This window comes from Rhipicephalus microplus, chromosome 3 (assembly GCF_043290135.1).
Source record: "Rhipicephalus microplus isolate Deutch F79 chromosome 3, USDA_Rmic, whole genome shotgun sequence".
Taxonomy (NCBI): domain Eukaryota; kingdom Metazoa; phylum Arthropoda; class Arachnida; order Ixodida; family Ixodidae; genus Rhipicephalus; species Rhipicephalus microplus.
Genome location: NC_134702.1, coordinates 193,751,995 through 193,896,173, shown reverse-complemented (window position 1 = coordinate 193,896,173; position 144,179 = coordinate 193,751,995). Strand labels below are relative to the sequence as shown.

At 44.7% G+C, this 144,179-nt stretch overlaps 1 protein-coding gene across 1 annotated transcript; it reads left to right on the top strand.

Annotated features, from left to right (window-relative positions):
- Window positions 1-47,353: 47,353 nt before the first annotated feature.
- On the top strand, window positions 47,354-141,772 carry LOC119166031 (endothelin-converting enzyme-like 1). Its single transcript, XM_075888191.1, has 18 exons — window positions 47,354-47,417; window positions 59,582-59,690; window positions 61,697-61,806; window positions 63,868-64,047; window positions 70,309-70,401; window positions 74,610-74,809; window positions 75,579-75,644; window positions 79,358-79,525; window positions 87,784-87,911; window positions 101,384-101,621; window positions 111,540-111,638; window positions 119,104-119,207; window positions 119,393-119,451; window positions 120,893-121,023; window positions 132,034-132,099; window positions 137,146-137,253; window positions 137,899-137,975; window positions 141,549-141,772. Exons 1-18 carry the CDS (start codon window positions 47,354-47,356, stop codon window positions 141,646-141,648), a joined length of 2,100 nt encoding a protein of 699 aa, XP_075744306.1. The 3' UTR covers window positions 141,649-141,772.
- The last annotated feature ends 2,407 nt before the right edge of the window (window positions 141,773-144,179 follow it).

Here is a 144,179-nt window from a genome sequence, read left to right as displayed (position 1 = left end):
TGCCTTTCAGGTGTATAAAAAATGAAAGGGGCAAAACTAATTTAATTAGGAAGCGTAGCGGGACACATTGTACCTGTGTACTCCCAACTGCACGGCGTGTACGCGTCTGTAATTACTAAACTGGATAAGATATGCTCCGTGATAGCTAGTAGGCTGTTTCAAATTTTAGTAAGCTCTTTTACATAAAAAAAGTACTGTGGATCAAGTGATTTAGGCAACGTTCTGCGCAAAATAGACAAAGGCCAGACAAGGGAAATCTGCGGCTCTTTATTTCAATTATTTTCTTAAGGTATGCTTTTCAAAAACTAGGCGTCGTGCAGGCACAAGAAGGGGGCCTTCTCGCATAATGAAGTCTACCGAGAAAATCGAATTTGACAGTAATGCGCATCTCGAACAATTGCGCGTGTTCATGTTGCCAGGCATAGCTATTTCGCCAAGAGCTTCCAATTCTTCTTTCACGCCCACACACCTTCCATACGATGTTAGAATGTGACGACATCGCATTCATAGATGTTGCAGGCACATGAAATTCGTGCAACGATGCCACCTCAAGCACAACTGCACGTGTCAATGGGACTGAAAAAAAATAAAATTAATGAACACGACTCGAACGCCATCTTTACTATAAACACGAAGGCACAGAAAGGTGCATCAAGACCTCTATGATGCGCACGTACAATTTTGGAAACTACGACGACAACAATTGTTTTGAACAATCATGGGCGAATGATTTCCCGACAATATTTCGGGATAACTTTCATCAATTTTCATGACTTCCTGACTTACAACAACGTAACTGAGATAGAAAATTCTCCATATCGTAACATCATATAATAAAGGCAGAAAAATGGCCTATAACATACGCAGCTTCGGCAAATATTTGTTCAACTGTTGCAGCAACACTTATGCGAAATATAGACAAAAAAAGGAGGATCCGACGTCCCTACGGATAGGCGGCGTAGATTACTATGCGCTTCTTCCCAAAGCGCATAGCCGACAGAAGAACCGCCCTTTCGGGTTAGCGTTCATTCATATGTAATGCCCCAGCAGCGCACAGCTGCTGGCGGATTCTCCCCAGGCGTTCACGTACCCCGTAAACAACCGGGCGCCGGGTCGGGGGGACGCCTTCCCCAATATACCGCTGGGTTACCGGCGGCAGGATTCGAACCACCTGCCTTCCGAAGCCGAGGCGGACGCCCTATCCACTGAGCCACGGCTACGGTGAACTCCGCAGCTCGTAAAATATTGCTGGACAGTGAAGTTGCCTCTAAGCGTATATTTTTTTCTTGATAAGATATCGCAGAGACATTTTGTGTGATACAAATAAATGTGCGGTGCGCTGCAAAAAACATCGAATTGTGCGTCGTTCATTGTAACTAAATAAATAATGAAAGAAAAAAATGGCAGCATATCCATTGACTGAATAATGGAGAGTTGGGCGAAGCATCCGTCCGTCCATTCGTTCTTGCTTCCGTCAATCCATGCGTCCGTCTGTGTGACCGTCCGTGCGTCCATTCGCCCGTCCGTGCGTGCGTCTGTTCGTGCGTCCGCACGTCCATCTGGGCGTCCATCCCTGAGTTCGTCCATGCATCCGCCCCTGCGTCCGTCCATGCGTCCATCCGTCGGTGCAGCCATCGGTGAGTCCGTCCATGCATCTGTCTGAGTGTCCGTTCGTCCGTCTATTCAACACTCCAAGTACCACCTTCTCGCATTTTTTCGCCCCGCCACGGTGGTCTAGTGGCTAAGGTACTCGGCTGCTGACCCACAGGGCGCGGGTTCGAATCCCGGCGGCGGCGGCTGCATTTCCGATGGAGGCGGAAATGTTGTAGGCCCGTGGGCTCAGATTCGGGTGCAGGTTAAAGAACCCCAGGTGGTCAAAATTTCCGGAGCCCTCCACTACGGCGTCTCTCATAATCATATCGTGGTTTTGGGACGTTAAACCCCACAAATCAATCATTCAATTCTCGCATCTTTTCATCATATAATCCGCATATGCACCGCCATCTAGCGGACATTCCAAGGACTAAACGAGACGTAGCATGCACACTCTTTCTTACGACTTGCGCTTCGTGTCTACTTCCCACCTTTAACGAGCTCGAGTTCATGGTAAATACTTGTTCACTGTATTCATGGCACTGCGCCCAACGTTCGCTAAACTTTTTTAAAACCACGGAGGTAATGCCCCGCGAGTATAACGTAGCAACCCTTTTTTGACAGATAATGCTTAATGTACACTCTAAGACAAATTTTCCCGAAAAAGAAGTAACCGAGCCCAATAGGTGCGCACGATGAATGGATATACCGTTGAGATGACAATCCTTCTTCTCCACAGAACACATGTCTTTCTCCTCCCTGCTGGCTCAGTCTTCCTCCATATTTCGCCGGCGACGGTTCGCGGTGCGTCGTGCTCGAAGTGCTCGACCACGGCCGCCGGGATTCGACGATCTAAGAATTACGACGTGGTGCTTGTGTGTACGCTTGGATGAGCGTGGGCTGCTGCTTTTGCGTTTTGCTGCACCCATGAAGTCTGGAGCAAGCCTCGACACGTCACCACGCCGCGCTGTATATCTCAGGCTTCAAGATAGTCACGACCAACCCGCGACAGTCACAATTGTGGAGGCCAATATGGCGGCCGAAAAGTCAACAGGCCTATCGGATATATATTTCAGTCCTACTCAGGGCAGAAAACAGCGCTGGATTCAAAGGCAAGTAGGTTATCATTCTTTATTCTACTCTATTTGTCGCGTGTGCGACACGGATTCCGCTTGCCGGCAACGGGCTTGGTCGTGTTGTATATCCCACGCACGAAATGCACCGCGAAGGTCAGCTTCGACGTCTGCAGTTCGCCTGTGCTTTGCGACCGCTTGAAACAGGACGCCATTGCCGTCGGCCTTCCGTACGCTCGCTCATCGAGTGCTCACTTGTCTTCGCCGCCGCGATGAGCTCCGGGCTGACGATATTAGACTGAGACCTCGTCGATGTGTTGGCAGTCGTCGAAAACACGTTGCGGGTTCTCGTAAAGAGCTTGGTTGTAGTATGTCGCGCGCTGCAAGTGCACCAGCACGCGCTGGCGGGGCATTCGCTAGCGTCGGAACTCATTGAAAATAGGTCGCCATTGCAGTTGGCTTTCCCGTCAGTCAGTCGCAAGCAGCCCGGCACCGTCCGTTGGCCGCGGCGGCGGACTCGCCTTTGCACGCTGCACTCGCTCGAGTTTGTGGAAAAGGGCCGCATTACTGTCGATTTCTTCGGCGCTAGCTCTAAACCAGCTCGGCGCTGTTCGTGGCGGCGGCGAAGCGTACGCTAGCTTTCTTTTTCAAAATTCGCTGGCGGCAGACACTCTGCGTGCAACGCCGTGTTTTGTCTCGCATTCGCTTGTTCGAGCTAAACGACTTCACTCGCTTAGGACTCGCCGACTTGTTAGCGGCACGGAGGTTCGCGGAGTTTTGGCTGCAGCCGCCGCTCCTAAGCTGTTGCTCTACGGGGATCGAAATGAGTCTGACAATATGTTACATCACCGTGAAATTATTAGCAAGTCATATTGCTGTGTTGGGGCTGGCTGGTCCCAACGAAGCAGAAGAAGAAGAAGACGGCCGCCGGAGACGTACGCGACCGGCGGGGTCACCGACCAGCCCGATCACGCGGGTTGGCGCGACGCGCCGAAAGAAAAGCACACAACCGCACTCCTTTATTTTACAGTCGCCTTGAAATCCTAGATGCCAGAGCGGCGCCCCCCGGCATCCTCACATGTCAATCCGAAACCGAAACCCAGAACACAACAACCATCCCCTCCTCGAAAAAAGTTCACCTATGCACTGTTTATATTTATACATGATCAATACAAAAGTATATACAAGGTATGTACGTTAGAACACATGAAAATTCGGAGCACGGCACACCGAACTCGCACACTACGAGTCCTGAAAATGCACTGAGAAACAAAAAAATGTACACAACTGTTCGGAACAAGAGTTTCATCACATGGTCTTCGAACCGACGGGGCTTCTGCCGCTTCCGCTTAGGGCGGGCCTTTTTGGGTGTAGAATCGGGTGTCTCTGCACCTTGGTCACTTCTGCTCTGATGTGACACATCAAGATCAGTGGAAGATTGTGAAGGCTCTGAACGAGCGTTAAAATTTGCGGTGTCATCAGAGCTCGCAGCATGAGCTTCGGAAGAATTTTGCGGACCGAAGTGCGGTTCAACGGTCTCAGTGGTATTTGAAGGTTCGAAGTGAACCGTATGACTTTGTGTACTTGAACCAGCGACACCGACTGGTAACTCCTACCCACTTGAAGAAGAAATGCCTGTACATGGAGGCCACATGTAACAGTCTGATGCATAGTTGAAAGGCGTGGACGGAACGTGATGAGGAAGACTTTTAGGTGTTGAAGGCGAATCCGTATGAAAAATAACAAGGAGCGAAGCATTCCAGATGTTACCATCACTTAAGCGAAAAGAAGTGGGGCTAACCTGGCCCAAGACTTTGTGAGGACCCCGATACTTGGGGCGCTTTCCTGGCACACGAACCTTGACTAGATCGCCAGTGCGAACTTTGGGCTGCTTTGCACCTCGACGGGTGTCGACATACTTTTTTCATTGCTTGTTGACGAGAAAAAAAACCCTGGTACGAATTTGATCAGGAGAAGACACTGCTATGTTACGAGGCAAAGAGACTGTCAAGAGCAACTCGCGGTTGCCTACCGTGGAGATGTTGAGCAGGAGACACTCCAGTGGTGCCTTGTGGTGTGAACCTGTACGAAGCTAAACATTCAGTCAAGACTTGCTTGAGGGGACGGTGCTCTAATTGGGCGATCTGGATATGTTCCTTCAGAACGCGATTAAAGCGCTCGATTTGGCCATTTGATTGGGAATAGAAAACTGATGACCTCAAGTGCTGAATTCCTCGTTGTGAAAGAAAAGCCTCGAAATGTTGGGACTGAAACTGTGGACCACTGTCCGTAACTATGGCATTAGGAAACCCTTCCCGGCTGAAGATTGAAGACAGAAATTCAATGATGACCTCAGAACCGTATGTGTGAAACAAATTTCTGGCCATTTGGAATGGTAGTCGATGAGAGAAACAATGAACCGGGCATTTTGCGGAACATTATGCAATGGACCGATGATGTCCATGCCGAGTTTCTGCCAAGGCCAATCAGGCCACTGGACTGGGTGCAACGGAAAAAAATTGCCCGCAGCTTCCCTCGGGGGAACACTGAGGAGGATGCGGAGCATATAATTGGTTAACGGGGTGTTAAAGTGCGACTTACTTGGGTCGATGGCTAAATTGGTTAACGTGGTTGTGAAATGGGGTGTTAAATTGCGACTTACTTGGGTCGATGGCTAAATTGGTTAAGGTGGTTGTAGGAGGGGGTGTTAAATGAGTGAACACGTACACACGTATGCGAAAGGACGGCGCTGGTCGAAGGGACGTCGATCATTGTGTTTGTGGATTCGTTGGAATTCATTTCACAGCGACCTTGGACGTCGACGAGCCGTACAAACCAACCGACGAGCGGCAACTGAGCGAGCGAGCGCCGACCTTGAGTATATATACAGCGCGACGGCGCATGCACTGTCAGCTGTTGAATGTTCTCGAAGGAGACGCGCGCGCGCGGCACAGATGGCGACGGCGCATGCGCTGTCAGCTGTCGAATGTTCTCGAAGGAGAAGCGCGCGCGGCACAGATGGTGGGCGACGGCGCGACGGCGCATGCGCGCGCGTCAGCTGTCGAATGTTCGAGAAGCGGTGCGGACGGCGCGGACGGCGCACTACAAGGCGCGAGTATAAGATGCTAAAAATGCAGGTTTGGCGGACTTGTCAGCTGCCTGACATATATGGCAGTTGTAAACTGCATGCTCGACCTGTTTGTCTAAGGCTGGCTACCAGTACCTGTCTTGGAGATTGTTTGGTGCGGACAATGCCTGGATGGGTCTCATGGGCAAGCTGTATTAGCTTGTTACGGAAAGAAGCAGGGGGAATTACGCGTTCATCGCGGAAAAGCAAGTCCTCGACACAAGACAGTTCCTGTCGGACTGCGAAGTAAGGCAAGAATTCAGAAGCAAGAGCACCTTTGGAAGGCCATCCTTCTCGTAAATATTTGAGAACTTGAGACAAAGTGGAATCTGCAGCTGTAGCTGCCTGAAGCTCAGCTTTAGTAATGCAGGAAGTAACTAATGAAACAACTTCCTCATCCCGCTCTTCAGTAACCGGTATCTGAAGAGGAAGGCGCGACAGTGCATCAGCAACGACGTTGGTAGAACCCTTACAATATTGAACACTGAAATTATAATACATGAGTTTGGCACACCAACGGGAAATGCGAATGGAGCGGGGGCCTTCGGATCCTGCAAAAAGTAGAGCAACTAGAGCTTGGTGATCTGTACGTAATGTGAAGTGCCGGCCCCACAAGTAAACATGCCATTTGTCCCAGGCAAAAAGACAAGCGAGAGCTTCACGCTCTCCTACTGAATATCTGCGTTCGGCAGGGGCGAATGTACGAGATGCAAAAGCAATAGTGATCAGCTTATCATCTCTGAGTTGTTGAAACACTGCTGCCAGTCCAACATTGGGCGCATCCGTCGTGATGACAATGGGAAGCTTCTCATTGAAAATACTAACAGCTGGCTTTGAGGCCAGTATTGACTTAACTCGAATGAAGCTCTGCTCAGCTTCAGCTGACCAGTTAAATGGCTGTGCTTGACCAAGTAGAGTACACAATGGTTCAACATCAGCATAGTGAGGAACAAACTTGGCATAATAACCGACAAGACCTAAAAAAGATTGCAAGGTTTTAACATCAGTAGGCCGTGGGGCATTGACAATGGCCTGAACTTTAGATTAAACAGGTGTCAAGCCGCGGGAACTGACATTATGTCCTAGAAATTGTAACTCATTCACAGAAAAAATGCACTTGTTATTAAGTTTCATACCACATTCACTGATGCGGTTGAGAACAGTATGCAAGTTAGCATCGTGCTCTTCGCGACTACGTCCCCACACCAAAATATCATCCAAGTAACAAAAGGCGCCAATACAGCCCTTAAGAATAATTGACATCATTTTCTGAAACACTGCAGGGGTAGATGCAAGCCCGAAACACACGCGGCGAAACCGAAATAAGCCTTCGTGCGATACAAATGTGGTCAAGTCTCTACTGCACTCAGAAAGTTCAACTTGGTGATAAGCGGACGCGAGGTCCAGCTTGGAGAAACACACCGCTCCGGAGAGCTGATGAAGCAGTTCTTCAATGTGAGGAAGTGGAAACCCGTCTACGACGATCGCCTTGTTCAGTTCTCGTAAGTCGACGCATAGTCAAAGGGATCCATCTTTTTTCTCGACGACGATCATTGGAGAAACCCAGTCGGAAGCAGAGACAGGCTCGATGATTCTGCTGGCTTGAAGGCGAGACAGTTCCGCAGAGACTTGCTCACGGAGAAGAAGAGGAATGTGGCGCAGCTTGGCACGCACAGGGCACACACCTGGTCGACGCATCACTTTATGCACAAAACCGCGCACACAACCCAGTTCACGGGTGAACAGGTGGTGGAATTCAGAAGGCGCGTTGGCTGGAAGATCATCTTGGACGTCGACTTGAGCACACGTCATAGACGCACCGTCGATGTTGATGGACAAAGCCCTGATGGCAACACGTCCCAAAAGCGAGCTGCCATTGGCAGTTACATAAAAAGTAATGGAAGCAGTGCGACTGCGATAGGAGACCTGAGCTGTAAAATGACCTAAATTATCAATCGTTTCCTTGGAATACGTTTGTAGAACGATGTGTGAAGGCAAAAGCCGAATGTTGGAAAAATGACTATGAAAGTCAGCGGCACTGATTAAAGAGACTGAGGCACCAGTGTCCACGAGAAATGACAAGGGCACATGGCCCACTGAAACTACGATGGTGGGCTCGGACGTAGTGTGGAGGCCATCCACATTTAAAACAGTGACCATATTGGTTTGTGCAGTGCTCGAAGGAGCGGACGAAGAAACTGGTTCCGGAAGATTTGCTGGACGGGAATTGCATACGGACTGAAAATGTCCGATTTTTCCGCACGCAAGACAAGTGCGGTTTCTCGCGGGACACTGCGCAAAATTGGCTAAATGCCGAGCCGATCCACAACGAAAGCAACGCGCGGTTGCGCTTGGAGAAGAAAATTGCGAACGTGAATTAGGAGCTCGGTGCTGTTCTTGAAAAACCGAATTTGGTAGAATGGGGTCGCCATATTGTCGGCTCCCTCGCCCCCGCGACGCAGAGAGGTCGCCATGTTGGCCGCCATGGAAGGACTGTGCAGGCGGGCGTCCATGTTGGCCGCCGCGCCGAGACGAAGGTGAAGGGCCGCCATGTTGACGCGTCCCGTGAAACGAAGAGCCGCCGCCTTGGCCCCCGGCAGCAGAAAGTTGCTGCACTGAATGCGGAGCGAATTGCTCCAACTGGGAGCGAATAAGCTCGTCCTCTCGCGCAATCGAGAGGGCTTCTGATAATGAAATCGAGGAGCCCTTTTGAAGCATGCGGCAGGGGACGTTTTGCGAGGCTACCCCGATGAAAAGCTGATGGCGGATTATATCGTCCTCGAGCTCGCCGAAGCCGCACGACGCGGCGAGCGTTCTAAGAGAAGTAATGAACTCGGCGACTGGCTCACCAGGCAATTGCCGCCTTTCTTGGAATATCACGCGTGCGAGATAATCGCGCAAAACATCTTTGAAATGCTAATCAAAAAGAGCAACAGCATCCTTGAAGGCATCGCCCGACGCTGGCGTCAGCGACGCGTTGGTGGCTTCCAAAGTATAGAAGAGCTTTAACCCGGCAGGGCCCAACGCGTTGAGCAGCAGGGCCTTGCGACGCTCGGGCTTGCTGGCGTCCTCCCCAACCACGTCTGCGTAAGCCTGAAACACCGATTTCCAGTCCGCCCACGGAAGTGGCGGGTCTCCGGGCGAAGGCAGAATTAGGGGAGGTGGAATAGGAGACGCCATTTCAAGCAAGAAGAATGGAGAGGTGCAGACGAGAAGAAAACGACGCCAGTACACTGTTTGAAGGCGAAGGCAGAGGCGGCGTAGCTGAATGAAGAAATGAAACGACGCAGCACGCAGTAGCCACCTTGCTGGGAGCAAAGAGCATCTAGGGTTAGCACGAACACGGAGAACGAAACAGGTTCTTACAGGTCCTCGTCGCCATTGCTTAGTTGGGGCTGGCTGGTCCCAACGAAGCAGAAGAAGAAGAAGACGGCCGAGGGAGACGTACGCGGCCGGCAGGGACACCGACCAGCCCGAACACGCGGGTTGGCGCGACGCGCCGAAAGAAAAGCACACAACCGCACTCCTTTATTTTACAGTCGCCTTGAAATCCTAGATGCCAGAGCGGCGCCCCCCGGCATCCTCACATGTCAATCCGAAACCGAAACCCAGAACACAACACATATCTCACGTATATTTTCATTTCACCTTGCACGTATTTCTCATATGCATTTGTATTCGTCCTTTGTCACGTGTGACTGACTATTTTACATACTTATTGTGTAGCCGTGGGCACACTGTGTGCTGTACACTGTGCGCGCTGGCGTCTGCGATGCCTGTCATGCATCTCTTTCGTAAGAGCAGCTTCAGAAGGACTGTGCGAGATGTGAAGGTAAAGTTATTTGTGTTTCATATTTTAACGCTTGTTTTTTTATTAACGTGCACGTACTTGTCATATGCGTGCATCTTCATCTTTTGTCACGTGTGTCTAACTATATTTACTATATTATTGTACGTGCAGCCGTGGGAACACAACAGGAAGAAGGATGCGTGCGCTGGCGTCTGCAATGCCTGTCATCTATCGCTTCCGTCGGAGGAGCTCCCCGAGGAGTGAACAAGATTTGACAACGAGACTGGACTTGTACACTTCACCATGATTTGACTTAAAAGAATGGAGAAACTTCATGTGTGTGTAGAAAAATAAAAGATTTCTAGGTCTCGCTTTTGTCGTTAGTTGTTGCCGTGACTGTGAAAGCAGTTACACATAAGTGGCTAACTACTTTTTTGCGTGTTCTTTTCTGCGCAGTTTGTTGCTCACTGCGCAGAAAAACAGGCGAAAACAGTATTAGACCTGGCGGAAAATAAACAAAAAACAATGTTTGAACTGGGGACAAAAAGTTGATCCGATGAGAGTACTTGAGTGGATCAACCATTCGTCCGGCAGGGTGACTTTGAGGACTAACGGTTGCGCGGTAAGGTGTAAATGTGGAGGTTAACAGTTGCTTCATAAGATGCAAACGTGAGGACTTAATGTTAGTCCTTTGAGGTGAATTGTGAGACTAACGGTTACTCACTAAGGTGTGTGAGGACTAAATGTTAGTCCCTTGAGCTCATCTGTGGGGACTAACTGTTAGACCCGGTGCCGTTAGTCCTTAAAGGTATTAATGGTAGTGGCAGCCCGATTTGTCCCCAAAAGGACGAACCGCACACCTTTTTAACACCCTTTTGCCTTAGAGTGAACATGCCAATTGCTGCTAAGGGGAAATGAGAGGCAGGGGCATCTGGCTTTTAGTTAACGCGCACGCTGTGAATTTTTTATTGCTCAACAACGCACAGAAGAAATCTCTCACCGGAACCACCTTGGAGGTCAAAATGTAAGACTGGTTACACACTACGACTACGAGGGACGAACGGGTGCTGCTATGAGGAGCTTCGCCCCTAAAAACTTCTCAGGAGCATAGAACAACGTGTTTCTAAGTAGATATTTAACATGTTGTCCATATAATTTTGCAATAGAGAAACAGGCTGCCCAAGTTGGCTGATTTCAGAACATAACATTCAAAACATTGATGTATTAGTGTCTTCAAGTGGTCGGCCTCCTTCATCCTTAGCTCTATACGAAGAAAATGGAGACAGTATATACCTCTTTATGTAAATGAATCTGTTGGTAGAAAATTTCTAATGACGTGGGCCAAAAGGTCCACTCAATTGTAGTTCAATAAAGAACGGAATATACAAATACCCTATAGAGAAAGAAATCCACCAAGTCCACTGTTAAATCTTTTTACAACCGAGAAGTTGGTGTGAGGCGTTTATCTTAGAGAAATCAAGTTGGAGCACGCTTCAGTTCTGCGTCGAAGAGTAGAACTCGATAGCTTAATAGGCCCCCATGCACACCACCTTTTTATTGCTAGCCCGGTTTTGGTTCTCATGAATGTATTTGGCGTGCCAGAGAAACAAGTCACTGTATACGTCTAACAGTGGCGGTTCCAAACAATCATAGAATTTATACATACATTTTCAAAGATGATATTCTTTATTGGGATACTTGAATGCAGAACTTATGGCCAAACGATTTCCTATCTCTTACACGATTCAGCCACTGAGCCAAAATTTAGGCACTTCCTGAACGTTCAGCTTTCTTGAACCGGTGGTTGCCTTCCCCGCCGCAGTAGGCTAGGGGTTAAGGTACTCGGCTGCTGACCCGGAAGTCGCGGGATCAAATCACGGTTGTTGCAGCTGCATTTTCGATGGAGGTAGAACTGCCGTAGGCCCGTATGCTCAGATTTGGGTGGACGTTGAAGAACTCCAAGTGGTCGAAATTTTCGGAGCCTTCAACTACGGCGTCTCTCATAATGATATCGTGGTTCTTGGAGGTCAAACCCCCCATAACAATCAAATCATGGTGACTACCTTCAGGCTTAGCAGCATTGTCGATCAAAAAGCAAATAATACGCATATCTCAGGGTCAACATCAACTGTCAGGCAACAAATCACATTAACCTATGTATGATACCGGGGCATGACTGAAATAACAACCACTCATCACACAATGTTTATTGGGTGAAGACAGTGTTGGCAAGTGTGGGAAAGCTAAAATAGCTAGATTTCAGTAAAAAACAACCAAAAGTAACTAAAAAGCGACTAAGAGGCTAAAAGTAGTTATATTACTCTATCGAACATTTTCAGACATATGCGATACGTGCAGCTAATCTACTGGCAGTTGTGTTATTCACAGTTTAAACAGATCTATCAAGTAATCTTTTTTTGCAAGCAACTACGCAGAACAAGTATGAAGGGAGAGAAAAGTGTTCCTGCTCTGATTCCAGAAATTCAGAGCAAGTTTTGTCTTAGCAAAGCATCCAGTCTTGTGCGCTCATCAGTGATGAGCTGGGAATGCATCAGAACTCTGTATAATTCATGGGTGTGCGAATATTCAAAATCATTGAATAAAGAATAGAATAAAGCATAATAAAACCAAATGTTTTGTTCTAATAATTTTTGAATAAACAGCTTTGAGCAGGGACCCCCGATGCAACAATGCTTTGAAAGAGCGGCGGATGGTTTTTATGTTTAATTAGTGATTTACCCAGATGCATGAAGTCAAAGGTGCATTCAACATACATGCAGGTCAGGTGACACCAAGGTGAAGTTTTTATTGGATTAAGTTTTTCACATCACGAAATGAATGATGCCTTGCTTTAATCTCCTGTGTCATCGATGTGAATGTGTCTTCAATTAATTATTACTTTCATCAAACTCCTGTCACCCATTCTTGAAATAATGTTCACCTTTGACGTCTCTCCTAGCGAGAAAGCTGGAAGTGAGTTTACAATGAAGCACGTAATAAAAAACAAAAGAGGAACTTAGAATCTGCACTTTGTAATCGTAAACGAACATGCGAAGGACTCTCCATTGAGGTCTCGCCTGCGGTTTACTACCTTGGGACCTCCTCCTGCATACTTACTCGCAACGTACATTTCTGATGCTAATAAAGAAACATTATTTGATTGATTGATTTAATGGTTGATTGATTGATTGATTGATTGCGTCGCGTGGGTTTAAAGTCTCGACCCTTCTGCAATTGTCGACATGCCGACTGGTCCTTCCGCCAAACACAAAATTGCCGGAGTGAGCTGTGCCTCTTCGCCGCAGACTATTAGGCATGACGCACTGAGCAGCTCCATCGCCGACACGTTAACCGTTTCGCAACGTGCTCAGCTTGTACGACTGCTAGACAAGATCCGTTCTTCCTTTCACTGCCAGAATACTGGCCTCGGCCGCATGGCCGCTGTGTGTCACCGCATCAATACGGGTGCTAATGCGCCATTGTGTCAAAGACCCTATCGCGTGTCCGCTGCCGAGCGCCAGGTTATTGATGACCAAGTAGCTGACATGCTCAAGCGTTGTGTCATCCAGCCTTCAATTAGCCCCTGGGCATCTCCGGTCGTTCTCGTTAAGAAGAAGGACGGGTCGATTCGCTTCTGTGTTGACTACCGTCGTGTTAACAAAATAACTCGAAAGGACGTTTGCCCCTTACCGAGAATCAATGATGCCCTTGACTGCCTCCAAGGTGCGGAGTACTTATCTTCTATTGACCTACGGAGTGGCTACTGGCAAGGCCCTGTGGCACTTGAAGATAAGCCTAAGACGGCCTTTGTCACACCTGATGGCCTTTACGAATTCTGTGTCATGCCTTTTGGTCTTTGCAACGCGCCCGCAACATTTGAGCGGATGATGGACAATTTTTTGCGTGGCCTGAAGTAGAAAACATGCCTGTGCTACTTGAATACCTTAGTTATGTTTTCACCAGATTTTCTAACGCATCTCCGCATGCTAGATGAAATACTGCATTGCCTAACTGATGCCGGTCTTCAGCTCAACCTGAAGAAATGCCGCTTCGGCGCAAGTCAGCTCACCATCTTCGGCCATGTTGTCTCTCAAGACGGAATTCTTCCTGACACCGCCAAGCTTCAGGCAGTTGCAGAGTTCCCTAAACCTGCGTTTCTGAAGGATCTGTGCAGCTTTCTTGGCCTCTGCTTGTATTTACGCGGCTTTATTCACAATTTTGCGATGATCACCGCCCCCTTGACTGAACTTATGCGCAGTGACTCGAAAAGCTACGTTTGGTCACCCACCTGTGACGATGCTTTCGAAATGTTGCGCCGTCTGTTAACGTCGCCGCCAATTTCGCGTCACTTTGATCCAGCTGCTCTGACGGGGGTACACACCGATGCCAGCGGTGTTGGACTCGGCGCCGTGCTCGCGCAGCCCAAATCGGGATTCGAGGAGTGCGTAGTCGCATACGCAAGCCGTACCCTCACCAAAGCGGAGAAGAATTATTCTGTGACAAAGAAGGAGTGCCTGGCAATTATATGGGCTCTAGGCAGAATTAGACCGTACCTATATGGTCACCCCTTCGACGTAGTCAGTCATTGCCATGCGCTTTGCTGGTTATCCACATTGAAAGACCCCTCCGCCCATTTAGCTCGCTGGGCTTTGCGGTTGCAAGAGTACGACATGCGTGTTTTCTACAGGTCTGGCCGACGTCACACTGATGCTGACGCCCTATCACGTTCACCTGTGTCCTCCAAAAGCTCTGCATGTATATCTGCCGTGGACGAAATGGTTGCGTTTCCAGAAAACTGCGACATGGCGTCTGAGCAACGTAAGGATGACTGGATCAGCGCTCTTCTGCGATTCTCTTCAGACCCGTCGGCTTCCCCATCTTCTCGAACGTTGCGCAGTCAAGCGGCTCACTTTGAGGTCCGCGATGGCCTCGTTTATGGCAGGAATTACAAGTCCGATGGCCGAAAGTGGTTACTCGTCATACCTCGCCGTCTTCGTGCTGCAATACGTTCAGTTTTCTACACTGACCCTCAGTGCGCACATGCGGGCGTCTTTAAAATATACGCTCAGCTTTCCTCTCGCTTTTATTGGCGAGGCATGTACACCTTTGTGCGCAAATGGATTTAGTCATGCCTGCAGTGCCAATGACGCATAGCTCTCCCTCATCACGTCTCTGGTCCGATTCAGCCAATCCCTTGCTCAGCCAGGCCTTTCGACCGCGTTGGAATCGATCTGTATGGGCCTCTTCCATTCACGGCTTGCGGAAACCGTTGGATCGTTACCGCTGTCGACTACTTGACGCGTTGCGCAGAAACAGCCACTTTGCCTGCTGCCACAGCATGCGACGTATCATCTTCTCTCCGGCGCAACATCATTCTCCGTCATGGCGCACCACGTGAACTTTTCAGCGACAGAGGACGTGTATTCCTCTCTGAAGTCGTCAACGTACTTACCGAATGCCGTATTATTCACTGGACTACCACCGCCTACCATGCGCAGACGAATGGATTGACGGAAAGATTCAACCATACCCTAGGGGACATGCTATCTAAGTATTTTGCCTCAGACCACTCCGATTGGGACCTCATTCTGCCTTTTGTGACGTACGCATATAACACTGCTCCACAGGCGACTACGGGCTTTTCGCCATTTTTCCTGTTATATGGCCGAGACCCTTCTATTACACTAGATACTTTTCTACCCTACCACCCCGATTCCTCCAAGTCCACGCCTATTTATGAAGCTGCCTGCCGCGCCGAGGAATGCCGTAAGCTCGCTAAGACGTTTACAACCATCGACCAATGGAGACGAAAATCTCGACGGGACGATAACCACCCCTACCCTAACTTTGTTCCGGACACTTTTATGTGGCTTCGGGTTCCCACTGTTCCTACAGGCCTTTCCTCGAAGCTTGTTTCAAAATACCAAGGACCCTACCGCACTGTCTCGAAGATTCACCTGTTAACTACATCGTCGAAACCGTTACGCAATCCACAGACCAGCGCTTTCGGGGTCGTGAAACCGTTCACGTACAGTGGTTGAAACCTTATCACGATCCGCTCGCACTCTGTTCTCCGTGAGTCGCCAGGATGGCTCCTTTTCCGACGGGGGACGAAATGTAGTGAAGAGGACTGCCCACTACTGTAGCGACATCAACACGTTGGCGCGAGGCGCGAGCTAAAGCTGCCTGGTTGCTGCTGCGACGCTGCCGGTATACTAGGCCTGCTCTTGCTGCTTCTGTACCGACGCTAAATCTTGCGTTTACATTATAATATATATATATATATATATATATATATATATATATATATATATATATATATATATATATATATCCTGAGGAAGGCCAGACTCCAGGCCGAAACGTCGAAATAAACCACGTTGTGACCGCTCACGGAGAATCTACTAGACTATATATATATATATATATATATATATATATATATATATATATATATATATATATATATATATATACGTGTGTGTGTGTGTGTGTGTGTGTGTGTAGGTGTGTGTGTCTTCCCGCCTAAGAGAGGTTAACTCCTTGCAAGTTCACCTAATTGAGCCACACTTCATTTGTCCATTTTGCTGCACGTTGTAGCCTTGTGTAAAAAAAAAGACTGTCACAAAGTCTTATCGTTTGTTTTTTATTTTTTTGTTTATTACTTGTTTCTTTTTTATGCAAATGTGCTCGTGAGCAACCGCGGCATATATATTTGTATACTCATTTATTAAACTTAGTTGTGAGTTCACCCCTAGCTGTCTTCTCGCCTTTCGTAGTCCACCTATTTCGTGCATGCCTAAGTGTAAAAAAGCGAAATGTTCATTGTTTGTCATTTTGTCAACCACCCGTATACTCCAAGCTTGTAATTCCTGTCACCGCTACCGACAATTATGCTTACCACCGGAACCCCTATCGCAGGTTTGTTGAAGAGAACAATGCAAATCAATTATTATAAAGTGAATACGCCTTTCAGTGGTAATAATTGAAAAATTAAACTTTGAAGAAGTTGCTGACAGTTTTATAATAACTCTATAGCCTCCAAGATACTAACAAAGCCACATCTTCAAACATGAAAAAATAGTTCCCACGTTCTTGGAGGAACGAATGCTTGAAGTAAACTGTAGCTGGATAGTTTCAGTCACTTTTGATGATATTGTAACTAGTAACAGCGTAGCTGAGTTAGGACTGTCATCATAATGTGGCGCCATAATAGCTATGAAGAAAATTCACATATGAGGGTAAAGTGTTGCAAAACGCTAAAAACATTTCAAACAATCAATATTCCTTTATTTCGTTCGCTAACACAAAGCAACAAAGCAGCTAATTGCTTTGGTGCAAGGTATTTGCTGCACTGATTAATGGCGTTGCTACAGTGCAAACGCCTAAATAAAAATGAAATAAAAAGAAAACGCTAAGCCTGCGCGGAAGGCGCAGCGTAGTCTTAGCGAAAACTAGAATAGTGGCCTTTTCAGAGGTTTTTCAAAAGACTTATTGGGTAACTGCTGCAAGGACACTTGCTTGATATCCGCTAGGGCATTAATAATGAATTTCATGAGTAGTAGCTAGGGCGGCATTCGCTATGCTATTTTGTTGTCCTTCTTTTGAGAAGCGTGGTATTCTCTAAACATTTGCTCGAAAGCTTGTGCCATTTGTTCATGCAGTTCCTGACGGCAATAAGAAATTATGGCTGAAGTGGATATGTGCCACAGTTAAGAGCTTAACAAATACAATCTCTTGTAATGAGTTCGATCTTTGGACGGCCCACTTGTTACGCTATTCGTCTCGTGCGACGACTGCTTGTTCTTTCACTGTTTTAAACGATTTATAAGTCGTAATAACGCGATTGTTTTCCCGATATCTAGCGTGCCCAACGCAAGATTGCCAAGAAGTCCCAAGCATCGGCATCGCTCCGTGGTACAGTACTTGGTTGGCCCGCGGCGTAACCGAATTCAATCCCCACTTGGCCATTGGTGCTTGTTTTTTTTTTCTAATTTCGCGCAATGCGGTTTCGGACGCCTGCGCTGGCGGAGGACAACTGCGCGTAACCCGAGTTGTGATCAGATAATAATTTTTAAAACCACTCGACTCTTGGCTTATCCCCCATAGTGGTATGTGCCACGATTAATAGAATAACAAGAACAAGAACAGCTTTCGCTGTAAAATGCACCAGATGTCTCATTTTGCACCAACCTGTGGGTAAAAACGAGATGATGCGTGGGGCCAAACGAGACATTGATGAAAACGGTTTTATCTCTCCAACTTCGGCTGCAGAAGCACCTGATATTTCTTTTTTCGGCTCTAGTGAAGTTCCCTGGAGCCGAGGTTTTGCACTATTTGCCTTTAATCCGAGATAACTCTAATAATTCTTGCAGACAAACACCACTGGTCTTTTTTTGTGTTAATGTTTCTTCTTTTGAACGCTTGCACTTTCGATTATTAAACGATGGGAGGCTACATATGTGTTGACGCAGCATCTTCGCGCCTTTTCGCAGTTTTGATGCAGAACTGCACTTGCGCTTGGTTGTTTTCAAGTTCATTGGCCGGACTTTGTGAGGCCACGAGAAGCTGTAAAATTAGCTTCGGATGTTCTAGGGCGTGTCTTTTTTTTACATTCCGGAATTTCAGCAATTCAATTACACTTCGACCACCAGACGGGTTTGTGGATGGCTTGATTTTCTTCATGCGCTTCTCATGATCTTCCTTGAGAACCTGGATCAACCTCGAGGCTGCGGAAATGAAGTGAGTCCTGTTCTCAACAGCAATAAGTACGAGGAAGACCAGCGAGAAAGCTCTCTATGACATATGCTTTTCATCAAAATCATCAGCCTGGCTACGTCCACTGCAGAACAAAGGCCTCTCCCATGTTCCGCCAGTTATCCCGGTCCTGTGCTTTTGCTGCCAACTTATACCCGCAAACTTCTTAATCTCATCGGCCCACCTAACCTTTTTCCCCCCTAACCCGCTTGCCTTCTCTGGAAATCCAGTTAGTTACCCTTAATCACCAGCGGTTATCCTGTCCACGTGCTACATGGCCGGCTCATGTCCATTTCTTCTTCTTGATATCAGCTATGATATACTTAGCCCCCGTTTGTTCCCTAATCCACTCTGCTCTCTTCTTGACTCTTAAGGTTACACCTACCATTTTTCTTTCCATTGCTCTCTGCGTCCTCCTCATTTAAGCTGAAACTTCTTTGTAAGTCTCCAGGTTTCTGCTCCGTAGCTAAGTACCGGCAAGATACAGCTGTTTTATACCATCCTCTTGAGGGATAGTAGCAATCTACCTGTCATAATTTGAGAGTGCTTGCAAAATGTGCTCCACCCCATTCTTATTCTTCTAGTTACTTCAGTCTCGTGGTTAGGCTCCACGGTTATTACCTGCCCTAAGTAGACATAGTCTTTTACAACTTGAAGTGTACTATTACCTATCTCGAAGCGCTGCTCTCTTCCGAGGTTGGTGTATATTACTTTCGTTTTCTGCAGGTTAATTTTAAGACCCATCTTTCTGCTCTCCTTGTCTAACTCCGTAATGATGAGTTGCCATTCGCCCCCTGAGTCTCTAAGCAATGCAATGTCATCGGCGAAGCGCAGGTTACTAAGGTACTCTTCATTAACTCTTATCCCTAACTGTTCCCATTCTAGGCTTCCGAAAACCTCCTGTAAGCACGCGGTAAACAGCATTAGAGAGATTCTGTCCCCCTGCCTTACACCCTTCTTGATTGGTATTCTGTTGCTTTCTATATGAAGCACTATGGTAGCAGTTGATCCCCTGTAGATTTCTTCCAGGATGTTTATATATGCTTCATCGACACCCTCATTCCGCAGTGTCTGCATGATGGCTGATATTTCTACTGAATCAAACGCTTTCTTGTAATCTCTGAAGGCTATGTATAGTGGTTGGTTATACTCTGAGCATTTCTCTATTACTTGATTGATAGTATGAATGTGGTCGATTGTTGAGTAGCCTGTTCGAAATCCTGCTTGTTCATTTGGTTGGTTGAATGTAATTTTTACTTTACTTTCTTAGCAATAACCTTTGTAAATAGCTTGTATACTACAAAGAGCGAGCTGATCGGGCCATAATTCTTCAAGTCCTTGTCATCGCCTTTCTTATGTATTAAGATGATGTTAGCGTTCTTCCAAGACTCTGGCACTCTTCCCGTCAGGAGACACCTCGTAAACAGGGTGGTTAGTTTTTCTAACACAATCTGTCCTCCTCCTTTTGGCAGATCTGATGTTACCTGATCCTCACCCACAGCTTTGCCTCTTTGCATGCTCTTTAAAGCTTTTCTGACTTCTTCTATCATTACTGGTGGGGTGTCATCTGGGTTACTGCTAGTTCTTATAGTATTAAAGTCGTGGTTGTCCCGGCTACTGTACAGATCTCTGTAGAACTCCTCCGCTATTTTAACTATTCTATCTAGACTGGTAGTTATTTTCCTTCTTTGTCCCTTAGTGCATACATTCGATTTTTGCCTATCCCAAGTTTCCTCTTCTCTGTTTTGACGCTTTCTCCGTTTTTCAGAGCATGTTCAATTCTCTCCATGTTATACCTTCTTACATCGAATACCTTACGCCTAATAATCAACTTCGAAAGCTCTGCCAGTTCTATTTTGTCTGTTGTACTTGAGACTTTCATGATTTGACGCTTCTTAATGCGATTCTTCGTTTTCTCGGAAAGCTTGCCAGGGTCCTGTCTAACTACCCTGGCTACAACTTCCACTGCACACTCCATAATGATACTCGTCAGATTATCATTCATTGTATCTGCGCTTAATTTTGTTTCCTCACTAAGAGCCGAGTACCTGTTCTGAAGCGAGACTCTGAGTTCCTGTATTTTCCCTCTTAGTGCATGCTAGCTCATTGAGTGGCTTCTTGCGTAACATTTTCTGCCATTCCTTCCTCAAGTCAAGGCGAATTCGAGACCGTACAGTTCTATGGTCACTGCATCGTACCTTGCCAACCACTTCCACATCCTGCACGATGACCCGATGTGCACTCATTATAAAGTCTATTTCGTTCTTATTTTCGCCATTAAGGCTCCTCTATGTCCACTTGCGGTTTCCTCGTTTTCGGTAGAAGGTATTCAAAATCCGTAACTTATTGCGTTCTGCGAATTTTACTAGTAGCTCTTCTCTGGCGTTTCTAGTACCGATGCCATAACCTTCTACGGCCTCGTCTCCCGCCTGCTTCTTCCCTACCTTTGCATTAAAGTCTCCCATCAGTATAGTATACTGTGTTTTTACCTTACGGCGATGGCGTAGTGGTTAGAGCATCCGCCTTGCATGAAAAAGGTCCGTGGTTCAAATCCCGGTGCCGTGCAGTTCCCAACCGGATTTTTAAAAAAACCCGCGTGGTGATGGAACTGCACTAAGAGGCCTGGGGTGCGGCCTCACCGGTAACCACCACCAGGAACAGACTTCCTCACCAGAAAGGATTGGCCACCCTGGTGCTGTATCTGGCCACTACTTTCTACATGCATACGTCAAATGACATATGCTTTTACGTCCGAACAATCCTAAACAAAAAAATTGGCAGATCCCACGCTCTGTAGGAATCGAAAATATGCGAAGCAGGAATGAGGAACGTTGATGTGTCCCCTTAAAATCAGAAGGACATTATGAGGCTTAAGTAAGTTATGCCGTGCATAACTTCTATATAATCAGTGTCCTCTTTGGACGTGTCATTGACCTTCGTCGTCTATTTACGTCAGGCGATACCGAATTTGGTATATGTGGAACTAGCAAAACGGCCGCGAGCGCATTACGAAGGGCCCAATATACTCCAAGTTATACTATAGCGCTCACGCACGCGCACGTTGGGCACAGCGACACAACCTTAGCAAAACGCGAGCACTCTCTAGTCTGACGCCAGGCGCGACCAGCGTCCGTCGGGGCGGTCCGGCGGCAACTGGCGCGAGATGCGACATGCTACATTTCAATGCAATGCGCTTCCTCTTTTCGTGATGGAGGGACGCCGGACGCACTTAAACGTGCATGCGGCAAAGAAACACAGCGCGGCACGCGCCTGCGAGTATATGGCAGGACCTGCACCTGGCGTGGCAACGCCAGCATGACGCGACCAATTGAACACCAGTGAAAACGTGCACGGCGTCACTTCGTAATGTATTGGCGTCTTTACTGTGCCACGTAATCATGTTCTCATATGATACTCATTTCATGAGTATCATAATTGAGCCAGTAACATACCTTCTTCATTCCTTGGCGTCACGTAACACCAAAAAAATTGATATATGTGAAGCTAGAGAAACGGCCGTGAGCGCACTATGAGCGTGACAAGTAGTGATCTTTTACACGACACGTATGTCGTAATTATCATGTTCGGTTGTGTCATTTACCTATGTCGTCGTTTACGTCACGCAGTACCGAGTTTGGTTCATGTGAGGCTAACGAAACGGCCGCGAGCGCATCCTGGGCTTAGCATGTAATCATGTTGTCACATGATATGCATGTTATGTTTATCATGTTTGCACCAGTATCATACCGTCGTCATTCTTGCACGTCCCGTAATACAAATTTGGTATATGTGGTGCTAGCGAAACGGCCGCGAGAGCATCATGAGCTTGGCATGTAGTCATGTTGTTACATGACACGCGGGTCATGATTTTCGTGTTAGGGTCTGTCGCTTGTGTTCTCCACGCAATGATGCTACACCATACCAGTTTTGAAATCATGCCATGTGAACGAAAAGCAAAAGCTGCTGGACCACGAATTGTAAATGATGACATACACATCATGATTTTTATGTTATGACTAGTCCAATGTGTTCTTCATACAAAAACTTGTTGCCATATCAAGTTTGGTATCAATGCCATTAACGAAACGGCCAGGAGAGCTAAACGTCGTAGGTGGCTAGATAGATAGATAGATAGATTGATAGATAGATAGATAGATAAATAGATAGATAGATAGATAGATAGATAGATAGATAGATAGATAGATATATAGATTCGCTAAAAGTCGCCGAAGTTCACTAAAAATGCTTGGAATTTATTAAATTGCACGGAAGGTATATTACAATATTTTACAAGGTAGTGGGCAGACATCCGGTACGGACAAAATTACTCGAACAGTCGAGTGTCTACAGATCGTGCACACCCTCACGCTTCGCACTGAAAGATGGTCCTACTGGCCATTGCCGTGCGAACTCACCACTACAATATATATATTATATATTGAAAGGGTGAGCTAATAGAAGACTCTCTGGGGAAGTTAGAGAACTTTTTGCCACGTTCTGACCCTGTCACATGCCTTAATTTTCAAAAAATCCACATTGGCTCTGTGCACTAAATAAAGTAATTTCTGGGGCGCAGTATCTAACCTAGGGCAGGGGGTTGCACGTGAGAGGAAGTTAAGGGGCCAGATGTGATAAAGAAGCTTCTGGGTATAAAGCAATAGCAGTGCACACAGGACCGAGCTGACTAGCGGGACATGGGAGAGCCCTTGTCCTGCAGTAGGCGTAGTTACAATAATGAAGGTTTTGTCTGTAATATAAACTAATCAAATAAATTGTTGCGTTTTCCCCCTTACATTCAGGTAGCTTCATGTATTGGTTTTCAAATTTGGGCGAGAAAAATTTTGCGTTTTTTCGATGGGTCACGAGTGTACTGACATAACCGCGTAGTTGTTCCCGGATGAATAGTGCGATCAATGAACATTTAGACATGAAAAGAAGGACAACCAGCAGCAGCTATAGCGGTGATGAAGAAACAAAGAAAATTACTCTTTGTACTAGCAAAATAGGTCGCATAAGCCACATTGGCGGTATTTCATTCATTCATTCATTCATTCATTAATTTATACTGTTAGCCCAGAAGTGGGCCGTTACAGGGTGGAGGTACAAACAATTATTTGCAAAAAAGAAGTACCGTACAGGTCTCGAGATAATTTCTCGGTATTATTGTGAGCAGCAACTCGAAGTTATACATAACAATAAATGGAACACACATACAATGCAATACATACGCGCAGAACACCACATGACGCATTTGAGGCGGCACTTTTGCACCGCGCTATTCACGCCGCGTCTCATTCTGCTCCGTTTTAACGTGATTTCAACCATATTCACTTTAGCAGTCGCAGTAAAGTTTTCGTTGCGTCTCTATACTATAAAAAAGGGAGGATCTGGATGTGGGAGTCAGAGGCGTGAATCACCACGCACTTCATATGGACAGCACATGGCCGACAGAGTAACCGCCCATTTGGGTTAGTGTTCAAATTAGATAAGCCAGCAGACCAAGGATGTGCCGGCAGGATCTCTCCCCAGGCGTTCACGCACCCCGTAAACAACTGGGCGCCGGGTCGGGGGGACACCTTTCCCTATTAACCGGTGGGTAACCAGCGGCAGGATTCGAACCACCTACCTTCCGTTGCCGAGGCAGACACCCTATCCACTAGGCCACGGCAGCGGTGAAAGCCTTTACGCGAAAAGTGTTACTGGACAGCGAAATTATCTTGTAGGACTTTTTGTGTGCCTGCAATAATTTCGTCGAGGCGGTGAATGCGATAGAATTAAATGTACTGTACTGGCGCAATGACAATCACATTTGATAGCGTTCACTGAGGTCACATAACGTAAAAAAAAATCTTAGACGAATACGCCTATGCCTTCTTATAACGACATAAAAAGTGCCCACATATCACCCCGATAAAGAAACAGGCTGACGAATTCGGCTGAAGGCAGAAAATTATTATGTAACCGTCATACTGCTAACTTTCGGGGATCTGCTTTCCGTAGCTAACGCTCTTTTAGAAGAAAACAGTTACACACTTATCCTTCTGTTTGTATCTGCGCGTAAAAAATTTGAAGGAAATAGTCGTCAAGGTAATGTTGATTTCAGGCCTGGGGCAAATTGTTAGGAAAAAGGCATTTTCATTATGAACTCTAGCAGCACTTTTCCCCGTTTTTCCAGCATGTATATTGGAAGGGTTGTACATGCACAGTGGAAAAGGCCCTCTGAACAGCGGCTCATGTGGGGTGTATTGACGCAGCATCTGCTAGTTTTCTTAGTGGTGCGTTTCTTAGTCCCGCTATGTCAGGCGTCCGATATTGTCCACAGTGCCCACGCGCCGGCAGTTATATACTCCCTCTTCCTTAGCAACAGCTGTGCGCACGAGTGCGTATCCTCGCCCCTAGCAACCGGAGTATGTGATGCGAGACAGTATACACCAGAACAAAGCGAGCTCAGTGCTTGCTGCCCTATCGAAAAGCGTGTGGCGTCATCTGTTGCAAGCGTGGCAAAGCAACACCGTCAACTGCCACGTGAGCAGACGCTCTGCAAATCAAACGCGAAACTTCACAACACGAGTGCGGCTTTAATCATGTTTTGCGCTGTTGTTGTGCTGGAATTATATGCCGATTTCGTGTGAAAAGTCGAGGAGACCTTTCTCGACAGTCCGGAATGCCTCAAGCACGTGCATTGCAGACTGCAGAAGCAACTTCATCAGGTATGTGTTATCCGACCGAAAGAAACGCGAACAGCGTGAAATGTGGTGTGCCTTGGCTGTGACAAGGCAGAATTCGTGCTGTAAGCAGGCGTCAACGTAGCGCTAGAATCTGGCTCTAACTTACGCTCATGCGCCACAAGTGTTTATCAATTGTGCCGAGCACTGGGAACACACACGTGGTGCAAAAGTGCCAGCCAGAACAAGATTTTAAGATGCTATGGTGACGCCGGTGAAAGGCACGTGTAGAATCACCTAGTGACAGTCAAGGCATGTCGCAGTTGGACCGAGTCGAAAGGCATGCTTTTCGCGCCATTCACATATCTATTCATCGCGATAGTAGGCCGTTTCAGTTTTACTATACATGCGCGGCGCGTGAATCCACGAGTATGTCGTAATACATATATCTTATTGTTATTATTATGCGGCCTCCAAAAGGTCACGGGAATATTTTTTGCCGCATAACACAGGCGTACTCCACTCAAATCGCTGCTTTAAAGTGGAACAGCTGGAGTCGTACTTGAATAAACGCAATAAGTGTACTTACTCGTTGTACTTACTCGTACACTTCACTGGGCTCGTAGTTTTTCCTTCTGATTGCGATTATATATTATAGGGCGGCCGAGCTCAGTATTTTTCGTTGGGGCCAGAAATTTGTGCAATCGCACAACACCGCACCCAGGATTCCTGCGATGCTCTGTGAACTTCACAGGTGGGGCTCAGCAATCTCTTCCTTTTGCACTGACTGTCGCATCAGATGACAGCGCAGCGGTGCCCAGATGACATTTCATAAGTGGGCGCAGGGTGCACAGGCGCTTTTTGGCATTTTAAACTCCCAGAGCCACTGCATGCCATGGTAGCAAGGTGTGCCTTGGCAATTCCAAACTAATTATGGCGTCTCTGAGAGCTAGGGTATACTGCCGAAGGCGCCTGGGTACAAGATAGGCGTGCTCTTGTCGATAAGAAAGTGTAGGTGCAGTTCTTCGCTGCTCCTTCCCTCACCGTTCGCTTTTTCTCCTTCCTTCGTCCTGCTCTCCTGTTCGCTCGCGTCTCAGTCTCAAATGTTCGCTGGCTGGGTGCTTCTGAAGGACCTCCACAAACGTGTGCTCGACACGCCGTTGTGAAACACAAACGCCCAGCCGGCAACGCTGGTGCCCTACACTCCCGTCTGCTCACTCCTCACTCTCGACCGTTCGCGGGCTGGGTGCCTCTTAAAGCGATGGCCGAAATCGATGAAGGCAAATGTCTGACACCAATGGTACCCTCTCTCGGCGCAAGAAATACATTCGCATTTCCTCCCTATTCTCTTCAGAGAGGAGGGGGCGTTTAAAAATACATTCGTGAAATTGAAGTTTAGGTTTTTCTTATTGAAGACGGGAGAAGTATATCTCAATAATATGAAAAGAATAATGATAAAAAAGAAGAGAATTGAAAAACAATAACACAAGAATTTATTTAAGAACAGGAAAAAAAAAGAAAAGTTACATTTTACCCAAGGTTTTTTTTTAATTTTAACTGCCATGCCATGCATCAACATTCTTTCCATCAGTGTGGCTGAGATGCACAAAACTAAAAGAAAGTTCGTTTTTTTAATTTAAATTTACTATAGTAAGATGAAAAGGGCAGCTGAAGTAATCTCAAGCGAGCTGGAGCTTTCCTTACAGGAAATGAGATAGTGTTGTGGTGTTTCATGTACTCGAAAAATAGAAAAAAACATTTAGTGAAAGCTACTAGACCAGCTCCATGTAAATAAAAATTAAAAATCAAGTGAAACGATGTATTTTTGTGATTAGGACTTGCGTAGATGTAAGATTATCACGATGAAGAATATTCACGCTTCATTTTCGTCAGGTGCATCTAAATTTTTTCTTGATTTCGACAAAAACTTTTTCTGCTTTTCGTTCTCCTCCCGCATTTGTTCTGTCACATTTCTATTGTTTCAATAATTATATGCTATTGTTGACTTTCTCCCTCCTTCCTCCACTTAATTGCACTTATGTAAAAGTGCGTTATGAAAATATACAAGGCTACGTTATGCTATGCCAGCGTACCTGGACAGCCGAGTGCTTCGGGCACTCACTGTCGAGTGAAAGATACATTAGCTGGATCCGGCTGCATTTTACATGCTTTGTTTTGCCAATATTTTCCATCTTTTTACTTTTCTTTCATTGATTTCTTTGTGTCACTCTATCATTCTTTCTTTATCTCACCTCTTTGCTATCCGTACAACTCAGCGCACCTGTTCTTGGTGCAATTCAGAAGATCAAGAAACAAAAAGAGAACTTGCTAGCTCATGATGATGATAGTTTTTGTCAAGGTCATTGAACTTTTATCTAAAATAACTTTGCCAATAAAATAAAGACAGCATGGCTGTGTATTGTAAGGTGCTGCAAACATAACTCGTGATCTCTCACAAAAACATATCACCTTTACGAACGGGGATACGCTCTTTTTGTTGTCCTCTTTGTGCTATTCATCCTTCTCTGAGTTTAGTCCGCCGGTTTTGCTTTTACTCAGCTTGGAGCGATTTTGTGTAGGCTTAGTTATTCTTTCGACTGCTACCGTTTGCTCACTGGGTATGTGAAAATGCCGCCCTCTCACCTTTCCTCCCAGCCTAAGTGCTAACATGAAACAGCAAGAACTTCCCACCCATTGCCAAAAAACTTCTCACTTCTGCTGCGACAGGCCTGCATTGATCAAGCAATAAGACAATTCAAAGTGTTCACCTTCTTTGCCATACCATCCTTTTTTTTCAGTTGAATCAACAGACTATTCAGACATGAGAAACTGAAGCCTTGACGAAAGATAATCAGCGGCAAAGCATCTAACGGCCGGGGGCACCCAAGAATTGCCGCTGAGTAAACAGGAAGCGAAAAACGAAGTTTATTGTTTTATTTTTTTGAGGGGGGGGGGCAGAAAAAGAGCACAAGCCGCCCTTTTCATTGCATACCGAATCCGTATGCGATCGGTTGCCTCGGCTGATCATTTTCTATGGCTATCATTTTTAAACAGATGGGAACGAAAGAGACTTTGAATCGTACAGAGCTATGGTTGTCTGGTTATTTTTCGTCCGCTTGTTATAAGCGCGTCAATACGCCCACTAACACACCAAAGCGCCCTTCAGAACACAGTACCTGTGCGTACAAAGGTTACAAGAAACAGAAAAGTAATCACTGGTAGCTTGCTCCAGTAAAAAAAGAATCGCTAGCGAGTACAGGAAACAATATTATTCATTCACGGCAAACCAGCAATCATGTTTCAATTGAACAAAAAAATACCCTGTTAGAACTATTACCAAGAGTTCTAAACGGCACACCTCCGCCCTCAGAGGAAAAACGAACAGAAAAGCGTGTCTTCTTGTTAGGAACTATCATTATAAAACCATCATAGAAATTAGCCCGAGGTGTTTAGTGAAAGCTTCAAATTACGGCTCCTGCTTTCGCCGACCACGGCTTCACCCCCCCCCTCCCTTTTTTTGCATTATGAGATACTGTGGTCGAGCTGTGGACACAAGCTCTTGATGTTTTTCGGAAGGAAATACCAGTGGAACGAACGAAGTGCGAGAATTAGAACACGTGCAGTATCTGTGCAAATGTACGTAGTACACAAATAAACAACACTGAGAGTGATTACAAGGCTTGAGAGTGATATCCCCGACAAAAACTAAACATTTGCGCTCGTTGGCAAAAAGAATCTACACCTGTAATCGCCGTGGAACTTAAGGAAATCGATGCATTCGCCGGCTGCGGTACCATACAGAAGTAGAGTGACTATATCTACAGCAGCTGCCGTGACACACAAAATGAATTATGCATGAAAGAACCTTCTTAAAGTCCAATAGGTCGCGCTAGTGCCTTAGCACGAAGCGGGCCGCTCCCACGTTGGGACCGAAATACCTAGCCTTTCAGCCACTTCGCGGGCCCGCCGGACTGCCCATATTCGTCCCTTTAATGTAGTACTGCGCAAAGCTGGGTCCCATCGTTTTTCAGTGTTCTCCTTGTCGCTGTGTAACGCAGAGCAACGCCAGAGCATCCGAGCAAGAGCTATGGTGTCGTGGCACTTATCGCATGTTGTAAGAACACATATCTCCGGATAAATCCTGTTAATTACACAGTAGGTTCGGATAGGTTCTTGTTTGTAATCGCCTGAGTGTAATGGCCTGAGCTCTGTTTGGTTTGCTATGTGGAGGGTGTTTTATTCGGCGACCAAGATAGAAGTGAATAAATAAATGCCAACCACTGCATGAAAGCTAACCGCGTATATGTGCGTCAGCTGCTCCCATCAACCGCGGGGGACATGTTTTTCGCTTCGTCACCGTCACCGATGAGAGAATACATAGCAGAAATCACATGGCACCACAACCGCTAAAAAAATTTAGTGCTTATAAGTTCTACGCACAACGCGAAATTCAAATGTTACTCTTAATTTGTGTAGAAAAAAGACCCCCCCCCCCCTTTTTTTGTGGAAATGATGGCTGTTATCACTTTCAATGTTGAGCTTACTATGGCACCTCTAGCGGACGTTTTGGCGTCCCCGAGGGCAAACTTGAAGGGAACTTGTATGCTTCTTCTTTAGCTGTCCAATGTTTCACGCCCTCATCCCCCCTTTCGGCGATGGGTGGAACTTGAGACCTTCCGAGGCCTCGCCATCACTGCTGCCGAGAGTAAAAAAAAAAGGAGTTTGTCGCACAAGATTTGCCAATAGCAAGTGAGAAAATATATTTACCAGCAAAAAACACCTCACATGACACGTATGGCACATATCCAAAAATATTGTATGATCATATGAGAACATCGCCGATTCAAATGTGTTCATACGAATGTATTGTATACGAGGCACATGTTTAATAGGAGAATTTTCGATAGGAAATGTTTCTACAAATACACAGAGCTCAGAAGAGATGGCGGGGTTTCGAAAATAAAACAGATTCACTGGGGAATCGTAATAAGAATTAATCGAAGTGAACAAGTAGTGGTGAATGAAACAATGCCTGCTGAAGTTATTACGTGTTTTGCTTGGCAGAAAATCAAGCATCACTGGAGGGACTATTTATAAATCTACATATGGCAGTGTGAGAGTCACTAAGACTAAAATATTGTAGCACCTCCCACTAAAGGAAATCATGAGTAGAATGTGAAGCAAATGAGTCCTCTTAAAGTTTTGTTCATCACAGGCCCCTTGCCTGCTGTTAACACGGTCTTGCAAGTGGAGCCCACAATGAATGCACTGTAGTTTCTGTTGCTTTTGGTCATCCCGCACTTTTGGAGCAGGCCACGCGTGTGCATAGGCACACTTCGCGAAAGGACGTGCGTTCTACTTGCGTCTGCAGAATATCGTTTTCCTACCTCATTACGTGAATTCTCAGAGAATGTAAGGGTAAAAAGCCACAGCCTCCTACACAGCCATTTACGCAGGCCCCCACGTGCTATAGCGCGTTCTGGCAACAACCTCTATACTCACTTGTCATGTTGCAGTGCATATAATAGTTTAAACCACTATATGCCTACTTCATGCCCCTATCTCGTGGAAGAGGTGAGCGAGCTTGTTGTTGGCGTGACTGAGCTTGTCACGGTCTTGCAGAGCAAGAGAAACCCACAAACGCCGCTGGAGAAGCAGTTTTTTCTCCTCTTCATGCATTACATGACAGCGACTTGGCAGAAAAGTAAGCAGTACTGCTTCTTCTTGCATCCTGCGTATGAGAACAATCGAAGTCGAGACCACTGGATAGCGTAGGGGCGTATGCCAGCCGCGACAACAACCGTGTGACAGCGCATTCATCCCGCGTTCGCGCCGTGGTAGCTGGCATATTCGGCGGTGCGAGGCGCGTTCATTGCGAAGGACGCTGCGTTTGGGTGGCAGAATTTCGCTCGCTGTAGAAAGCGGATGCTTCAGTATGAGCTAGAAGTTAGGGTGGTCCCGTCGCACACTGGATTGAACTCTGCCGTACGCTACTCTACATAAAAAAAATGAAAAGCCTTAAGGTTTATGTTTGGGATGTATACACAGGGCAAAAAATATAGACAAGGACAGAGGAAGAGACGACACCGTGCTGAACTCGCAACTAAACTTTATTGGAAGACACGCACAGATATCATGATGTCGACCCGGTCACGTGGCAAACAAAAGGCGTCTACGCAGCACAGCAAGCAAGGTACGAAACATGCCTAATCATAGTGGACAGCAACACGTGTGTGACACACCTTCATACTTGCCAAAAACAGCAGTGTGCGTCTTTCAATAAAGTTTAGTTGCGAGTTCAGCGCGGTGTCATCTCCTTCTCCGTCCTTGTCTATATATTTTGCGCAGTTTCTACATTCAAACATGAACCACCAATTAGCCCAACTTTCGCTATTATTGCCTACTTTATATTCTTCAACAATATTGAGTGGGAAGCGGTGTAAGTTCGATATACTTGCTTCTCACGATGCGCACTAAGCGTGGTTGGTAATACCGAATTGATTCAGCATGCTCTGTAACTCGCTAATGGCATCCATAATGGCAGAGACCGAACCCTGAACCCATGCATTCCTCCTCAATCTGACTGGGCTGCGGCAAAAACCCAGCTGCATTGTGCGAACACTCAGTAGTATAGGCCTACTGCTCTCTTTACTTCCTTAGCGGTTCTACTGCATAGGTGGGGAACATTTCCACCTGGGCGTGCCTCTGGGACACATTTAAATGTCGATCAATTTAGGTATGATTATACAGCCATACGTGTTTAGAGCTTTGGTTTTATGTATTTGACTTGCACCCGCATAGGCTCTAAGCAACAGATAGCCTTACGGGTGTCTCGGATCATTCCAGTCAAACTACTCGCATGACACACGTAGTCAAGTTTGTTCAAGAGCTCTCACAAACGTCAGTGATAATGCTAGAACTTTCGGTGCGGTTCGAATCCCGGCTGCTTCGGCTGCATTTCCGATGGAGGCGGAAATGTTGTAGGCCCGTGTGTTCAAATTTAGGTGCACGTTAGAGAGCCCCAGGTGGTCGAAATTTTCGAATCCCTCTACTACGGCGTTTCTCATAATCATATGGTGGTTTTGGGGCGTTAAACTCCTCATATCAATCAACTTTCAATGTGACATGTATATATGTCGACCCAACTCTCCGCAAATCGGTGTTATCGACAGCCGAAGTTTTGTTCGCCGTTATTAATGTACAAAGTTGATTTCGTCAGTCTTTTTATTTACCTCAGGTCTTTTATACCAAAGTTCAATCTTGAACACGCTGTCTGAATGAGCCTTTTTCACCCACACGACTACAAGGCAATGCAAATGAAACCCATACCGTCGCACTTTATGTTCATTGAAGTTTTTGAATAAGCATCACACATTAAGATTTCGTTGCTGTATTCTGCTAATCACGACTCTCTATGGCTATGGAATCGCATTTGCAGTGGCCTCACATAATGGTCGCACAAATTCTCTATTGACGATGGATGCATTTATCGCCATGGCAGAATTTGAAAATCTTGCCACATTGAATAGCTGAAATGTCTTGCTAGTTGACATCCAAGTTTTCTAATCTAAGGCATCCTTGGAAAGGTCGATGGTGCCCCTCTAGAAGGCCGGAGACATTATTTACAACACAATGATGCCGAGTCCCCCACCCCACCCCACCCACGCTGAATGTTTACCTATACACAGGTCTGGTCTAGTACAGTGAACTTCACACCACCACTGCAACGAGAGTGAATCTCTGCATGATTTTCTCTCAACATGCAGGGTTTTTTTTTGTAAATGAAAGAAAAAGACTTACCAGATGCTCTTGGTAGGCTGACTTTGAATTTATCCCCCCCCGGTAGTACTTCCTTTGGAGAAACTAAAAACGGCTTTCGCCACAGGAATGTTTGTGAAGCCGTATGCAATTCCATAAGAGAAACCATATGAATAGAATGTCAAGGTTAGGCCTATATTCATTCTATTTTCAAACTTATTGGCTTGTTTGGCTTTCCTTTTGTGTTACTTTAACTATTTTTTCAATGTTTTACCAAAATATTTTTTTCAAAACATCCATATCTAAACGTCTTCGGCTGTTAGGACAAATTTGTGTCAAGATAAGGTGCCGTCCGTCTATTTTATTTATTATTTAGCAATACTGCTAGCCCCAACATGGGGCCATAGCAGAGTGGGTGTACATAGTACAACAAAATCAACAGTACAATACTGCAGTCAACACAGAACAAAGCACTTCAAACAACATAAAAAATGTTTCACGAAGAAAAAAAAAGAAAAAAAACACTAGTCAGATATAAATTTTTCAAATGCCTCGATACTGTCTGTTTCAATAATTTTGCTGTCAAGCTCATTCCATTCTTTGGCAGTGCGCGGAAAAAAGGAATACTTGAAAGTATTATTATTGGGCTGGAAAGGAACGACAGTGTGTTTATGACGTTGTCTGGTAGAGTAACCGGAAGAGAACTTTAAGTATTCACCTGTGTTACTATTTATTCGACCATTAACTATCTTAAAGAAGAACAACAAACGAGAAATTCTATTTCTTTCTGAAGTCCGTTTGAATCCCGCTTTGGCAACTAATTCAGAGACTGACGTTGGGCCGTATTTCTTGAAAATAAATCGGACAGCTTTGTTTTGGATTCTATCTAGTTTATGGATATTGACATTGGTGTAAGGATCCCAGATAATGTTTCCATAATCCAAAATGGGTTGGATAAGAGATTTGTACGCCAGAATTTTAATGTAGTATGATGAATAGTGAAGAGAACGTCTCAAAAATGTAATTTCATCATTGCATTATTAGATATGTAGTCGATATGTCGATCCCAGTGGAGGTTGCTACATATATGCAAGCCTAGATACTTGTACTCTGTTACTCGATTTAGGATGTTTCCATCAGCTGTATAATTGTAAACAAGGGGACACTTCTTATTTGTTATCGACATGGCCACACTTTTTTGATAGTTTACACACATTTGCCAAGAATTACACCACTTCATGAGTTTCTCAATTTCTGTGTTAAGCTTAACTTGGTCATCAACTGTGTGAATAAGTGAATACAACGCACAATCATCTGCATATAATCGTATTTTAACCCTGCAATTATCAACAATATCATTTATGAACACCAAAAACAACAACGGGCCAAGCACGGAGCCCTGGGGAACCCCTGAGCCAACAGGTAACATGTTTGATGGAGTGTCTTTAAAAACAACGTATTGCTGCCGGGATGTTAGATACGATTTAATCCAGCTACACAGTTTCCTGTTTTTTAATAATGTGTTCAGTTTAATGAGCAATTTAGAATGGGAAATCTTGTCAAATGCTTTAGCAAAATCTAAAAAAATTACGTCTATCTGTTTTCTCTCATTAATAGCTGCGGCGAAGTCATGTGTCATTTCAACCAGTTGAGTTACAGTAGAAAAGCCGTGACGGAACCCATGTTGCATTGGTGTTAATATTGAGTAATTTTCCAAGAAAAGCGTAATATGCTTATGAATAAGATGCTCGAGAATTTTACAACACGTGCATGTTAAAGCTATAGGTCGATAGTTAGAAATAAGCTGCTTATCGCCATTTTTAAACAGTGGTTTTATCTTGGAAATTCTCCAGTCATCAGGCAAAGTGCCCGTCGAAAGGAATGTACGGTAAATAATTAACAAAAATTTAGATGACCACTCAGCGTATCGTTTAAGGAATGCATTAGGTATATTATCGGGTCCATATGACTTTTTCACATCTAAATTAAGCAAGAGGTTAAATATTCCACTTTCTGGTATTTCCAAATCTTCAATCGGAGGTAATGTCTGGAATTTGTCAAATAAAGCTACCATTATGTTTGGAAAAAACGGATTCAAAGTGGGTGTTGAACGCATCAGAAATCTTAGCAGCATCGGATGTGAAATCATTGCCTATGTTAAATGTATTAGTACTTGAGGACTTCGGTGTGATGGTCCTCCAAAACTTAGCTGGTGCCTCCTTTACCAGCGTGCTCAAACGAATGTTATAGAAGTTGAAACGTTCCTGCTTCATCTTTTTCTTAAGTTCACGAGAGAGCATTGCCACTTCAGCGATACGTTTTTGACTACTGTTCTTCTTAATTTGTTTCCTGGCACGGTTTAGTTTTCTTTTAATGTGAATCCTATCACGCGTTATCCAAGGATTCGCAGAATTGATTTTTCGATACTTGACTGGTACAAAGAGCTGAATGCAGGCGTGAATTGTATTTTTGAATTTCAGCCATAATGAATTGGCGTCATACTCTTCAGTGATCATACTACTGCAAAGTTCATCGTAGGCTATTTCCAGTCTGTCTAATATCGACGTATCATCAGCAGCTGAGAAGTCAGGAAAATGAGATACGTTAAAGATGGGTTTCTGCAGTAATGAAGAGAACTCTATTAAAACACATTTATGGTCGGAAATTCCCTCAACTATTTCACATTTCGAATCACCACGAATACTTGAACTAACAAAAACAAGGTCAAGCACAGATTTACTAGTTCCGTGAACACGTGTGAAGTCTTTAACTAGTTGAGTTAAACCAAATTGAAATACAATATCAATTAATGCTTCATTATTATTTGCGTCGCTTCTGTCAGCCGAAAGAGTGTTCCAGTTAATGCCGGGGAGGTTAAAATCGCCACACAAAATAAATTTATTGTTATCAGTTGTATTGCAATCAATGTACTTTCTAAGATTTTCTAGTACTTCTAAATCACTCGCTGGTGGTCGGTATACAACACCAACAATCACATTTTGGCCCTCATGAAACAGCTTACAGAAGAGTGCTTCAACGTCTACAGCATCAGACATTCTGGCCACGTTCAAATTTTTCTTGAAGAGAAGGGCAACTCCCCCACCACGAGAGTTGCGATCACGACGATAAACATAAAAATTTGGGGGAGTGAATTCGTTATCATAAACACCACTGTGCAGCCAGGTTTCAGTAAGCGCGATAACATCAGGCTCATGAATTGCCACCAAGTGTTCAAGATCAAGACCCTTATTCACTATGCTTCGACAGTTCACATTAAGCAGCTTTAAGGAATTGCAACCGGTTGTTCGTCATGTATGATGGCGTTTAGGAACACGAACAATAGAACCACTGGTTTCGTCCCACATGTAAAGAACATCATTAATGGACACTTTGTCGAAGATAAGCCTCACTCGCTGTTTGTTTTTTCTATATTCTGCGGTGCAGTCCCACAATTTTGATCTAATATTAGATGCGGAAGCATCTTATACTCGCGCCTTGTAGTGCGCCGTCCGCACCGCTTCTCGAACGTTCGACAGCTGACGCGCGCGCATGCGCCGTCGCGCCGTCGCCCACCATCTGTGCCGCGCGCGCTTCTCCTTCGAGAACATTCGACAGCTGACAGCGCATGCGCCGTCGCGCCGTCGCCATCTGTGCCGCGCGCGCGCTTCTCCTTCGAGAACATTCAACAGCTGACAGTGCATGCGCCGTCGCGCTGTATATATACACAAGGTCGGCGCTCGCTCGCTCAGTTGCCGCTCGTCGGTTGGTTTGTACGGCGCGTCGACGTCCAAGGTCGAGGTGAAATGAATTCCAACGAATCCACAAACACAATGATCGACGTCCCTTCGACCAGCGCCGTCCTTTCGCATACCTGTGTACGTGTTCACTCATTTAACACCCCCTCCTACAACCACGTTAACCAATTTAGCCATCGACCCAAGTAAGTCGCAATTTAACACCCCATTTCACAACCACGTTAACCAATTTAGCCATCGACCCAAGTAAGTCGCACTTTAACACCCCGTTAACCAATTATATGCTCCGCATCCTCCTCAGTGTTCCCCCGAGGGAAGCTGCGGGCAATTTTTTTCTCACTTTCTGAGAAAAGTCTTCTGTGACATAGTAGTTTGATCCCTTAAGCTTAGCGCAGTTTTTTAGAATTGTAAGTTTTTCACGGAAGTCAAGTAATTTCACGATGACAGGCCGCGTTTTATCAGGCCGTTTACTACCAAGCCTGTGACATCTTTCTATTCCTGATATAGTAAGGCCGAGCTGGTCGAGCAAAAAAGTTTGAGTTACGCTCTCCCGTAATGATGCAGGAGTTTCGCTAGCAGGTTCTTCAAGACCGTGAATAATAATGTTGTTACGACGACTGCGATTTTCTAGATCATCAATTTTATCCACCATAGCAACAACCATTTTTTGCAGATTGCTAACTTCAGATTCAACGGCTTCCAGTTTGCCTTGCGTCAAGGATAAATTGGCAAGAGCCGATTCCAACGAATCAAGCCTACCCTTACATTCGGTTAGTGTGTCAGATAATGTTTTCTGCGCAGCACTGAAGTCATTCATGCGCTTGATAATTGCTTTCTGTCCTGTTAGAACATTGAGTATCAGGTCGCGATCACTTAAACCGGAGAGCGATGCTTTGAACTCGGTTACCCCTTCATCACTATCAGAATAAGGCCCCGGATTTTGCTCGACATCCCCACATTGTACAATTAAGTCAACAAAAACGCACAAAATGGAACAAACATCATTTAGCACATGTGGGCAAGGTAGCAGCACTAAGCAAACATTATTACTACGAACACACTTGGCATAGGGCAGATAACTAACCTGCACAAGAAAGAAGACGTGCTCGTTCAGCATTGCTGTCAGCGTGCTGCCACGTTGCCCACTGAAGTGCCAGAGGGACGTCGGCCGGTATAAATAGCTGTCAAGTCGTGACGTCACTCCGAAGGAAACGCTGTAATCAGTAGCTTTCACACGCTCATACTGCATCGGCTCGATGAAATCGCAGATTGTCGAAACAGTGAATGCGTCGTTTTCCTCTCGAGCTGCGGCAGCTGGCGAATCCAACCGGATGGAAGCATTTTCCACGGCAAGCGCATGCTCATCAAAGGCGACAGTCAAAATCTGCACAAGAAAGAAGACGTGCTCGTTCAGCATTGCTGTCAACGTGCTGCCACGTTGCCCACGTGCTGCCACGTTGCCACGTTGCCCATTTCATGGCCCATACCTCGTGGTGGGATGAGCCAGAAATCTAAGGACTAACCAACCATCCACCCATTGTTCCTAATTATGCATTGAGAATATCCTTTCTCCTTCTTTTTCATTTCAGTTCATTCAAACAGACCATTTGACGCAGTGTTTTAAATGCGAAGCATTTCTTAGCGAACGTTGGCGGCTTAAACATATCTATCTATCTATCTATCTATCTATCTATCTATCTATCTATCTATCTATCTATCTATCTATCTATCTATCTATCTATCTATCTATCTATCTATCTATCTATCTATCTATCTATCTATCTAGCCACCTACGATTTCTAGCTCTCCTGGCCGTTTAGATAATGGTATCGATACCAAAATTTGTTTGGCATAACTAGACTGTATAACAAGAGCACAAGTGACTAGTCATAATATGAAAATCGTGATATGCATGTCATAAATGTCGGGATTCATCTTTCTTGGTCTTGCTGCTCTGGCGGTGGTTTTGTTCACATGGCATGTTGCTAAACTGGTGTGGAATGACATGACTGCATTGCGAACACAAGCGACAGACCCTAACATGAAAATCGTGACATGCATGTCAAGTAACAGCATGACTGTATGCCAAGCTCAGGATGCGCTCGTGGCCGTTTCGCTATCTTTGCATATACCAAATTTGATATTACGGGACGTGAATGAATGACAAAGGTAGGTGACCGGTGCAAACGGGAAAATTATGAGATGCATGCTATATAACAACCTGATGTGAATGGATGACGAGGGTACGTGACGGGTGCAAACATCATAATAATGAGATGCATGTGATATTACAACATGACTACATGCTACGATCACGATGCACTCGCGGCCGTTTCGTGGGCTTGACATGTACGAGATTCGGTATTACGTGACGCGAACGGAAGGCATAGGTAAATGACACCTCCAAACATGATAATCGTGACATGCACTACATGCCACAATTATGATGCGCTCGTGATCATCTCGCTAGCTTCACATATACGAAGTTTTGTATCACTTGATATGAATAGATGACGAAGGTAATTGACACGTTGAAATATGATTATATTAATATGCGTGTCATGGGGAGCAATACTATCATTAAGCAGGGGGCGTTTTACGTCGACATGTGCCGAGTTCACTCCCTACCCGGGAGTAAATAATTGGGGCAGGGGAGTTTTTTGGGCTCATGTGCTGGAGAAACTCCCATCTCGGCTAACTTTTGCTTGCAGTGTACAAGCTATGCTCATAGCGTGCTCGGGGCCTTTTCACTTGTTCCAAATATACCAGATATACCGAATTCACTTTTACGTGCCGTGAATAGACGACGAGTCTACATGACATGTGCAAACATATAATATTGGCATTCGTGTAATGTAAACCTTCACTACATGCTACGCTCACTGCACACTCGCGGCCGCTTCGCTTGCTCCACATATACCATATTTGATATCATGTGACGTGAATAGATGAAGAAGGTAAATGACACATCCAAACATAATAATTATGACATAGAAGTCATGTGCAGCCTAATTGGTCTCCACCTCGTAACGTTGTGCTTATTTCGAAGTGACATATCAACCTTCCTCATTCGTACTTCGCATATCATCGATTGCCACTGTACGTGGGATCTGCCAATACTCAACCACGCTAGCGTTCAATACTCGTTTCGCACGAATTTCGGTGTGTGGCATTTGCGGTTTTGAGCGAAAAAGCAGTGTTGGCCGTGATTGCCATTCGGAATTAAAACCAAATGATTATGTAGGAGCCGGTGGGCATTTGTACTTCGGCTTAACTGGTGGCGCAGTTGGGGTCTTCATTGAAAAGTGAAGGCATGCAGGCCAGTGATTGGGAAGACGATAGCGGATGTGTTGGGAAGGGGGGAAAAAGGGATACTTGCTACCGCTACCACGTTCCAGTAATAAATGCGAAGCTAACAGGTCCGCCGATTTTGCTTGATTTCACAAGCTCGGTAGTATCCGGGAACACTGGGACAATGCCTTTATCTCAGTCTAAGAGAGCATCAAACGCTTTTTCGCAACTAGCAGCAGCAACTAACTGATTATAGTGCATTGACAAAAAAGCCTGTGTGATTCTTTTTTTTGCAAGAGCGACTGCAGTAGGCCGCTCCGATTTTAGACTCTCAACCTAACGAAAGAGTTCGAGGATGCTCGTGTCGGTGTTCATTCAATTACCTTATGGCGGCATAGGTAGATTTTGCAAATCTGACAAGCTAATTTTGGCCTGATATAGGCACCTTTATTTTCTTCATGAGCAACGGTGCATGATTGTTTGACACACACCTTGCACGGGGCTACGTCTTTTGTTGTTGTTGTTTTTGTTAAATTCAATGAATCAGTTGGTATAGTTTGCGCTCGTTTCATCCTGTATTGTGTTTTTTGTCCCGCATCCGTATTTATAAAGCACACTTTTGACGATGATTCAACACCAACTATCCCGCTTTCTGGTTCTTCGGAATGCTGAAAAACGCACGCGTTGTGACGTGCGCTTTGATTGTCGTACTGTGAACGAGCACTCAAGAGCACCAATCAAAAAAGCGAGAGGCTACGTCTACGTCATGGAGGGGTAAGGTCAGTGTAGGTTATAAAAGAAACACCGGGAGGCAATCTCTGGTGGCCAACTGAGATTGCTCAAGGGATAGTCTCTAATGAAAACTTCTTTAGTGACGGTAAATGCACGGAGATGACGTCATGATGACGTCATGAAGCAGTGCGGTACGTGCGCGCGTTCGTTTCATCCTGTTGATCAGTGGGACAATTTCTCCACCCCGTTTGTTGTGCAGAGAGAAAGCATAAGCCTGCCCCCTCTCCTCGATTCCTCGCCTCCCCCTCCCTCTCCTTGGATGGTCCAGCCCCTCCCAAACGAATGTGCGGGGACTCGCCCCCGTGGTTCGAAATGGATGGGCGCGTGTTGTTCGCGCGTTCCGACAAGCGGCGGCCGACAATGGGACTCAGGTCCCTTACCTCCTAGTTTCCTCTGCGAAAAGCGATTTTCGGCGTCATCGCCCTTTTGCTAAGCCACTCCGCTCTCCAGCTCTTTTTATTTGTGATTGGTTGCGAGACTACATCCTTGAAGCTTGTCAGTGGGGGTTTGGCAGCTGAAAACTTTTATTGCTTGTATGTTATCCGGCATTCTACTGGCTTCATATGAGCCTGTGTTGAATTTTGTATCGATTTACCTATGGTTTTCACTCTTCCTAATTTTTTCCCTTTGGATGACTTAATTTTCTAACTTTTGTTGCAAGACACGTTCACATCTTCAGTATTTCTCTTTGGAGTGAATTCAGTACAATCTCTTTAGCATGACAAAGAGCAGCTAAGCTAAACTGACTGTTTTGTTCATTCACGTTCCGCTCGAGACAACGACAATGCTGAAGCATGCATATAGTATGGAACATAGTCATTTAAATGAACATAACGCATGCCGTTTCAAGTTACTCTCATAGGCATAAGACATTAGGCATCCCCAGAGACCGCCCCGCCGCGGTGGTCTAGTGGCTAAGGCACTCGGCTGCTGACCCGCAGGTCGCGGGTTCGATTCCCGGCTGCGGCGGCTGCATTTCCGATGGAGGCGGAAATGTTGTAGGCCCGTGTACTCAGATTTGGGTGCACGTTAAAGAACCCCAGGTGGTCAAAATTTCCGGAGTCCTCCACTACGGCATCTCTCATAATCATATGGTGGTTTTGGGACGTTAAACCCCACAAATCAATCAATCCCCAGAGACAATGTCAAGTCTGGCTCCATAAAAGGGATGTCACCAGTGATTCTAGTAAAGATGAACAGCTAAACGGAAAGGGCGCGAGCGAAAGCTACTGACAGCTTTTTTAAGAGAACATTTCGTGAGAAACTGAGGTGTGTTTGAAGGTTTTTGTGTTTATTTTTGCTGAATTGAAGACATACTCCTGAAACGAAGAATCTACTCGAGGCGCTCAGCGGTACATTACTTAAAGCAACACCCCCCCCCCCTCTATAAAAGAAAGCGTGGGCACTTCTAAAAACTTTATTGTTATTCGCGAAAGAGCCAAATTAAATGAGAAGAATTGCTCCGCGAAACAATCGCGCTTCGATGATATCTATCTATCTATCTATCTATCTATCTATCTATCTATCTATCTATCTATCTATCTACGTATGTATGTATCTATCTATCTATCTATCTATCTATCTATCTATCTATCTATCTATCTATCTATCTATCTATCTATCTAGCCACCTACGTCTTGGTGCCCTCCATAGCATGATATATACTAACATGCCATTTATATTAATGCCGACTTGCGTTACCGCTTATTAGATAAGCTACAGCCGGTAATTGCTACTAGTGGGCAGCAAGTATTGCTTGCGATTCGACTCTGCATTTTCTAGGCAGAGTGTCACCCAATCGGGAGCCCACAATTTTACCAGCTTGTGTTCCGCGAACTTTTTCGTCACAATTAAGTAACATCTTATGGAAGCACTGTTTAAAGTGATGCCAGATTATTAGTAAGACCACAGGAAAATTCATATGGCTACATCAACCTCTATTCAGAGGCTATTGGAAGTATTTTTTTCACAGCATGAGTTAAGCATTCAGTTAATGCTTTTAATACGCACGGTGTTGCTCAGCTGATACATAGCTCATGCTGTAGCTCATACAGCTCCCAAAAAGCAGTGAGCATATTGAAGAAAGATATTGGGCCGGAATTACACTTTGCAACGGTAACAAGACCCACATCACGCATGTTTTAAAACAAATTTCAGCAAATCTGTGAGAAACTTTATTCTTTTTGTTTTGCTTGTTTTAGTGTGCACAGAACATATAGCGCTCCTACAGGCAAGTATTTAGTGCGAGATACAAACCAACTCCATGTAATTACCTTTTTATTGTACGTGCAATGCGTTCAGCTAATCTGATCGCTGGCGAAATGATTGACCGAGCGGTGACTAAGCAAACGGTGCTTTTCTGCTGGGTGGTGTTCCTCTCGTTCCCTAGCTCCACTCGTATAAGTTTAAGTTTTTTTTTTCGCTTTAGGGCTCTCTAGTGGTTCAAGGTCCGGGAGCCCACCGCATTCGTCCCAGCTGTGCGGGCCCGCTCCGATTCTGACCTTGTGCAAACACCAAAACGTATCGGAGTGGGGAAAAACCCGGCCGCTTTTGCTATGCCGCGGAGGCAGAAAGGGCGGACAAAGGGTCCTGTTCTTTATGCAGGCGTTAGCAGGGAGGAAAGCAGGCACTTTCAGCTAAGGCCAGTTGCTTGGCCCTCCCTTACCCAACACACGCATATATAGGAGGTAGGCTCACAGGAAGTCCCTCTAGCGTTGTTTTTTTTTACCTGTGTTGCCTTTCTATTTTCCTTGTTCATCTGTCTTGTCCTGCAACCGTTTACTGCACGGTATAGATATTCGGTTGCGTAAGCCCCGTAAACTAGACGGCCACCCCAACTCACCGATGCCACATTCTTTCACAGGGGGAGGGGGGGGGGTGCAGGCAAACGCCACGTGTCATATATGGACAGTGGTTACTGGCATTACGAGGATAAGGTTACGGCTGTGTGCATCAACGCAAGTGAATTGTAACGATTGAAATAGTGAACAGAAAAGACAAAAAAAAAAGAAATTGCTTTTTGTAAGGAGTGGGGCTTGAAATAGGCTTAGCTTTCGCACAGGACTATTCCCGAGTACATGGGCGTAATTTCGCCAGAGAATAAATGGTAACAAAAGCAATAATATACAAACCAGGGTAGCGATAAAACAGGAATGTAGGAGCACACTCGCACTGCTCGAAGACTCGTAGTAGGTTGCAAAAAATAAGAATAAGTGAAAAATAAATGTGCCGCGTGCGGTTCGTATAGCTGTCTCGCGTATACGCGAGAGCACTTCCGGTCATGAGTCAGCCTATTGTAAAAGTTCGAAGTCCTTAGGCGTGGGCTCTGAATTGTTTTGAGATGTCGCAGGTGGTGTGCTTCTGGAACGGAGTGGAGAGTTGGCTGCTAGGATGAGAGTCGAGATGCTTCACTTTGGGCACTGACAAGGCGACGAGATAAATTGGAAGTACCTTCGTTTTGAAATGCGCTAATTAGTGAAAGCAGCAGCGTCGGGGAGAATAACGCGTTCTTTTTAGATAGTGTAGCCCTGCGATGAAGCGTGTATAATATACGGCGCGTACCTTTGCTCATTAATAAAATTGAAAGGACAAGTTTTGTCTGATTTGTGGTGTTTCACGTCCCAAATCCACCATATGATTATGAGAGACGCCGTAGTGGAGGGCTCCGGAAATTTCGACCACCTGGGGTTCCTCAACGTGCACCCAAATCTGAGTACACGGGCCTACAACATTTCCACCTCCATGGAAAATGCAGCTGCCACAGCCGCGATATGATCCCGCGACCTGCGGGTCAGCAGCAGAGTACCTTAGCCACTAGACTACCGTGGCGGGGCAATGAAAGGACAAGTTGCCAACGCAATCTGCTGAACGCAGTTGTTCTTATAACGTACGATCTTTTTCCAGTTCTTGACATCTTTATTCGTTACAGTCCTAAACGAATAATTGATCCAACAAACTCCGTGCTTTCAACCGAATGACGAAGCGGTTAATGGGATAGCAACACCTGGAACACGATATAAACCAGTTAGCATTAGGAATTTGATGGACCATACGCTTCTTTTTGGATTAACGAACGGCAGGACCTTTACGAGAAGCCTCCGGGGTAAAAACGTGCAGCATGTATAACGACAGCTCTACTTTGTTCGTGCTTTTGTACAAGCATAGGAGTATGCTTTTGCTTAAGCGGGACAAGCAGTTCTCTGAGTTCTTTCATGCGCATTGCAATGACCAGCGGTGTGTGCCTTCACGGCCCAACTGCGTGCTGCTCCCGCCAGCACCTCATATATTTTATTAATGTTACACAGGTGCGCCTGATGCAGCCGTTCACCACTTTCTCCTATAGCCATTTTCTGCTCTCGTCAATCTCCTAGCTTTCACGTATATTTTGCGGTTATGGGGGAGATGACCCATATATAGTGTAGTGCCTCATGACAGAAATCATATGGAGTAATCTTTCGTCACTCATGGGTGTGTAGGTAGCGTACAGTTCCGTGGGGCGGCATTTTGCATTCCTCGTGTTCACATGTTGACGATCACGCTGGCTCTGTGTTTTCAGATAGCGTGTCGCCGTTCGTGATGCTGTGCGGGTAAAGAATGGGGAGGTGTCACTGCAACGCTTCTGCATGCGCTGACCTTAACAGCGCTGTGATATGGTGAAGGCAATACTTCAAGCCACAAAGAAGAAGAAAGAAGGAACAGATCTGACAGACGTATGGTATCAGAGCGGGAAACACGTCTATGGCATCTCTGTGGGAAAGCGCTCGGATGAATGTGTGACAGAAGCAGTATTACCCGTTATGTAACGTCGCGTAAAGGCCACTCCTTCAACTAAGGTAGGCTGAGCTCCCGTTGAGAAGCCCTCATTTGTGCTGAAGTTGAGAGAAATGAAGGAGGCGTTGCTCAACGCGATCATCGCTGAAACGAAGTGGATGACGTAGACGCGGGGCACTTACGCTTACGTGCATTTGAGGCGCGAAGCTCGTCTTAGTCTAACCTTGTCCCTTGTCCCGCATAACCGAGAGAAGACAAAACGAGAAAATTAAGAAGGCAAAAGAAATAGTTGACCATCTCTTGTCTCATTTGTTATATGGCGTTGCACTGCCAACGCTCTCCGAATCACTTGAAAACACAACCTACTTAACGGCGTTGTGCCACTGTATTCGCGGCGTGAGCGTTCTTCGCTGCAAGATATTCTAAACCTGAGGAAGCATGATACGCGCACCATGATTCATGTATTCCCAATAAATTATTTAGTATCGCCTTTTTCATGTGAAGAACATTCGGTTTCAGATCTGGCCTCTTAGAGGACCCCTTACACGAAGTTCAGAAAGTTCAGATGCTTGTGTTGTTTCAAAGTCTTACATGTGGTGCCAGCTCTGACAGAATGTTAGTGGCGAGCGTTGTCTAGAAGATATATCAGTTTGGTATAAGATAAGGGTGCGTGGTTCACTGAGTATTCAGGTATAATCGACTTTTTCTGTTGTTTCACCTAAACAGGTGATCCCCTTGTGACGTTGCAGAGATCAATAACATTTGTGGGCAGTGCAAAATACCCTAACTGGCACTTGGCGAGGACTCTTGTTCCTCACCCCTCTCGCTCTGCTGTCGCGCTGCTCAAGAGTTGGTTTAGGCTGAGTACGCCAGGAAGGCTTCTCTTTTTTGTGAGGGCTGGAATGCCCAAATTACGAACATCGTTTCATTCTTCACCACTCACGGATCCCCCTATTTCAAAACAGCGCGTTTCAGCCTCACCGAAGCATGATCGCAAATAGTCTCAGGTGCTGCTTCATTGGGGGCGCTAGTTTTTATAGTTAATTAGGCGGACCCTTAGAATTCACGCGAAATCGTTCTGAAATACCACCACAAACCCTAATAAACGTTGCGTTAGAGTAATTACGATATAGATTCGGATTTACCAGATGCAAAGCTTCAAGAGACAGTAACGAAACCCTCAAACAAAACTTTCGCTGTCAGGGGTTCCATTCATTGGGCAATGACGTATAAATGTAGGTGGCTTAGTCACATGACCACACAACGCTGTAGCGCACGTAACTGGTATCGTCTTCTCGCGCACGCATGTGTCACAAAATTATCGGCAATACAAACCCCCCAACTAATTATTATGGCAGCAGCAGCAAGCTGTGTAGCAAGCGATCACGTGTGGGTATATAAGTTGTGGAGGGGCGCAGATTCCTCATGACACTACAGATCTTCTGTGACATTTGAAGTTTTGCTGCCCTTCTTGTAGAGCTGCGTCAGTGGTGGTGCGCTGGCAATGGGACCCGATCGTGCAGACGAGCAGTGATGTGCATTTTGGAAATCAACTGGAAAAATTCATAGCTTTGCCGCAATGACGCAGCAATGAACGCGATAGCAACAAATTTGAAGGTCACTCGCAGATTCGCAAGCAGATCAAAACGTGCCCCACTTTTCTACGCACAAATGACGCATAAAACGTACTCAGTGGTACAGATGAACGCAAATAATTGTCTCGGTTGTTACTTCGCTGTGTCTGAAAAGCGTGCCCTTTTCACAAACGGAGACTGTGCAACGACGGCAGTGACGTTTGTGCACCCGGTAACAACAGAATCGTTCCAGTAAAAGCCTAACGTCAGCCAAGACGTACGATCCACCCTACCGCGTGATAAGGGTGCGCCAGTGAGTGTCCACTCCATCCTCTCCGCGGGGCAAAATACGCGTGGGAGATGAGAGCGTGCGCCGCCGCGTCGTGACGATTTGGTGAAGCACGCTCAATGTGCGATCTTGCTGGTAATGCTGAAAACACGTTAGATCCTCCCGAGAGGCCCATCAACAGCGGTAAGTAGTAGATATAAATAGTTTGCCGTTCGAAAGGTGAAGGAGGTGCTCCTGCGTGGCTCAGTGGCTAACGCCTCGCATTCACGATTTAGAGGTCCCACGTTCGATTCTGCGCGCCAGAGTTTTTTTGCTCAAATATTTCCTTTCTTGCGTTTACATATATGTAGATACGTATACGTATACAGTGAGTGACGGCGACAACGACACCGATGCCAGCGGCAAACACCAGTGGAGAGTGTCCATATAATTGCTATCGCAGTAATATATTTTTGAATTTTGAAGTTGAACAGATTTTATTTCTGGAAAGATACAGAAAAACGAAGCGAAGCTAAAGGCCATTCGGCCAGACGTTGCTTCGCTACGCGAAATGTTAAAACATTCAGCAAACAGTGCTACATTGAATAATTATTATCAAAATACAAGAAGTAGCAAAAGAACAGAACAAAACAATAGCATAAATGCAAAAATAGGCTACTTAGACATACAAAATCTGACATCGAGGCTCTTTTAATTATATATAAATAAATCTAAAAGACACACACATTCTTGCTGTGTCCGACCCTTCATGTGGCATACAGAAGAAACCCACAAGAGGCTTGTTATAGCCTCGGATTTGTATGGCACCACCTCTTTAATTAAACGCACAGCTGCGACTGAAAGTAAATATCTGTGAATGAAAGCATTTCTAACGACTACATCGAGCAGGAAAGAGCGACATTCTGGTTTCTATAAAACTTAGATGGATGATGCCCGTCAAATTTGGTATGCATTGAACTGATAATAAGGGGCGGAACAGATATATCCTACTGTACTTGTTGACTCTTAGATAGCAATAAAAGAAAAACGCCTCAAGAGATTTTGCTGAAAACATAGTCAAAATTTTTGCCAACTTTTTACTGAGAAAAACTGATGGCTTCGCAGCCAAACCAACAGTATTTTCACTTCAAGTCGGGAATTGACTTTATATTACGGTGAAGAAAACCTTAAATGTGCTCTGAAACTTCCTCTGATTACCTGTCCTACCAAGCCACTGAAGTGTGTAAGAAATGTGTAAAAAACCACTTCCGGAATAAAATATGCGAAAATGAAAAAAAGGTGAAGCTGTGAAGTGAATGCTTGTGGTGCTCTTAACGGCTGTTGTATTAGTCACCTTCGGCATAACTGTACCGGCCATTAGTGTGGAGGTTTTCGTTATATGGAAAGCACTGCAATGATTCAGTCAAGAAGAAAGATAATACAGGTATCTTTGAACTAATAAACTCGAAAACTTTGTTGAAAAATATAAGATGTGCAGGCCAAGAACTGTATTGAAACCGCAGATATTTGTCAGATACATATTGCTGATTCGTTGACAATGTATACTGGACAAAAGCCTCCACTTTCCTATAGCAATAGTGTCACCACATTAACAAAACTGCTCGTTCGTAAATTCATTTGGACATTTGTATCAATATGTGCGTTATAAATGTTTGCCAGAGTGAGGGTCACTTTGCTTACTTCACTACTGCTTTTGTGAACACTTGCTTCCAGCAGGATGATACAGTATGAAGGAAGTTGCTTATTGCCTTCAGAGAGCTGTTTTCAGAGCTTCATCTCCACTACTGCTCCAGCATCACCAATCCCCGGGTCTGTATAGTATCCCCTCCGGTCCTCAGTGTATCCAGGCGTGCCCTTCTAGGAAAAACAGGCAGCCGCACGCCGCTTCCTCATTCGTCACTGTCTCCGATTTCCCCTTCGACGCAGGAGGCAGACTCTTTTCACGCACCACTGGACGTCAGCCGTTTCTGGTGCTGAGTCACACGGCACGTCAGCGTCTGTTTTCTACGCAAACAAGGCTTACATATGCGGCTTCGTCCTTTCCCCACACAAGAGCGTCCCGCTGTTTCCATGAGTGCGAGTTCTCTGTGCTGGGAACAAACAGAAGCGTTTGTTCTAGGCAACGCAGAGAGAAAAAATAGTACAAGTAAAAAGTAGGCAATGGCAAACGTGGATTCTGCTGAGATGAAGCGTATGTATTGTACATAGATAATCACAGTGCTTCTTCCGTATGCCATTCACTAAATCATTTACGTATGACTAGCGGTCTCACACATGCGCCCCAGTGCGTACCTTTTGCTAGAGGTTCGGCACACATTTGAGTGCCTTCATCCAATTATTTTGTAAGGGTTTACAACCTGTCACTATATAGGTGTAGATCTTAACGTAACCGTGTAGTAAAACTTGATAGTTGAAAGTAAGCATCCAAATTTAACCATATCTGGAGGGCGGCGTCGATATGTTTCTAAATGCTGAGGCCAACTTTCTTTCCCAAGTATGCAAAATGGCAATTCAATGTGCAAGGTGCACTGACGTTCTGGTGGAATGTCGCTCTTCCGGCTTAAACATTTCTGCCTGACACGGCCCTACAGGAACTGAATTTCGTGACCAGGGCTTGCTAGTTGAGTTGACTTTAAGATCTTTGGTACGAGACTGGTTAATCGGGTGTAGGGGACGTAAGCAGGTCAGAGCCAGTTTGGTTAGTCAGTGACCCAACATCACCAACTTCACAGGCAGCCCAGAAAACAGACTGGCATCGTTAATAAACGTTCTAAATTTGAAACAAGGATGGCAAAATTCAGAACTGTCAGGAAATCATTTGTTGGCTATCCTAATTGCATAATAATAATGCCATTTCGCTTAAGACCCTCTGTCATAAACAACGGAAAGAACTTACACTGCTTCCTTCTAAAGCGTTGATATTACTAATAATTCAAAAGACTCATCGATAAATGAGAGCAAACTTCGTTTTGTAGGCAAAGTCGTGACACCTTTTTAAAAACTTAGCTGATTCAGTGTTAACTAAAAGTGCTCGGTAAGAGACTATTTGCGCCGATAGCTATACTATTTGGCCTCATTTGTTTGGCAATAAATCACTGAAATCTCGGTTCACTATTACTTAATTGCTGCAATCAGGATCAGGTACCGACAGGCACCTTGTACTGTGTTTGTTACCTGATGCTATACTGAGAACAGGCGCGTATGACGTAGCATTAGGCGCTTACGGTTTGCGTTCACCAATGGCCCATTTCTCGAGCGAGTTTCTAATGCACCACGGGGGCAGGGCATTTCATGCATTGAGTGGCGTTGTTGGGAGATATATCCCTATTTAAATCCCTACATCCAGTCTCCACGGATATGATGGGACAGATAAGAGCAGGTGCATTTGATTTGGTTATTGATTTCTTTCATTGAAGTCACTGCGGTCGGCATCTTAAGGTGCGAGCTGGTTGAGATGCTGCGTGAACCCATTCGCAAACGCGTGGATGAAGAAACCGTGACATCAGATTACTGCCGCTGCTGCCTTCAATTCATTTGGTTCTGCCTTGGCGTGGCTGGCAACCAGAAGAATGCGGCGGTAACCAAACGACTTTCTGTCCTCTCCAGCAACAATATTCTCTACTGCAACCAAAAAAAAAAATTGGCCGATCACACGTACCTTGGGAATCGATGTTATGCGAAGCACGCAAAACATGTGGATGCAAGGTGAATGTGCTTTATATATTTATTGAGCAAAACATTACGAAGTGGCACTCAATATTTGTACAAATCTACGCACACATACCTTAAACAGCTGCATATGTTATGTAGGGCAGCTGTTTGCAGTTGCGTAACGATTCCAACAGCAACATGAATATTAGCAACACCAGAAGCAGTAAGCTGATACCAGGCCTGTGTGTTTGCGCTGGGGCTAACAGGTATGATAGCCCTCTACACTGCTATACCAATCAACCTCTGTGCCTAACTACGATTGACGGTAACCCGACATGACGGCTGTACAGCCAGCCAGCCAGCCAGCCAGCCAGCCAGCCAGACAGACAGACAGACAGACAGACAGACAGACAGACAGACAGACAGACAGACAGACAGACAGACAGACAGGCAGACAGACAGACAGACAGACAGACACAGGCAGACAGACAGACAGACAGACAGACAGACAGACAGACAGACAGACAGACAGATAGATAGATAGATAGATAGATAGATAGATAGATAGATAGATAGATAGATAGATAGATAGATAGATAGATAGATAGATAGATAGATAGATAGATAGATAGATAGATAGATAGATAGATAGATAGATAGATAGATAGATAGATAGATAGAGGCCAAAAGTGTTTTCAGTACGCAATAATGTACTTCACATTTAAAAGTCATCGTTGCCGCCTTATTTAGGTTTCCAGGCAGAAAATCTGCGTATGACGCCTAGTTTTGCTCATTGGGGGCCTCGGTTCTATTCCGGACAATTAGAGCTTGCCTCTATTCAATTCCATCACATTCCTCGGAATGGAAAAAAAAACATCCCCTTCCCCCTCCGGGATAGTACGGGCAGTGCTATTCCATTCCTCTAATTCATCACTGTATGAAAGACATCATGATATTTTTATCGAGTTTCGATTGAAGCCTGTCCGGTAGAGTTTATTTCATCAGACGAGTCCTGTAGGCGACACGATTTGGTTGCACCAGAACAACATGAAACTAATTCGTAAAGCAGAATTCGAGCTCACCTTGAGCAAAGATCATGTTATTTTCGAGTGGTTTTATCGCCAATTTCCTTTCTAAAGTGCGGGTTTGTTGCAACCGGTGCACAGCTATGGCAATCGTCTTCCTTCCATTAGGCGTACACAAAAGAAGCCAGTTTCGCATTGGAATTTAGATAAGACAGAAGCATTTGCAACAGCTGTTGAAAACCTGATTGCTTTGAAATAAAGCTAGTCGAGACTTGAGGTTCAGAAAGTGGCGAATAAGTAAAATAACGAGGGCCCTAGACTTTTCTCGAAGTGCGAATCAGTCCCAGGTCACCTGACAAATTTTTGTCGAACCTTCAACTTATTTGCAAGACTTGTACTTCTATAAGCACGTCGAATGATGGAGATGGGTGGGTGACGTTTAAGTAAAACTTCGCCCACTCCCTCTATTTAAGGAACCCACACACACATGTGGTGAGAGGCAGAGAGAGTTACAATTGTGCAGTCATTGGCGGTTCTCTGACCCTTTATTTTCAAGGAAATAATGATAAAATTATTCACAATAAAAATAGTCTGCATACGAATGAAGCGTGTTCTGAGCCAATTCCAGTGCTTCACAAACCAATCAGCCTTTTTTTATTGCCCTGAGTGTGGTCAGCAACGAAGCGATGGTTCAGTACCACTCACTTCCTACAGCAAAATCTGTTCAGAGATCGCAACAATGGCCTATTTTAGCAGTGTAGTTATCTCTCGATGTCACCACCACAGCCGGTATCCGTAACTACTCTAGCGCTAAGTAAGAAAAAAAAGGCTAATAGGTACGAAATATTTAGAAAAGAATGGATTTGAACCGGGTTGTTTGCGTGCCAGTATCATACCATTGAGCTACGGCAGTGCTTGAAAGTTTGTTGAAAACGGCCTAAGGCAGGCTTGATGTTGGGTAATAAATGGCATTGCCATAAATAATTAAGCAGTTTAGAACAGTGAAAGACAAGAACCAGGTGCCACAGAATGTGAATTGCGTGAAAAATGAGCCGTTAAATGATCCAACTCATTACAAAAGCCTAAAGCATATTCCTCAATTTTCGTCAGCCATACCATAAATCGAGTGCACATAATGGCTACAGGTGTGTAGCGGGTACCACGCTTCTCTGAAGAATAACAAATAATGACATAGGGAAAGTTATGCAAAAATTATGCTCATGTTGAATGCTCATGTTGAAAAATTATGTTCATGCTTCTGAGCATGGCGGCTCCATGGAAGTGTGATTTTGGCGGTTGCCCGAGGACTGCTTAAAAAAAAAGGCCCTGAAATGTCTGCTCTTTCAGCTTTTGCTGTATCTGTGCTGTGCTTCCCATGAAGTCCTGGCTTTCCCCCTCCCCTTTGGTTGTCTAATTACTTAAATCGCCGCTTTTTTCATGTCGGTGCTTTATTTGGGGTTTTTGCTTACGTATACTGACGTTATCTATATTGTTTAAGCACCCACCCTGTCTTATTTTCCATTTTCCTCTCGGACAGCGGTCATGCACCAGACACGCATGCAGTCATGATCATCATCAATATGAAGCACGCCGCTCCGAACTAGTAGAAGAAGAACAAGAAGAGCTTACAGTCTTTGAGGTATGCAGCCTGTTATCCATATTATCCATACTCAGTTATTTGTGCATTACTAATCTTCCTATACGCCGCAATACACTATATAAGTTCGGTAAAAGTTACCACGTCGAAATGGAATACTAATGTCTCTACACAGGCGTGCGGAAACTAAGTACTCAAGATGAGAACTACAGCTCAGATGTTCACAACACACAGACGGCTTCAATGAGAACAAAATCTACTATATACGCATATTTATTGATTCAGGGTGTCTTTAATAGTGATGTCATGAACTTTTGTATGACAGGTGATTTCAAGATGTCTGGGAACTCGTCGACAATGAGTGCTCTTTCTGGTAAGTTAAGCAACAAACAATTTTCTAGAAAGCATACAGGTGCCCTCTTAACGATACGCTTCAAAGATTGCTAATTATCATCTCGGCAATCTTACGACATCGGCGGAACGAAACTGTCACGCTATCTCTATGACATTTCGTGGTGACTGAATAACTGTTGTCATTATGCACTCGAAGGCTGGCAGAGGAGCATGCTGCAAGTGAACACAAAGTAACGATCAATGTAATGATATTGTGTGTCCCCGGGTACTGTTCAACTGGCTAAGAACTTGTAAGCTTACGCCAGCGCTGTGTAACACTCATAATGAACTTAAAATTACACTTCTTTTCTTTATACTTAGAGGAGGTCTCGTACTGGCCGACTGAAACTACCATCTTTAAATGCGTATAAGCACTCTATAAAGCGGACAGTGGGATCAACACTGCCGTATCTGGTTAGCAGAGCATCGGACGCGTTATTAGAGGGTCGCCGGTTTGGTTCTTTCAGCGGCAAGCTATCTTTTGTGTCGTTTTCATTGTTTACATTTACGTTGTAGTTACTTCTGATACTACCCCAATACTTTTCTTCACATCATTGCGTACTAGTTCTCATAAATATCTTGTGTAACAAAGAAAACGAATCCCTAAATGCACTCTTCTTTCCTTCATGTACTCCGTGTAATAAAATTGTATTTAGGAATTGATAAAGCCCGTCTGTGGCTAAGTGATCTAATGTCTTTCAATATAAAGAGAAGTTGAATCATTGGAGTAAATGCTATAACTTTAAATGTGTTGAAACGCAATCGCAAGCAAGGCTGTATAAAGAAGTTGATGATGATTAATATGTTTGGTTTAACGTATATATATATATATATTGCCACAGCTCGACCATCGCAGAAGACGCGTACCACAATTCGCGTTCGTAAAAGCCGTCAAGCAAGCAGCAAGAAAGCCGCGCCATGGAACGCCGTCCTGCACGCGCCACGATGCTACGCCATGGGACTGGCACGAGACTGGAGAAGCAGAAGAAGAGACCGACGAAGTTAGAGTCAGCGGGCACAGACATTTTTTTGGCTGACCATTTTTAGCTTCGAGTTTACGGGCACAAGTTCGCCCTAAATAAAGAGTTTATATAGTACCAGGTGCTATATTTATTCGTAACAATCTGGTGGACGTGCTGGGTATGATTCCAAGCCCACCACAGGCAAGGAGAAGCCCAGATCCCAGAAGATTGGAGCCAGCAGAATTGACACCTGTGCACCAACGCACGAGTCGCCGACTACGTGGTGAGCAGCCCGAGTTTGGCCCCCTAATTGACTCATCAAGACCTGTCGAGACCTCAAGCACAAGCGTCACTGCGATGGCCACCCAGTCGATGCCATCTCCATCTCACCTCATCGTGGATTCGCCACGTACACCAGAGGTCTTCCACGGTGAGACCTTTGAAGACGCCGAGGACTGGCTTGAAGGCTTCGAGCGCGTTGCACGTTTGAATGGTTGGGACGAAGCCCGAAAACTTCGTTACGTTTACGTCGCCCTGCAAGATTCGGCACGTACGTGGTTCGAGAACCACGAAGCGTCCTTGCTGTCATGGGACGACTTCCGACGAGAGCTGATCGCAACCTATCCGAACACGGACCGCAAAGAGAAGGCAGAGGCTGCTCTTCAGGCGAGGAACCAGCGGAATAACGAGAGCGTGGCCATGTACATAGAAGACATGTCACGGCTCTTCCGCCGAGCCGACCAAAACATGGCCGAGGAGAAGAAGTTGCGGCACCTAATGCGCGGAGTAAAGGAAGAAATTTTTGCAGGCCTGGTGCGTAATCCACCGCGAACTGTGGCGGAGTTTCGGTCCGAGGCAACGACCATGGAAAGGACACTACAACAACGTGCACGACTGTACAACAGAGACTTCAGCGTCTCTTCAGTCAGGGCGGAGTCAACAACCCTCCCCACCAACGTTGACGTCCTCCGGGAAATGGTGAGGGCTATTGTTAAGGAGGAGCTCCAGAAACTGCAACTTCCTCAAAGTCCTTCAGCGGTGCCCTCAATCGCGGACGTTGGGCGTGAAGAAGTGCGGCAAGCAATTATTCAACCGCAGCCTCAGGTGCCACACTACACGCAACCGGAACCTCAGCCACAGCTGTCGTACGCGCAAGTCGTACGGCAAGACATGAGACGCCCGAGCTTTGCACAAGCTCCTGTTATGCCACCGACCTTTCCTCGCAGTACTCCAGCGCCGATGCCAGAAGCAAGACCCCGCAAAAGTGATGTATGGCGCACGGCAGACCGGCGGCCCCTCTGCTACCACTGTGGGGAGGCAGGTCATCTTTATCGGACATGCCACTACCGTCGGGTCGGGCTACGTGGCTTTCCAGTGAATGCGCCCTGCCCTCGTAACGGTGAGCGCCCTTACGAAATCGAAGAATATTTATCTTCGCGCTATGCCTATCCAAACACTCAGCGACATGAATCGCGGTCGATTGCACCAATGCGCAATAGGTCGCCGAGTCCACGCCCATCATCTACTTTCCCGAGGCGTCGTTCACCAAGCCCGCGACGGGAAAACTAGAACCGGCGACCTGTGGAGGCAGGGCCGCTGATTTTCGAAAAACTGAAAACCCTCCATGGCTAACGGGATCAGACGACGATACTGACACAACGACGGACAAGCGCAGTAATGGTGACGTGACATCCGAGCTACAAGTCAGAATAGACGACGTCGAAACCATAGCGCTAATAGACACAGGTGCAGATTACTCAGTAATTAGTAGCATGCTCGCAAATAAGCTGAAGAAAGTGCTCACTCGTTGGACCGGACCGCAGATACGCACCGCCGGCGGGCATTTAGTCAGCCCCGTAGGATTGTGCACAGCGAGAGTGGGAATAAGAGGCCATGTGTACGTCTGCAGTTTTATTGTTCTCCCTGAATGTTCCCGTGAGGCAATTCTGGGCATGGACTTTCTGCAAGCAAACAGTGCCATCATCGACTTGCAGAAATCCCAAGTTTCTTTTTCTACAGAGAACGCTGTTGCCGTGTGTCATGCGGAGCAACCAATTGTTTCGTCTCTTCGTATTGTGGATGAAGGTGTGCCATTCATCTGGCACCAAGAGCAAGAAGACGCCTTCTCTGAGTTACGACGGCGTTTGCAGTCACCCCCCATACTTGCTCATTTTGACGAAGATGCCAAAACAGACATTCATACGGACGCCAGCAACGTTGGCCTCGGTGCTATTCTTGTTCAATGGCAGAACGGGGAAGAAAAAGTTATTGCTTATGCAAGCCGCACTCTGTCGAAAGCTGAGTATAATTATTCAGCTACGGAAAAGGAATGTCTCGCAGTTATATGGGCCATCAGTAAGTTCCGTCCATATTTATACGGTAGACCATTCCGAGCCATCAGTGACCATCATTCATTGTGCTGGCTTGCGAACCTCAAGGATCCTTCTGGAAGACTTGCTAGATGGAGCCTACGTCTACAAGAATACGACATCACCGTAGTCTACAAGTCTGGCCACAAGCACAATGACGCGGACTGCTTGTCACGAGCACCAATCCAGAACTCGTCTCCTGAGCATGAACAAGACTCCGCATTTCTTGGAGCTGTGAATGTGTCGGAGATGGCTCATGATCAACGAATGGACCCAGAATTACTTCTGGTCATTCAATACTTAGAGGGACAGCAAGTCGAAGTACCGCGAGTTTTCGTCCGTGGACTACGTTCCTACGTCCTCCGCAACAACGTTCTCTACAAGAGAAACTTTCAACACAACGGTGAAACGTTCCTACTGCTGATACCATCATCACTGCGAGCGGAAATTTTAGAAGCGTGTCATGATGACCCATCGGCAGGTCACTTGGGCATTAGTAGGACTTTGGCAAAAATCCGCCGCAGATATTACTGGCCAAAATTGATGGATTCAGTACAGCATTACGTAAGATCATGTCGAGAATGCCAAAGACGCAAAGTACCACCGCTAAAACCAGCAGGTCTTTTGAAACCGATAGAGCCACCGAAAGTCCCGTTTGAGCAGGTCGGAATGGATTTGCTAGGACCATTCCCTATGTCATCGTTTGGGAAGCGCTGGATAGTTGTAGCAACCGACTACATGACCCGGTATGCCGAGACGTCATCTCTCACAAAAGGAACGGCAAATGAAGTGGCGCAGTTTTTCGTGACCCAGATAGTGCTGCGACATGGCGCACCTAAAGTTCTTATAACTGACAAAGGAACTGCGTTCACTGCCAGGCTAGTACAGTCTGTCATGAAACTAACGCACACCGACCACAGAAGAACTACCGCATACCATCCGCAAACTAACGGGTTAACTGAAAGGCTGAACAGGACGCTTGCTGACATGATCGCGATGTATGTGGACGTCGAGCATCGGACTTGGGACACCATATTACCGTATGCTACATTTGCATACAATACCGCAGTTCAAGAGACAACCCACTTCACGCCATTTCAACTTGTTTATGGTCGGACAGTAATAACGACATTAGACGCGATGCTGCCTGTCAACAGCACAAATGAAGAGGACCCTGACATAAGCGAATATGTAGAAAGGGCAGAAGAGGCGCGACAACTAGCACGGAACCGCATCATTCAACAGCAGAACGTCGACGCGCACCGTTACAATCTAAGACGAAGGGACGTTCAATACTCCCCTGGAGACCAAGTGTGGGTCTGGACGCCTGTACGTGCACGTGGCCTATCAGAAAAGCTTATGCGGCGCTATTTTGGCCCTTACAGGGTTCTTCGTCAGCTAGGCCCATTAAACTACGAAGTGATCCCTGAAGGTCAAGTATGCACAACACGACGCAGGAATCTCCCGGAAGTTGTACATGTAGTACGTATAAAACCGTACTACGACAGGAACTTAACAACGTCGTCTAACACAAGGACAAGTCCTATTGTTTAGAAACTGTCAGCCGGCTCTACGCATCGGGGCGATGCGTGCTAGGAGGGGGACTAATGCCACAGCTCGACCATCGCAGAAGACGCGTACCACAATTCGCGTTCGTAAAAGCCGTCAAGCAAGCAGCAAGAAAGCCGCGCCATGGAACGCCGTCCTGCACGCGCCACGATGCTACGCCATGGGACTGGCACGAGACTGGAGAAGCAGAAGAAGAGACCGACGAAGTTAGAGTCAGCGGGCACAGACATTTTTTTGGCTGACCATTTTTAGCTTCGAGTTTACGGGCACAAGTTCGCCCTAAATAAAGAGTTTATATAGTACCAGGTGCTATATTTATTCGTAACAATATATATATATATATATATATATATATATATATATATATATATATAATAAGAAGAAAGAAAACTGGATGAAGAAATAACTGGTTATTTCTTCATCCACTTTTCTTTCTTCTTATTTACATTTCATTGGTTCTAGTAACTTCCCATGTACATTCGTTGGCGTTTCTGTCTGCTAGATCTTAGTATTATTGTGTTAAAACACGGAAAAATGAGCCCTTAGGTATACACTTCTTTCCCTTATTATATATATATATATATATATATATATATATATATATATATATATATATATATATATATATATATATATATATATAACGAAGTGGTAAATAGAAAAATTGATAATGGATGTATACGTTCCTTTAGCGTATTTGGTTCGTCACAGAAATTGACCTCCTTATGTTTCAATCATAAAAATGAGTCCGTTTGTGGGGTTTACGTGATGTGTGTTGCAGGGTTCTCATTGGGCAGCACTCGACGAAGGAGACAGCGGCAACAAACGGAGGAGCCCGAGCTGAGCTTCAACGATCTCATTCCTCCCCTTCCATCCAACGACGCCGACAGGTAAGCACTGTGCAGCGGCAATTGCCTTCACCTTCCTCCGGTAAACAATTAAGTGACATAAAAAGATGCGTTACAACCACACACATCCTTCATATACCTCATTTCTACACGAAATTTGTACGCGTACACTAGCATTTTACATTTGACTTTCACTAATTTTATTGGGCCCCACATGTAAATAAGGAAGAGTAGCACAAAGAACCTGGTTCTTACCCGAATATCGACATGACTACTCTGGTGCATTTTAATTTACATGGCGAACCTAGAACATAGGGCGCAAAGTCTTCGGGTGACCCGTGGACACCTTTATCTACCATGTTTGTTCAGTGCACTCGTTCTCATCAAGTCTGAGGCCCATGGGACGCTGTTATGCCCACCCTTAGCAGTGTACCTAGTACTCTAAATGGCGAGAAATTTTTTCTAAGCACATTATATTTGCCTTCGCTGTCTACTAGAATGTGCAACACTGTCCCTTACATTATTTTGACTCCGTTTGAAAAACAACCCTACGTTTGACCCTCGCGGCGCTGCCTCCCCAAACCAAGTTTGTTGTGATTCACGGTAAAAATACCCAAAGCACGAAAGTGAATACTGTGGGGAGAGGGAGCAATAGGCGTCGGGGATTCTTTTAGCTGCGCCTTTTTGATGCCTTAACTGTTACGTACACACAAATCGCAGGAAAACCACTGAAAGCTGCAACTCAGAACGTTTTATGAAGCTTTTTTTTTTCGCGCGCTTATATGCAAAATTCAGAAATACGCCCCCTCAGTAAACAGGTATGGGAAGTCGGTTGATTTGGCGTTCTGTCTTTTTCTAGTATTCCCCGATTTTCCAAAATATTGCTTTCTTGATCTTCGAAAACAATTGCCACTGTGCGGATGATCTTGAAGTGCACATCGCGCTTACGTCATACGAGTCAGTGATGTGATAGTGACTGTGTCCAGCTGTCACTCCCTCAAAATAAATTTCGCCTTACTTTTTTAATACAGTTTATGCTAGTTATGCATGCTGTCTTGTACATTTTAATAAGCATTGATTAACTTAAATAGCGGAAATATATTGTGCTGCCATACTTCACTGGTTTTTTTTCAAGCTGCATGGTCGTTCAATGACGCAATCTACATAAGAACTCGTTTATTCTTATGGAAATCTCTCCGCTAAAGTGCGAGCAGACCAGAAAAATTCTACGATAATGGACTATGTAGTGCATCATTATTTAACCCAGAAAATTGTAAAACTTATGGGAATGTGTAAACGAAATTGTAATTCAATAATAGGTTCAATGCCGCTTAAAGTCATAAAATGTGTATTTACTTGTTGCTGCAATGAAAAAAAAAGACTTTTAAGAAGCTTTTCGTCTGATCTAAATCACAGGAAAAATCCACAACTTGCGTTAATCATATTTATTTTCCTATGATTTGGCAACATACATTTTGTTAGTCATGATATAGCACAGTCACATTTCATTTAACGCTACTTTCATTTAATACTATAGTGCACTAATCAAATGTTGGGTGTGTTTTATGAATGGAGGTGGCTCAGTTGTTATATGGATGAACAAAAACACTGTTTGCGAAAGTAGCCATCAACAACAAATAGTGTTGGTGCCGCACAATGAAGCTAGCTGTAGAGCATGATGGTCATGGAGTCACAAGTTACGCCGCCTACCTTGTATCGCAACTCAGAGGTTGCATGTCTCAATACAGCGTTCTCAATCTTAGGCATGTATATTGAACTTACCATAAGAAACGGCTCAAGAACACTCTGGCCTATTTCTTTCTACAATTTCCAAAGAAGTATGCCAAGCAAAGGTATAGAATGAAACGCTTCCTATATGGCATGCAGCTTGCCGTAAATAATACAGTAATTGAGACGGCATGTTCGAAAGGACTTTCCGGAACTTTACAGAGAATTTCCCGACTTCATTCTGTGATTCGTAGCATGGAAACTGTGAGCCTCCTTATTCTCACCTGATTTTATTCCTTTTATTCTCAACCTAAAATTAGCCGTAGGTGGACTGTCAAGCGATACATCATTCTCTGTGCGTCAGTGGCGGCCGTTCTCAGTCTGCTGACAGTGTCCGTGAGCGTCACCACTGTCGCCGTCAAACACACCGGTGAGCGCACTTTCATAAAGTTTCCCTAATGCAATATATAAAAGTACAATTACTTTCCGTAGATACCTCGGATACTAAATTCAAGTGGGCTTTTGAGATATGAAGACATACGACTGCCTGTTTTACAAAGCTGACATGGGGCACCAGAAAATTAAAAACAGAAGTGAGTAATGGCTGGTATGATTGAATGTAGTTACAGCAGAGAGCAGGCTAGAAGTCTAGGCAGGAAGCCCCAAATGCACGAAGATAAAATCGCCGATACGATACGCCAATATTGATACACAAATTTATGTGTGTTTTATACGAGAATTTCTTTGTAATGACACCTCCGCTTAATTCAAGTTCATTCAAAGTGAATCGATTCCAGCAAGTTTACCTCTCCTTAAAAAACTGTTCTTTTTACTTTTAGTATCCAAAAGATTACAGATCGTCAACGACACGAAGTCAGGTAAGAGAAATTGCTTCGCCTTCTTTCAACCAGAGGTCGGATAGCGAAACCGCGACAGTTTTTGAAACGTTAGCTGTCTTAACAATCATTGTCGTGTTCTAGAAGTTCTGTTTTGCATTATCTCTACAAAGGTGTGTGATCAAAGTCTTCAACTGCAGCCGGTAAGGGAGGTAAATTCATACTGATCATGATAGCTCTGAACGCAAATGGGTAACAAAATCTCATGCACAGAAGTGTTGTTTAGAGGCTACTATGAGGTTCAAGGCTGGGTTTTTATGGCTGCTTCGATGTATTTTTTATAGCTGTGAACTAAACAAAACTTTTCGCGATTGGCAGCATAGAGTGCAAAGTTCTACCCGTGCAAACTTAAATGCGCAAATATCAATAGAATAAGCAATGAAATATCAGTGAATCACAACAGCTAATGTTAATGCGTAGGCCCTCTCGTATTCTTGCAGGTATTTGACAGACATTGCATAAAAACGCGAATCACGGCAAAAGATATGCATTATCGTTGTGAGCAAAACAGTGTTAAGTTTTCCGCTCACATTTTCTATGAAAGTTTTAACAAAGTTGTCGTTGAAGGAAGTATTTTGCGCCGTTCTTTTTGTTTGTTCTTGGAAAGTATAATTGTTCTTGGAAAGTGTATTTTTCGAAGGAATACCATTTCGGTACATGAAAGTTTTAACACATTTTGGCCTCTTATAAAAGAATTGTTGCGCTGTATTTCTTTTTAGATCACCTTCAACGACAGAAGGCTGCATTTTCCTGCTCATCTAGTGCGTGTGTTAGAGAAGGTAAGGATTGCAATAAATATTGATGCAGACAAAAAAATCTTCGACGTAAAATACCGACTATAAAATCTTATGGTGATGTGACAGTTTTGAGGTCTCTTTATTTTTCAAAAAAGCTGTAACGCTCTTGCATGTAACACGTGACCAGCGAGATCCTTTCTGTGTTATCAGTGTGTTTCTGTTATCAGTATTTTCACTGTTTTCTCTTATCAGTGTGCATTCTAGTGCTGGATAAGATATGCCGTCATTGGCACAATTCAAAGTTTATTTTCCTGTCGAAACTTTTTTCCCACAAAACAAACCAAGACTCTGCTCATAGTCTTAACGAAAATTATAAAATATAAACGAAATTATATAAAATTTATTTGAGAAATAATGTGTATTCTTTAGGTCTGTCTTAGGTTTAGCCTTATATAATCTGAGACAGTAATAATAGACCCAGCAGCACGCACTGTGGCGTAAATTTCCTCACTAACACAGTTCTGTGCCTCTCTGAAATGTTCAACAACAGTATGGCATCTCAGGTGTAGCATAGTGAGGCTACTCATACACCTACACAGAGACAAAAGACGCATTGTTTTTATTTCACGTGGGACACTAAGGATATCGCGTTTGCCCTCTGGCGCAAAGTTGTGAGTTTTATTGACTACAGCGTGTTCCATTTTTCAATAAAACTCTCAAACCTTATCTCAATTAGGAGAAGCGTGCCTATGGAGAACCTTTGTTGACCGAGCTGTCACACTAGGTAACATATATAGTAGCACTCTAATCAAGAAGCAGAAGTCACAACCGATCCTGTATTCTATTTTCTTCATGCAGCCCAACGTATCACCCAGTCGGTGAACAAGAGCGACGAAGTGGGCCCCTGTGATGACTTCTACACTTACACCTGTCAGGGCTGGCTGAAAGACAACCCCGTCGTGGCAGGAGCAGCCCGCACTTCGTACAGCCTGGAGATCAAGGAGCGAGTAGAAGCCGGCCTGATGTCTTTCATCGAAGGTACGCTAAGCACGTCCGTAGAGGATGACGATGCAGAAGGTGCCACTTGTTTATAGAACTTTAGGGCCTCATAAAAGATACCCGTACTCAGTAAACTGGTCGCTCTGCCATTCTACTTCATTCTGCACACCTGGCTGCTAAAGTGAAGCTAAAGGTAGAGAGCTAGTTGATACCATGTGACCGTTTCAGGGCACTACAGGGGTTGTTGGTACACAAACATTGCATTTCCCTTGAATTTTCTCGAGTAAATCTAGTATAAGGCCTTTTTATTTCTTACGTGGGTGCTGTGTAATGTGAGTAGATACTCTAACAAGTGCTACATCAAATCGCTAAATTATTTTCATTCCAATGGCTCCCTTGCCAGAAAAGACATGAGTTCATAAAAAAATGGGCACAATTGGTCTATGTCTACGCTATGCAGCCTATAAAGACTTCACGCGGCAGGGAAATACTGTCGCTGTAGAAACTAGATATTGATTCCACAAAAGCGTGATACGAGGTAATCGAAATCATAAAATGTCTGAATCTGTAAAAGGCCAGCCTGGTGCATCAGGCGGATTCCTAGAAACGGTGCTCGATGTCAACGTAGAATACAATTTTGAACAAAAGAATTCGCTTCTATATAATTCAGCGTCAGTTCAAGTAATTCGCATATATTATTTCTCGCTCAATACGTCAGCGATTGCATTCAACGTAAACATATATGACAGATGTAGTTTTGTTAGGTTATAGACACGCCAAAAAATTTAAATTGCTTGCGCATAGTCATTAAAGATTAATCTTGTCTTATCACATGATCCTCTAGATTAAATTAGGACTCCTTCTCGTAATCACGATTTTGAAGCTATTTACGTATTGTGCCTTCCACGCATCATCATTTCCGTGGTAATTTAAACTACCCTCACAAGTGTTCTAGATAAAGGTACCTGCGGCATCAAGTATGTACCTTTTGAATGCGAATAGCGTTTCTCCTACTATTACGGCAAATGCCCGCTTTTAGGAAAATCGGCCATTTAGTGTGATGTGATTTGCAAACACACGTACGCGCACATACACGTGTGTGTGTGGCGGAAGCGCTGTACCATATATTTGCATAATAAAATACATAATCTTACATCAATTATTGCACCTTCGTGACCTGAAATTTTGTCCTCTCGCACCGATAACAATATTATACGCTCTAAATGCTGCGTTAATATTTCTCTCTCTCTCTCTCTCTCTCTCTCTCTCTCTCTCTCTCTATATATATATATATATATATATATATATATATATATATATATATATATATATATATATATATATATATATATCAGCAATGAACTCTTCCACAAACGTGATAGATCACTTATCAAAGCAGCGTTGTTGAAAATTCGTTATATCTCTCGGCACAGGAAGGGAATAGATCGCGGACCTTATACTTTGGAACAGCCTTCTATATTCAATAAGCCAGTTGTTCATTAGACTTGAAGCTATGTAAAATCCCTGGAAAAAAAGAGTCGCCGGCTTCTGTGACACCCCCGCTACAAGCATTTTTAGTTTCTGATATCCGGGTCGCAGTGGTTGAAAATTTGGCATGATAGCTCACGTTATCTGCCTGTCAATTTAGCGATTACAGTTTTCCAGGGACAAGAACGTAACATAAAAACTATTTGTTTTTTTGCATCTAGAACGGCAACTGCCGCAAGTGTAGTGATTTACGCTGGTTCCTGTATGTTCATTATAGTTATTTTGCATCGCAAGAAACGACGAAGTAATCACGGAAATCAAGATAAGCTCTCTCGTCCTAGCAGTGGTGGTGGCTTCGGTGATAATGGCCGGCGATCTTGAGCTAGAAGACGTGGGTTTAATTCTGACACCACGGCCGCATTTCGATGAAGATGAAATACCAAAACGCCATCTGTTCAGATATAAGGAAGCGTGTAAACTGCTTCGAAACAAAATGAATCTGATGTCACCGAACTACGAAGTGTCCGATCATCGCAGGGTGGTTTTGGAATGTACATTCTGAGAATTCAACTTAAAACGGTTCTCGTTTCGAGGTATGTCGATGGACTGCTGTCGCCACCTTTAGGGTGAATGAACAAGCAATATAGTGATGCAGATCCTCCGAAATTTTTGCAGAAGCTGCACGGGAGAAAACAGGGAGGCCATTATTGATTTTCGTAAATGTTCGCTTCTCTGCCGCCGCCTGTTGACAGGCGGCGGCAGTTGCTTGTTAAATTGGTGTGCCCAGCGATCGAGCTTTCTGATAAGTGTTTTTTTTTCATAAAACATGCTGATGTGGCAGTTATCATTATGCATCAGGGTCCAATAAGACACTAGAAAGATGGATGCTCCCCTAGGATCAGTAGATCATTATGATTGAACAAATGCATATACTCGTGAGGAATGCATATACTGCATATGCATATACTCATACACACAAATGACTTACTTCATTCTCACGCCTCGTATAGCAAAAATATTTGTAAGAAGAATGGCAGTTTAGAAGACTTATAGGGAATACCACACGAAACGCAACAAAACTCTAAAAACAACTCATCCAAATGCTTGGAAATTATAGCAGAACATGCACTCCTTTCCAAATGTTTGAAGCTGCATTTATGTGCTATCAAATAAACAATTTCAAAAAGAAAAAAGTACCTGAGACATGAAACCTTTTCCTAGGAACGCGTAAGAGGTGCATGAGCATTTGGTACTAATCAACTGTCATGTCGTCGTTTTATCATGCTTTGTCGTAGCAACTATAACCCGTCCTTTTTAAAGCGCAAGCGTTTTTTCATGAAGTCGAAGAGGAAAAATTCGGCAGTAATATTGTACCTACCAAAATCAGCTCTTGCAATATGTCCTTGCTACAAGTTAGTTTCAAAAGGTGTGTTGGCAATAGATAAAAAGAAATTTTATTGTCGTTTTAACACACCTCGACATGGCTACTCTAGACCAAATGTTGATCTCATCTCGGAGTATTTATTCATGTGAGATAGCTCTGCGATGCGCGCCTGCCGCCGAGAAGTTGCAGTGGCCCCACCTGGCGGATGACGTCATGGCACGGACTCTTCGACGCGAGCCGCGGCGTGCCTACATAATGATGAGCTCGCTTCATGCGCTGTTCCGATGTTGGCGTTCGCTTTTTGCTTGTTTCAAGCTGCAGATGAATGAAGTAACCAGATCTGGTAATGTTTCAGGTAAAACAATAAAAAGTTTACTTTTGCTTCTGCACAACCATGCTCTTGGTCGTATATTGATTTCAGATATGTGAAAGGGTCTCTGTCGTGCTGCTACCCCCGATTATAGATTCCATTCGTGGACACGACACTTGCATGCTGACAGGTGTGAAAATCAAGAACACGCTTCTGTTTGGATGCAACAAACTCAGTGACGCATGTTCATGTGATTTTTAGAAGTGTATACGACATCATACTTACATTGTGGGGTTCAGATGTGCATAGGTGATTCCTTCCGGGGATATCAGGGTTTCTCCTCCCCTAGAATAATTTGTGCCGGAAGAATACACGTATATACGGACAGCGCTTTGACAAGTGTATCAAGCCCCGCGCTCGCTTGCAGCATCGAGTATCGCAACATAAACCGGAGGGCGCCTGCTCTAGAATACCAACGTTGCTGTTGTGTGTTTTTCTCGTGTACTTGCTCACTCAACACGTTGTTTAGTTGCAGGTTCCTTTCACAATAATTTTGAAGCTTTAACTGACCGAACTTATTGAGATAAAGCGTGGTTGATGTTATGTGCGGAAATTTTATCGCGGTCACATTCTGTCTTCGTGTGAAATCGTAGCAACGGTTTGGTCGTGCTCCGAGCTACCAAATTAGATATAGCCACCTCATATGTTAAATTTCCTTGCAGTTGGTTACCTGTTGGTGGACATGACGTGCGAAAGCAGTCGTCGCCTCATCGAGGCAAACCTTGTTTAGTTATTACATGGGCCAGAAGCCTATAGGTTGAATTTTTTTCGGGGTAGGGGGAGGGCACCTCTTTAAAATGGTCATTTTTCTATATGCATGGGAAAATTTTGGGGGGTAGGGGACATGCCCATTGAGCCATCCCCCGGTTACACCACTGCTTGGGCCACGTCCATGAGTGCGCCATAGAAAGAGTTCATTCTGACTTTCTGACGTTTGCGTTGAAATCGTTGCTATTAGCGGTGCTCCCACGTGAAGCTCCCGTTAGCGTTTGTGAGGCGGCAGTAGAGCACTTCAGCATTTCAAGCAAACCAGGGTATAGGACTACATAATTGCTGGTTACTGTTGAGAAGAAACATGCACATTTAATCCCAGTGAACGGAGATATGTCATTATTTCCTAACTCGTTGTGTGGACGGCAGTGTTATTTTGTTTGTTGGAAGAATATGTTACATGAGTGCTTATGACAGTCAATATCACGTAATGTCTCCTGTCGGAAAAAGCGCAGTTCTGTCAAATCCTTTAGATCATTCGCAGATGCAGGCGTAACTTGCACGGTATACCACAATGTATTTAGTGAATTGAAAACGTCCCAATTTCATTTCTGATACTTCGGCACAAACATGTTCTAATCCTGCTGTCTATGCCTAGTTGTAATTACGTTAGTACCACAGATCATAATTTCTTAGCACCCATTCTGTGGTACACACGATAAAAACAACGAGTCTTTTCCTGCATCACGATGTTCACAATAAATCCCGTTCGGACGGGAGTCTGCCTATTCTAAGCCAAATTATAGAAACTTCTTACAGCTTTAAAAACTTTCACTGGTTGTGAAACTTTGCCCCTTTTATGTTGACAAATTTACGTCGCAAAATTCAGGAGTATTCACTAACGTATCGCTTAGGAGCTTGCACACAGCGGGCGCAAAAAAGGCGACAAGCGCAGGCGAAGCAGGTGATTCCGTGCCATGACGTCATATTGCCACGACCGCAGCGACGTGAGTGTTCGTTCTCGGGTCTAATGGCATTCCCCGCCGTGGTGGGAAATGTCATACGGCTACGGCATTCAATGAATATTCAGCATTCCTTGAGTAGGTGACCCCAGCTCAAGTTATGCGTAACGACGCTTTCCTAGCTGTAGAGCTGTCATACTCTGAACTTTTATCACGCTCTCACCTTTAACTACTATGGCTACTACAAGGGTTTTAGACATTGTTCATAAACGTGAGCCATAGGGAAGGTGATGTATGTCAACGTTGGTGCAGCCCGTACTACTGCAAAACAATAATAGACATTCTACAAATTACGTTGATACAGGAAACCGTCAACTTCTCCTGTAAGGACACGTTTTTTTTTTCGCGTTTTACCGATTGCTAAGACAGAAGGAGTCAAACATGCTTTTTTTTAATGCGATAAATTTAAAGAGCTCGTTTCGCAGAAATACGGACGATGGCGTAGGCGTCACTGTCTGTGAGCGGAAATTCATTTTGTTCGTAACCTAAGGAATCTAAAAAAATATGCACATAAATTAGATGAAGGTTTTTGGGTTTGAGTGAGGATCGAACCCAGGCCATTTCCTTGGCTAGTAGGTGTTCCACCACTCAGCCAGGCGTTTGTTTGGAAACACAGTGAAAATGTCTTCCCCTGCTTGGGAGAGCAGAGAAATTATATTTTATTCTTTACAAAAGACGCGTCCAATACAAAGGCTTCAATTTGACATATGTAACATTGCAGCAATGTTGCGTGGCATTGCCATCGGGCGCCAGAAAATGTGGTTATCAGGGCGGCGTCGTGGTTTAAACTGGCTACCCATTACAAAAGGCACAGCTGTTACTGCACATATTTTATGATCACGTAAGTGGGTGCATGGGAAGTACAAAACATTTCACATCTACAATTAATCACTTTTTAAAAATATGCTACCTTTTACACAGAATACATCTATATGCGAAAGGTTCACTGGTGTGACCCACTTTCAAATTAATCGATTACATTGCAGTACTTTACAAGTGTTGCTTCCAGTAACGTTATACAATAAAAAGCATGCACTAAGTGGTTGAAGTAAGGACTAGAGAGAAGATATCGCCACCCCGTCGAACTCTTGAAGGCAAAGCCCATTTATCCCCCAATTTTTAAATGAACATATGAGGTCTTTTGTCTCCCAAAGTCTACCAAGCACAGAAGTAAGGGGCAATCACACGAAACTTTTCGTTCATTGGAGATTTTTTTTCTATTGGCCGACCGCCTCTGCTATTAATATGTCTAGTGTCACTACGGGCTGAAATATTATCGTATGAACATTCCAAGCTAAGCTGTTTTTGTGCAACGAACTTTACAGCCGAGAGCGCCGGGCCGGTGGGTGAGGAGACACCGCACAACATGTCTATCATCAAAAAGCTGGTCAACTTCATACGAGGCTGCGAACAGAGAGGTGGGTATACACAAGGTATTAGTTGCCCTCACTAAGTTGCGTCTAACCTGTATGCATGGCTCAGATCAAGTGTTTCAAAATACGCAATATTTATTTATTTACAAGTACCTTACAGGCTCCTTGGGAAGAATTGATTAAGAGGAGTATCAGAAAAATAAATGAAAAAGAATGCGATGCATGAGTCGGAAAAGTGCAACAGTAATGTACTTTCGAGACAGTGAAACAAATTGAATTACATGACAGAATAATACCAACAATAACACCAACTACTAACAGCACAATATTATGAAAACCATACCCAGAAAAAGTAAAAATAAGCCACGAACTCTTAACTAACGGAGTAATACTAAAAAAAACAACGGTCAGAAAGTATTAAAAAAATAACATTCATTTTTCCAAAAAGAGCGGCACGCAAGCGCCGCTATTTCAACTACAGGTACTTCTTATTGAAACGCTCATTCAGAGAATATCTGCATATCAGGTGTGGCCCTGCGCTTTCACTAGATTCCCGCGGGCTGACTTACTTGTGACATTGTATTATTCAACAATATATTTTACAAAAAAAAATGTTGTAGCTGAGGAACACAGGCACATGGACAGAATTTTGTTTGGGGGGGGGGGGAGAGGACGACAAAGTCTAACTGTTCGAAATAAAATCTTTTCGTGGAAAATGAACAGAAGGTAGCCCGGGAATGTAAAATATGCTTCATTATTAGAAGAAAATGAGAACAAAGTGGAATGTCACACAATAGGAAAGTCAATGAGCACTGGGAAAAGAATTTGGATTTACTGTAAACCTATTCCGTGTGCAGCAGAAAGAATGCTTTTTACCAAATAATCTCGATCAAGAAGGGCCTTACAAGACAGTCACAGGAAAACAAGTGAAAAAGAAAAAAAGGAGGGGTGGAATGCGAAGAAATAGGTCCTTCACTTATAGTACAGTAGAAAAAGTACAGTAATGTACAGCAAGTACAGCAGAAAAAAATAAAGTATTGGACGCTTTCTCTGCCAAACTTCTCACACTGTTTTCACAACAAGCGTGCAATAAGGCACGAGTCATGGAAGAATATTTAAAACAATGAACACACACATTCGGGAAAACAATGTTATTGGACAATGAAGAATCTAAGCACAGATGCTTCCCTGGCACAAGAGAGGTCCGGAACGTAACCACTAACTTTAGCAAGCAGTTTTAAAGAGTAACCTTGTGAGCGGTTCTACTATATAGTAAAGGTCAGTACAGAAGAAAAAAAAAAGAGAGCAAATAACCTAGCCGAAAAGAGCAGTTCAGGCCACAATTTTTATTCCTCGAGGTTTCTTCATAAATACAGCAATAACTTCGTCGATACACATTTGTATTCAGCGAATGGTCATTAGGGCCCGACCATCAAGCCGCTCCCCAAGTCCGGAAACCTTTTTCAGCGTCGAGAAGCTGCGTTCTGCTGCAGCTGTGTTCACTGGGAGCGTTTCCAATATCTCGAAAAGGGTGTGGATATTCGGGAAGAAAGCTTTGTCACATTCAGCTTAGGCATGCGTCGCAAAGTGGAGAAATTCGTCCTCTTGGATAGCTCGCCATTTAGTTCTCCAGCTTTATCATTCACCTTTTAGTTCAAGCCCATCAGCTGTGTTCACATCTCTCAGGTAAAAATCAAAAGCCGGCTGCACAGATTCGAAATTGCCGTTTGAGGCATGCTTTGGCAACACAATTTGCAAACTTTCAAGTGTTTCCTAATGGTTTCCGAACCACCGTTTGTGGGAAGCTTTCAGGTCATTTTTTACGCAAAAAACAACGCTTGCCTGTAGTACTCGTCCGCAACATGACACGTTCACCCACGTTGTTTCACAATATCGGCGCAGCCAGCTAAGGCGCAAACAGTAGGTTGAAAAGGACATTCCAAAATGTCTCCGGCTCCACTTTGACTCTGAAGAAACAAAAAAAATGCTAGCATAAAATCCAGGATTATTTAGAAAATTACTGGTCCTGTCGTGCCTGTGAATTGGGTTCCCATCAAAATACGCACCGCAACTATCAATTTAGTCGCACAAACTCCACTCACTGCTCCAGAGGAGTTGTGGTGACGCTTGGGTCTTTGAACGCCACACACCTTCGTCGTCGCAATACTGTACATCCCACCATGAAACTTGCGTACTGATGTCATGAACTTCTTATTGCACCACTTCCGTGAGGTGTGCCTACAAGATATGCTGGTGGATTGTCACTGGAAACATCAAAGTTAATGTACTTCCACGTGAAAACCAGTGACCTGCCACATTTCTCGGTGCTGTACTTAGACTTCGCCTCCTATCGGACGTCACGCAGTTCACTATTCACGACAACACCTGCTTTGATACTGTGATTACTGCATTACTATCAATTCAAGCACAATAAACCATCTTTACTACATTTTGAATAGTTCCTGAACCTTCTTGCCTTACCTTGTATAACAGCTCGGTGTTTTGCTATTGCATCAAAGCTTCCGCCTTGTGCTGGAACTGGCTTTTTTCAGGATTTCTGCCCTTTTGGGTGACACCCGGAAAAAGTGCACACTTCACTCATTGTGCCCAATACCCGACAACTGTATGGGCCAGCTGAGGCATCACTCAAACAAAGGTTCTGGGTGTGCGACGAGCAGCGTTTATAGAAAGCCCTTTGGAAGTTGTTTCGGATGAGCGCCTGCACACCACTGAATGCCTCTCTCATCGGCATTGCAGCATTAAATTCATGGCTTACTATCAAGTTAAAGTGCAGGCCAATATTCACCAAATCTTTTTTCAGTGTGTCAGCCAGGCTATACCCAGGCTGACGTCGTCAACAGATGCGAAGCAGAGGAAATATTTCCGAATTTTCCAAGTACTGGGATCCATACAGCGTACGTACAACGAGAATGGCTTGGTTTGGGAGCCGTTCGTTGTTTCATTTGCCAGCACTGAAAAAAAAAAATACAGCCTCGTTTACACATATAAAAGTTTTACCTTGTATAAGCTTCCCAATTGTTGGAACAATTTCATTTTGAATGTGTGGACACAGCAGGCAGCAATGCTCTCTAGCATTGCTGCCTGCTGTGTGTATGTGAATGACTGAGATGGTGTCTCTTCCATTCACTACATAACATAGGAGCGTCCTGAGGTTGCCCTCGTTTTGTTAGCGTTCCTTGAAAAAATGTGCCCCGAATCCTTATCATCTATCAGGGCGACGTCTTGGCGGCCGCAAGGTACAATTGTCTCTACAATTGTACGCAACTTTGTCTTGTTGTCTTCAAGCTCACGCTTTAGTTGCCGATTAAGCTGTACGGGTAAAATGCTTGACTTTTTCTCTGGCGACTTTGAATAAGAGTTCCACGTCAGCAATGTCTTGTGGCATTCAGTTCGCGCATGATTCTCGAACGTCTCGCTTACATCCTTCCACTTCGTAAACAGAAATGTTACGAGTTTCCTACAAGAAGGTGAGAGCCTTTACAAGCTTCGCCCATATGACAAAAAAAAATACACAGGCTCTGCAAAACGCTGCCTTGAGCACGAGAGGAAATGCAAGTCACCCATATCGCTGCAACCAGTGACAGTAAAACGTGCGCATTTTACGACGCCTAAGGCACACTTGTAGATCGGTGGCGGCATCCACATATAAATTCCGCCATCAAGTTACAAGTTTCAAATCTCGGTAGCCAAGAGTGTAGGTGCACGCGATGGCTTAGACAGGCAAGGCGCAAAATCTACCCAAATCATTGACTTAGAAGGACAGGGAGAGGGGGGGGGGCGCTGCAATGAATTTTCGCCCCGCTCAATAAAAACTATGCAAATGCATATACACTGAACCACTCAAGTTTATGGACAAACACATCATATGATGATCTATAAAGAAGGTCTATTTGCTAGGACAATGCAATTAAGGCAAAAAAACACCGCGCGAGGCGACGGCAAGTATGTAAAAGTGACTCGGAGAAAAAAGGAGCCCACTTATGCTTATTTCAAGCGGAAGTCACAGCTATGGCTATGAAAGTACACACGCGTTATCGCTTTGGGCTTCGTGCTTGCTTCCATAAAGAATCAGTGCTCAAACCGACGCTGTTTTAATAGCAAAGATCTTTTTAACAGCTCACACACCTAACCGAAATAATGTTTTACTAGCGACAGCTTCATGTATATTAGACACGTAGTACAGCAGGCCTAAAATAATTTTTATTTACCACGTTTCTATGCAATGTCCACAGAGAGTATGGTGGATGTCGGTGTGCGGCCACCGAAGCGGGTGCTTGCTGAGTTGGGCCTGCGCACGTGGCCAAGCGTGCGCGCAACTGAACCGGCCGTCGAGATGGTCGCTGGGCTTGTCACGAGGGCGCTCGGCGAGCCCACCGTGTTCTCAGTCTCATACGGACCCGATCTCGCCAACCAATCACGCAACATCATCACGGTGAGAGACTTGCTTATGTCGTGGGATATAGTTTTGGATAGCCTAGGGTCCGTATTTCTTTTCAAGGCGCTAGTCTGTTTAGGATACTTTAACTTAGAAGTTTTGGTCTGTACACAAAGTTATGCCTACTTAAGACAGTGCTTCATCCCTAGACTTACCACCAAAAGTTTTCTAGTAAACAAAAACAAATCTCGAGATCGTCATTTTAATGTAATTGTTTGGGTGCATTTCCTTTGTAAACAGTATAAACGTAGCCGCAACTCTGCATCTTTCTAAAAGTAGACAGCCACATATTATTATCTACTTGACGTCTTTTTTATACATGTGGATACACAGACAAATGTTCTGTTTATTTCATTGCGCATGCGCTGAAGTCATAAAGGAGATCGGGTCAACTGCAAGCCTTTAGCGCATTTCAAAGTTTTTACTTAAATTTTGTAAGCTGGTGCTAAATGAATTATTTACTGGAGTTATACATAGGCCCTACTACTACTACTACTAAATCATGGGTACTACTTCTCCTCATGCTTTCTAATATCTTTCCACTTGGCCTAATGTTTTCGTAACTATTTTTCCCTCTTATGTAAACGGCACGGCGGAAAGACTCAAAACACTCGAACAGGTTTCTGATATGGTTTTATAAAGCACTATTTATTATGTGAATCCGCAGGAGTTCATCCAAATTTCAGTCCTGCTGTTGCTCTGCTTTCTCTTTAAGCCTCATGGTTCAGTATTTATTTACCATGAAGACTTTGCTTGTTCAATACAGGCGGTGAGCGCAAACTTGGCACTGGTTGATATGACCTACGAGAAGGAAATTCTCTTTGTTTCCCAGGTCAGCCATTATTAGGGCGCTGATGGTGATCCGTACCTGCAAGTTAAACACGATGATGGAATTTCAAATATCCTACACTCAGCATATAATTATCCCATGTTACAGAAGTGGTATTACCTTTGCTGGCTAGCAGAGCACCACATCTTTTAACAGGAAATGACAAAGGATAGTGTAGCTTTTAGTCTTATTAAAAAGATGTGGTATTCCACATAAATTTAGCACATCTTAGGAATATCTAGAAAAGCATATTCACGCTCGCTTCCACTCAATAAACAATCACAACACAAGCACAGTGTGTGTAGTGTAATTACTTAGTGGAAGCGAGTGTTAGTATGTGTTTCCAGGAATTCCCAAAACGCGCTTAATGCTTACCATGTGACGAGCTACCGACTAGCCCAAGTTTTAATTCAATAAGCGTGATTGAACAGACGCACCTGTAATCAAGACACGTATTGTAACAATCCCAGGGCCCTACCAAACTTTTTAGATCCAACAAAAAGAAGCCAGACTCCTCAAATGTACAAACAATCCTTTGACCTAAGGATGAATCCCTAAGGTTAGCTTCACTCACACGATTAAGCCTCCCAGCCAAAGTTCGAGCATTAGTTGAGGTGCCCAGCCGTTTTGAAGTGGTGGCTGCGTTCATACCTGTGAACATTGTTGATCAAAAGTAAGTATTATGAATTTCTGAGCCGCAACATCTATACGAAATAATATTAGGTGTGTTCCTTTATCAGATATTGCATAAATTTGTATTTCTAAAATGCCTAATAACCCTCACGCTGTGCTGAAATCGCGACTCCCTGCGTAATAAACCGATATGGTCCTGCCACCTGCTAAGACGGTAATGGCACGATAGCCACGAATGAGACCGGGGCTCATGTAGTACGCCTTGCGAAAACCCATCGTCTTTTGACAACATTTGCAGCGAAACATCCAGATACACTGCCATTTTTTTTTATCACTGCCGGCCTAAGGGTCACTCGCACCTGACTTGGAATGAAATACTAGCACTTTGGCAAGAAACTCATGCATATCGCAAATGTACCTTTGAGGCACTGAAATGAAAATACAATGAAACAGATGGAGACATACTGGGGCTATGTGTTCCTTGTCACTGTTCCTTGCCACTACTTTTACCATAGCGCCTGAAAACCATGCTTACAAAATTTCACAAACTTATTCTTACTGATGTACCTTTCAACTTTGGTTCCTGGCAGAGTTTTTGTTGAAACGCTGTACTTTTATTTTATCTAAAATTATGGAAAAGTGTGAGGTGTCTAATGAAGGTACGTCGCTAAGCGCGTGGTAGAGAGGTGGGCGACTTGTAAACAATGCCATCTTCTAAACCTAGCTTGGGCCCGACGAAGACGAGAAGGACGCGGTGCGAGCACACGCACCACGTCCTCGAGCGCTCATATTCTGCTATTCTCGTCGTTTGTGCCCGTCCTGTTCGGGCCTATTTTCCAACTGGGCATCGCTAAGCGTGAGGTAAATCGTTTTTCATGCTAGTAAAAATTGACCCTCAAGAACCTTCCTGAAGGCTCCAAAAAGCACCTGGGAGGGCTGTAGTGATTGATATCGTAAAGGTGACGTATGGACGACGTAATTAGTTGCGAATTAAAGAAGCACAGAGGCGCTTCCTTTTTGGTGTATCCCTACAATGATTCCACGAATAAGAACACTGTGAAAGGTGTTGACGTGAACATGACGGATTCGCGGAGTGGTCCAGGAGGTCGCTGCAACGTGTTCATGCAACTTGTGTGCGTCCCTCAGCGGGCCCTCAGCGTATTGTAAAGACTTGCTGAGCATCCACCTCGGATATTACGCGATAGCATTAAGCAGGTCATTTCTCCGAAAACCCCGATGTTGGCACAGGTGGCGGCATCATAGTTGGTTGCTATAAAAAATTAGTGTTGTCTTTGAGTGAAAAATAAAGTGGATGCAAGTAAAGAAATAATCAAAATCAATCGGGTCTTCTGGCACCAAACATTTCAACCTGCGATTGCTCATGCAGAAATGCGATGACCTTAACCGTGTATCATCTAGTGCACTAACCATAAAATAGACAATTTTAGTTGAGCCTAAGTAGTTGATGTACGTACGCAGAACGACTGCAGGAGAGAAGTGCGCCTGCGCAGTATGCAACGTATCTGTTCCAAGGATGCGTGCGCACGCCCGTAACAAGACGCTGCGTACATAACGCAACGCTTACTACGTTGCGTTCTCGCGAGAGCTCGAACAAGCTACAAACGATAACAAATGATAGCTGTAGTGGTGTTAGCCACAGCCAGTAACGCATACCGCGAGTTGCGTGCACTGCACATTGAAAGGCCATGTTTGCATGCCAGACAAGATACAGTTAAGATGCACGTTTTGACGTTCTGGTGAGTCCCACGACACAGCCTCACGTCTCACAGTTCTCAAGTAACCATCTTTGACAGGTTGTACTGGGACCTAGCATACTTCTGAAATCTCTGGCGCTGATAAGCATTTGAAAACACTTACATCTCTCATATGACTCATAGCAATAGTTTAGTGAAAAGCGCCACAGTACGTTGAACTAAAGGTGGTGTTGCGCACACTTCGTTTGTAGCGTACGCAACGTATAAATAATGCACAGCGTTCACAACGTCTGCGTACGCCACAACTAAAATGGGCTATATGCACTATTTGCTGTCGGTGGTGCGCGCATGTCGGAGGTAAACGAGGGTGGCGATTTGAGCTTGTTGGTATGGTAGCATGATAATATATAGCGCAGTGTTGTCTTGAATGTGCCATCTTTTGTCTGTATCCTTTGTCTGCGCTACCATATAACATAATTGTCAGAGGTATTTCAGCGTGGCGAATAGGTTTGACTGTCACCACTGATATGGCGCAAATAACCACAACGCCATGTTTTGTGGCACCCCGCGCATGAATATAACATGGCGTCTGCGATTTCACTTTCGTCACGACACCGCTAAAGTGTTAACCGGCAGCTAGGCTAGCCATTCGGAGAGTGATACAAGCGCGTTATAATTACGCTATCAAGTTCTACCCTGAAAGGCGAAGCTCAAGCGTCCTCAAATGTTTTCCTCTCTTTTTTTTCCATACATCAATCGGTAGAAATGCCCAGCGGACACTTTAAACGTGATCCGCTATTTTTATCAAAATGTTAATTTTATTGCCCTGCGAAATCTCACTCGTGTCTCCTCAAGATTTTCTATCAGATATTTTCTCAAACAAAAAACGAAACAACGTCCAATCAGCAATGTATTCTTAACGCGACTGCTCCAATTCTTTTTGCCGTTCACATTCATAATTTCGTTATGCTAGAGCATAGCAAGTTGCAGGGAGCTCATAAAATAAGAATAATTCAAGCATACAAGATTTTTAATCTTAGCTCTATTTCATCTAGATCAGGCCACAAATATTTCAGTTCACCGCGAAAAGTGTATTAGTCTAGTGGCACCGCATATTGTACTGAGTACAAATATTTTTTTCAGTTTTACTACTGAAGTAATTATTCTACGGCAACATTATTTGAAGCTTTGCTGAGCACGAAAAAAAATTTCTGTGTAACAATTAGTCCAAAAAGCAAGAAAACGTACTGTGCATTGCTGCTCACCTTCTAGCATTATTTCATTATCATTTATCCTTAGCTTGTTTCATGTGTAAATATAGTATAGCCACAAGATCTTTTTGTCTGTCACTGCAATTGTGTCACGCAGGTGGATCAGCCAGCGTTGTCTATCCGCCGAGGCCACCTGCTGGGCAACCCGCGAAACCTAGAGGCGTACCGCGTAATCGTCAGACAAGCCATGAAGCTCACCAAGCCTCAGGAGCAGCTTGATGGGCTCGCTGGTGACGTCATGAACCTAGTGCATCGCATTGCCAGGGTGAGGGTCAAGAATATCCCAATTCGCATATAAAGTTGAAACTTCGCGGCCCGTATCAGACTTCTTGTACCACATCATCAGCGCTACACCCTTCTTAAACCCCGACATGCCATGTGAGAAATATGAAGACAGCAGTGAATATACGAGCTGTTTAGACGCAGCGACAGAAAAGGCGCCATACCACAGCCTTCTTTGTTTCCATCGTGTGAGCTATCGCGGCCAGGATTAGGCTAAGAGTTTTCAAGAAACCATGGAAGAGTTATTTGGCCGTGATATCATCTGCAAAAAGCAATACGCAAACGTGGACTCAGCGCTCACTGCATCGAACATGCGGTATTTTGGAAGCACGACCACAATAAAGAAGTCACCTAATGGTCAGTCTCATACTGAATTTAGAATACCCTTTCAATTTTTACTAACGCCGTGTTTACATTCGGACACGTTAGGTCTGCGTGAAGCTCTTCAACACACAAGATATTTCTGCGTTGAAACATTCATGAGCATTGATTAGACTGATCAGCATAAGAACTGTGACTCGTGTTTTTGTCATGTTTTCTTTTTTCAGTCAACGAAAACTGCGAAAGAAAGACTGAAAATCGGCTCTCACTTTCTCCGGGAAAGAATGGACAGCCTTCAAGCAAAAACTAGGGTAAGTGGCAAACACAATCTTTCAAGCATTATACTAGCGTTTTCGTACAAGGATGCGCTGTAAATGGAAGAATTGATTACTTGAAGCTCCAAAGCCAGGTCACCAACGCTACGCAAGAGAGAAGACTTTTTCCAGCAGGGGCTCGTTAAATATTTCCACTGTAGCATCATTCACACGGAGTAGCCAGCGTCGTCAACAGCCACATTGTATACATCTTTATCAAAGGGCTAGTGACAGTAGCTGGTGAAACTGCATTCCTTCCACTACGCTGCCCGCCGTATTTTTATTGTACAAATGTTACTTTCTCCGGATTAGCAAAATTGTGGAAAAATACACGTTAAGAAAGTCACCAGATTGATACTCCATCAATCCAAAAATAAGATGTCAACCTCACAATGCAATTCCCGCAAAGCATACGCCTCACCGCTCGCGCCCACAAAGCACTTCATCCATCAATACAAAAAAATATTGAAGCCACTGCGTCAAAGCCACACAGTTAGAAAATTGTGGACCCTTCTGTGACTATTGTTGCAGCAGGTCTTCACAAAGGAACCTTGAGAGCGGTATTGAACTCTTTTCTTCGCACTCATGGGATGGAAAGGTTCAAGAGAATTTTATTTCTGGATGTATCTTGCATAGCTTATATGCACACAAAAAATGGACAGTGCTGATCAATGCGTATGTACAATGCAAGCTGTTATATACAGCGAAAAGAACTTATTTGCGTATGCAGTGATGTATACTGCAAAAGTTGTACAACAAAGACAGAACGTTCATGATCATCGAGATGATTAAACTTGGATAAACAGTATGGCTATATGAACAAACAAGGGGGCGGGGTCATTCACAGTGTAGGGCAACGTTTTCGCATTCACCTGTGAGGACAGTTTGCTCTCGTGCTCACGAACCATATTGCACAAAAAGACATGTTTCTAAAGAAGAAAAGGAAAACACACATTTTAATGTCACAATGGTACAAGCTCTAGTCCACCTCCTCAGTAGGAGAGGAAAGGCATGAATACTCTGTTGTTCTTTACAATAACGAATCGCGTAGAACAGCGTTGGATGAAGGCCTCCTCTCTCAGCATGACTGGTTCTTCATTGAGATGCATAAGCATTACCTTTCTTAACATATGTAGCAGAGGAAACATGGCTCTCTGAGGGCGTCCCCTCAGGCGGGTTAGTCCCCTCCGCTTCCATAAAACGAAGGCTCTGATACCCATTAAGAGTTCGACAAAATTATCCCTGTGGCCGAACTTCCACTGCATACTTATTTGAAACACACTGGTAACCATGCACCAAAACGTTCGCGCTACTACACATTCATGAAAGACATGGTTCAGCGTTTCTACGCGGCCGCATTGCGGGCATGTGGCGGAGGATGCCACGCCCCACGCCGCAAGGTGGTCGGCCGTTGGTAAAACCTCCCAATCCCTAAGCCATTCTGACTTTAAACACGCTCGGCATGAATTATTAGGGGGGTAAAGTATTGATTTTAGAGTGGACAAGTGTGTCTTTGAGGTTCATGGTCGCCGGTAAACGACGCAAGGGGCGGATGGGAATGCGCGTTTAAGACATTCACTTTGTTCCAGAGTGTGGTAATGTCGTTTAAAAGGATAATGTTTACAGTAGAAAGTTCGCGCTGTAAGTTAAGCAGAGGTTTGTTCGTTGCGAAGCTTCTTGTGGTGGTCGCTTCAGAAGTAAGTCGTCACGCTTCAGTTTTCCAGCTTTCTGAACGGCGTCATCAAGTACATGTAGGGGGTATTTTTGTTTATCGAGCATAAGTTTTAGCCTCTGTAAGCTCGTGTCTAGATCAGCGTTTCTTGAGCAGATTCGCTTAAACCGGTGAGCCGGATATACCTACAAGCTGCCAACTTCATCAGTGCTATCCCCGCACCTAAAAGATGATTGACCTCTAAAATATAAGTCCAGCGCATCGCTTTTTCAGTTGCAGTGCTACCTTCCTCAACGTACGGAAGCTCGATGACAAACGAATAAGACTTGAAATGCATAAATCAACACTGCAAGTGCAACTTGGTGCTAGCATAGCCCCCAAGAGTATGACACTCTCCCTCATACCAGCTGCTACAAACACAGACAAACACGACCAAAAACATGAAAAAATTACCTCCTTGAGGGGTCTCCTGAATTAACATAAATCACTTTCAATCACATTGATAAGTAGGTAAAGAAACTGGTCTCTATGACCAGCACCATTCTCTTCCTAAACGCTTTGTTGAACGAGGAATTCACGGCTCACCTGTTAACAGAATTCGAACAGGATACCAAGCCATCATGACCACTACAATTCATAAACTCAAAAAAGACTACGTCCTCAACCCGTGTTCCCGGAGTTATTCTATACCACTACAACACCACCACACAGGAAAGCACTAACGGTACAAAGGAGCACCCATCTAGGAACACACCCTGTGACACTGTGACTGTAAACCTATCGGACACGCGTTTGTCACGGACGAAGAAAAACTGCTATCCAAAGGACTAAGCTTCTGCCCAACCACAAAATTTTTTGACGAATTCCACTAGCTCCGAGACCTCGACAACTTCGCAAGAAGCTTAAAGTTGCGCGAATATTTCTTGGACAGGCCTTCTAACCACGAAACAGTTCACCGTCATAAAACAATTGACTGGACACCAAACAGTAATCGAGACAAGTGTCTAGACCTTTATATCACCTCAGTACGGAAAGATATAGTACATAAATACCATAGACAGAAGGAGAAGTGAGAATACTTGAAAAAGTCTGAAAGAGAAAAAAGGCATGAGAAATTTGGCATCTTGGACAGACATAACAATAAAACCCGCTGACAAAGGAGGAGCGATTGTAGTCTTTCATAAAGCAACTACTTACAAGAAGCGTACCGCCAACTAGACTAGTCAAAATTTTATGAACGCCTCTCAGGAGATCAGACAGATGAATACAACACGGATCGTATCAACATAACTAAAGCAACTAATTGACGCAGAAAAAAACAACCAACAATGACCACAAACTAATGCGAGCAGCATATTCTCTTCCATGTCGCTTCTACATCCTCCCCAAAACACATAAACCCTGTAACCCATGTCTACCAATCTTATCAGGCATAGGTACAATAACTGAACTCTTATCAGGGTACGTGGACAGGCTATTCAGCCACATTCCATGCTCCCTCGCGTCGTACATGTAAGACACCACACATTTTTTCGAGACATTGCAGGTCTGTGTTATCCGAAAAACTCGTAGTTGGTTACTCTTGATGTGTCTTCATTGTATACAAATATACCTCACGATGACGACATAGCTGCATTACAAAACATGTGCACAGACAAAAGACAACCCGACACCACAGATTTTTCTGCCATTGCAACTTTGACGAGGATGGTCGTAGAACTAAATTCATTTAAATATAACCCAGACTATTTTAGACAAACTATCGGGACCAATATGGGCATCAAAGTGGCACCCAATTATGCCAACATATTAATTGGAATACTAGAATCTGAATTTCTTGCTTAAAATTCCTTGAAACCACTCTTATACAGAAGATACACAGACGACATGTCTCTTCTTTGGGCCTACAGTTAGGATGATCTTCTTAGATTTATGGACACTTACAACGCTGTACACCCAAACATAAACTTCTTACACACCTATTTGCAAGTAACCGTGAATATTCTTCATGTTACCGTAACAATACATGAAGACAAGCTTTCTACAACGTTATATCGACCACCAACGGATCGACAATATTATCTTCATTACCGAAGCGATCACCGGCACCACTGTAAAAACAGTATTCCATACAGCCAGGTTCACTGGTTCAAGGGAATCTGCTCAAGAGACGCTGATTTTCACAAGAGCCCACAGAGGCTAAAATTTATGCTCGAAAAACGAAAATACCCCCTCCTCCCCACATGTTTTTGATGACGCCTTTCAGAAAGCTGAAGAACTGAAGCGTGATGACTTACTTGTGAAGTTATCACCGCAAGAAGACGCGCATTGAAGAAACCTCTGCTTAACCCGCAGCACGTACTTTCCCAATGTAAACAAATTCTTCAGATAACATTAAAACGTTCTGAAACAAAGTGAACGCGCGTTCTCATCCGCCCCTGGCATCGTTTAGCGACGACCACGCAACCTGAAAGACACACTTGTCCGCTTTCAAATCAATACTTCATCCCCTAATAATTTATGCCGACCCTGTTTAATGTCGCGATGTCTTGTATATAAAGCAAAGCGAGAAACATACAAAGCAACCAGCACACAATCGAAGTTTTCGATTACATACGAGGAAACAAAACATGCGATTCCTCTAACGTGGTATACCTTCTCGAATGCAACGTGTGCAGTATGAAGTACATCAGACAAACAGAAACAGCATTTACGATTCGTTTCAATAGTCACAGAGCCCATGCCAAATAAACCCCAAGTCTACCTCTATCAGAACATCTCATCCTTCCCGACCATGCATTTCACAAATTATCAGTAACACTCTTAGAAACGGAATTCGAATGAAACCTAGAACGTGGACAACGCGAGTCATGCCTTATCCACCAATTTAACATCCTCGAAAGAGGAATAATAGAGAATCCGGGTGCACATGCACCAAATAAAGCATTAGAAAACAATAATGGCAATAATCAGAAGAGTGACTGAGTTTACGGCACTGCAGCTGCAACGGTCACTGGACAACTGAAAATACTTCCAAGTGTAACTACTATTCCTGAGTACAGCTGTCGCGTCTATTTCTGTTTTTACCTTACTGTCCAATCTATTGTGCTCAGCACGACATGTCGAACAGCAACCTTGCGCACAATCAGGGGGTTCTGCTGCGTAATCTAAGAGCGGGCTAGAATTGACATTACGCCCGCTTGCCCGCTTCTGCAGCGATTCGCGGCACCCCTCTTTCAAGGACAAGCCATACACGAGGCACTGAGTAGTTAAAGGCTTAAACTTTTTAAAAAGCGCCTTTTCCCCCACACCGGAGCCATGCGGCGCCGTCTGGTCGGGCACATTACGCTAGTGGATAGAAGTATGTGCACACGGACATGTTAAAGGTGATCGTCGGAAAAGGAAAAAACAAGGAAAAAAGGACAGGGAGAAATAAATAAAAGGAAAAGAAGGAAAGAAAAAGCAAGAAAGGTCGAGAAAAAGAAAGAAAGTTGAAGGGGGATGGCGCGGGGAGAGGGGAGTCTACCTCTTTAAAGAGTCTACCTCTCTTAAAGAAGGAGTCTACCTTCTTTAAGAAAGTATAAAGCTGAGCGCCTATATTCTTTGCCCTCAATCGTGATATATATATATATATATATATATATATATATATATGAAATTTACCAGACAAGTATTGTCTGTTAGATTGCAATAATTTGGCGTCCAAACCACGGACAAATGAGCCCTCAAATATACACTTTTTTCTCTCCTATATATATATATATATCTGCGTTGAGAAACCACAGAGCAACGTGCGAAATTGTTTGTTTCTTCCAGCATTTCAGAAGAAGGGCCTGCCTTCGGCAGTGATTGCATAGGAAAACTTGGGGCTAGATTGAACGAACATGCTGTTGACGCGCAGGTCACAGGATGGGGCTGAGTTTTCCATGGAGGCGAAAATGCTGTAGGCCCGTGTCCTCAGATTTCGGGTGCATGCTAAAGATCCCCAGGTGGTCCAAAGTTTTGCAGCCCTTCACTACGGCGTCTTTCATAATCTTGTAGTGGCTTTGAGACGTTAAACCCCACAAATCAATCAAGTAAATCGATTGAGCATAGCCTTAATACTCTACACATAGAACGCCGGCCGGCGGGAAGCATATCAAGAAGTTAGATCTTCTTAACAAGCATTCGCCAAGGAAGATGACTTTGTCATATTCACTTTCGAAAGTGAGCGTTGTTGTTATCAGAACGCTACGTGGAGTGAGTAGGAACGGTCGCTAGTCGTTATGCGCTTTGCGCCCACATGATTCTTCGTCATCACTGGCCCGCATGTGTTTACCGTTTGCATCTACGCTCGTTCATCAACGCGTTAGATGCCACTAAGCGGAAGAACCTGCTACTTTTTTGCGTATTGTGCGATAATAAATTATTGCACTCGAACTTGAGTAAAAGAACTGTTACGTTTCCACTGCGCTACAGCATCTGAGGAACTACGCCCAGTAATGCCTCATTCATACGGCCATCGAAGGCTCCATCGCGTCACCGTAGTGACACCAGTTTTTGTCGGGGGAGAGGATATTTTAGTCGTTATTTTTTTGAAAACGGGGTGAAGACGACGTAGAAAGGTTTTCTATGTTTCTTTCGCTGGCGTGATGACGGAACCCCACCCCTACATGAAGTGCTACAACTGAGTGCTACAACTACACATGTTATATCACCACTTATTTCTTCGTCGCCAAGCTTTGTGATTCATCACTTTGCCTGCTTGCAGAGCCACAACAGCAACATAAAGCCACTCATCATCACAAAATCTCCTGTGAGGTTCTCAAGGCAACTAGACTTGTAAAAATATTTTCCTTGAATTTGATGCAATGCAATGATATCGACTTCCTGTTCGCGGTGCACTATTCTACTGATGAAAATTTTATTCTTTGTGGACGCAATCATTTCACTACATACAAAGAGTACTTGTTTGACCCAAATGCTCGTTTTATTTCTTTGTGTTTCGGCGACCACGGGATCAATCAGTCCACACTGCACAAAAGCGGGCTACTCTTGACGTTATTGTCATTGTTGCCTATTTGTAACTGGTCCATCCCCCCTCCAATTCGTTTTCGTAACGTGACGGTGATATGACGGAATGTTAGACAGCCATGTAACTGGTTTTTATATGTGCGGTTTAAATTCCCGAAACCACCCTATGATTATGAGAAACGCCGTTGTGGAAGGCTCCGGAAATTTTGACCATCTGGGTTTTTTTAGCGTGCACCAAAATCTGAGCACACGGACCTACAACATTTCCGCCTCCATCGGAAATGTAGCCGCCTCAGCCGGGATTCGATCCCGCGATCTGCGGGTCAGCAGCCGAGTACTTTAGCCACTAGACAACTGCGGCTGGCCAACAGCCGTGTGAGTGGTGTCCAAGACATTGAAAAATAAAGCCGACGTTTGGGCCAAGACAATTTAGCCGTTTAACGCGCTCTACGAGTATGCATGGTTGCTGTGACTATTTCGAGGTGCTAATGACACCAATATAATATTTGCTCCTTTTATTCCACCTCCAGATATAAGCCAGCATCCCCAACTACAAATCACGACAATATACAAAATGAAAAAAAAATGTTATACGCCATGAGGGCTTCTATTCTACAGAATCATTAGGTGGTTCCGCGAAGCCATCTTGCACGCCAAAATTACTTCATATACAGCAACTTTATCAAAGGTTGTATATAAAATCCGATACATCGGCGTAAATCCTTCTTTATCTCTCTATCTCTTGCTAGTTAAATATATGTGGGTTTCACTGTACTTCAAATGTATTACGAACCCAGCATATCAAGGCAAAGAATTTTCTATAGTTTCCAAGTACCATTGGTTTTCCTCATGTTTTCATTAATGACATGAATTAAAAAGACACCTTGCAACATTCTAACATGGCTGCAATCGGTCTCTCAGTGGCATTGGGCAAAGTTTTTCAACACCATTTTCGATGGAGTCACCAAGGTCAGCGACAGAGACTACATTCGAGTCAAGACGCCTTTCTACGTCGGCCACATGTCACGCATTCTCAACACTGTATCAAGGTGAGTATTAAATCTGTGCAACTCTGCCCCATTTGACGTATAAGTTCACACATGTTCACTTAAATATGCCAGCCACAATCCAGGATCAGGTGGTGCGTACAATCATACTCAAGTGAGCTAAAGTGTATAGTTCTTTTATTCTTTGCAGTTTTTCATAGATTTTTGGTTGTGTTTTCGTATAGGTGGCCAGAAAGTGCAGTATAGACTATTCCACACCCACGTTGTGGTGTCTAAAAATGCCAATGTAGGCACAGGAAACATAGCCCGATGTCAAAGTAGCTTTCTTTACATCTTAGAGTCCCATCACGGTATCAGCGTTATGTTGTATTTGTGAGAATATTTTGTGTTTGGCACGTAAAAGAAATATTTCTACCTGTTTACTTTCCTGAAGTGTCACTCTTGTTGGATATTGTCGAATATTATATTTGTTCTATTATTACGTTTGGTCTAAAAATATTGATGCCAGTAAATATGTTAGCATTACATTTCGGCAAATATGAAGCAACAAACAGTGCACCTCAAGAACTAACTCCGCATTCCGTGACAATTATTGCTGTCACAATATTGCTCTGACAGTGGTATATGAAAATTCGAGTTATGATGTTGATTTTTAATGAACAGAAAGCGGAGTTGAAACGAGGGTGACAAGAATCGTTACAAGACAAAAATCCAATTTGTGTTGTTCATATGGCAGATGGTGAAAAATTTTATGTTAGAAAACCTGGCCACTTTAAATACGAAGTGTCTCTTGGCAGAAAGGGTACCACATTCTTGTAATAACGCCAACATTATCTTAATCCGTAAGATAGGAGACGTCAAGGTCATGACAAATTACTGACCGATCAGCTTAAGTCAGTTCTCTACAAAGAATAGATAAAAATAACAGCTAATAGATTAGGGCGATTTAAGAGTTTAGTCAACCAATGGACCAAGCAGGATTTCGTACTGGATACTCCTCAAATGACCATATTCATACTATCAGGTGATAAACAAATGCCTGGACTGCAACCAACCCTTATGTATACACAGCGTTCATAGATTGCAATAGGCCGTTCAACTCAGCCGAGGCATCAGCTGTGATGCAGGCAGTATACGAAATCAGGGCATCGACGAACGCTAAATAAACATACTGAAAGAAATATGCATTGGAGCCGCAGCCAACATAGTTCTCCACGAAGAAAGTGACAGAATCCCAATAATATGTGAGACAGGAAGACAGCATCTCTGCTTTACTATTCACCGCGTGCTTTCATGAGGTTTTCAGGGCCCTAGTTTGGGAAGAGTTAGGAATAAGAGTTATAGAGGGTATCTTAGTAAGCTGTGATTCGCTGATGAGATCGTCTTGATGAGGAACAGAGGGGATGAACCACAGCTCATATTTGCTGAACTGGACATGGAAAGCAGAAGAGTAGGTGTGAAAATTATCATGCATAAAACTGAATGTGTCTTGGCAGAAAACAGTGCTTTGCGATAGGTGACAAGATGCTGAAAGTTGTAAAGGAATATGTCTACTTAGGGCATGTAGTAACCGGGTAGCCATTACATGAGAGTGAAATAACTAGGAAAATAAGGATGGGGTGGATGAAAATCGGCATGCATTCTCAAATCACTAATGGTATTCTACCACTAAACCTCAAGTGAATGGCATATAACAGCTTCATCTTGCCGGTACTTATCTACGGAGCAGAAACTTGGAGGCTTACAAAGATCGTTCAGCCTAAATTGAAGATGACGCAGCCAGCGATGGAAAGAAAAATGATAGGTGAAAATTTAAGAGACGAGAGGAGAGTAAAATGGGTCAGGAAGCAAATCGGGGTTAAGGATATCATAGTGGAAGTTAAGAACAAGAAATGGACATGGGCCGGGCACGTAACGCGTAGGCAGGACAACCGCTGGTCATTTAGGGTAACTCACTTGATCGCTAGAGAAGGCAAACGCATTAGGCAGAGGGAGAGAGTGAGTTAAAGGCGCCGATGAGATTAAAAAGTTCGCAGCTTTAACAGAATGGCAGAAAGCACAGGACTGGGTTGATTGGCGGTTCATGGGAGAAGTCTTTGCCCTGAAATGGGTGGTGAGGCTGATGATGCTGATCATGCTGATGATGATGATGAACAATGATGCTTGTTCAGCTGCAGCAGCCGAAGCGAAGTTTGGAGAGCGTATTACAAGGACGCAGCAAGAACGTGAACGTTGTTAGCAAGTAAGAGCATTTTGTGCTGTGGTCAGGCGTTTTATTGGTTACTAAAGGTCGAGTAATTAATCAAGCATGATTGCTTGTAGCCTGCAACCACACAGCTTGTGTTTAGGTCCTGTACTGTAAAATGTATTTGCCTGACTATATTAATGTTATATTGTACGGTAATAAGGCAATAATCTTTTTTTTTCTTTTTGCTTATGCTTGAAAAGAGCCTTGAAGTGGGCAATGCGTTGAGGATACAACGTGGTGGCATGACACCATGGAAGCTTCAGGAGACCATTGTTACTCCACTTCTCTAAAAGCTGCTAATCCATACAAGCAAAGAAAAAAAGTTGTGCTGTTGGAAAAGATACACGCTCTCCACTATGCGAGGCCGTGTTCAAGCCTAGCCAACTAGACTGTTTTGTCTTAAGTAAGCTCCTTCATTTTTCAAGTCATCGCATTGCGGGGAGACTAATTCATCGATATTCGTTTTGCCTAGTAAACTGTGACGTCTCAAGCTAGCATCTCTCTTTCTTTATTTCTCTCACCGCGTAGTAACCACCAGACGGCGCTGCTCTTTCAAACATAGTGCGGATGTCAAATAAAGAATTGCAATAATAGATCCTTATGTCGTCATGTATAAATGTCGAAGCCTAAATATTGACAAAGTGAACAGAGTGAAACAGAGCCAAAAAGTGAACGGAGTGACAGCACCGCCAACCTTCGGGATATGTGGACGCGACTACGACTACCTTATAATGAAAAGCATTGTTTTCTTTCAACAGGCACACATAAGTAAGAAACACCAAGCATGCACGCAATACGCATTCCAGTCACAACGGAACTGAAGGAACGACCTCAGAGAACGCTGTCAATGCTGTTAAAATATATCCTCACTATAGTGGGATAAGACTTTACAAGGCAGCGACATTTTTCCCTCAAAGACGGATGCACACGAGCGTCTACCAATAGGCGCACACTACAGGTGACGTCATAAGCCGGAAGGGCCGGTGTCTCTTACAACGGGGAGAATGCTGTCTTCGTTGTTTACAGCTGAGCGCGCAAACGACCGACCGCTGGCAGCAGTTTGATAAGATAGCTTAGCATCTAGCTGCCCGAATGAGCATTTATAGCTTACCAACAATAATCAGGGAATAATTGTGTGTCAATTCAGACATGTCAGCATTCAAATTCGTTTCTATGCCACTTCTCAAGTCGAGCATGATGTGTGAGGGATTTGCGGCATGTGCGATCCGGCATGCACTGTAGCATTTCCATCATTACACTTTTACCAAAGCACTCGTCACAATTCACAAATTTTATTTATACTGTAAGAATACTGTTAGACGCCACGCCAGGGTGAAGGAACCATTTAATGGGCCTAACAGCAGCGAGACAGCAGCCAGTGGTTTCAGAAGCAGCTGCCGCAGCACGAGCCTCCTCCAACACAAACGTCTTTTTCATCGTTTCTTTAGCAGAGCCCGTATTTGTCACTACATTGACTCCCCGGTGCAAAAGGAGCCATCCAGGCGACTTATGGCACAGACAGGACTGGTGAGTCGTAGTGAAGTTTTATACGATCGACGTGCACAGTCTCGCGCCCGCGGCGCCGTTGATCTGTAGGTAGCTGAATAGATTCAACCATGTTGACTAGTGATGCCTGGCGCAGGATCTGGCACGGACCGTCATACTTGGGTATGAACTTTGAGCAAATGCTTGGGGCAGACGATGGCACGCGGAGCCACACGATTGTTCCAGGCACGTATGACGAAGGGGATGAGCGTCGATCATAAGAGTGCTTCTGGTGAGCCTGATCGTGCGTAGTGAGCGAACATGCGACCTGTCGACATTCTTGGGCATATGTGGCGGCTTCGGCTAAAGTTGTCAGTTCTGAAGGGTCTGGGCAGTACAGAAGGATAGTGTCCAAGAACGATGAAGGTTTTCGATCATAAAGAAGGAAGAACGGTAAGAATCCAGTTGTCGATTGAATTGCGCTGTTGTAAGCGTAAGTGACAAATGACAGTATGCGGTCCCAGTTTGTAAGGTCATGAGAAACATACATGGAGAGCATGTCACCCAGCGTGCGATTAAATCGCTTGGTCATCCCGTTTATTTGGGATGGTATGCAGGGGTTGTTCGGTGCACGATGTTGCATTCGCGTAGGAGGGCTTCTACAGCTTCCGACAAGAAGGAACGCCCACGGTCACTGAGAAGCTTGCGGGGTGCACCATGCCGAAGGACGAGGTTGTGCAGAATGAACAGGCCGACTTCATGCGCAGTGGCCTCGGGAAGCGCCGAAGTTTTGGCGTAGCGCGTAAGGTGGTCCACGGCGACGATGACCCAGCGGTTTCAATTTGGCGTGTATGGTAGGGGACCATACAAGTCGATTCTGATGCGGCTGAAAAGCTGAGAAGGACAAGGCAGTGGATGGAGTGGCCCTGTGGTTGTGGGAGAGGAGCTCTTCCGGCGTTGGCACAAGGAACATGAACGGACGTACTGCCTAACAAAAAGGTACATTCCGCGCAAGTAATATCAAATTCGTAGGCGAGCATACGTCATCCCTACACCGGCTTGGGCGCATTGCAGATCCGCGTGGAAGGAGGCACAGACGTCGTAACGTAGGTGGCGAAGGATTACCAGTAACCATTTGCGGCAATCAGATAGGTGGTTTCGCCGGTACAGAAGACCGTCACGGATGATAAAAGGGCGAGTAGTTCGTCGAAGTAAACGCTTGTTGGTACGTGAAGACGACTGGGTCAGGTACTCTAAGAGAGACGCTATACGTGGATCCTGGCGTTGCTCAGCGGACATGTCGGCATGTTCAAGTAAAGAACATTCGCAGCTGCAAACAGACGCTGTAACATAATCGTGGGGAAGTGGCGAGCGAGAAAGAGCGTCGACATTTGAATGCTTGCGGCCTGACCGATTAATTACACGAATGTTATAATCTTGGAGACCTAGGGCCCAGCGAGCTAGGAGACCTGGTCGGTCTTTTAATGACGACAACCAACACAATTCGTGGTGATCAGTCACGACGTCTAATGGGCGGCCATATACGTAAGGTCGGAATTTTGTGATTGCCCAAACAATGGCAAGGCATTCATTCTCGGAGACCTAATAGTTGTTTTCCGCTTTAGTGAGGGTGCAACTAGCGTGGTATACAACATACTCATCGAAGCCAGATTTACGCAGAGCAAGAATAGCACTGAGGCCTACTCCACTAGCGTCCGTATGGGTTTCGGTTGGAGCGTCTAGATCAATGTGGCGTAGGATAGGTGGTGATGTCGGAAGATGGCTTAAAAAGGCGAATGATTCGTCGCATGCTGGGAACCACGTCGAGACCCCTTGGTTGTCAGCAAGTAGCCGCGTCAGGGGTGCGATTATGGTGGCAAAATTGCGCACAAAACGGTGAAAGTATAATAAGAGGCCGATGAAGCTACGGAGTTCTTTTAGTGTAGCCGGCCTGGGTAAGTCGGTAACAGCGTAAACCTTAGCTGTATCAGAATGGACATTATGCTTGCTAACAACATGCCCTAAGATGGTAAGCTGGCGGGCAGCGAAGTGGCATTTCTTGAAATTCATCTGCAGTCCAGCGTCCGAAAGACGAGTAAGGACGTTTGCGAGGCGGCTGGGGTGGGAGTCGAAGTACTTCGAGAAAATGACGACGTCATCCAACTATCACAGGCATGTGTTTCATTTAGAGCTTGTAAGGATGCTGTCCCTGAGATGCTCGAACGTGCCAGGCGCAATACAAAGGCCGAATGGCACGAAGTTAAACTCGTATAATCCATCAGGCGTTACAAACGCAGTCTTAGAGCGGTCGGCTTCATTCATAGGGACCTGCCAGTAGCCGGATCCAATGTCTAAAGAAGAACAGAACTCTGCTTCTTGCAGGCAATCGAGGGCGTCATCGATTCTGGACAGCGGATAAACATCTTTTCTCGTGATCTTATTCAGACGCCTGTAATCAATGCAAAATCTGGTGCTGCCATTCTTTTTTTTACCAGTACAACTGCAGAGGCCCAAGGGCTGTTTGAAGGTTGTGTTACGCTTCGTCGAAGCATATCGTCCACCTGATGATCAATGACACGGCGTTCGGCGTGAGAAACTCGATATGGGCGCTGGCGCAAAGGTGCATGGCTACCGGTGTCGATTTTGTGAACGATGGCAGATGTGTGACCAAAAGAAGGTTCGCTATGGTCAAATGACATCTTAAAGCGATCGAGTAGAGCCAGGAGTTGGGTGCGCTGAGCAGCAGGAAGCTTGGGGTCAAGTGGGAGCCGTATAAGAGGTAATGGTGTTTAAGTGAGATGGGGGCAAGTCATCAGGTAGGTGGCTAAATGAAACAGAATGAATTTATTGAAGGTGACCGAGGACTTCGTCACGGAATAATATGGCTGGGGAAGGAAGTGAGTTCATTATATAAATGGAGCCCCGTGAGTTTTCCATGGTGACATCTGCGAACGGGTGAAGGAAGCCTTTGCGAGAGCCGAAGGCGTCGGAGAGGACAAAGAGGGCGGTGACAGAGTGTGTGTCGTCGCAGAATAGTGGTACAAAAACACAGGAAAGAGCAGGGATGTGAGTGTCTGCGGCCAGGGTGACTCAGGAAGATAGCGGCTTGAAAGAAGGTCTTACAGACGTCGGCGCTTCACACAGGGGCAGTTTACACATCGTCAGCGATCATCTGGTGGCCTCAGCGTAAGTGAGAGGGGTGGAGATAGTCCAATATTGGTATGTGGGAGATAGGGCGTCAGAAACGTGCTCTTCGATTGCCTTGCGAAGCGTTGGGGTCAGCGTGCGTGCACTGGTCGGGACGTATGGCACAGGGGACAATTGGCATGACACTTCTTCTCGGACGAACTGCTGGATTTGCTGCATTAACGTGCTTTGTTCGGAGGAAATAGTGCTGATGGTTAACGCAGATGTAAAAGTCGTGTCGAGGTTTGGACGTTTGGCGCTCTCTCCGCAGCTCGTCGAAACTCTGACAGTGCTGAATAAGCTGAGCGACGGTTTGCGGGTTTTTCGCAATGAGCGTTTGAAAGGCGTCGTCATCGATACCTCCATGATAAGCCGTATTTCGTCAGTGTCAGACATGTCAGAATCGATATGACCGCAGAGGTCCAGAACATCCTCAATATACGAGGTAAAAGTCTCGCCAGTGCGCTGTGCGCGGAAGAGCGAGCGCGGTTCAGCACGCAGCTTGCGAACAGCGGGTCGGCCAAAGACTTCTGCAAAGCGTGTCTTGAAGGTTGACCAAGAGGGTATTTCCGCTTTGTGGTTGTTAAAACACAGTTCTGCCACACCTACGAGATAGAAATGAAAGTAAACGAGCTTGTCTGTGTCATCCCTTTATTGTGGGCGCTTACCACTTCATAATGAACAGCCAGTCTTCGGCGTCTTGGACGTCGGTCGCGTTGAAAATCACTGTATCTCGCTGTCGTGGAATTCCGGAACATGTGACAGATTGGATTATGACTGCAGGTGACTGGGTCATGTCGTCCGGCATTGGCGAGGCGGGGGGTTGAGGGAGAGTCTGGGAACGGAGTTCCAGTTTGAGACAACCAGCACTCTGCACCAAATGTAAGAATACTGTTAGACGCCATGCCGGGGTGAAGCAACCGTTTAATGGGCCTAACTGCAGCGAGACAGCAGTCAGCGGTTTCAGCAGCAGCTGCAGCAGCTGCAGCAGCATGAGCCTCCGTCACAACAAACGTCTTCATCATCGTTTCTTTAACAGAACCCGTATTTGTCACTACAATACCTACATATACGCGTTTTAGAGGCAGTCACAGTTTTTAGAGCGGGACTATATCTCTAGTCGCGGAACAAATCGGCAGCTGCACTTCGGTCGTCTGGGCGGGTCCTCTCCTGTCCTCTTAAGTTCTGTCTGACTATGGGACTGCACAAAGATAGCGGAAACGCAAAAGCGGGTACAAATTATATCAAGTGCTACCCAAGCACTTCACATTTGTTCTACAGCAGCAGCCGCCACCTTCGACACTTCTTTATACGTACTGCTCGTTAGCCATTGAAAGCAATGCATCCTACTATCTGTTTATTCAGCTTTTTATTTCGTAGACTTTAACCATAAAAGCAGATTACGAAAAAAATGGCATGCTTTCAAGCAGCTGTTTTGTGTAGGTCCATCCGTATGCCGGAGCTATTGGCCACGAGGGCCTTTACTAGACAGGCCAGCGCTGCGATCGTTTTGACGTCACAGATAGAATGCGTAGTTATAGAATACGGCAGCTTTGCCTTTGCGATCACTTGCATCATCCCCAATGGCTGCACCGTTTCTCAGTCGAGATTTTACGATGCAAAATAGAGACGAGAGTGCCACCGGGAGCACCGATTCGTAGTTTGCTTGTCCGCATAATCAGGTTTTACCGATCTTTAAGCACTGAGCTTCAAAACAAAGGGGAGCGCGCACGGTGTCCACAGGAAAAGCGCAGGGAATACGGTGTTCTAGCAGACAATGTCAACCCAGAGTCTTATGAGGGACGTCATCACGTAAATGGCTCACCGGTATGTCCTCGAGGCCAATAGAAGTAGACGCACCTGCAGCAGTGGCAGTGTATTCACTCGAGTGCTTGGAGCCAGAAATTGGTCGGATATTACCACTAAAAAAATAGCAGCATATCCACGGAATGAATGATGACGAGTTGGACGACGCGTCATCCGTTTGTCCGCGCTTCCATCTGTCTGCTCGTTCTTGCTGTCGTCCGTCTTTGCGCCTATCCATCCGTCCACCCGTGCGTCCGTGCGTGCGCCTGTCCCTGCGTTCGCCCGTGCATCTGTCTGTGGATCGGTCCTTCCGTCAATCTAGTAAACACTTTAAATGCCACCACCTCGCACCTTTTCAGGATATATTCATTATCGAGAAGTACCGCCATTAAGCGAACATTCCAAGGTCTAAACGACAGGTGGCTACCTACCACTACGCTACTACTACTACTACTACTACTACTACCACTGCTACTACTACATACATCGCGGACGCATGGCCCACGGCATATGAAACATCGCTCCCCCCAAAAAAACCGTGGTTTGCTTTTTTGAAAATCCGAAAGCGGCAAGCAAGGTGGGGTAGTGTACGGTTTTCCTATGTGTCTCGGGGCCGCAGATTTCCTGTATTGAAGATGATTATAACAGTATTTTTTATCAACAAATACTGCAAAAGACTCCGTTTTTACAGCATGCGAGTGCGCTTCTCTGCACTGCATGCTTGAGCAAGTAAAGGCGCCACTTCACGTGCTTCAAGCGGAGATGCACTCTTAGTTGAAAGGGCTGGCGCTTTCCTTTTATGAGTGCTTATATTAAGGGAGCGGTGATGACGTAGTGATTAGAGCATCTGCCTCGCATGCAAAAGGTCCGTGGTTCGAATTTCAGTGCCACGAAGTTCCCAACTGGATAAAAAAATCCGCGTGGTGATAGAACTGCATTAAGAGGCCTGGGGTGCGGCCTCACTGGCGACCACCGCCGGTAACACACTCCCTCACCAGAGAAGGATTGACCGCCGTAGTGCAGTATCTGGCCACTACCTCCCATATGCATACGTCAGTTAACTCACGGCCCTCAGTTCAACTGACCATGGCGCAACTGACCATGGCGGCGGTCAGATCTACAACGCAGCAGAGGGTGCTAAGAATCTCTGGATCCAGACAGGCCGCCATTGGAACCTGAACTTGGCAACGTTTAACGCTAGAACCCTATCTAGTGAGGCCCGTCTAGCTGTACTATTCGAGGAAATAGAGGGTGTTAAATGGGATATAATAGGGCTCAGTGAGGTTAGGAGGACAGATGATGCCTATATGGTACTACAGAATGGCACATCCTTTGCTATCGGGGTTTGGCTGACAGAAGAGAAGTGGGAGTAGAGTTTCTCATTCACAGAAACATAGCTGGCAACATAGAAGAATAATATATCAATAATGAAAAGGTGGTAGGTATCGTAAATAAACTCAACAAGAGATACAAGATGAAGGTGGTACAGGCTTACGCGCCAACATCCAGCCGTGATGACGCTTGAGTTGAAATCTTCTATAAAGACGTGGAATCGGCAATGAGTTAGGTGAAGACACAGTATACTACACTGGTGGGAGACTTTAATGCAATGGTAGAGAAGAAGCAGGCTGGAGACAAGGCAGTAGGAGAATATGGCATCGGTACTAGAAACGCCAGAGGAGAGCTACTAGTAGAATTCGCAGAACGCAATAATTTACGGATTTGAATACTTTCGACCGAAAACAAGGATACCGCAAGTGGACATGGAGGAGCCCTAATGGCGAAAATAAGAAAGAAATAGACTTTATAATAAGTGGACACCCAGGCATCGTGCAGGATGTGCAAGTGGTTGGCAAGGTACGATGCAGTGACCATAGGATGGTACGGTCTCGAATTCGCGTATACTTGAAGAAGGAACGACAAAAACTGATACGCAAGAAGCCATTCAATGAGCTAGCACGGAGAGGGAAAGTACAGGAATTCACAGTCTCGCTTCAGAACAGGTACTCGACTCTTAGAGAGGAAAATAACTTTAGCGTAGATACAATCAACGATAATCTGACGAGTATTATTATGGAGTGTGCAGTGGAATTTGCAGGCACGGTAATTAGACAGGACACTAGCAAGCTTTTCCAGGAAACAAAGATCCTCATTAAGAAGCGTCAAAGCATGAATGTCTCAAGTAAAACAGCTAAATAGAACTGGCAGCGCTTTCGAAGTTGAATAATAAGCGTAAGGTATCCGATGTAAGAAGGTATAACCTGGAGTGAATTGAACTCACTCTGAAAAACGGAGGAAGCATCAAAGCAGTGAAAAGGAAACTTGGGATAGAAAAAATCGGATGTATGCACTAAGGAACAAAAAAAGCAAAATAACTACCAATATGGATAGGATAGTTAATATAGCGGAGGAGTTTTACAGAGATCTGTACAGTAGGAGGGACAAACACGACCTTACTACTATAAGACCTAGCAGTAAACCAGATGACATCCCACCAGTAATAATAGAAGAAGTCAGAAAAGCTTTGAAGAGCATGCAAAGAGGCAAAACTACTGGTGAAGATCAGGTAACATCATATCTACTAAAGGATGGAGGACAGATTTTGTTAAAAAAACTAGCCCCATTGTTTTCGAGGTGTCTTCTGATGCGAAGAGTACGAGAGTCTCTGAAGAACTCTGACATTATCTTAATACATAAGAAAGGAGATGACAGGGACTTGGAGAATTACAAGCCGATCAGCTAGCTCTCCGTAGTATACAAGCTATTTACAAACTAATCACTAACAGAGTTACGAAAACATTAGAATTAGCATCTCTCATAATCATATAATGGTTTTGGGACGTTAAACCCCACATATAAATCAATGAAAACATTAGAACTCAATCAACCAAAGGAACAAGCAGGATTTCGAACAGGTTAGTCAACAATGGACCACATTCATACTATCAATCAGGTAATAGACAAATGCTCAGAATATAACAACCACTGTGCATAGACTGCATAGATCAGGAGAAGGCGTTTGATTCAGTAGAAATATCAGCAGTCATGCAGACACTGCGGAATCAGCGCGTCGATGAATCATATATAAACATCCTGAAATAAATTTACAGGGGATAAACTGCTACCATACTGCTTCATAAAGAACGCAACAGAATGCCAATCAAGAAGGGTATGGGGCAGGGGGATACAATCTCCCCAATGCTATTTACCACGCGCTTACAGAAGGTTCTCAAAGGCCTAAAAGGGAAACAGTTAGAGATTTGAGTTTATGTAGAGTGCCTTAGTAACCTGCGTTTCGCCGATGACATTGCATTGCTGAGTAACTCAGGGGATGAATTGCAACTCATGATTACGGAGTTAGACATGGAGAGCAGAAAGGTGGGTCTTAAAATTATTCCGCAGAAAACGAAAGCAATGTACAACAACCTCGGAAAAGAGCAGCGCTTCGAGATAGGTAATAGTGCACTTCAAGTTGTAAAAGACTATGTCTACTTAGGGCAGGTAAGTACAGTGCAGCCGAACCACGAGATTGAAGTAACTAGAAGAATAAGAATTGGGTGGAGCAAATTTTGCAAGCACTCTCAAAGTATGACAGGTAGATTGCCACTATCCCTCAAGAGTAAGGTATATATAACAGCTGTATCTTGCCGGTACTTAGCTTAGGAGCAGAAACCTGGAGACTTACAAAGAGGCTTCAACCTAATATTAGGACGACGCAGGGAGCAATGAAAAAAAATGGTAGGTTTAACCTTAAGAGACTAGAAGAAAGCAGAGTGGATTAGGGAACAAACGGGGGTTGAGGATATCATAGTTAAAATCAAGAAGAGGAAATGGACATGGGCCGGACATGTAGCGCGTAGACAGGATAATCACTGGTCATTAAGGGTAACTAACTCAATTCCCAGAGAAGGCAAGCGGGTTAGGGGGAGACAGGTTAGGTGGGCAGATGATGTTAGGAAGTTTGCGGGTATAAATTGGCAGCAGCAAGCACACGACCGTGTTAACTGGTGAAACACGGGAGAGGTCTTTGTCTTGCAGTGAACGTAGTCAGGCTGCTGATGATGATGTTGATGATGATGATGTTGTTTTTGTTGATGATTACACTGATGCTGATGCTGCTGCTGATGATGATACCAAGAGAGGCGACTCAACTTTTTCCACGTCATTGCATAAGTATTCTGGTCTTAAATAGGCTCTTTGCACTAAATGACAAGCGTCAATTAGTTGTTCAATCTGCATCGCAAGAAATGTAACTTTACAATTTTGAAAAGGTTCAATTTATATTTTTGGTTGTCTTGAGGTGTAAACAACAATAATAAATATATTCAGATGAAAAGTAATCATGAAGGCAACCAGCACATCCTAAATTTATTAATTGATTTAGTACCTCCAGGTGCTAAATGATATGGAAAGCCTCAAATTTGTAGGTTGCCTTCATGATTACTTCTCATCTGAATGTCAGCATCATCATTGCGCAAATCTCAAGGCAACCATGCTGATACATTATGAGATGTAGAAAGTCCTTGGGGCTTCTTGTACAGTTATGAAATGCCACCTCACTAGAAAAAAAATGCACAAAAATTGATGTTGCGTTACGTCTGATCACAATTTTAGCCCGGCTTTTAGATCTTAATAAAATAAATCATTAAGTTAGGATCTTCAGTGCCACGTGATTCAATTCATTTTTTTTTCTTGAGTCGGTTGCACTCTTGCACAAAATTTTAGTTCACCCAATTTCCCGAAAACTGCTCTTCTTACAACTAATTTTCCCTCTATCTGGCGTAATCAGTGCCACGGTGTTCAACTACGTGGGCTTCCGTGTGGTGTTAGCGCTGTCTCCCCTACTGTCCGAGGAGTTGGCCAGTGAAGCGGCCCGGCTTCGGCTCAGGCGACGCTTTGAGTCCCGCGGCGAGGCAGCCAGCCGTCAACGCGTCTGCCTCCACATGGCGGAAGAGGCGATGCCCCTGGTCTTGCTGCACGTTTACGCAATGGTCTTCAACAAGCTATACACGCCCAGCGTTGAAAAGGTAATTTCTTTTACCAGCTTCCACACCACTATAGAAGTATTCACGAAAATTTGCCAATGGTTGCGGTAGTGCCTAATGCGAATGCTGAGCTGAATTAGATGAGTTGATTTTGGGGTAAATTGAGGAAAATGCTTCCGGTTTATCTGCATTTTCTTCTCTGTTCTGGCGTCGGCGACATTCATTTTCTTCTCGGGCAGATTATTCAGTTGCACACTTTCACCAGCTGTGGCACTCGTAGTTCAGATATAACCGATGGAGGCTATTTCAACACAAAGGTGTTTTTTTTTTTCGGGATCCACCATGACTCCGTTGACATATTTTCGTCATGAATATGACGTAATAAAATGTTTATGAAGAGATATAAAAAAGCTAGAACTGACGGGAAACTGTTTATATACATAATACACCGTCGGAAGTAATCACAGCTTCTCAATTTAACCGTGTTTCCGTCATCAGTAATGTGATGGTGCAACGGGCTCGCGTTGGGCACCTCTCACGTTTGCTTGAGCGCGCATTCCCACGGGTCATGGTCTCTCCTGCGCCCGCGCTTGTCACATCGCAACCGTTTTTCAGGAGAGCACAAACGTCACTTGCTGCTGCGGCTACGTTTTAAAAAGGAGCACGCTGCACACGCACGATGTAATAAGAATTGTGACAGTTGTTCCCGGTCGTCCTGTGCTTACATGTGCGTTCCAATCATGCGTCTTTCTTACTGTCTGAGCAGCACGCTTGAACTGTCCAACTGAGACAGTTGTTTGTCCGCATTCGTGCTGTGTATGCTCATTCCGTGCGTGATTTCTGCATGAGTTGCAAACTGTAAGTTTCGAGCTGCTGGTCGTTCTTCTTACGCGACGAAATGTCACGTAACATCTCATCACGTTGCTAAATGTCTGCAAATTATCGCATTAACCACTCATATGACGTTTTCTCGCCATTAACTACGTTCACTTGGTCTTGTGATGTGTTCCCGCCAGAAATCATGCAAACTCTGGTACTGTCTCTAAGAATCAGATCACGTATCAGGTGATCATGTGGCATGTCTACGAAGTCTAACCGTGCTTAGTGCTGCAAGCAAAAGCTTGTTATTACTAGCAAAACTTAGCAAGATAGAACACTTAAAGCTCCGCTCAGGCTTATAGCTTCGCGCTGGTATGTTGTGTGAGCACTTTGTTTGTATGCATGATAAACTGTCGCTAATTATGCTATAACTAGCTTTTTTTTCGCTGAAACGCAGATCGACAAGACCACCGTAACAGCCAACTTGCGCAGCAAAGTTTTTCTATAATGCATGCTTACATTCCCGTTCAAAAAAACATAACAACGTAAAAGTCAAGTAGTAGTAGCTTCAGAAAAGACCGCTAATCGTTCACAGATTTCCCCGACACAGAAAATTGTACTCAAGTCTGGTATGATCGATTTTTAAATTAAACAGACGCTGGACCTGAATGGGGAAACATTTACGTGAAAGATAACATTTTAGGCATTTTGAATTCAACTTAATGGAAGTCAGTAATGCATGCGCTAACACCATTATCAATTGGCCATACCACAATCAGGAGATGCAATTGTCGGAAACGACGTATCGATATTAGCAGTGCGCATGCGTAGGCCAACCACCTATTAGTTTGCATAAAGGTTGAATCACGCGCACCCTCTGTGTGCCAGATTTATAGGCTCACCTATTGCACGGGCTTGCGCGGATAAGTTTTCGCACCTTACTTCTTTTCTGACGTTGCGCGTACCTTCGGTGGTTAATCAGCGTTTGTGGCATCCCGAATTTCGTTTTGGGTAGTGTTTGCACGTCGTGTCCTCTTTAAATTGAATACATACCAAATACCTCAGCTCTTGGATACTTGCATACTATACCTCGCAAAAACGGGCTCGCAAAGATGCGAGTTTCCTTTGTCTCGTCTTGTGTATCCCAATGAAACGAACACATCTACTTAACACATTTGCCACGTGCCTTAGCCGCAGCTATAAGTTAGCCGAGCCTTGGTTTACGCGATAGCTGAACTGAAGATGTTTTAAATGTTGGTGCAGTTTTCTGTTGTTCGTTCTGGTTTCGCCGTATAAATGGTTTCGTTTCTGCTCGGTAAACCTTGTTGGTACACTGTAAACAGAAATAAGCCGAGATGGGAGCAAATGACCTTGTCCTCTAGCGCACGCCTCGATGGGAGTTTTGAGAACACCGTCCGGAGGGAGTAAAAAATTTACTCCCCATGAGCAGGGATTTTTTGCATGGTGCTAGAGGGGTTTTTATTTACATCTATCGGGGATTTCTTTTAGGTCAGTATGGGAGTAAATTTTTTGCTTCGACCGAGAAAAAAATTGTGATAGCAGCCGTACCTTGCGCAAGCGTAACTTTAATTGCATTATCATCAAAGCACACAACAATAAATACAGTACACAAACATGCTCACAACGTTCACGTAACACTCACACTCACCACAGCTTGCTTTTTTTTCTTTATTTCCGGTAAACTTCACAAACGGGTTGCTAAGATAAATATATTATAGCTCACTACGAACAATACAAAAAACTTAAAAATAACTAAGCCCGTCAAGCATTACTATAACACATCACGTCCTAGAATTCCTTCATGGTCAGTAGGGCTTCTACCCTTTATACCCATAAAGGTACATTCGTCTGTTCTTGCTACCTCAAGTAATCTTGAGATGCTTTTTTAACATACTCTATTGCTGGTCTTCTGTCTGGGTCACAATGAAATCCAGCCATTCTAGAGCGCCATATACTGTGCAAGGCAGTCATCACGATAAAATCGAAAGGTAATCGATCCGCATTCTCTATTGCCAAATACCTGATTCCATGAGGGTCTAACGAGAACTCTTTTTTGATTGTCCTTTGTAATACGTCCCAAAATAAACTCCTTCCCAACAGTGCAGGAAAACATGGTCGATAGTTTCCGGTTTCCTACAGATTAGACAGTGAGATCCCCAAGGCATATAAAACCCATGCTCCTCTAGGAAGGTTCTTACAGGAACTGTTCCAGTGTGTAATTTGAAAAAGATTGTTTTCGCACTTGAAGCTGCTGGCATTTTTTTAACTCGTTTAAGTACATTCTGACCCTTGCGTGCTGTATATAGCGCTCTGTACTATGGGATGGGGAGCATCGTGTCACATAAATCTTTGTACAGTTTTTTCTTTCCAACAGACCACAGGTAGTCAGTTGAAAAACAAACACACAAAAGCCGCACGCTGGCCACTACTTCCTTCATGTATCCTTGCGCAGCCCCTGTGGTAACATGGGTGCTCACAACAAACTCGGGCAACAGTCCACTTAGTCTTGTTTGACACACTGTTAGTAGGAAAGGATCTCTTGTGTCACGAAAAAAGAAAAACCTATTTACTAACTGCTTGATAAACAGATGTCCTAGCCCAAGGCCTCCACACTTCACCCGTCTAAACGAATTCGTGCGACTGCACCTTTCCCAGTTAGACCCCCACACAAATATTGCAAACACCCGATGTGATTTTTGCACATTGACCCGGGAACAGTACAGCACTTGCATCACATACCACAGCTCAGACACAAAAAACCACTTGCATGCAGTAGCCCTAGCAAACATGGACAGATAAGTTGCATTTCACCTATTCACTTTCTCTTTTATTTCTTTCGTTTGCTGCGTCCAATATTCATCAGTACTTTCGTATGACTCGAGCGGTACTCCGAGATAATTAACTGGCGTTCTTGTCCATTTAATGGATGAAAAAAAATTCTGGTGTTGAAGGCCAATATCCATGCCAGAAGCTGAGGCATTTACCCCAGTTTATGTGGCTTCCTGTAACTTCGGCGAAAGATTTAGAAACTCTGATTGATTCTTCAATACCCACATAGGAGGGGCTACAAATCGCAACGTCATCAGCGTATGTGAGTAGTTTGACCTCTGAAGATTGTACTCTAAACCCATTAATGATGTCATTCTGCAATATCGACCGACATAAAGTTTCAATATAGATGCAAAACAACAGTGTACTAACAGGGCAACCTTGACGCACTGAGCGCTCAATTCTAATGGGGGGGGGCAATGTCTTGTTGATAATTAGTCTCGTACTACTATTCCGATATGCCATGGCTACTCCGTCAATAATTATCTTACCAACATTAATGTGCTTCAATACTGCAAATAAAAAAGCGTGGGCAACGCAATCAAACGCTTTCTCTTGATCCAGCTGGAGTATGGCCACACGAGCTTGACTGGTGTCAACACATTCGAGCACGGATCGCATCTTATGAACGTTTGTAACTATGGACCGACCTTTAATTCCACACGTTTGGTGTGGACCAACGGTATCTTTTATTACTGACTGAAGTCCAGCCGCCAAAATTTTCTATAATATTTTGTAGTCTACGTTTGTCAGTGCGATTGGCCTGTACGCTGTGACGTGCCTGAGCTTTTCAACCTCATATGTTTTCGGAATCAGAACGGTACGCGATTCACCAAAAGATGGTGGTAATTTCTTCTCCTGATATGTCTCATTAAAAACGCCCGCAAGTATTGAAGACAATTCACTTTTAAAACATTTGTACCACTTGGCACCATACCATCTGGTCCTGGAGATTTCCCGGGATTTAACTTATCAATCGCCCGTTCAACTTCAGATGCAGATATAGATAATTCCAAAGCGTTTTTCACTTCCTCACTCACTTGCGGCATGCGTCCTAAATATTATTCTTTAAATCTTTCTAGGTTTACCTGTCTACACGCAAAAAAGGTTTTCAAAATGACTTGAGAGTACGGATAAAATGCTGTCCGTATCGGTTACTTCGTGACCATCCTTCTCTATTTTTTCGATATGATTCCGTCGAGCGTTCGTTTTCTCCACCCCTAACGCTCTTTCGGTTGGCGCCTCTCCAGCTGCTAAAGCCTCATCCCTAGCACGGACGAGTGCACCGCGGTAGCGTTCCTCGTCATGCAGTGCAAGTTTCTGCTTGATATTGCGTATGTCAATTTTAAACTCTGCCGGTTGTTTGCGCTCCAAGTCTATTAGTCTTTCCAAAGTCTTTCGGAATCTTTTTCTGTCTTTTTCCTTTCGTAACTCAAGGCGCAAGAACGATCAATAGCTTTTATTTTTATTCGCTGCTTGAACTCTTCCCATTGTTCTGCAAGTTTAACTTCATCCTCCATTTTTATTTCATTGATACAGTTCATTACCTGATCTAAGAAATATTCGTCAGCGATCAAAGTTGAATTCATCTTCCACAGCTCCCATGAGAAAGTTCCACCTTTTGTTTTCTCCCCCTATCACATTTAACTAAACAATGGTCACTGAACTGTATTGGGTAGACAGAATATGTCTTACAGTGGGCTATTATTTCAAGCGACACGTAAATACAATCAAGACGCGCATGACTATTCCCCTGAAAATGTGTGAAACGCACATCACGCGTTTCCTCCATACAGCTGCCCACGTCTGCTAACTCAAATTCAGTAACTACTTCCGTTAGCGTCCTACTACTTTTATCGTAAATAGCACGTCCATTTGCTCAATCTCGCCCGTTGAGGACGCAGTTAAAATCACCAATTAATACATATTTCCTTACCAAAGTGAAGTGCTGCTTTAGGCTTGAAAAAAAGTGATTGCTCCTCGCAAACGGTTGGTGCATAAATACACACTATACGCCACTGACATTCATTGAATACAAAATCACAGGAAACCAATCGACCAGACGGGCAAGAGGAGGTATCTTGTACTACCAGACCCGGTAACTTCTTAATGAACAAAACACAGCCTGCAGACAGGCCTATTGCTTGACTTACAATTGCGTAGTAACGCGCCGTTAACCTCTGCACCATGCCTCGGGTCTCCTCCTCACCGTCTACTTTTGTTTCTTGTACAGCTAGTATATCCAGATCATGATCCACGAGCAGCCTGTAGACTTCGCTCTGTTTCCGCTTGGCGGTAAGACCTCGAACATTTAACGTTGCCACTCTAAGTTTTGGTGCAAAAGCCATGTCTACACCATGAAGAAGTTAGCCCGGGGCATGATGCTTACTTTCAGCGTCTAGCATAGAGCTAGACATCTTCGGAGCCTCCAGGTAGACCCGTGCCACTGGAGTGCAAAGGTGGCCAGTGTTTTTCCGATAACGGGTTGGGACGCAGCCTTGTGCTGCTGCGTCTGAACGAAGTCGCCTTCGCAGGTGGCCCCTCTTCATGCTTTTCACTGGACACCTCACGCCATCCTGCAGGCTTCTCGCGGGGTCTTTTGCTTGACGCCCCACCACTGATACTCTCGCACGACACTGGAAGTTCGGTTAATTCCACCGGCTCAGACTCCTTCGATGGGGTACTTGTGAAGCCTTTTTCGGTTTGGCTGGCTGGCTCTTAAGTAACCTCCCCAGATTCTATGTCTGCTCGGACTGTTGGTTCATCACCACCAGTCGGTGTGGCAGTACCTGTTGAAGCTTCTGGGTTCACCACGTCGCCTGCGCCTTTCGCCGCGTCTTCAGCCTTGGTCACGTCCATCACCAGCTATGCTGTGTCTTCACCTTCAGCTGATCCTATAGTCGATGCGCACGTGCGCATGCACGCATCTTCGCTGTGGCCAAACCGCCGACAACGCGAGCATCGGGGTACCATACACTCTCTTCCATCATGGCCGGTACCTTGGCAGCGCAGACACTGCATTGGCCGACCAGGTGCAACCACAAGTGCCAGTTCACCAGCCACCCTGATTTGATGCGGGAGATCTTCAACCTTCACGCCACTCTTGAGCTTAAGTAGCACAGTCCGTGTGGTTGACCTTTTGTCACTGACTCCTTGAACGCGCCAATTCTCCCTGGTGACTTGTACGACCTTCCCATAAGCCACCAACGCCGTTCGCATGTCTTCATCGTTGACGCCATACAGCAGCCAATGAAGACACAGCCACACCTGCTGATCCTGGGGGTCTACGATGATGCAGCGTCGACCCTTGACTTTCAGTTCCTTCACGTCCAGCAAGCGTCTCGTAGCGTCCGCGTTGTTCATGGTGACTGCCCAGACATGATTTATCTGGTAGGCCCCCAGTGCCAACACCTCCGGCAGCAGTCCTGTAGGTCTGAGATTGATTGATATGTGGGGTTTAACGTCCCAAAACCACTATATGATTATGAGAGACGCCGTAGTGGAGGGCTCCGGAAATTTAGACCACCTGGGGTTCTTTAACGTGCACCCAAATCTGAGCACACGGGCCTACAACATTTCCGCCTCCATCGGAAATGCAGCCGCCGCAGCCGGGATTCGAACCCGCGCCCTGCGGGTCAGCAGCCGAGTACCTTAGCCACTAGACCACCGCGGCGGGGCTCCTGTAGGTCTGAGCGCGTCTCGGAAATCTTCTACTCGATACGGTCTGCCACTCACATCACCGTGTAAAAACACAGTGTTTTGCGCGACGCGTCCCTTGGGCAGTGGTGGCAAAATTACTTCGTATCCTGCGTCTTGCTCTTCGCTCATTCTGTTACCGCGGCTAGTATGTGCCGCAAACGCACTCCTACGGAGCACATGATTCTTGCGTCCGATGCGCGTGAGTGCAGACGAAAGAATGGTCACCACAGCTTGCCACCTGTGCTCCACACCTACGATTCAGTCACCGGGTATTTATAGGCACCACATTCTGACCTCCCATGTAGCCCTGGAGACCCATTTTTAGCTGGTAATTATACAATAAACACGCACTGCGTGAGTATGAAGTTGTGGTGGCTTGATGTAAGCACTTCAACACACGTGCCTTTTATCCTAAGCCTGCCTAATATTCAATGTTTTTTAACTAAAGCGAAAAAGTTTTATCAGTTGGCGCTTTGTCGTACGAGCTGAATTTGCATTAGCAGTACTGTTTGTGGATCCGTAAAATGCACTGAATAATACACAAAGCCCGCGCGGCCTTGAATGAACACGTTAAGGAGGCACATTCAGCAGCTCCAGCGATGTACCGAGGTAGACCGCCGCTACCGCGTCCGACGACTAGGCCTCACTCACGAGTACGGCACGGTGATTCGATGAATGACAGCTGCCGATCACAAATTGCTTGCTGATGTGCCATTTACGTCTCGTTAATTTTCGTAGGCACAGAAATAGGTGTCCGCTATCCACGCAGTTTAAGCTACGGAGCAATAGACTTAAACTAATGAGGCGGTTCGCAGTCGCTGCTCCCGTTGCTTGCACGCATTGCATGGGCATGCATGCATGCCGTACGCTGTTTCTGTGTTTCTCCGCCTCGTTCGGCGCTCGCCTTCGAGTTTGTCATTTGACAGCTGTGGTCACATGGCGCAGAAGTCTGTTATTCATGCCAGTAGCCTTTGTTTTTTGTAAAACACATTCATTGCCTCGCTGGTAATCAGTGCTAGCTAGCTCGTAGAGCTCGCCACAGCGGTCGGAGAGCAGTGTGAGCTCGATACGATGCCCGCTTGATACCGACGGCATAGCGAGGCCTTCTTACCGCTTAGATGTTGCAGCTGGTGAAGCACCGGTGACACTCCGAGAACTCACCATCGGCGGAGACGGGGCGAGCGCGTCGCCGGCGCAACTCTCACACCAGTTGCCGGCCAGCCTACCGTGGTCGAGCGAAGCCTACTTCGAACCGCTTCGAAGTTTTACGGTGCAATCGCTAACGATCGTACTCCGCCTCGTTCGGCGCTCGCCTTGTGGTTAGTCATTTGAAAGCTGCGGTCATAAGGCGCAGAAGACTGTTATTCATCCCAGCAGCCTTTATTTTTGTGAAACACATTCTTTGCCTCGCCGGTGGTCGGTGCTAGCTCGTAGCGCTTGCCACAGCGGCCGGTACAGAGTGCGAGCTCGATAAAATGCCGGCTTGATACCGACGGCATAGCGAGGCCTTCCTACCGCTTAGATGTTGCAGCCGGTGAAATACCGGTGACACTTGGAGAATCCACCATCGGCGGAGACGGGGTGAGTGCGTCGCCGGCGCAACTGTCACACCTGTTGCCGGCCAGCCTGCCGTAGTTGAGCGAAGCCTACTTCAGACCACTTCGAAGTTTTTCACGGCGAAACTCCAGGAGCAGCGGCTGATGATCGTAACAGCTTACTTTTACTACCATTAATGTATTCTTCGAAGTTTTTTGTTACTCGGCCCGTGGCATTCACGGCGTTTCGTTGAGGAATCGGACCGATGTGGAGCGTGGTTTAACGGTGTGAAATGTATTGAAATGTTCACAGTAAATACCAACCGGTCGTTTCAATTCTTCGCTGCACTTATAATTTCGTTGCCTGTTGACAGATGCTCACACGGTTAGCCACACAAAGCACCTGTGTTTCACACTGACGTGCAAACATATGCGCACACACACACACACACACACACACACACGCGCGCGCGCGCGCGCGCGCACGCACACGCACACACACACGCACGCACGCACACACACACGCACACACACGCACACGCACACACGCACACGCACATGCACACACGCACACACACACGCACACACACACACGCACACACACGCACACACACACACACACGTACACACGCACACACACACGCACACACACACGCACACACGCACACACACGCACGCACACACACACACACACACACACACACACACACACAAACACACACACAAACACACGCGCGCGCGCGCGCGCGTCATGCCCAAAGAGGGTTTTTAAAGCTCCCATGGGGAGTTTGTAACCACGTCACCTGATACTCCCTGGGGAGTTTAAGAAGGTCATGTCGTTCGTTAACTCTGTCATTAAGCAGGGGGCGTTTTAAGACGACATGTGCAGAGTTCATTCCCTACCAGGGAGAAAAATATTTGGGGCAGTGGAGTTTTGTGGGCTCATGTGCTGGAGAAACTCCCATCTCGGCTAACTTCTGCTTACAGTGTAGATAGCACTCGTGTTTGTTGGAATCTCTGTCGTCTAGTGCTGATACATGCTGATGCATTTGTGCAGGTAATTTACACTGTCGAAAGCATACGCTACTTCATGAAGGCCTTTGTCGAGCAAGCACACTGGATGGAGTACTCATCGAAAATGGCAGCTAAGTACAAGGTACGCTATGAGCTCGTCTTTGTATACAGAGAGATAATCTTACTTTAGCTATTATTCAATTGCATGATGTAAATGGGCGGTGTTAAAAACAGAGAGCGGGGACAACGGGACATGAACATCGGCCACAGGCTCGTTCGTACAGTTGGGGTCATACCAGATCATACCATCAAGTCTACCGACGTTCGGACGATGGTCTGATTTCGCTGTCGTTCTAAATACGGCTAGAAACTTAGAGAACTTAACGAGCGACTGGCTAGCGGAGAACTGAACGAGCTACTGGCTAGCGGTTTACTTCGACAGAATATTGTCTCTCACTGCGTGGCCACTAATATTTCATTTTAAAAAAGTGGCATCCAGTTTCGAATCACACGGGAGGAATATTAATATGTGTTCTTCAACCTACAAAATGGTACATCACTAATATCGTGGACTGCTCGAAGCAGGAAAAGATAGTATTACAATTAGCGCATAAATCCATTCTCGCTTTTGTAAGAAATACTTGACGTTCGCATGCCATGTGATTTCATGTGCATTAGTGAAGAGGGAGGTCGTAATACCCCTACACTTCACTGAACCTCGTTGAACAGAAACAGCTGGTTAACAGCGCCATGGGACATTCGGAGAGGCAGACATAGTAGCACACCATGAACACACATGGTCACACTCATATTCATTCAAGTGGTAGTGCTAACCATTCAACATTTTAACGACATTTTTAAAACAGCACAGGATTCCTAAATCGCAGTATACCTGTCATGACTGTATAAATTTTGACTACTTTACTACTGCAGGCACTGCTTACAATGGTAATATATTACGATCACCACTTTGAGCAATAATTGAGCAAACGATAAAACATTTTTACAGCAATGCAGTGACAGAGTTAGATGTTTTACCTCTCGCGTTTGCATTGTTGGAAGACCACCAACTAAAGGCGATGACTGTCGCAGCATGTCCGCCTTACAATTTGTATTGCAGTCTATGCAGTGGTACAGTAAGCTTATTGCCAAGCTTCTTTCTTTCATTTGGTGTAATGTAGTTTCAAACATATGACATACCTATGCTTGGCACGGCTGGTGCTGCGACATTTGAGAAGCTTCGCGATTCTTTTGAATGGCTCTGTTAAGGCTAGGCATAGGAGGTGTGTACCGAAGCTTAGACGGGCGCTTACCTGAGCACCAGCAAAAACAGCTGGAATCTTCTATCACTGTTGTACGAAATACGGCATGTTTCACTGGCGATCATAATAGTAGACACTCGACGTGTGTGCTCTAAGGTCTCATTGTACAGTGAATATTGGTGGTGTTTTCAGTCTATCTCTAGGCGGGCGCAATATCATAATAAATTTTTGTCATCTCTGTGAGCTTACCTTCCATGTACGCGAACATCACAACCATGTTACGCTATTATCAGCTCTGTCCTTGTGATCTGTAGTCGTCTGTGCTTCAACATTGTTCGGGAGCGTACGCGCGCACGTGAAATATTTTTTGCCTAGGAGTTTTGCAGAGATGACAGTGACTATACAGGGTGTCCCAGCTATCTTTAGCCAAAGTTTAAATATACGCCGATACGCGCAATCACGACATGACCAAATGCATGTTGCTGACCGTTGCCTGGAGATTGACTGTTTTTTTGTGTTCTAAAATAGTGTTTGATTAAATATTTTTCTTTAGCTAACTTTTGAAGGAACAAATACGGATGAAAAATTCAATGAGAAGGTCTTAGATAGGTTTGGAAAACGATCGATTAAACCGTTTCTGACATTAATATCAATTATAAATTTAAAGCTTTGTTGCTAACTACAAATGTCCGCGAAATGCAAAAAAAAAATACCACGTGACAAACTCACTGGCGCGCCCACGAACGCCGTGATTCAGGTGCTCCCCAACGTACCGCGTATAAACGATACGCTTCCCCCACACCAGCTCACGACAACGAAAAGTAGTCACAACGGTTATCGCTTTTGTGGCCGCGAGAGAAATATTTTCTTCGCAAAGCCTCCACCACCAATGTGGCCTTGTCGACACAACACAATCGGGCGATTGGTATGGTCATACACACGCGGATCGTTAGGGATCATGGTTGTTCGGGCTAGTTGGTATATGACAATTGTTAGAGCGCGAGCTCAGAACGACAACAAAAGGACAAGAAGAAGACAAACGCTTGAATAATCGTGCGCACTGGCGCGCGAGTGCATTTCTCAAGCGGTATTTTTTTGTTGTCATTCGTGGGCATTTCTATACTCGGCAACAGCTTTTCTTGAGAGCACTGTGGAAGCTATAGAGCCGAACCGCCTGCATGCGCGCGCGCCAGGAAATAGTACCTATTTTATTTTCTGATTCTAATAGCTACTTGGCCCGAATAAATAAAACTTTCTTCATTATAAGGATAGATCAAGTATGCAACGCTGTTCATGGAAAAGAAGTTATCGTGCGCCCTAGTTTTTTTTTCTTTTTTATTTTTTGGACGGCACCACGTTTTCCGCACGCCGGCTGCGTCTGCTGCTTGCTCTTGCAGCGGCGAGCACAGCATCGGCCGTGGAAAAGCTGCTCATCATTGCGACGCGCCGTCTTTTATACATCACGCATCGATGGTGGATGGAAAAACTTTATTTCGTCAGAAAGCAACTGAGGATGATTCCGTGTTAGATAGCCATCAACCCAAGGTTGGCGGCGACCTGTGTGGCCCACTCCACGACCCTTAACTGGACGACTGGGTCTGAGTTGGTCCACGCGGCTTCCCAGTGCTCAAGAGAGGGATCACGCATAATATCCACCGGCGGCGGCACTATGCTACATTCCCAAAGTATGTGATCATATGTTGCCACAGCCTGACACCATTTGCACTAAGGCTTAATCTCCTCCGGGTACATTTTGTTCAATACGTAAGGGTTGGGAAAAGATCGCGTCTGCAGTTTTCTCCAGACGCATTCCTGCGCCTTAGTCAACCGCTTGTGCGGGGGCGGATAAAACCTCCGCTCTAGTTTATAATGATTTGTTATGTCATGAAAGGACACCAGCCCATCTCTAGCGGACCTCCCCGGAACTGGCGGCTCACCTACCCGGCTGACGAAACCTCGAGCATTCAGGTGAGCCGCCTCGTTCCCCGGGTTCCCAGAGTGTGCTGGTACCCAGACAATTTCTATTTCTCTAATTTGTCGTCCCATGGCCCCATGCAGAAATCGTGCGGCGGTCGCCGATATTCTGCCCCTCGCCAGATTTCGGATGGCTGTCTTGAATCACTGAAAATCAAATCTGACTGCGAATTAGTTATAGCTAGCGCTATTGCCGCTTCCTCTGCAGTTTCCGAGGAGCGGGTTTTGACCGATCTAGAGGCGACCAAGCGCCCCCGCCTGTCCACCACCACAATCACAAAAGCGTCTTTGTCCTTATATTCCGCAACATTTGTATAGACTGCCACTTTGTACTCGCCCTACTCAACGTGTAAAGCTCTGGCTCTTGCCTGCCTGCACTGCGTATGGTGAATCGGATGCATATTTTTGGGCAAAGGTTTTATGTACAGGGCCTTATGTAACTTTCGCCGCACCTGAATTTTAGTGTGCCCAGTGGGAGCCTCTGCTCCAATGCCAATCCTTTCCAATATGATCCTACCCGCTTTGGTTGTCGAAAGCCTAGCGTGCTGCATCACCAGATGCGCCTCCCATAATTCATCCAGGGTGTTGTGTACCCCTAGTTTTAACAGCCTTTCTGTAGGCGCACACGCATCAAACTTTCCAGCCTTATCACTGGTGGCCGCGCAAGCTCTGAAATAAGCTTCACTGTTCGCGTCTTGCGCGCAATCTTAACAACGATCTACAACAATTGTGAGGCTTCTCGAACACTGAGGCGCAGTCTGCACCGATCATTGCTGACAGCCTTTGAGGGCGTAAACCGGATACAACAAAACTGAAACAAGACAGGCCCGTGGCCGGATCGTGCCGCAACCGGCCTTCCATTTCGCCTGTACCAGGACTCAATACCGTAAACGTTAACATTCGATCACGTGTGGCGCGTAATATACTGGACTGAACACGGAACCTAAACTTCACTGTTATAAAGGCTGAATAATGCTGGGAAAACATTCTGAACAACGGAAAATTTTATATGTACCAGTATATAAACAGCACAGTAACTAGCTGCATGTATGCACTCTCATCAAAGTTTAACTTTGACGTTCCCATTTTTCATGCATACATTTTGCTATAATAAACACACTAGCGCAGCGAGCAAGCGAAAACCGAAACTGGAACCTAAATCGGCTGCAAGCTGCCGGACTACTTGCGTAGTAACACAAATGTGCGGAGGCCCCGCCTCCGTAGCCTTCGCTCCTATGTCAAGAAAAGCTGTCGCCGAGTATAGTTAGCAGAAAAAACACTAATAATTTAAAGATATAGAGATTGAAACTGTCTAATCGGACGTTTTGCAAACAGATCTAGGACTTTCTTATAGAAATATTTTATCCATCTTCGTTTCTTCAAAAGTAAGTTATTTAAACAGATCTTATTTAACACTATTTTAGAACACAAAAAATTGTGTGAACAACTCCAGACAACGGTCAGCAATATGCATTTGGTAGCGTCGCGATTGCGCTTGTAGGCACATTTTTAAAGTATAGCTAAAGATAGCTGGAGCACCCTGTATATAGTTTTGACGGCGCAGTTCTCTTACACGCAGTCATCTTGGGACTGCGGAATAGTTTTTCTTCTTATACATGCATTGACCAGCACATCAATGAAAATACTGTAACTTATTGACTGGTCATTGTCTGCTATTTAAATTCAAATGCAGAAACAAAAGTCGCAGTAGCATGCTCCTTCCATGTTTGTTCTCGCTGCCTCAGAGTTTCCTGTAAGTACACCAGAGAAAACTCTGGCGCCAGTGTCTCTAGAAAGTGCAACGCATAGCGCTTCAGCCAGCATAAGAGTGATGGTACAGTGCAGGGGTTTTTGTCTAAGCTTTGTTATTTCAGCTCCGATGCGCTCCGTTTGGCCTGCACCCTCTTGGTCGCCAGATGAAGTTCATGAAGAGTTCAGCAGTTTGACTGCACCACCTTGGTCTTTTTAGGCTCACTACTTCGTATCAGCTCACAAAGTTCTTAGTTATATTTATTTCGCTCAAAAAAAAAACCATAACACAACAATAAACAAAGCCACAAGTGTGTTTGAAGCTGCAATCACGAAGATCAGGCAAATACGGGTACTGCCCTTCATTGCCGTGGTAGCTAAACATTCATATAGCTATAGTTTCCTCAGATAAATATAGTAGAAAACTATACTCGCTGCAACAAAACATTTTATGCTGAGGAATAGTTGTGATTCAGCTGGGATTTGCATAGTTCAACTTTCCTCTTTCAAACTTGTCAAAGATGGCACTGTTCCTGTAGGGGAGACATCATTCTGTAATCGGTGTTAGCACGTAGTACTCATTGGCGCGAAATGATAATCTATATTTGTGATTTCAGCTTGTCGCTATTTCGTACAAACACATGGTGTGGTACTCCCCTCACTGACTTTGAACGCCCCTGTAGACACAAAATCAGAGACGAAGGCATGCGCTGTTGTGACAGCAACGTCTAATCCCTCTACATCTTAGACGATTTAAGAAGATCTTGTCGCGGGAGATACGTGAAACAAAAAGCTCATTTTGTGTAACCACTATATTTAGGAAAAATTGTTTCATGAGTTTTGGTGACGAGCCTGTTGAAGTACGACTGTGAACAGGTGACATATTTTGCATTACTGTTTCCTGAAACATTGCTTGCTTTGGTCATACCAGTGAATCACCCAATTAAAGACAACTGTATTATCTCCTTAGTATGCTCACTGTCCGCAAACATGTGCTTAGTAAGTATTGCCGGTTTGTCTTCGTTCAATGATTTCATGCTTAATAGATCTGCATTAACAGAACTTTGCAACTAGTAGAACGGTGCTCAAAAATGCCGCAACATTCCCATAAAGCCGCGGCTGCTATGTAAATAAGTCGTGTTACTATATGTTTTGTGTGCTGTGCTCAGCGTAGCTAGATACCTTGAATAATTTTGTGATCACCTACACTGTCATAGCTCCAGTCAAAGAACAGCACTCACGTGTACCCCGCATTTCATATAGACGTCGGCTATTGTGCAGCATTGATAAATGTACGCTATAATGGAAGATGGTTGTTCCAGTCATTTAAATAGCTTAATAATTTATTGTGTGTTTTATTATTTACAGCTGAAGGCGATGACTGTGAACATATTTTATCCCCTCTGGATCATGGACGCCAACAGGATCGAAAAAATCTACGCTACGGTATAAAAACACTAAGAGTACTTCTTCAATAACTGCGTTTTCGTTCATGCGGCATATTTTTAGAGCAGTCGATAATGTTTATTCTGGTATACTTTCCTGTTATTCTCGTAGGGAATATAGCACCAATGGAAGTGTACACGTACATGTAACTATATTGCGCGTGCGTCGATTACACGCAGTATCAGGGCCTTACAACAGCGATAATATGCGAGACCGGTAGTACAGTATATCAGCGCCGGTATCGCAGATAGTCGCATTTGTAAGACGCTAAGAGCAGGCGCACAAAGCAACAATATACACATTTTCACAGGAAAAAAAAAAACACTACCATGATGGGCTACGCGCGTGAGTACAAAGGCCAAGGGTGCAGCTTTGTCAGTGCATTTTTGGGGGGTCACGCCAATTCGCGCAGCCCAAAGAACACTATGGCGGCACCCAGGGAGGCGTTTTTGAAAAGGTCTATAGCGCAAGCATCTCGTACTTTCAGTAAAAGGCTGACTAACGCAGTTGTGGCTGACCTGCATTCAAATATAAGGCAATATTTCTTTTCTTATTGTGATATTCTAATGATTGACATAGTTCAGAGTTAATACCAGTTTTCATGTCTTTTTTGTTGATTCCTTGTAAAACAGCGAGCACCGATAATAGTTTTTTCAGGCGTTCTCTCATTAAAAATTTTCAGTTCAGAGCCAGCACTTGCGTTTTGTCAACTCTTTCTTAGTCCTTGTTTCATCTGCTTTGCTTACGATTTGTTCGCAGCCCCTAAGAATAAGATAGCCCATTCTACGCCCCACATTGTCTTCGTGAGCAAACTTATATTCATAGTTTCTTCTTCGTAAATATACAAAATGGTCATGGCCAGATATTTCTGAAAATATACTGGTGGAAGTGGTCCGCGTGTCACTGCTGCTCAACGCGCCGCATAAAAAAACCTGAAAGGCGCTCACCTCCAAATCTAGTAGTTACAGCTGCCGAAACACTGTCTAACTGCCATCAAAAACAAAGCGAGCAGCTTGCTGTTCGAGACGCAGTATCCAGAAAATCATCGCCGTGCATAGTTGCAACAATCTGTATTCACTGAAATGTTTTTTTTTTCATAATGACGATACAAAAGTGATGTACTTCATCGGTGAGAAGAGAGCGCACTTTGCATAATATGTATGTTTATTTACGCAGAGTATCGTGAACCGCAAGGAAGTTGCCGAGAGCTACTATATCTTGCGCCGGGCGACCATGCGTCGGTACTGGTCCAAGTTCTCCAGAGAACAAGCTGAACCGGAGTAAGTGATTTAATGTCCTCCAACAAAGGCACTTCCTCTTTATTTGCTTTCACTTACCGTAAATGCATCAACACAGAGTCCAAAACAGTGATAGCACTTTAGTTGTTTGCTTTTGAAATTTCATGTGAATATTCAGTGCTAGCATATCGATGTTCACTTATGTATGGTTTTTCATTACTTTACAGGTGGCAGGGCTCCGTATTCGACATGGAGTGCAGATACGACTGCGAAGCCAACGCCCTGTGTACGTAACACTGTTCATACAAGCGAGAACACTATGTTTATGTGTATGCGCTCTCGGTGATTCTCATATGTGCTTTGCGTGAATTATTACACATTCATCGCCTATATTCAATCCGCCCCGTTTAACGCTTGGAGTATCAGACGAGCATTGCTCCTTTACGGGTATTAATTTTTAAGATCAAAGCAAGTATCAAGAGCAAATGTTACTGTGCATATGCATGGTCACAGATCTATAAAGAAGCTTCCCGCATTTTATGGGTGTGTGTATAAGGGGCATGTGTTTTAGCTAAACCGTGTTTTACGCATGTGTTGTGCTGAGGTATAATACACCTTGTGCATGCATCATGCTTAAGTACATAATGAATGTTATTTTTCCAGATATACCAATGGGCTTGTTCAGCGAGCCTATTCTTCATTCTGACGTTTCTTCGTAAGTTTCATCACCTGCATTATTTTATCTCCGCCGATTTCTCAGCACATATGTTTCTGTTTCTAGTTAATAGAGTTACTGATCGTGTAGGCTTGTACTGACTCTTAGTGATGTGCGCACTTTTGACGAGCTCAAAATTTTTGGTGCGACTTCACAGCATATTCAGCGTCTCCAGACCAGGTGCCAGAATAGCTCATGCCATGCTGGGTGCTATTGACAAACGAGGTAAGAATTCATGTTCAAAACTATTTCATAACACCTAAGCTATGTTGATTTCACGTGGTGCTAGTTTCAAGTAGCGCCAGGACGACCTAATTGCTAGCCGCAAAACGGCATAGATTTTGACGTTTTTACTGGTTAGCGAAAGCTTCAGATCAAAAAAGGATGCGAAACATCATCGAAAGAGACATTTACGTTGCAATCGCATTACGGCTACTTAAGCACAGTTCAGTGGGCGCAACCAGTTTCTTGGAGCGTTCGATATTAAAGGCAAACTTCAGTTCCAGGTTCGAAGCGTATTGTCAGCGACACTGGAGTGACGCACAATTTTTCATTTATCGAAGGTGCCACCCCTACGGTCGAGCAATAATTCAAGATTATCGTTTCATTCTGCGTTTATTTATTTTTATTACTCGTTTGCTTAATTGTTCACTCAATGAATTAGTACAGTGGAGCATCTTTTCTGTGCGACAATAAGGTTTAATTACAGATGTGGGCATATCAAGCTTGGTATGGGCCTTCCGCACGGCAAGCTGCTGTCCAGCATAAGGCGGCCAAATTTACGAAATTGTAAAAGAACCAGATTTGTACCTATCTTATTTGCTTACATTCATCCTGTTCAGTAATGCATTAGTTTGTAAAGCTCGTACGTAATGTTGAAATTGGACACCGCGACAATTGAGCAGAATGAACTATATCGATACGTCTATATTGGTCACTCTGTTTATGAACAGCGACGGCGTCCTCACCTTTTGATCGTGGTACGAATCGTTACGTAACGAAATCGGCGCAGGCTTCCTGTACACCGTGTCGAGCACGTACAGAAAGTGGTGGACGGAGGAGACGCACTACCGGTACGCACAGGTGCTCTCCTGCTTCATGGAACAGTACAAGGGAATCGTCGACCGCAAACTGCATCTCAGGGTGAGAAAATCGGTAACGAACTAGAAGCCAGGCAGCCGAGTCTTCCAGGGCTTTGTGGAGTAGTTTTAGCTTCTAACTTTCGATTGACAAAAGCGAAACGAAGAAGATACACGAAAAAACTTCAATCTAGCATACTTTGTCATCTCTTCTTTCATCCATTATTGTGATGTACTATCGGCATCAAATGAAACGGGAACAGCGGAGCGCGTGGCACAAGCCTTATCAATGGCATAGTGCGCGCCGTCCACCAGTCATTGACACAGACAGGCCCGCACATTCGGTGTGGCAGCACTGCACGATCCCCCTATTATAGTGCAATATTTCTGCTTGTGTTCAAGGTATGGTATCTGAACGAAACAAAATAAAAAAAATACAGAGGTCAAACAACTGCAGACGAAGGTGAGTATTGCAGCACGGTTTGTCATTACGGAGTCAATCATCACGGAAAGCCTGGAAAATTTTATTTATAGTAGACAACGGTCACTTAATAATGCTGGCAATTTCACGCTGTTGCACTTCGTGCCGGTAAAGTGAAACAATTTGCGCGCTCTTTTTTGAAGAAACATCGGCATTTTTAGTTAAAATGAAGCTTTTTCGGGTCGTTCTCTGAAAGAAGGGTGTAGGTGAAGCAGCGATGGCGAACGAGATACGACCGTCGTTTAAATATCAACCGCAAACCGATTATATTCCTCTTTTTTGTTGTATGGCGCCGAGACACCGATCGCACTGCGACGCTAAAGTAAAAGCAAGGAATTGCGAGTGAGACGATCAAAAGCGCTTGGCACGTCCACGATTTCCATTATTGTCACCATAATAAATCTAGAGCAGAAACGCAGATAATGTACTATAGGTGGATCGCGCAGTGCTGCCAAACCGTATGTGCATGCCTAATAATGGTGATGACTGGACGGCCAACACTATACTCTTTGTAATGCTTGACACACGCGCTCCGCTGTTCGGGTTTCATTTGACGCCGATAGTACATATAAGACAAAATACGACAAGTATGCACCCGTTCTACACTGTAAGCCGAAATCGGTCAAAGTTGTACTAACTGCAATCGCTAAATTAGTTCAACAAGGAGAAAATGCGGCGCAGTGTGTGCCGTGTGCAAACACCCGACAATTAAGGGCCCAACGAGGAAAGTGACTGCGCACCGATCGTCTGCTGCCACGCTGCACTGCTCGGTCTTGTCGGTTATCTCAAAAACAAGTGATATCGGAAGTGCGTCTCGGTGAAAGCGAAGCATTATAAACTAATCACAGCTGTTAAAAGCAAAAAAGTTTTACTCGCGTCGGCGCAGTGAGCGAACGAGCTCCGTCGCGTATTCTTTTCTTTTTTGCTTATCAGCTGCTGGCACGAACTGGCTTTTGCTCCAACAAGTGCATGTCTCCGAGCCCACACACCTCGAATAAGCCGTTTCAATGTGCCGAATGAGGAAACATTACGAATAACACCGAGAATGTTAATAAAACTAAGCTGTTCGGCTCTAATCGTGTTCCCGCAAAGTCACTGGCCCCAACTTCGAAGCGATATACGAAGTAGACATTGATGTCATCGGCACCAACACGGCCGGCGGCTGGTGTGAGTGCGTTGCCGGTGCACGCGAAAAAAAACGTCGCACAGATTCTTTTTGACACCAAATAATGTCTACCGCATTAACATTTAGTTAAAACTGTCTTTCTCTGTATGCGAAAGTTGTTGGCAAACATGTAGCACGAAGGCGAGCGCCAATATGTATCACCGTGCGGCCGGCGTTGCACAGCGAGCGACTTAAAAAGCACAGTGGGCTAACCACGCCTGCTAGTGGTCTGGTCGTTGTCTTTGTACATATATCTACATCACTCCGCAATATGCAGGGGACAGTGGACACCTACCTATTTTTTTGCAAGGCGCCGTCCTGAGCCCCATGCTTTTTACCATGGCACTCATTGGCCTTGAAGCTGAGCTTCCCGACGTTGTCAGAATCAGTGCGTATGCGGACTACATATGCATATGGGCATCTGGAGCAACGCGACCACAACTGCGAGCGAGGCTACAACAAGGCACATCAATAACATCTAAGCATTTGCGTCATCAGGGCCTGAAACTTTCAATAGCAAAATGTGCTGCATTGGCATTTACGATGAAATCAATGTCACGGTACCCAATTTTCACTCACGGAGCAGTGATTCCCGTAGTCAAGCACCACCGCTCTTTAGGGGTGGTCATGGATCACAACCTGTCCTGGTGAAAGCATGTGACTGTGTTGCGGAACAAACTAATAAATTTTGTGTATGTTCTTCGTGTTATAGCAAGACTAAGATGGGGCCCTTCAGAGAAAAGACTTCTGCAGTTATACAAGGCATTGTTTTGTGGGCTATATACGGCACAGCACACCTGTACTTTCTAGCATGCGGGCAACGTGCCTTCGTACTTTAGAGAGCCCTCAGGCACGAGCACTGAGAATATGCCTTGGCCTGCCACGGTGCACGTCAACATCTGGCACTATATAGGAGCCCGCACCTACCCTCTGCAGGTTTACACGTCCTGTGAGCCTTTCCGAATGCACCTTTGTCTGCTGACCCGACATGCACAGCACCCGTTGTCTTCGCTACAAGGGGACCGACCAGGCTGTACCTATTCACGATGCCTCGATACGCATTCACACATGATCCCTTCAGGCTTTGCACCTGCCGTAACCCCAGGAGTGCCTCCATGGACATTGAATAAACCGTTGGTGTGCCTTCACATACGTGAAATTTCGTGTAAGTCGCGTGTTTCTTATATTGCCCTCAAGCAACTCAACCTGGCACATTTAGATGACCGATACAGCGACTCTGTGCACATTTACACCGATGGATCCATAACGTCATCCGCCTCAGCTGCAGCCTTCGTGATTCCTCAACTCGGTATTTCCCGACAGTACAAATTAGATCACATATCATCTTCAACAGCTGCAAAACCTGTTGCTATACAAGAAGCCATAAAATTTGTGAACGACCAAGCACCGCGTAAATAGACGATTCTGTATGATGCAAAATCAGCGCTTCAAGCTATTCATTTTTGCTCAAGAAGAGGCCAGTTTTACGAGTTAGCGTTAGGAAACGTCCAAGCATTCCCTAACCCAGAGGAGTGGTCACTTGATTACACTCCAATGAATTCCTAGACAATGCGGCCTAGTTGGCAACGAAACAGCCGATAGCGAAGCAAGAGCGGCAGTATACAATGCTCCTATGTACGTCAAAGTACCATATTCGCGAAGTGACGTCAACACATTGTTGAGATCCCTCATGCGCGAATGCGCTGCCACTTACTGGTCGCTACCAGATCACCGGAACAAGCGCCTGAGGGAAACAGACCCCGGTATGACTTTTCGTCTTCCAGATAAAATCAGCCGAAGACATGCTAATATACTACACTGAATTCGCATGGGCGTCGCCTTCACTCGCCACTACACCCACCTAATCGGCCGTGCGGACAGCCAGAACTGTGAACGCGGCCAAGTGCGTGAAACGATAGCTCACATATTTTGTGACTGTGCATTATACGTGGTGCAAAGAAAAATGCTAACTGCAACGTTGGCAAGCCTCGGACGAACACCATTAAGTGAAAGCCACATACTGTCAGCAATGAACGACCAAACAGTGTCAAAAACTGCTACAAAGGCTGTTCTAGACTTTATAAAAAGCACTGGACTAGAAACTAGACTGTAGGGTACTATGCTAAGTGGCGTATGCTACTTGTACATACGCATCACCTCATCTTGTCCCCATCATCACCCTTCATGCCTCTTTCCTTCCCCTTTCCCTTATCACCTGTGTAGAGTAGCAGGCTAGAGCGAACTAGCTCAGGCTGACCTCTCTGCCTTCTAATAAACTCTCTCTCTCTCTACCTATTTTTCACTTGTGTCTAAATTAACGACGACGAAAAGTTCTTAGGAGTTGTATTTTTTTATTGAAAGTTGTCGTTTAGCCATGCTCCTCGTAAGCATAGTGACACTGTCTGCAAGAAGCCTGCACGGTGGCATCGGTGGAGCAGCTACGTGCTTCGCCAGCCTTCTTGCTGTTATGCCTTGGAGTCTAAACGGAACTTCAGTGCTTCTGCTAAGGCAACCAGCGTCAAAACTGGTGAGCGAGCCAGGCTGACGCTATCACCGGCTACGTTGTGTCTTACGCAACGCGTGGCAACCTCACTCCACTTTAGGGTTCAATTTCACACCGATGATGCAGTCGATGTCACCTAGCCCAGCACGTATTACGCTACGCGGGGCGACACCACACGCCCATCGGTGCAATACAGCAGCGGTTCCTGATTGTAGGCTGCTGACGTAGGGAATACCCAGGACCTCTAAAACATCCAAGCAGCACGACGAAAAGCAGCACATTATAGCGTTCCAGCAAACGTGAGCGTCAGAGCATTCGAAAAAATCCCGGCTCATCGTCGAGCTCCTTAAGCTGTCGGCCCCAGTGCCGAATATGTAACGCCTTTGTTTATTCTGTATATAAATGTTGCCTTAACTTACCGTCACCTTGTCCACTCCGTATATCAGCTCTGCGCAGAGGCAGCCATGAGCTTAGATACACGCGATTCTTAACACTGCATAAGCGCCGCTGTTACGCTTGCATTTACGGGTTCGTGCACCAACACTGCTAACATTGGTTCGGCCGACACGATCGGGTTCCAGCTGATAATTCATATTCACTGACTGAAGAGATGTTGAAGATTAGGTAGCTTCATATTAAAATATCGGTGCACTTTGGTGCTACGAATGAGAACACGAAAATTTCACGTACTACGCTATCCATGTTTATTGCTTTATTACGTCGAGCAGACGTAGTGAACCGGCACTACACGGAGGTCAAGGTAGTGTGCTTATATATATCCGATGGTTAGTTTTTGCAGTGTAGCACAGGCGGTCGGTATTTGCGTTCTTTTACTTTGAAATAGTGGTGTGTGTATATTTGTGTGGCGTGCCCCATACTTTGAGTTCTTCAATGCTGATCAAGTTGGAATTATTATTAAAACATGCCGGACAAACGAAAGGGTGGCATTCTTTTTTTTGCATTCGTCCAGATGGTTCAACTGCTTGTCCCACTGGAGCATTCCACGAGGACCAACATTTAAACCAAGTGGATTGCAGTTACTCTAGAAGTTGGTTCAAAATTGGTTCGCAATCTGTGGCGGCCCACTTAGTTCCTTGAAGAACCAGTGTCATACCCCACTTTAGTCCTCTTTAGGTTTAGAGCATGCCCTTTAAGATTAGCCGCCAGCGCGACATTGCTACGGGCGTCCCTCTAGGCACGTCGCCCAGCGGATAAGTGTAACTTTGCCGCCTGCCGAAGGCGCCGCGAGATGGCTGGCGACCTTTCTCAATGAGTCTAGCAGCGCTCGTTTGCCTGGCACAGCGTACAATTTCAGTCGACTATGTTGCAACATTGACCGTATTGACATGTTACCTATTTGAGACACGCTATGGGCGCACAAACAACGTGCATCTCTTTGCTACAGCGACAAATAACTTCAGGTTATGTTCTTAAGAAACAACTCCTTGCTTTCGCATGCAACTTTGGTCGTTAAAGAGCTGACTTGGATAACAGAGGCCACTAGCAGGTAATATTTATTCTATAGCTTGCCGAACAGCTTTTTCTAATTGCTCGCGAATTATGACAGTGCGTAGGCATGTTTTTTCTTCAATCGCTTTCACGCATCTATGAAAGTACTGCAGCAGCTACATTACGTCATTACAGCTAAATATTTAGCTTAAACAACATTAGTTCTGGTATATGCAACCACGCCAGAAGACATAGCTTTGTCTTTCACACTTCAAGAAAAATTCTTACAGCGGCACTGTTATGGGTATAAGCAAATTTTTCCGAGTTTTTTCGCGTGCCTAAGATACTGTCGTTTGATTGCTTTTATTTTTTTTTGGTCTGCCGGGATTCTAATGCAGATGCATAAGTGCACACGGAAAAACTTTACTGAATGCCCCCCTCCCCTCTCGTCTCCATTTATTTCGTTTTAAATGCGAAGACTTTCTTAGCTAACTTCGGTGACTTTGAGCGTATCTATCTATCTATCTATCTATCTATCTATCTATCTATCTATCTATCTATCTATCTATCTATCTATCTATCTATCTATCTATCTATCTATCTATCTATCTATCTATCTATCTATCTATCTATCTAATCTAGCCGCCTACGACTTTCAGCTCTCCTGGCCGCCTCGATTATGGTATCGATACCAAACTTGCTACGGCATAACATGACTATGAAAAGCATATTTGACTAGTCATAACACGATAATCATGATGTGTATGTCATAAATGTCATTATTCATATTTCTTAGTCCTGCAGCTCCTGCGGTCGTTTTGTTCACATGGCATGTTGCAAAACTGGTATGGCGTGGCATGATTGCATGGTGAACACAAGCGACAGACCCTAACATGAACTTATGACATGAGTGTCATCTAACATTACAACTACATGCCACGCTCATGATGCGCTCGCTGCCATTTCGCTAGCGTCACATATATCAATTTGGATATTACTGTACGTGAATGGATGACGAAGTATGTGACTGGTCCAAACATGATAATCATGAGATTCATGTAATGTAACAACATGACTATATGCCCACGCTCATGATGCGCTGGCGATCGTTTCGCAAGTTTCACTTATACCAAATTTGGTATTACGGGACGTGACTGGATGACGAAGGTATGATACTGTTGCAAATTTGATAAACATGAGTTGTGAACGATGTAACAGCATAACTACTTGCTACGCTCATGATGCGCTCGCGGCTGTTTCGCTAGGTTCACATGTACCAAAACTCGGCATTACGTAATGCGAATGAACTACATTGGTTAATGACACATATAAACATGATAATCACGACATGCATGTCACGTAGCAACATGACGACATGCCACACTCATGATGCACTCGCGGCCGTTTCGCCATTTTCACACATGCCAAGTTTGGTATCACGTGACGTCAATGAATGATGAAGGTGTGTGACAGGTGTGAACATGATAATCATGTGATGTGAGAACAAGACTACATGCCACAGCCAAGGCACCAATATATTTCGACGTGACGCGGTGCGCGTGCTCGCCATCGTTCGTTTTGACGCGTCATGCCGGCGTTGCGATGCCAGGCGCCGGATATGCCATATACTTGGAAAGTAAAGTTGTTTCTCTTTCTCTACCATATACTATATATACTATATACTATATATAACATACACTATACATATACTTTTATATATATATATACATATACATATATACATATACTATATATAACGCATGCGCGTTTCAGCCCGTCTGGTGCTCCTCCGTCACGAAAAAAGGGAGACGCAGTGTTGTCTGGGCAACGCATCGGCGTGAAATGCAGCATGTCGTATTTCACAACGGTTGCCGTCGGGCCGCGGCGAAGGACGCTGGTCACGCCGGTCGCGCCTGGCATCAGACTATTGAGTGCTCGTGGTTTGCTTACGTTGCGTCGCTGTGCCCAGCGTACGCATGGGTCAGCGCTACAATGGAGCATATCGGGTCCTTCATGATGCGCTCGCGGCCATTTTGCTAGCTGCACATATTTGGTGTTAAGTGACGTCAATGAATAACCAAAGTATATGACCGGTGCAAACATGATAATCCTGACAGGCGTGCCGTGTAACACCTTGACAACACACCACGCTCATAGCATGCTCGCGGTCGTTTCGCTAGCTCCTCAAATACTAAATTTGGTATCACATGATATGAACAGATGGCGAAGGTAAACGACACATCCAAACATGATCATCACGACCGTAACGTTGTGAAGATTTCAAAATGACATATCAACCTTCCTCATTCGTGCTTCGCATATAGTCGATTCCCACTGAACCGAGGATCTGCCAATTTTTTATTCTCTTTCTTTTATTTTCGAATGAATGTTTTAGTCGGGGTATGTCAGGCGTCCCTCAGGATCTGTCCACCGCCACCTCCCATAGCCACAGCTGCGGACGCGCGCGCCCCTAGAAACCGGAGCCTTCACCATGACACGCTTCGGCGTCGGCAGCTGTCAGCAACAGCTGTGGGCGTGGGCGCCTATTTTAACCGTGCATGCTAGCTACTATACTCGGCGACAACTTTTCTTGGCACTGAAGGGAAAGCTACGGAGGTGGAGCTTCTGCACATGTAGCACTGCGTGATCTAGTTCATTCTGGCGCACGTCTCGTATCGCGTTGTATAGTGACAGGGGCGCACCATCAGCGCTTCGTGTAGACGTAGACGCCTCTTTATATTTGAGATGCACGCAAAAAAGGCGAGAATTTTTCACTCATTCATAAACGCGAAGGCACAACACATAAATTAAAAGAAATACGAATATTTTACAGGTGTGAGCTGCGTACTTTCCCAAATCGCTCAACGTAGAAAGTAATCGAGGAACACTTACATTTAAAGCTGAAAATAGAGGCGCTACTTTGGAACTACCTTCACTGGTGGTAGGATGCACGCGATTTCGCTACGCAGCTTTCTCTTCAGTGCCAAGAAAAGTTGTCGCCGAGTAAAGAGATGGAAACGCACACAACGTTTTGCTTGACAGAAAAACACTACGTGCGGCAAACGACGCTAATGGTTGCATGATGTAGGGAAAAATAAACATTATATTTCTAACGCTGGGTTCCCACGTGCGAAACACCGTTATAGACGCTATGCAATGCATTCGAATTTTCTCACGATTACCATTGGGAATGGGGGGGGGTAGAAAAAGTGGGTAACGATTAGGAGTACTTGGTACTCCACTATGGGAGAGCCTAAAGCCGTTCCAAGCGGCAGAAGCAAAATGTTTTATTACTGGAGATGCATTTTCAGGGGTGAAGCTCCTTAAAGCGGCGCCCGTTCATCCCTCGTAGTAGTGCATAACATGTCTTACGCTTTGACCTGCAAGATGGTGCCGGTGGGAGAATTCTCCTGTGCGTTGTTGAACAATAAAAATTCGCAGCGTGCGTGTTAACTAAAAACCAAAATCTCCTGTCTCTAATTCCCCATAAGCAGCCATTGGCATGTACATTGAGCACTATCTGACGAGAAAGGGATGCTACTTTATACTCACTGGGCGTAACTTCCGTGGTTTTAGAAAGGTTTAGCGAGCGTTGGGCCACAGTGCCATGAATACAGTGAAGTGGTATATAAAATGAACTCGAGGCGGTTAAAGCTGGGAAGTAGACACGAAGCGCAAGCCGTAAGAAAGTGTGCGTGTGCCACCTGTCGTTTAGTCCTTGGAATTTCCGCTTGATGGCGGTGCTTTTATGTGCGGAATATATGATGAAAAGATGCAAGATGGTGGTACTTGGAGTGTTGACTAGATGGATGAACGGACACACAGACAGATGCATGGACGGACGCACGGATGGCTGCACGAATGGATGGACGCATGGACAGACGCAGAGGCGGATGCATGGACAAACGCAGGTATGGACGCACGGACGGGTGGAAGGGCGCACGGACGGTCACACAGACGGACGCATGGGCGGACGGTAGCAAGAACGAAAGGACGAACGGACGCTTCACTCCACTCTCCATCATTCACCCCAAGGATATGCTGCCATTTTTTTTTTTCGTGATCGGATTTACATGTAGACGACTGCAGCTATAAAGGCTTCTGTGGCTATGCTTTGGCGCACAGTGAAGAATACTAAGTGATATTATTCCGTGTGTCAACGCAGATATATGGACGCCACAAGCTTTTTTTTTTAATGGGAGGCGAAAGTGCTAAGAATCAAGGCGCTGGCTTTTGTCGTTGCAAATAAAGTGTCATGTATCTTCAAGGGATCATTTTCTCCCTCCTCTAACCCATCCAGGCATTAGCTTTGGTGCATCAAACCTATTTCTTGATTGTGCAGTAGCACAACTAAAGAGGGTACCACGTTCACTTATATTCTGTACATAATGCAAAACATTTTATAAATTGAAGCCTGATTATCATAGCTCTGCCTAGAACAGAGCATTAAGGACACCTCATTTCCTCAGTCGTCCTGTGCTGAAGTGGCAATGGACATGCCAGATACCAATCAATAACAAGGAAACTGGTGGAACTATTTGATCTTCATATTAAAAAAAAGGTGATTTCTGCTTTAAAGCAAGCACATTGTACATTCAGAATAAACATAAGCTACTGCGAGAACCTACTAATAAAAATTGTGTTCTTTTTTTTGAACAATGCATGACTACGCAGATAAGGAAAATAATCATTGTAGTGAATCGGACATCAGGGACGGTTTGCAGAGGAAAAAACGCAGACAATATATACAACTGTGGATGGTCGGTAGAAAAATAAAGTAAGAGAGAACGAAAGAAAGAAAGAAAAGAACAGCCACATTATAACACGCGAGACAATCTTTCAGCGTTCGTGTCTATTCCGTGTGCTGTTTTTACGAAACGTCCTTGAGAAAAATTACCAGCGCCTAGAAAAACTTACCGTATGACATCACTGAACGCTCTTGTGGCGAATGGTCTTGTGCATCGCCCTGCAGTCCTAGGTATGCGTCAAAATCGAAAAGGCACTACTCTTCACGCGTAACAACCAATTTAGCAACTTCTAGTCGTCCTTCGGCAAGGCTGTATTGACCATTGAGCAGCATTGCAATTCATCTGATTTGCAATTCATCTGATTGCCCAATTACAGCAGCAAGCAACATTTTGCTTTTGGTCACCACATGTGTGCTGAATTTTTTTATTGGTAATCGCACAGTAGCTGTGATTGCCAAGCTTTCGTCCTCCACGCGTGTTCTCGTCGGGAGAAGCGATCCATGGAGGGGGGGGGGGGAGTGCGCACAGTGGTGCGACGACGGGAGTAGTTATCCCGCTTTCTCCGATTACGCGCTCGCATGTGAACAGAACGGGATGGCTGGAGCAACTGCGCACCACCAGCTGATCTCGGTGGCCACGCTTAGAGTTGCCACTTCTTGCGAATAATTGGTGCATATTCGCCTTCTTTTGCATTTTCTTCGTGTATAACCTTTTTTTCATTTTCTCAGCTTACATCCTCGGGAACCTCCGAAATGAACGTCGCTGACAATGCAGCCCCAGAAGTGCTCTACGAGGTGAGTAGTGGAGACAGCTGTTTGTCCGAACCGCTTTCGGTAAAATAAACTAAGACCGAAAAATAATTGCTAGGAACATGATTTTCATGGCGCATTTTGCAGCACGAAAGTGTTACGTGAGTGTCACCTGCATTCGATATTTGTCATGCGTACTTGCGCGCTATATCTGCGATATCAATGAAGACTGGTCATGTTACGTTTATAAGACAAAACTAAACCAAGGGATGCTTCAATTATGTTGTGAGTTTGAAGGGGCCCTGAAACACTTTTTTGAGTAACCATAGAATTAATTCACTTGAAGAGTTTATTGCCTCACAACTTTAACACCGCTAAAGTTTTAAGAATTCATCCAAGATGAGCGGAGTTATAAAGATTTGTCACACGCTGCAACCGCATTCACTCTTGTTTCGTCCCGAAGAAAGCGCTGGAAGCTCTGCAAAAAGAAATGCGAGGGGCAAAAAAAAAAAAAACATCACGCACGCCTTGTGACTTTGAGCACTTTTTTCTCTTTTTTTGTTTTCTTCGAATACGTGCTTTCTCAGTGCGATCGTGCGCGCACCTGTGGACAAGTCACGGCCTCCCGCGGCGAGCTCTATAATTATACCAAGCGCGCCATGTTCAAATCAGCCAATGGTGGATGTACGGGCTTCCTACGAGTGCTTTTGGGCTTATTCCGTGATTTATCGAGAGAAGAGAAGGCAATTTTTAGCTGAATTTGATAATTTATTGTGAATTCAAGACCGCGTGCTGCGCTTTAATATTTGGCTCACGTGTTGTCAGAAAGAAGCCTCTACTGCCAATCGGCAGCGCTTTCTGCCTATGCTCGAAAATGGTTGCAAGGCCCTTTTGAGTGCTAAAGAAGAAGAATATGAGATGTTCCGTAAAGGAAAAATGGGGTCGCTCAATTGAAATTGCCATTATCTAGGCTTTTTTAACGTGTTTCTCAACCTTAGTTTGCGGGAGCATTGCACAGCACTATCATGGAAATGAAGTAGGATAACGCAATGCGGTGAAAAAAAAGGCCTGGGCAGGCTGACAAAAACGGACAGAGTGCTATCTAGTCAGTCTGCTCAGCCATTGTTTTTTCACCGTATTTCCCTACTCCAGTTCAAGTAAGATGAACTAACTAACCCGATCTCCGACAAGTGTGGACTTTATGAGAACTCAGCCGTGCTGCAGCGGGGAATTGATTGCCCTACTTCATGCTTACCAGGTCTATATTGCAGCAGCTAAAATGGCAGCACGCATATTGTATCTTACACCGCATAACATAAGACCTCATTGCTCGAAATTCATTTCAAACAGCACTTGTATTTTTGTTCGCACCTACAATAATTCAACAAAGCAGCGATAGCACTACCAGTAGAATTATTTTACTTTGGGCTCATGACCACTTTTCACAAGAATGCCTAGTCTTTATGTAGTTATCACTCGGTTAGAACAGTTTTGCAGTATTCTAGGCTTCTAATCTTCGTTGCTTAGTATACTCAAGGGCTAACGAGCTTACTGTACTCATGTTGGGGAAGTTTTCATGAACACTGTAGTCCTTTATCGCTTAGGTACACGTAACAAATGACTAATAAGATCTCTACTGCATGTACCACCGTTAACAGAATTTGATGGCAGAATGGAACACCGTGGGCGGACGAAGTGATTCACCATATAAAAACATGTTTGCAAAGAGAAGTCGGTTCGTTTGGTGCCATTAGCAACTTTATGCGAGCAGGCATGCTGTGTCACTGTCTTTAAAGAGCAAACACGAATCGAATAAATATATTTTTTGTGTTGAAATAGGTCTTAAGATATCTAATTTACATGGATGTGCATATTCGCTATTGAGCAGCAATTATCATGGAGTTTAGGGCACTACAGTTCACGCGTAACAACCAATTTAGCAACTTCTAGTCGTCCTTCGGCAAGGCTGTATTGACCATTGAGCAGCTTTGCAATTTATCTGATTTGCACTTCATCTGATTCGCAATTCACCTAAGAAGCGGAAAAAGTAAGAGAGACAGATAAGGAAACGGAAACCGCCTCGTATGTAGTCGTGCTGTCCTACTTAAGTCCTTACTATGATCAGATGACGGGACATGGAATGTTGGTGCAATGTTGCTGTTGGAGGCAACTTTGCACCGCACTGGCTACTTACGACCCGTATTCCGATGAAAAGTTTGAGTTGACTACATGGCTACATTGTGGCTACTTGAAAAATTGATTTCGGGGCATCTAGGAGCCATAATAGTTATTTGCTTTTAAAAAGTATTGCTGCATAGCTTTTCTCTAGTGTCGGCTGATCCGAGTACGCGTCTTCTCCAGGCAGTGGGTTGGTGCGCGTCTATACATACATACATACATACATACATACATACATACATACATACATACATACATACATACATACATACATACATACATACATACATACATACATACATACATACATACATACATACATACATACATACATACATACATACATACATACATACAGAAGTTTGAAAACATAAATCAACATAAACACAAAGGTACCCAACCACACGTGAGAAATGTATTCTAAGACATAGCCATTGCAAACTTCCACTTTGTAGAACTAAATATGGAGCTCTTCAACTTAAATACCTGATACCTTTTTTCAATCAACATACGCAAGTTCTAAGTAATGTGAATGAAGCCATGTCAAAATCTATGTTTAAGAGTGTCGTTCAGTTTTATTTTTTGTCCTGTGAGCCTTCATAATATGAGGAAGGCATCCAGTATTATGTGGTGTACGACATCTGTATTCAAAATAGTGCTTTGGTAAAATTATTTTGTGTGTGTCAAGTACTGTTTCTGGGTCTACTATATGTTTGTTTGTTTTTTCTCTTAGTACTTGCGCTTTTTCTTTCGTTGTGCAATTTAAAAATGTTTAAAACCCAGTTGAGCAGTGCTTGGGTGGTAGGGCCATTGTCAGACTGTTAATATGTCTTTAGCCATACCATCCCTTCACATGTACCATGTTTAGATATACCATCCTGAAAATAAACAATAATATTATTAGATAATACTAATATATATATGTAGCCCACCAGAAATGGCTGCGTGACTGCAAACATGGAGGGACTTAGTTTCATCCGTGTTCTCCGTGCAGGATGCATAATATTAAGTTTATGCGAGTGGCTACGTGAGCACCAGTGATAAAACTGGATGTTAAAGTGGCTAATGTGTAAAAGACGGTGCCTTCTACCGATGATCATATTACCGACGGCCGGTGCCCTCATCGCTGCTAGCAGCCTGAAGCGTAAATTATTTGAACCTCACATTTCCATTCTTTTGGCACAGCGTAGCCCGAATGAAAAATTTCGTATGGCCAGAAGCCAACTGCTGCTTCATTCACTTCATGATCTCTTAATACCTACTTGAGCCTCCCTTCTTTCTTCCCTACTCCTCGCCCTAGCGTCTCTTCTTCTCCCTCTCCTCGTTACCCTCACATCATATTCTACCCCCCAATCATTGGCTTTTCCTACCCCATTGCGATGCTATACATTACATGGCTATCTTTCAGTTTCCTCTATACCTTCACAGAACGTCTCACGCTTACTTCGTTCCTCCGCACCCTTTCTATACTACATTATACGTGGCTATACTATAGTTGGCTATGCTAAACATATTTTTAGCCTCGTGACGCCAACGGACCACGTGACATGATTTAATATGACACGACAGGACCTTGGATTGAGCTTTTGAAGTGATCAACACTTAATACAAGCATCTGATAGGGATTACACGTACAAAATTGATTGAAAGCTACGTTGTTTTGATAGCGAGCCAGCGCACTATATGAAACTATAGCTTAAGCGCAGGCAGAAAAACAAAGTGGTGCGCGTTAAAGAACCCCAAATGGTCGAAAGTTACTGAGCCCTCCACTATGGCGCCTCTTATTTGCATATGGTGGTTTTGGGACGTTAAACCTTGCATATAAATCATCAATCAATCATAAACACAACAGAACACAGGACATGCACTTCCATGCATATTTTCAACTAGCCCAACGTTTGATCCTGTTGAAATATGTCAAACCCTGTCCATTTCATGTTCATCATTTGCGACTAGTGCACACGGAGGAAAGCCAATAAAGTTGTTACTACAATGTATCACCACAGAATTATACAGCTTAATTATTGTTCGCAGCAGTCCCTCACATCGTAACGCATTGGCTACTCTTTAAACGTTGCCCGTCCTCATGCTCATACTGCCACTTTCACATCTTCTTTGTTTTTTTTGCGGGAGCAGCAAATGACTGGAGTGACCTTGCGCAGAATATCTCTAACTCAAGTGCATCTGTTTTCACAGAAGTTATCACATCACAATGTACCATGTAACAAAGTGCTATGTTGTATATCTTGTAACTCAATTATTATGTAATACCGCCCAGTAGGGTCCTTCAGAAAAACATCATCATCATCATTATCATCAGCCTAACTACGTCCACTGTTGGACAAAGGCCTCTCCCATGTTCCGCGGCGATGGCGTAGTGGTTAGAGCATCCGCCTCGCATGCAAAAGGTCCGTGGCTCAAATACCGGTGCCGCGCAGTTCCCAACCGGATGAAAAAAAAATCCGCGTGGTGATGGAGCTGCAAAAGAGGCCTGGGGTGCAGCCTCACCGGCAAACACCGCCGAGAACGCACTCCCTCACCAGAGAAGGATTGGCCACCCAGGTGCAGTATCTGACCACTACCTCCCACATGCATACGTCAGAAAAAGAAGTGAAAAGGAATTACCCCTTGTCCTTGCTCGCGTACATCTCGAGCAGAACTCGCAGAAGTTATCTTCTTAAGTGTGATTTCCCATTCATTATAGCCGACGTTGCAAACAATATAGCCCGTGCCGCGATTTGCTGACATATTTTCTTAAGAATACTTAAAGCATAGGAAGTTTTTGGTAATACAGCCCCTGCTCGTTGCGCTATTCACTTAGAAACTAAACAGGTTGCTTCTTAATGATGGGCTTAATTAAACTTGCGTGATCATTCATGGCATAATATTTTGCTTTCTATTCCTTTCATACAGGCCTTCCGCCAAACAGTCGACGACATGGACATCGACAACCTTCACTTCTCTATGGCTGGTCTTAAGAAGTTCAATCTTGACCAGCTCTTCTTCATTTCCTATGCCATGGTATATCATTTATTTTTCTTGCCATAGCACTCACTTTAACGTTTCTGTAATGTTTGAGATCAAGTGATTATTTATGTCAGCAAATTCAATACCGAAATTGCATTTTCTCTTCGCGTTTGCAATGTTCCCACAAATGCAAAACTGCGGAGTAACCGATGTACTATGCTTCTTCAACTTAAAGGGGTAAAAGAGAGAGTTCGCCAGTAAACTGCAGAATGCCTTTGCACTAGGTTCCGCTTGATTAGCATAGCATATTCTTGCTATTCGATGGACAGAAACGAGTAGCGAAGTAAGTGTTTTGATATATGAGCCTATCTATGTCTAATATATGAATCAGATGCTCCTATTTTCCCCTGGATATACGAAGGTGTGCACTGCATGCGCACCCCTTTTAGTTGGGACAATAAAACATTACCCCTAATGTTTCAAAATCAGCAGAAGAATTTCTCAAGCATTACTTGCTGACATCATTACTGTGTTAAATACTTCGCGTCTTAAAACATGGTGTTTGTGTGTTTTTGTATTCTATTTCCTCTCCAAGCAATCGGACGGGGTACTCGTAATTGCAAACGATTGTTAGTCGGTTTTCCTTTGTTCCTGTGCGGTAACTACGTATTTGTGTAAATGAATATGTGTACTACACAGGGATTTTGTGAAGATCAGAAGGAGGACTTTCTTAAGAAGCAAATACTTCATGGTACAACGAGCCCAGCAAAGTACAGGTGGGTAGCAACGAGTGATTTTAAAAAAAATCCAACGCGGGATTGTTCAGGCCAGCCGTCGGTCGTTGTCCAGAAACTAAAAATTATCAACGTTTTGAATCGGCACGCGCTACCTTCATCTTCCTCCTCGTGCTTTTCATACGCTCTCGCAGAACACGTGTGCCCATTTGTCTGGCGTGGAATATAAAAAAAATGGCAGCATATCCACGGAGTGAATGATGGAGAGTGGGGCGAAGAATTCGTCCGTCCATTCGTTCTTGCTTCCGTCCGTCCATGCGTCCGTCAGTGCGAACGTCCATGCGTCCGTCATCCCGTCCGTGCGTGCGTCCGTTCGTGCGTCCGTCCCTGCGTTCGTCCATGCAGCCTCCCCTGCGTCCGTTCATGCGTCCATCCATGCATCTGTCTATGTGTCCGTTCGTCCATCTATTCAACACTCGAAGTACCACCATCTCGCATCTTTTCTTCATATATTCCCCATATAGAAGCACCGCCATCAAGCGGACTTTCCAAGGACTAAACGAGAGGTGGCACACGCACACTTTCTTACGGCTTGCGCTTCGGGTCCACTTCCCACCTTTAACCACATCGAGTTCATGGTATATACTAGTTCACTGTATTCATGGCACTGCGGCCGAACGCTCGCTAAACCTTTCGAAAACCAAGGATGTTACGCCCAGCGAGTATGACGTAGCAAACTTTTTCAGTCAGATAGTGCTCAATGTACATGCCAATGGCTGCTAATGGGAAATGAGAGGCGGAGAATTCGGCTTTTACTTTCTTATGGCTTGCGGTTCGTATCTACTTCCCATTTTTAACCACCTCGAGTTCATTCATGGTATATACAAGTTCATTGTATTCATGGCACTGCGGCTCAACGCTCGCTAAACCTTTCTAAAGCTAAGGAGGTTACACCCAGCGAGTATAACGTAGCAACCCTTTCTTGTCAGATAGTGCTCAGTGTACATGCCAATGGCTGCTAATGGTGATCGCAGCCTGCGCGTTAACTAAAAGCCGAATGCTCATGTCTCTCATTCCCCATTAGCAGCCATTGATGTGTACGTTGCGCACTATTTCTTATTGTTCAACAACGCACAGAAGAAGCATCTCACCCGCACCACCTTGGAGGTCAAAATGTTGTACTTGTTACATACTACAGGGGACAAACGGGTGCCGCTATAAGGAGCTTCGCCCCCAATAACGAGATGGGCGGGAGAACAAGTATTAAAACTGAGGAACAAAAAAAAATGAGTCAGAGCAAGAGGGACAGGTGGAAAGAATGAGACACCCAGGAAGAGAATCAGAGAAAATTTTGCAAAAACGCCTCTCCTTGCGTGATTTGAACCCAGCTATATACAATTATCAGGTGAGAATCGTGACCAATTTGCTATCCAGGCATGCCGGCCGAGCATATAACATAGCTCTGTATGGTGTATATATATATATATATATATATATATATATATATATATATATATATATATATATATATATATATATATATATATATATATGTAAAGAGAGAGAGAGAGTTGCGATTTGCACCGAGCCATTTTTGAACAACACAATGCTTTACCTTCCGTTTTAGGAAGAGTTACGGCTGCTTTCTACAATTAAGTATAGCTTGTTACTTCACGTATCAAACAGTGGGTCACGCGAAACACCCAAAGAATGAGGTGTTTTCACGTTATTTGGTTTTTTTTTCTCAGGACGACTTTTTTCGCGCGCACTGGCGAAGCCATGCGGTGTCGTCATAAAGGCCACCTCTGTACCTAATATTCTCGTCTAAAAGCCACCCCTGCGTATGACGAGCCCCGCCAATTACAAACAATGCAAAATAAGTGTTCCGAAAAATCTCCGCATGTTGCCCCTAAGCACATTTCCTGAATTATAGTGAAAAAGCTTTCAGAAGTCATCCTGTGCAAGAAACTTTGCGTTGAAAATGATAAAAACTCATGCGGAGTTTGATACGTGTAGTCGGTGACAAGCTGAGACAAAAAAAAGTATGCTGATGTCCATTTGTGTTGTGCGCGCTAACAAGAGCTTCCTTTAGCTTTGAGGTATGGGTCAGGGTGAACACATAAAACATTCAACTTTTTTTCACGCGTACACAGCGCCATTGTCCTCACCGCCATACTTCGATGCAGTTGAAGTTAGTGATTGTGCCATATTTCATTCCCACCGAAGCGGCAGCAGTTCGGAATGCTTTGCTACTTTTTGTCGTGTTTCTTCCTTTCCGCTGCTTGAAGTAGCAACGCGTCGTAATCATGAAAAATCAGAGCCATGTGACCTCACCAGAGGAAACTATGTTTATTCTTTCGCCATCACCAAGTATGTATATGCGACGTATCAAACTGATTCCTGCTTCCTATAGAGTTTAGTATATGCGGTCTGCACTGCACGCCTGATGGGTTCGAAAAAATTTGAGGGTGAAAAGATGTGTGAGAGTGTGAAGGGAAAAAAAGGTAGGGGAGAGAAAAGCATAAAGTGGAAACAAAGCGAAAGAAATGAAAAGAACAAGAAAGAATAGAGAAAAAATCATTGATAGTGTGGATAATAATAATAGAGATGTGTGGATGAATTGAGGAACAAAAAAAGAGAAGTAGAAATATATTAGGCGAGAAATCACAGAGGCAAAGAAGCTACAGAAAACGTAGATAGGAGAGACAAATCGAGAAAAAAGGAGATTAGGAAAAGAACGAGAAAGTAGAGAGGAACACAGACAGCCCTCTTGCTCCGCATTTAGTTCAGGCATGGCACTATTATTGGGCGAAGCTGCATCAGGTTTTTCTCATTGAGGATATTTGATGGTATTGTGATTATAGGTGGGAGATAACGAAGCTCCTATTCAAGTGCCAGAATCGCGCAGTGGCTTTTGTCCTTTATTTCTTTCTTTTTTAGAATACCTGTGTGATAAGAGTCACAGCTACTCGGCAGCAACGGAATCGGTGTATAATTGCGGCCCATTGGTGGGAAAAGACAGACACAAGCATACCACCAAAATAATATACACGCTTATTATACTTGAATATAGGCACTGATGTGTTTCGTGTATCCAGAATGATAAATTAATAGCAAAAGTACGCCTTTATTGTCAAACACAATTATAATCAGTTTATTATAAAAACACGCAATCCTAAAGCAAGTCCGTGCTTTCACTGGGATTACTTTTTTCATACAGTAGTAGTTGAGATCCAAGAACATTCGTATTTTCTTCCATGCATGGTTGTGCGTGCATTCCTTGATAGATTAAGTGTCGGCAGCACTAATGGACGTACAGTCTTTTCTATGACGCATGGAAATGATGAACACTTCGTTCGTGGCCATATACAGCAGCCAGTAGTGTGTTCGCTGACGTTGGGGCCAAATTAGCACCTCCTGTACGTGTTGAACATTCTCACACCTTGATCTAGGGGGGGGGGAACCAGTCAGTGAAGTAGTTAAAAAGTTTACAGAGGGTGTACTATTACCATAGTTGATAACCATTTGCCCTTGTTACAATGCTCGTGAAAACGCCCATGCTGCACTCTTCCTTCGCACCGCTACTCTAACCTTTGTCGGTTAACGGTGTCGCAGGGTGAACCTCCCGTTCAGCAACATGCCCTCATTTGCCAAAGCCTTCGGCTGCTCCGAAGACAGTCCCATGAACAGAACACTACGGTGCACCTTCTGGTGAAGCCGGGCAGCCGGATACATCGTCAAGAAACTCGCGTGATTTCCGATCCTTCCTTTGCTCGTGTTGTCCCACCCGCTTCGTGCTGTGCTTTTCGGACATATAAAATAAAGACTTTTGCGGTTTCTGTGATGTATACATACATAGAGCAGATGAAGCAATTTGAGGCATCACCGTTACCACGTAAGGTGCACGGTTGTTTCTAAGGACAGTGGCTCATCTTTAAACATATTATTGCAGCTGTAATTGTTATTGTGGCTGGTAGGAAAGAAGAGACAGAGCTACAACAATTAAATGTGGCATTATATCTGATGCATTCTTTGATACTCCTCAAGTCAACCAGAGGAAGTTTCTGTGGTAATTACTTTTTTGCCACCACACTGGCGCGGTAACAAGCAGATACGCGTTACAACCTGTGCGCTTTGGCCCTCGATGATTGATTGTAACGTCACATTAGGAATTTTATATTCTTCATTTTGCACATAAATCAAAGACTAGCACATATTGTCACGTTGGTTAGGTTGCGTTTGCTTTTCTTATCTTACAAAACTATTTTCGCTTGCACATCGCCGCAACTTCTCGTCGGTTAGTTTGCATCGCGTATGTTCGAAGATGCGGTAAATGGCAGGCTACCCTAGGGACTGTAAGTTCGTACATTTGGTGAATGCTTTCGTGGCTAAGAGGCTGTCAAAAATAGTTTGACACTGTAATGTGGACAACATGACATAAGAAAATCAAGGTCTTGCTTTTGAGTTCTCACCTCTATGACAGCGCTAACTTACTACTGCTTAGTCTGGACACAGGCGTGCTAGGAGTTCTGGCGGTCCATTGCTCACGGCATTGTTTTTCTAGCAATAGTGCTCATCCGCGGCGGGACAAACATTTTCATAACTGGAAGTCCCTAACCGAACGTCTCAAGCGGAAAGTATAGCAGCCGTTGCCGAGTGAAATGCGAACTACCACATCCGGTGTAGCCATGATACAACCTACACACGCATGGAAGATGAGTGCTCTTAACTGGTGCAACGTCTTCAACATTACTTCGTAAATTATTGAGATCAGGTGTATTGTTCTAAACCTCGCTTTCAAATAGCACCCCTGCTAGACACAACGCAATGGTTACAGTATTGTGCTGCGCGGAAAGTCAGCTACTGCGCACCCAAATATTGAGATGACTATAGTGTTATCGTTGGGCGCCATATAGCAAAGATTCATGTTGCATTACTCCAGCAGCACCTTAGAAAATGCCACTTCACATCACAAATTGAACGGGTGAAAAATTGCGTCAATCAATAAAGCTGTTCAGGATGGGCGAGGGAAACATACTAGATCAGGCCGTGTGCCCGTAATTTACGCCTAAAGCCAAAAGTGGACCTTTTGGAGATTCACAGGACTAGCTTGGATAGAACATGTGGCAGATCAGTTTGTTTTGCTTGACTAGGCAGCACTGGTGTAGTCGGCAGTATTTTGTGGGGTTCAAACCTCGTCGCCTTTAGGAATTTTGGCTTTTGTGTACATACACATGTAAACACTGCATGTACTCGCTGGCAATCAGCACATGCATGGACATGCATAAAAGGAATTGGGGATTGGTTGTTCGCTCGTGCAGGCAAGCTTTGACTTTGAGCAGTCGATGCCATAGTGCATGTGTATAACGCCCACCCGTATTAATGCAAAGCATTAGCGAACAAGCAGTTAATTCGAGCGTTTTCATATGTATAGCTACCTGCTTACATCTAAGAGCTCTCATAGTCGTTGCCTTTACGTGGTGTAAACCTAAATCGGTGCCGCGAGCTGTATATACGAATGAACTGTGACGATATGAAACATGACACATTTATCATGTGCATGGGTAGGCCCTTCCCCGTAACCACATGTGGGTCATTTTCTCATATCGCGACCCATGATAAGCAGTATAATATATCGGTGATTCTCAATTTGTAATAACACAGGAAAACGAAAATAGACATTGGAAGTTTGATAGCACGTTTTTAATAGGCTAAGAAAAAGAAGTAGATGCCGTTTGTTATAGATAGCACTTTAGACGTAGTGCACAGACGCTCGCATGTATACAATGTAACAAAGCGCTGTATTATAGCGTTCCCAGACCCCGCACGAATACGCCAATAAATATGCACGTGTTTTCGTTAAGAGTACTGGATGTTCACTTCAAGGGCCACTATACTCAAATTACACAAAAGTGCCAACCCATCATGTAGCACCTGACTCAACGTGGCAAACTGGCAGATACTCACCGACTCATTTGTGTGAAACGCACAATGCTCGAGACCTACCGCCAAAGCTCCTGGTAAGAGCACAAGCGTGCGCTGTCACACCTTTTCACGCGGTAGCCTCACTGGGCTATTTTCGCAGAAATTACGGTATGGGATAAGGATAAGGCTAAGGTTAAGGATGTTGTAGGTAGCCGGAAGGTTACATAATTTGCAGGCAATTGCACCGCCCGGTTCCCTCTTAGCTAATTGTAGCTAAGAGGGAACCGGGGGGGAATTGTTTTTTAGGTGAAGATGAGCAGG

Bases quoted from the DNA above. Each gene is read 5' to 3' on its own strand.
- LOC119166031 (XM_075888191.1), top strand. From the start codon at position 47,354: ATGTGCGATCTTGCTGGTAATGCTGAAAACACGTTAGATCCTCCCGAG. The intron at 64,048-70,308 runs GTACGCTAAGCA...CGAACTTTACAG, and splicing joins CCTGATGTCTTTCATCGAAG to CCGAGAGCGCCGGGCCGGTG. The intron at 74,810-75,578 runs GTGAGAGACTTG...TGTTCAATACAG, and splicing joins AATCACGCAACATCATCACG to GCGGTGAGCGCAAACTTGGC.